Source organism: Mustela nivalis, assembly GCF_964662115.1.
Source record: "Mustela nivalis genome assembly, chromosome: 7".
Taxonomy (NCBI): domain Eukaryota; kingdom Metazoa; phylum Chordata; class Mammalia; order Carnivora; family Mustelidae; genus Mustela; species Mustela nivalis.
The window spans coordinates 69,315,373-69,428,912 of record NC_139026.1 but is presented as its reverse complement, the minus strand read 5'-3'; the positions used below and the strand labels follow the sequence as shown (position 1 = coordinate 69,428,912).

The following is a 113,540-nucleotide window of genomic DNA, read 5'->3' as shown; positions in this document are numbered from 1 at the left end:
ATTGGGACATTGGAGCAAACTTAGAGACTAAATGCATCTTCTTTCAAGAGCATCTTCTGATAAAAAAGAACTTCTATTTGTATACAAAATGCTTTAACTTACATTATTCATTTCGGATATTACTATTGCTCTGAAATAAACATAATTACCCTCATTTTACAGATGATGAACCTGAGGCTGAGCGTGACATACCCAGACACAGGTAATAAATTGCTCTTGAACCCAAGTCCAGTGCTGCTGTATCCCCCCACATCAGACAGCATGCTTCAGTGACATATTATTTCATGTGCTTCTAGACCTCAGAAAAATACGTGGGGAGCTAGTGTCAGATTTGTCACTTTGGGTACTTTAGACTGCAAGCGTCAGAAGACACCAAGTCAAGATGGCTTCGGCAATAAGGAAAATGATTATCTTATAGGACATGAAGACACGAGATAGTGAGCTTCCAGGGTGGTCAACTTCACTTCTCAAAAGCAACATCAAGAACACAGGTTCTTTCATTGTACTGCTTTTGACATCTTCCACGAGTTAGCTTTGTCCCTCCTCTTGTTTTTCAGAGGGGCTAAAGGGCTACAGAGACTCAAAGCATGAAGTCTTTCTACAACATGTAAGTCCCTAGAAACTATTACTTGTGCACCCTCTTTTTTAAGATCAAGGAAGATGTCTTCTAGAAGCATTCTAAGCAAAGTAACCTCCACATTTTAATGGCCATGATTATGTCATACATCCATTCTTACAATAGTACCTGGCCTGGGACAGACTTAAAAATCAGGATTTGGGACGCCTGGGTGGCTCAGTTGTTAAGCAGCTGCCTTCAGCTCAGGTCATGATCCCAGCGTCCTGGGATCGAGTCCCACATTGGGCTCCTTGCTTGGCGGGGAGTCTGCTTCTCCCTCTGCCTCTGCCTGCCATTCTGTCTGCCTGTGTTAGCTCTCTCTCCCCCTCTCTCTCTCTGACAAATAAATTAAAAAATCTTTAAAAAAAAAAATCAGGATTCACATCCCTGGTGCTAGGTGGAGGCTTATCTAAAGCACATGGCCACCTGATACCAGGACCAGTTGGCGTTCTTTTAAAAAGCTCCAAGGTAATCAAAAGGGTGCTACACATTTTTATAGCAATGGTTCTTACCTTAAGCCACTATACCTGGATTTTCTTGCTGGTTCTCCCATTGCTGTTTGAGCTGAAACCTGATCCATTAACATCTTTCCTGGCCTACTGAAAGCAGGAGTACTAAGTACCCCTTAGCCCAACCATGGCCCAGCCACTGTAATCCTACTTTTCTTGCCCTTTGGAGAACCAAAAGTAGGGTTGTATCTCTGGACCTCATACAAACAGAATCGATGTATGGCCCAATGACCAGGGTTTGGTCTGTTTAGTGCTTTTGCCATCCCTCCCAGCCCCTAATCATTGCCTCATTGGTCCATCTCCCCAACTGCTATCATGCCAGCAATAGAGATCCTCATCAATTTATTTCCCCAAGATCCAGGCAGGAGTGGGGTTGCCTAATTATTATTGGCTCAACTGTTTGTCTAACGAGCAGATGGGCTTTGACTAATAGAAATCCAAACATTTCTCAGGCAAGGTGCTCACTACCATGATTTTATCTTGGAATTACCCTACTGTTCATATTAAGACACTCCTGGGGCGCCTGGGTGGCTCAGTGGGTTAAGCCGCTGCCTTCGGCTCAGGTCATGATCTCAGGGTCCTGGGATCGAGTCCCACATCGGGCTCTCTGCTCGGCAGGGAGCCTGCTTCTCTCTCTCTCTCTCTCTCTCTCTCTCTCTGCCTACCTGTGATCTCTCTCTGTCAAATAAATAAATAAAATCTTTTAAAAAAATAAAAAAAAATAAGACACTCTTTATCAAACCCTTAAACAGAGGATGACTTTTTTTTTTTTTTTAAGATTATTTATTTTGAGACAGAAGATGCAGGGTAGGGGGCACAGGTAGGGCAGAGGGAGAGGGAGAATCTCGAGCGACTCCCCACTGAATGCAGAGCCCAATGTGGGGCTCGATCTCACAACCCTGAGATCATGACCTGAGCCGAAACCAAGAGTCGGACGCTTAACTGACTGAGCCACCCAGATACTCCAACACAGGATGACTTTTAAGGCTCTACCAAAGGGCAAAACCCATAACATGAAAGGGAGACTGTCCTTTGCCTTTCTTGACCTTTTGGGTGAGATAAACTTGAACAGAACTTGAAGATCACTCCTGTCCAATTCCATACATATGAGGAGGACTCAAGAGGACCTGGGATACATGCTTGTTTCAAGAGTGTCCCAAACCCACAAAAGTAAAAATCACTTCAGCTTTTGACACTTATAACACACACACAAACATCATCTCTAAGGGGAAAATAACATTAAACAGTAACTCCATATATAAAGAGATGTCTACACAGCCATTCGCTCAGGCTTGTCCTATGATCCTTTCTGTATTTTTCTCAGAATTTCAGTTTGTGGCTACTTCTGACCTCTAGCTAGCAGAAATACCCAGCCTACCCCCACAACAACCTAGGCTTAGGAAACTTGATTTTTGGCAAGTTGAAGCAGTATTTTCTAAAGTACTTAAAATGTCTCAAAATTAACTAGCTGGTTTGAAGTAGGGACTGAGAACTAACTCAGAAGCTCTAGGAGTGAGTCTGAAATTCTGTACATTATCATGAACATCCAACTTGGGGAACGGCAGAGTTGAGCAGAAAAAGACACTGGCTGGGGACGTCTGGGTGTCTCAGTTGGTTAAGCCACTGCCTTTGGCTCAGGTCATGATCCCGGGGTCCTGGGATCGAGTCCCGCATCGGGCTCCTTGCTCGGCAGGGAGCCTGCTTCTCTCCCTGCCTCTGCCTGCTCTGCCTGCCTCTGCCTGCTTGTGTGTTCTCTCTCTCTCTCTGGCAAATAAACAATAAACAAACTTAAAAAAAAAGACACTGGCTGGACTTTTCCCAAACGAAATAATACCCACCCCATTAACTGCTGTGAGAACATCTATATAAAGTGACGGGGGCACAGCAGGTGAAGTACAAGTCCATGCTTACAGCAACGCCTGGCACACGGTAGGCACTCTATAAATACGTGTGAACAAATGAATTAAATAACTGCATTTTTTTGGTGGGCAGCGCTACTTTCCATCTAAAGCTGATCTCAAAATGTTCTCATTTTTAATAAAAACACAATTCCAAAAGCATTGAAAAGGGACGTAGCTTTACTAAAGTTGTTATTTTCCAGGGAAATAATGTAAGAGGGTTTGCATTACCCAGTGAAGTTCCCTTAATACCCTTTTAAAAGATCTTTCTCAAATTTCCACTTCCTGTGGCAGCTGCCACCACCTCTTTCCTCTCTCTCATGAGTATACGCTCCTGCACTTACCTTCTCTGCATTCTCCACTCCTTCATAAGCCAAGCTCAAGCTGATCTTCCCCATACCAGACGCCTACGACAGGTCCGTCTACTCTAAACACATTTGGCCTTTCTGTTTCTCCCAGCTGTGCTCCCACTCATCAATCTGCTTAGCAAAAACAAGAATCAAGTCCCCAGTATGGACCCTCCATAGAATGCTGGCGGTGGAGGTAAAAGGAAAGTGGCAGGGAAGAAAAGGTAGTTTTAAATATAAATAATTTAGTTATTTTCTCCAGCCAGGAGCTCACTGAGGGGTGGTTTTGTTTGTTTGTTTTTTTTTTTTTTAAATGCATCATTGGAAACAGTATCTTCAAATCTTCTACTTTAACAGTATCATTCTGAAGTAGGTGGATTCCCCCTCCCCCACCAACTAAAATATCCAAGTGGTCTTAAGGAACCCTCAAACCAAATTACATTGTTACAATCTCAGCAGGAGGTTGACAAGTATAGGAATTTATAGTTTTGAGGCAGTGGATATTGATTCCAGTACTGTTCTTGCCTAAGTACTTGTCAGTAAAGCAAAAATTAGTAAACTAAGATCACCCTGGGATTAGCCATGATTCTTGAAGAGCAACACTGTCCCTAGGCCTTTGGTGAGAAAAGGGTATTGAGCAGAAGGAAATAGATTATGTGTTCTGCAAGTTATGTTTCAAATCACTTGTTACATTTTGCCCAAGGAGAAAATGTTAGAAAATCACTGCCTGTAAATGAGAGATTACCTTCCTATCCATCTCTCAGGATACTGGTTTATCCTACTAGGCATAATATAACTACTCTTAAAAAAAAAAAAAAAAAAAAAAGTCCTAGAGTGGAAAGCTCCAGAGCATAAAGAAAAAGTAGCAAGTAAGATTTAAACTTGAACATTAAGGGGGAGTGCATGTTAAGCTATGAAAGTGACTTGCCCCAAGAGAACCCTGTGGCCTCTTCTCCTTGAGCATTACTTCCTCCTATCATATTTAGGTACTGGATTCCTTTTCTTTGGCTTTTAGGCTTGAGTGGAAGTGAATCATCATTTCTAAGAAATGAGGACTGCAGTGATTCACCAGAAAGCTTATTGGATACCGTAGTATGAACGCCTAAGAAGATCTGGTTTTTACAGTCTGGCTTCTCCCACCCACTAAGTGATCCTGGCCCCAGTGCTCATCTCTGAGCCCCTATAGCGTCTTAAACTAGACACATAGTGTGTACTCTGCATTTTAACCATGGTACTGCTTCACCAGAAAGGTGACATTTAATACATGCCGAGGTCTTAGAATGCCTCCTCACTTGGTAAACCATCCCCAAACGGTGCACATTTACCTGGAAAGCCAGGTTTGGACATATTCAAGGAAACCTACCCCCGATTAAAGACTAGTTGCCAGGCTGTCTGTGGAATTTTTATTTTTGAGCTGCCGCTGGAGTTGGTGTTGGTGGATTTCAGGTAGAGCTCCAAGTCAAAGCTGGGATCGAGAGGTGTCAAGAATATTGTTGAAAAGGGAAGTGCCTTGATGTGCATTACTGAGGGCAGCCACAGTTCTCAGCACCTCCTTCCACCTCCAGCTGGTAAAATTGCCATCCCCACTTCAGAGGGCAGCAGTTTCCCCCTGGACATGCTTATCTCTGCCCAGGAACTCTGTTCCAATCCCCTTGCCCAGGTTTGGCCCGAAATAGCCCTCGGAACACATGGGTAGCTAGTTTAAGACGCTATAACGAAGAGTCACGGTAGGAAAATTAATAGATTTAGGCGAGCTGATGCAAAGATGTAGTGTTCTCTCTGCTGTTCCTTTCCTCCACTACCTTCGTCTACTGGCCAAACTGCAAGCAAGGAACGGGGCTAGGGACCAGTGGGCGGAAAGAGAAGCCGCTTATTCCGCAGGGGGTGGTGGTGGTGGTGGTGGTGGTGGTGGTGGTGGTGGTGGTGGTGGTGTGTGTGTGTGTGTGTGTGTGTGTGTGTGTGTAATGATCCCCAAAGGATGTTGCTTCTCGATTTACCCAACGGTTGCAGGAGCCAAAACAGCTTCCTCAGTGACCCCCTCTCTGTCACTTCGCACCCCTGACTCTGCAGCGAAGCCGTTCCCTCGCCCTTCCGTGGACCCGCGAAGTTTCTCTTCCAGCTCCTCCCTTGCAACATCTCCATTCATCCTTTACCTTTCCCCTCAAGGGAAACAACTCCAACCCACGGAACACCTACACAACGAATCCTTAAAGGGATGTGGAAACCTGTTTTAAAAGCCGCTTTCCGGAAAGCCTCAAGGTGCTGCCTTGCCCGCCGTTCCCCGCGGTGCCTCCAGCCGCAGGGGTCGGGGGCGGGGCCGCCGTGACTCCGCCCCGCGCCGGGTGCCTTTCTCCGGCTGGGAGCCCCGCGGCAGGCCAGTCCCAGGCCGCTGGCTCTGCGGTCCCGGGCGGCCGGGCTGCGAGTCGGCGCCGGCTGCGCGCCCAGGGGCCGCGGGGGTGACCGTCGAGACGCGCGGCCCAGCTCCCCCGGCGCCCGCGTTCCCGCTCCCGGGCCGGCGCAGGGCGGGCCCGGAGCTCTCGATGCCTCCAGCCCCGGGGCTGCAGAGCGGGCCGGGTGGCTCCTGCGATGGCGGCGGAACAGGAGGCTGCGGCTAGAGGTGAGGCTGCGGGCTGGAGGCTCCAGGTGGGGAGCGGGGCCGCGCGCGCGGGAGCACCCCGGGCCGGGCTTGGGGCGAGCGGCCCGCGAGGCGGGCACAGCGTGCGGAGGGCTCTCCTCCCCCCACCCCGCACAGCCTCCGATTGGCTCCCTGACCGAGGTCGTCGCCGGGGGGCACAGGTGCTGCGCGGCGCCACGCGGTCCTGCCGGGGAGAGGGAGGCGGGGAGTCCCCGGGCTCGCAGCCGGCTTTCCTGTGGCCCGCAGCCTCATTTCTTGGCCCCGGCTGGACCTTTTGGCGAAGGTGAGCTGGCGAGGGACCAGCCCCCTTGAAACGGCGAGCAGCCCCCTCGGCCGACCCCTGGGATCCCACTTCGTCGTCTGCGGGGTCTGTTTTGTGGACTTCTTAGATTTCCTCTTCTGTGTGAAGCAGTTGTCATCAGCCATGGAAGGAACCCGGGTTCTGCCAGCGGTAGCCTCCGTACTGGAAATACTCAAGTCTCCGTAACCCGTTTTCCAAACGGCCGGGTCGTGGGGCGGGCAGGCGGGCGCGGGAGCGCGTGGACGCAGGTCCGCCGCACCTCTCACTCGAAAACCCCAGATTGCACCGCAACAGCCTTCCGTGGGCGAGAGGAGGCTCTCGTCGTTTACCGTTACTGTTTTAGGAAAGCCATCAGGGGGATGTTTTATATTTTAGTGGACTTTTTGTGAATTGAGTCGGAAGCGTTGCTTGGTCTTGTTCCTCTCTCGAGCAAAAACACTGGCGACATTCTGTTGTCTATTCCAGGGGACTAGTCGCAATTATGGGGCGGTTATAAAATATCTGTTAAGTCAAAAGGGGGGCAGGAAAAAAAGAAATAATTGAAGGAAGACGACGAATTTCAGGAAAGCTATTGATTAAATCCGCGCTTGCCTTTTGGAATAGGATGAGGAGTTTTGATTCTCTGAAATACAGCAATGAGAAGAGGTGCTTTTGAAAATCTAATACAGTTATGGGAACTTGGATCGGGAGAGATTTCCATATTTCATCATTTGAATATACGCACGTTTCTGGATGATAGAAAGATGTGAATAGGCTCTGTTTTGCAAAGAGAGGGCAGTATGTATGGTGTTAAACTCGTAAGTGTTGCTGGGGTTATTTACCTTAGCCTTAGTTTCTTCATCTGTAAAGTGGGGATAATTATAGTATCTGTCTTATAGGATTGTTAGGATTAAACGAGATATAAATGCATTTAAGTACAAATAAAGTGCATAGTCCACTACTGGAGAAATCGCAAATGCTCTATAAACATTAGCTTAATACAGTTATTAACTTGCAGCTCCCACTTGCTTTGTGAATTTAACGAGGCTTGTCTGGTTCATTAAAATGTTATCCCACACAAGTCAAAAATTGGCCAAACTCAAAGAATGTTTGGACTCTACTGAAAAACGAGAAACATGAGGGACATTTGAGTGGCTCAGTCGGTTAAGCTGCTGCCTTCTGCTCAGGTCATGATTCCAGGGTCCTGGGATCCAGCCTTGCCTCCTGCTCCCTGCTCAGTGGGAGGTCTGCTTCTCCCTGTCCCTCTGCCTGCCACTCTGCCTGTCTGTGGTCTCTCTATGTCAAATAAGTAAAATCTTGATAAAAAGAGAAATATGGAAATGGACCGACTCATTCAGAGTGACTTTCACCATGTAAGCCTTATGGACTTTAAGGTTTTCAAACAAATCGTTTATTGCTATTTAGCTGACTACCACATGTGAAGTTGGGAATGATTAAAATGAATCCTTCTTAGATAAAAGTAGCAAAGTTTCAGTGGGGCCTGGGAGGGCCAGCATTTCTTGAGGTCCTATTACGTACCAAGCATTTCATAAGGGATATCATCCTTAGTGTCACAGAAGCCCTGTGATGTAGGTGGTGGTAGGCTGGCCAACAGTTACAAAGCAGGAGTGAAAAATTGCAGTGGAAAATCTGTGGCTACTGGCCTTGCTGATTTCCTTCCTTTCCTGTCTCACTAGGTGGCGCTAAGGAGCAACACGCACACCTTCAGACACCCCCTTTACCTAAAGGGTGAAAAAATATATATGGTTACAAGTTCCCCTATCCCCAGTGGGAAAAACACAACAAAACAGGTCTCTATATCAGAATCTATGGCCATGTTTTCCTTACACAAAATCCCTGAAGATTTCTTTTCCCTAGGCTGTTTGACATTAAGACCCTGGTAATAAAATACAAATCTAAAAGTGGTGGTGGGGAGAACCTACCCCCACCCACCTCATGGTGGTTACACAGCTGAAAATAACTTCAGGGCTGATTGTGAGAATAGCGATCGAAATCAGCTGGTGCCTCACGTAATTGCCCGCTCAATTTTTTGACAGGCTTATGGTAAACACTAAGATTGAGCAAGCTGCCAAGTGACTGGGTATCCTCCCGGCAAATGATTCCAGAATCCTTGGAATCAGGGAAAGGCTGTCTTGCAGGAGCAGTGCATTCTCGGGACTGACTGCCAGAGATGGTTTGGGTCTTGGCATTTGGGGGGCTGTTTTCTCCCCTTCCCTTTCCTTCCTGTAGCGTGTTTCCACCTGCGAGGTTCTCAGACCACTCTTTCTGAGGTGTAGCTCTGCAACTATAGTGGCTTAAATTCACTTTTGTGACTCAGAAGTAAAAAAATCATGTGCCAATCAACTTTACATAAGCTACTGCTCCTGGCCGGGATCCTTAGGCAAAGTCTCAGCCTGAGATGCATTACTCAACATAAACCAGGACGGACTGAAACTGCTGCTCACGGGTTTGGGAAGGCAGTGGGGGCTTGGGAAGGGGAGGGAGAGGGAAGAGGGAGACGAGGGGCGGAGTGAAGAACGAAGAGGGGAGAGAGAGTAAAAGAGCAAGATGGAAGGAAGGTGGAAAGTGAGGGAAAGAGATGGGGAGATGCGGAAGGGGTTAAAGGGAAGGGGAAGGAAAAAGAGAGAAGGGCAAGGCAAGGGGTTGGTGGGGGAAGAAGAGTGAGTGGGGGAAGGGGAAAGCAGCTGGATGGAGGTGGGAGAAGAGAGGGAGCGGAGGGACTGCCAGCCCATTAAAGTTTAAGTAATTTAATGTTTACAATATATAGGGAGTGGCACGTGGGTGGCACAGTTGGTCAAGTGTCTGACTCTTGATTCTGGCTCAGGTCCTGATCTCCGGGACCCAACACTGAGCTCCGTATAGGGCTCCATGCTCAGGGGCGAGTCCGTTTGAGATTCTCTCTCTTTCTCTCTCAAAATAAATTAAATTAAATATATAGGGGAAGCCAAAATATGAGTATAGTGAGTATAGTAAGCACCTTTCACTTGACCTTTTTCCTTGTGGTAAGACTCCCTAGTTCTAAAAAGCATGACTTCTTTCTGTGTTGTCAACATTGATTATCGCATCCTTTTGAAATTTTTCCCTTTACATAATGCTCAGGAAATCATCAATAAGGTAGTAACACTTCATCCTAGTAGCCCCGATTTCAGTTGTCCCGTTGAGTTGAAGACCTCCGGTTTCCCACCATGGCAGCTGAGTGATGCAGGTGCCTGGAATCTGGGTCATGAGTCAGCATCAGGACGGTCAGAATGCTGGGAAGAGGGAGAGGGAGAGAGAGAATCTTAAGCAGGCTCCATACCCCAGCATTCCTGGGGACTCAGTGACCAGGTGCCGTGTAGGAGATGAGACATCTGCCTGCTCTGTGAGACAGTGATTTCCTGTCCTGGTTTCCTTGGGTCTGCTCCCTGGAGTGGCTTCTCCCACCCCAAATCTCAGCCCTTCTGTACCCCACCTGCCTCACCCAGTGCCTCCCTCCTTCCCTGTGGCAGGAGGCTGTGAGAACTTAGAAGCTACAATTTAAACTCTCATTGGTGCTGGGACTACAGGTGGAAGATGTTCTCTGCAGTAGCTTGTAGTAGTTTGGGATATTTACCAACAATTTATGGAGCACTTAACTATGCCCCCCCACCCCCATTTTCTGCTCTTATGTGAAGTCTATTTACTTGTCCCTCACACATACTATCTAAATCATAACACTTAGGCTATAATATCTTCTCACCCCCATTTTTAAATTTAAAATATTTTAAGGGGCACCCGTGTGGCTCAGTCAGTTAAGCATCCTACTCTAGATTTCAGCTCAGGTCATCATCTCAGGGTTGTGAGGTCCAGCCCTGTTTGGGGTCCTGCCCTGGGTATGGAGCCTGCTTAAGATTCTCTCTCTCCCTCTCCCTCTTCCCATCTCCCAGCCCAGTTTTAAAAAAAATTTCTTAAAATATTTAAATCAGTCCAGTTTTATAATATTAAAACTCTTATTTGAAAATATCTACATGGGGGTGCCTGGGTGGCTCAGTGGGTTAAGCTTCTGCCTTCAGCTCAGATCATGATCCCAGGGTCCTGGGATCGAGTCCTTTGTCAGGCTCTCTGCTCAGCAGGGAGCCTGTTTCCCCCTCTCTCTTTCTGTTTCTCTGCCTACTTTTTATCTCTGCCTGTCTAATAAATAAATAAATAAATAATATCTTAAAAAATATTTAAATGTTGTTTAGCATGATAGGAAATTTGTCATTTATTCAAGTACGTTATTGGCATTTTGTTTCTCTAGTCTTTAATCTTGTGGTTTAAACTTCTAAATAATATCTTTACTGAGAGATAAAATCAAAAGCTGGAGGAGAAGGAAATGTGGAGAGAATTATTTTTCCAGTCAACATGATTTGCATTACAGGATATTTATTATTGAAGGTCAAGATTATTGCCATAAAATAGTAATTGCCAATGCATTCAAAATGTTTTACTTATAAAGAAAATTTTTTGCTTATAATATTTATTTTTTAAGTAGATAAGAAATTATACTTTACCGTATGTTCCAAATGTATCATAGGGAATATGGAAAATCATCCACTGGCTTTCTCTTCCCAAACATCTCCATTTTGTCTCCCTTGTATGTCCTATAGTCTGTTATGTGAGGGAATCTGCCTTTCCCCATATGTTTGAAACTTTGCTACCTTCAGGCGTTGCTCCGGCTTTTGGCTACTCCTGCAATCCTCCTGCCCTCCCTCCAGATAAGCTGTAGAAGTCTTCTGTAGTCTAGAAGGCTGAGCTCAGGTGTCACTGTATGTTTACTTGCCTGTGTAGGGAAATGATCATGAGCTTTAGAATCAGGCCACTGGGGATGTGATCGCCAGTTTCATTATTTATAGCTATGTGACCTTGGCCAAATTATTTAAACTGCTCTGAACCCCAATTTCCTTGTCCTTAAAATGGTAGTAAAAAATGGAGGCTTATATGGGAATTAGATGATTACAAACTGTTTAGTGAAATCTGATACACAGTAGGTGAATTTTCCCTTCTTTTCATGAAGCCTTCCCAGAACCTCTCCTTCCCCAACAGAAATGCTTCTTCCCTTCTATTTTCACTGTGTGTGTGTGTGTATGTGTGTGTGTGTGTGTGTGTGTGCACACTTGGCCCTCTTGTCACAAGTCATTTAGGTAGGTTTCTTAGCTCTATCCCCATCGTAGGAGAGCAGAGTTCTTACCCATCTTTACAATCTTCAAGTCCTTGTACCTATGAATGCCTAATGAAGATTTGTTGATTTTATTTTTTATATTTTTAAAGATTTTTATTTATTTATATGACACAGAAAGACACAGAGAGGGAACACAAGCAGGGGGAGTGGGAGATGGAGAAGCAGGCTTCCCACTGAGCAGGGGGCCCAATGCAGGGCTCCATGCCAGGACCCTGGGATCATGACCTGAGCCAAAGGCAGGGCCCCAGTTGATTTTAAATCAACAGTTGGTCTAAGGTATGAACAAGTCTGGTTCACTCATAAACTATCCATTAAATACATGCTACTCTACTAAGCAAGCAGAGATGGAGAAATGGAAAAAGCCAGAAAAAAGATGCAGGAGTTTATAAATAGGTCAAAAGTAGTCAAAATATGTGTAAGACAAGATAGAACCTAGTAAGATCTATAGTTTAACTGTTAGGAGTGAGCCTCCCCACCCAAAGCTGGGAGAAATTCTGTCTAGTTTGGGGAGCAGGGACTCACTTGCAGAGAAGGTGTCAACTTTAGTATCGATACATAGAGAGCTCTAGGGGAGGCAGTGAAGAAGAGGGTCTTTGAGGACGGAGCACAGACATGGGTATGGAAAATCATCAGTGACATGCTTGGAAGAACTGCTGGTAGTTTTGTTTGTTTGTTTTTTGGCTTGTTTGTTTGTTTGTTTTTTGCATTGGATAGGAAAAGTGGGAAAGGAATCGACCAGTGAAGTTGTGCTGTGAGTGTTGTGGGTTTCCCTGCCATGCCTGCGGTGCAGCACAGACTGTGGACCCAGAAAGCCCTATACAAGCAATGATTTGCCTCCCCTCCAGAAGGAAAGATCCATGCATCTTCTTTTTGGCCCCTGGTCAGCAACAGAGCTTCTGTGTCACCTCCAAAGAAGAACTGTGGCACATTTCTAATCAGATTTGAAAAAAAATAAAAATAAAAAAATAAAGTCAGGTCCCTGGGTGGCTCAGTGGGTTAAAGCCTCTGCCTTCGGCTCAGGTCATGATCCCAGCATCCTGGGGTCAAGCCCCGCATCAGGCTCTCTGCTCAGCACTCCCCGCACCCCGCCTGCCTCTCTGCCTACTTGTGATCTCTGTCTGTCCAATAAATAAATAAAATCTTAAAAAAAAAAAAAAAAACAAAACCAAACAAAACAAAAGACAGAGGTCTGGGTTCCTGCCAGGTTTGTGGCTCTTAGGTCTTAGCCTTTACTCCAAATCCTTCTGGACTACTTCTTTTTCTCTTTCATCTTTCCTTCCTTGAAAAAGGAGCTGCTTCTGTCTTTAGATCCATTTTTACATTCATCTGAAAAGCATCATAAGTTTGGTTTCATTTGTTCTCATTACAACCTGCTGGGAAGGAGGTCTCCGGGCTTCTGATACCCTTTCCTGCATTGTTCCACTGTCCCCATCGCTAATACACCCTCAGGATGGACGTGTGCTCCAGGCACGCTCTTAGACCCTTCCCGTGCCATTCCGTGGGACCACGCCGAAAGACACCCTCAGCCTGGACTTCCAATATAATCACTTAGTGAAGGTTTGTGAACCAAAAAAGAATACTCATGGAAACACCCATGTGTGATAACCTCAGAAGGTGTTCTTATTTTGATTCAGGTACAGTGCGGACGACCTCGGGTTTAGAAGATACTTAGAAGCAGAGCTCTAGGGGTGCCTGGGTGGCTCCATCGGTTTGGTGTCTGCCTTCTGCTCAGGTCATGATCCTGGGGTCCTGGGATCAAGACTCCCATTGGGCTTTCTGCTCTGCGGGGAGCCTGTTTCTCCCTCAAACTTTCTCTCTTTCTCTCTCTCTCCCTCTCTCTCATATGAATAAATAAATAAAATCTTTAAAAAATGTATTTAAAAAAAAGCATAAGTTCTAGATACATTAGAGTACCTCTTCACCATTTTTCCTAGGAGAGGAGAATATAGAAAGAATGGACTCGGATAGTTGAGCTAGGATAGTCCCAGAGCCATGTGTATTTTACAGAAATACAGATTTTAAAAGATCAATGTGCAGTAGATAGAATTGAAATTGAACCCTTTATAAAGTAGATCTTGATATTTAAATGAATACATAATTGTGAAGATTAATACTTGTTCTGACAAAGATGTAGAGAAAAGGGTGAAATGTGGAACACCGTTTCCAGCTCTGCATGTGTTTCTTCCCAGCTCCCTGGTTGGAGGATCAGATGTCCTGAGTTATGAGGTGGCCCAGATGGGCTGTGTTTGCACTGCCCGGGAGACCAACAATCTTGCTTTTAGTAGGCCATCTCTTCTGTAAGATTTATCCAGACAACCACACTGACCTAGAAAAAAAGAGACCAAACCCAATTTTCCATGCATCCTGCTGCTAGTGGCTTCTTAGGACAGTTCTCCTTTTCCTTAGTTTTCAGCCTGAGTTCAACTAGCCCTTTTGGCTCATCAGTTTCTTTCAGCAAGAATCATAACTACCTCTGGGACTTGTGTTTGGTTGTAGCAAAGCCGCCTGGACTTGGCCGGGGGTGGGGGTGCTGTTCAAGTTCATACTTCAAACTGTAGAAGGCACTGAGGACAAATCATGTATCAAGAGGTTTTAAAATAACTGTTTATTAGCAGACACTTAACTTTTAACACAGATTTTAAAAAAATAAATAAATATAGTACTTTTTTTTAAAATAAATGTACAGAATGTATTTTCTCATGATTTTCTTTTCTCCAGCTGACTTTAAGAATACAGTATATAACTATAACATACAGAATCTGTGTTAATCAGGTATGTAGATTATGGTTAAGCCTTCCCAGTCAACAGTAGGGTGTTAGTAGTTATATTGTGGAGTCACAAGTTGTACATGGATTTTTGACTGTGTAGGTGGCCAAGCCCCTAATCAGTGTGTTGTTCAAGGGTCAGCTGTAGTGTTTTCATTTTCTGGGCAAATACCCAGAAGTGGAATTAATAGATTTATGGTATTTTTCTTTTTCTTTTTTGAGAAACCTGCATACTGTTTTCCCTCATGGCTGAGCCAGATTTACATTCCCCCAAATACTGTACAAGGTTCCCTTTTCTCTGCATCTTCACCAGTGCCTCTCATTTCTTGTCTTTTTGATACTAGCCATTCCCACTGGTGTGAAGGTGATATTTCATTATGGTTTTAGTTGGCACTTCCCTAGTGATTAGTGAACACCTTTTCACGTGTGTTAGCCATCTGTATGTCTTCTCTGGAAAAATGTCCGTTTGGGTCCTCTACCCCATGTTAAAAATCCGATTATTTGTTTTGTTGGTGTTGAGTTGTAGAAGTTCTTTATAAATTTGGGTATTAACCTGTCCTTGGATATATCATTTGCAAATACCTTCTTTTGTTCAGGAGGCTGTCCTTCATTTTGTTGTTGTTATTTTCTGTGTTAAAGCTTTTTATTTTATTTTATTTTTTATTTTTAAAAAGATTTTATTTTTTATTTATTTGACAGACAGAGATCACAAGTAGGCAGAGAGGCAGGCAGAGAGAGGAGGAAGCAGGCTCCCTGCTGAGCAGAGAGCCCGATGTGGGGCTCGATCCCAGGACCCTGGGATCATGACCTGAGCCTAAGGCAGAGGCTTTAACCCCCTGAGCCACCCAGGTGCCCCAAAGCTTTTTATTTTTTTAAATGTTTTTAAAAGATTTTATTTATTTATTTGGCAGACAGAGATCACAAGTAGGCAGAGAGGTACATGGTGGGGGGTGGGGTAAGCAGGCTGCCCGCTGAGCAGAGAGCCCGATGCGGGGCTCGATTCCAGAACCCTGAGACCATGACCTGAGCTGAAGACAGAGGCTTAACCCACTGAGCCACCCAGGTGCCCCTAGTTTTGCTTTTCTTTCTAAAGATTCCTTTGGTTATTCAGGATCTTTTGTGGTTCTACCCAAATTTTAGCATTATTTGGTCTAGTTCTGTGAGAAATGCTGTTGGTATTTTGATAGGGATTGCATTGAATCTGTAGATTGCCTTGGGTAATATAGACATTTTAACAACATTAATTTTTCCAATCCAGGAGCATGGTGTATCTTTCTATTTATTTGTGCCCTCTTTAGTTTCTTTCATCAATGTTTTATAAGTTTTCAAAGTATAGGTCTTTCATACCCCTGGTTAAATTTATTCCTAGGTATTTTTAAAATTAATTAATTAATTTAGATGTAGTGATAAATGTGATTGTTCTCTTAATTTCTCTTTCAGCTAGTTTGTTGTTAGGGTATAAAAATGCACCAGATTTCTATGTATTAATTTTGTATCCTGCAACTTTACTAACTTTGTTAGTTCTAATAGTTTACTGGTAGTTTTTAGGGCTTCCTAAATGTAGAATCATGTCATCTGCAAACAATGACAGTTTATTTCTTTCTTACCTGTTTGGATGTTTTTTATTCCTTTTCTTTGACTGCTGTGGCTAAGACTTCCAGTACTGTGTGGAATAAAAAGTGGTGAGAGTGGACATCCTTGTGTTAGTCTCTTTCTTAGAGAATAAGCCATTAGCTTTTCACCATTAAGTATGATATTAACTGTGGGTTTGCCATATGAGGACTTTATTATATTGAGGTATGTTCCTCCCATAAGGAGGAACCCTTTTTTGAGGGTTTTTTTTTTTTGATGGTTTTTTTCCCTCATCAATTATGTTGGATTTTGTCAAATGTTTTTTCTACATCCATTGCAATGTTCATATAGTTTTTATTCTTAATTGTTAGTGTAGTATATCATATTGATTGATTTGTAGATATTGAACCATCCTTGCATCCCTGAAATAAATCCCACTTGATCATGATGAGTGATCCTTTTAATGTATTCTTAAATTTGGTTTGCTAATATTTTGTTGGGAATTTTTACATCTATGTTCATCAGAGATATCAGTCTGTAGTTTTCTTTTTTTATAGTGTCTTTTTCTAGTTTTGGTATCAAGGTATGGCTGGCCTTGTAGAATGAATTTAGAAGCATTCCTTCTTTAATTTTTTTTTTAAAGATTTATTTATTTATTTATTTCACAGACAGAGGTCACAAGTAGGCAGAGAGGCAGGCAGAGAGAGAGGAGGAAGCAGGCTCCCTGCTGAGCAGAGAACCTGATGCGGGGCTTGATCCCAGTACCCTGGGATCATGACCTGAGCCTAAGGCAGAGGCTTTAACCCACTGAGCCACCAGGGTGCCCTTCCTTCTTTAATTTTTTAGATCAGTTTGAGACAGGAATTTTTTGAAGATTTTATGTATTTATTTTATTTCATTAGAGAGAGAAGAGCATGAACAGGGGGAGGGGCAGGGGAAGAGAGAGAGGGAATCTCAAGAAGATGCTGTGCTGAGGGCTCGATCTAATGACACTGAGATCATGACCTGAGCCAAAACCAAGAGTCAGGCTTAACCACCAGCTGAGCCATCCAGATGCCCCTCTCTTTTTAAAATTTTGGTAGAATTCACCTATGAAGAATTTGGATCCTGGACTTTTGGGTCTTAGGTTTTGTTTTGTTTTGTTTTTGATTACTGATTCCTTTTCATTACTACTAATTGATCTGTTCAAATTTTCTCTTTCTTCCTGATTCAGTTTTGCATGATTTTATGTGTTAGGAATTTATTCATTTCTTTTAGTTGTCTGATTTGTTGGCATATCATTTTTCATGGTAGTCTCATAATTATGTTTCAGTGGGGTTAGTTGTTACCTCTCCTCTTTCTTTTCTAATTTTGAGTCCTCTCTTTTTTTCTTGATGAGTCTGGCTAATGGTTATCACTTTTCAAACAACAAACTCTTGGTTTCATTGATCTTTTCTATTGTTGTTGTTGGATTTTGTTTTTTTTCAGTCCCTATTTCATATTTTCTGCTCTGATCTTTATTGTTTTCTTCCTTCTACTATTTTGGGCTTTGTTTGTTCTTCTTTTTTCTAGTTCCTGTAGGAGTAAAGTTAGATTGTTTCTTTGAGTTTTTTCTTGTTTCTTGAAGTAGGCCTATATTGCTCCTTTTTCTCCACATCCTTGCCAACACTCATTATTTCTTGTATTTTTTATTTTTGCCATTCTGACAGGTGGGAGATGATAACCTCATGGTTTTTTTTTTTTTTCTAAAGATTTTGTTTATTTATTTGACAGAGAGAGATCACAAGTAGGCAGAGAGGCAGGCAGAGAGAGAAGAGGAAGCAGGCTCCCTGCTCAGCAGAGAGCCCAATGCAGGGCTTGATCCCAGGACACTGAGATCATGACCTGAGCTGAAGGCAGAGGCTCTAACTCACTGAGACACCCTAGTGCCCTGTCATTATGGTTTTGATTTTCATTTCTCTGTTTATTAGTGATGTCGAGTATCTTTTCATCTATCTTTTGATCATCTGTATGTCTTCTTTGGAAAAATACCTATCCAGGTCCTCTGCCCACTTTTAATCAGATTGTTTGCTTTTTGGTATTCAGTTTTATAAATTCTTTATAATTTTTGATATTAACCCCCATTGGATATATCATTTGCAAATATCTTTTCCCATTCAGCAAGCTGTCTTTTAGTTTTGTTGATTATTTTTGCTGTGAAGAAGCTTTTTATTTTCATGTAGTCCTGATAACTTGTTTTTGCCTTTGTTTCCTTTGCCTTAGGAGATGTGTAGAAAAATGTTGCTATAGCCAATTTCAAGAAATTACTGTCTGTGTTCTTTGTTAGGACTTTTATGGTTTCAGGTGTCATGTTCAGCTTTTTAATATATTTTGAGTTTATTCTTTTTTATGGGGGTAGTAAGTGGTCAAATCTTTTTCTTTTACATGTAGCTGTCCAGTTTTCCCAGTACCATTTATTGAAAAGACTTTCTTTTCCCCATCTGGTATTCTTGGCCCCTCTATTATAGATTAATTGGCCTTATAAGTGTCAGTTTATATCTGGGATCTCTGTTCTGATCTATTGATCTATGTGTTTGTTTTTGTGTCAGTACCATACTGTTTTGATTTCTACAGTATACCTTGAAATCTAGAATTGTGATATCTCCAGCTTCATTATTCTTTCTTAGGATTGCTTTGGCTATTTGGGTCTTCCATGTTTCCATATAAATTTTAGTACTATTTGTTCTAGTTTTGTGAAAGATGCTGTTGGTATTTTGATAGAGATTGAATTGAATCTAGATTTCTTTGAGTACTATGGATATTTTGACAATATTTTTCCAATCCATGAGCATGGAATATCTTTCCATTTATTCCCATTATCTTCACCTGTGTTTCTTTCCTCCGTGATTTATAGTTGAGTACAGGTCTTTCATCTCCTTGGTTAAGTTTATTCCTCAGTGTATTTTTCTTCCTTGGTGCAATTTTAAGTGGGTTTTTTTTTTTAAATTTCAATTCTGTAACTTTGTTTACTGTATAAAAATGTTACCAATTTTTGGGTATTAATTTTGTATCCTGCAACTTTACTGAATTTGTTTATTTCTTCCTGTAGTATTTTGGTGGAGTCCTTAGGATTTTCTTTGTATAGTATCATGTTGTCTGCAAATGGTTTACATTTGGTTGGTTTACCTTCTTCCTTACCAGTATAGGTGCTTTTTATTCCTTTTTCTTGTCCAATTGCTGTGGTTAGGACTTTCAGAACTATGATGAATAAAAGTGATGAGAATAGACATCCTTGGCTTGTTCCTGACCTTAGGGTGAAATCTCTCAGTTTTTTACCATTGAATATGATGTTACTTGTGGGTTTGTCATTTATGGCTTTTTTCATGTTGAAGTATGAAACCCCATTTAAAAAAAAAGAAGATTTTATTTATTTATTTGAAAGAGATCACAAGCAGGCAGAGAGGCAGGCAGAGAGAGGGGGGAAGCAGGCACCCTGCTGAGCAGAGAGCCTGATGTGGGGCTCAATCTCAGGACCCTGAGATTATGACCTGAGCCAAAGGCAGAGGCTTAACCCATTGAGCCACCCAGGTGCCCTATGAAACCCCATTTTGTTTGGAGTTTTTATCATGAATGGTGTTGAATCTTGTCAAATGCTTTTTCTGAATCTGTTGAGATAATGATATGGTTTTTATCCCTTGTTTTGTTGATGGGGTGTATTATGTTGATTGATTTCTGAATATTAAACCATCCTTGCATCCTAAGAATAAATCCTACCTGATTGTGGTGAATGATTTTTTAAATGTACTGTTGAATGTAGCTTGCTAATATTTTATAGAGAATTTTTGCAATGATGTTCATCAGAGATATTTGCCTGAGTTTTCTTTTCTCTGATGTGTTTGTCTGGTTTTGGTATTGGGGTAATGCTGACCTTGTATAGTATTTGGAAGCTTTCTTCCTCTTCTATTTCTTGGGATGGTTTGAAGAGAATAAGTCTTAACTCTTCTTTAAATGTCTGGTAGAATTCACCTGTCAAGCCGTCTGGTCCTGGACTTTTATTTTTTTGGTGGTTTTGGTTACCAATTCAATTTCATTACTTGTTTAGATTTTCAGTTTCTTTCTGGTTCAGTTTTGGAAGATTGTATGTTTCTAGGAAAATTCCTAGAAAAATTCCTAGAGTAGAAATTCTATTTCTTTTACATTGTTTAGTTTGTTGACGTGTAATTTTTCATATTCTCTTATAATCCTTTGCATTTCTATGGTGTTAATTATTACTTCTCCTTTCTTGTTTCTGATTTTATTTACTTAAGTCCTTTCCTTTTTTTTTTTTCTTGATGAGTCTCTTTTCAGAGAACCAGTTCTTGATTTCAGTGGCTTTTTTTCTTACTTCTCTTTTTTTAGCCTCTCCCTCATTTGTTTCTGCTCTGACCTTAATTTCTTCTACTCTGCTCTAATTTCTTTTATTCTGTTCTGACCTTCATTTCTTCTACTCACCTTGGGCTTTGTTTGTTCTCCCCCCGCCCCCAGCCCTTTAAGTATAAGGTTAGATTGTTTATTTGAGTTTTTTCTTGTTTGTTTCTTCTTTTGTATGTAACTGTCCAGCTTTCCCAACACTATTTGTTGAAGAGACTTTCTTTTTCCCATTGAATATTCTTTTCTCCTTTGTCAAAGATAAACTGACAATATAATCATGAGTTTATTTCTGGGGTCTCTGTTCTGTCCTGTTGATCTATTTTTGTGCCAATACCATACTGTTTTGATTACTACAGCTTTGTATAACCCTTTTTTTTTTTTAAGATTTTATTTATTTGACAGACAGAGATCACAACTAGGCAGAGAGGGAGAGAGGAGGAAGCAGGCTGGCCGCCGAGCAGAGAGCCCAATGCAGGGCTCAATCCCAGGACCCTGAGATCATAACCTGAGCTGAAAGCAGAAGTTTTAACCCACTGAGCCACCCAGGCGCCCCTGGAGCTACCCTTTTAAACCATTGCTTTTTACAGAAAGAATAAAGGAAAAATTATAATGAAAGAAAAATATAAAACAAGAGAAAGAGAAATAGAAAAGAGTGGAAAAAAAAAATGGCCACAAATAAAAGCAAGAAAAAATTTTTAAAAAGAAAAAAAATTAAAATTACAAAACAAAAGCAAACAAAAGAAACACAAACCCATGGCTCATTCTGTTCTCCAGCACCACAGGGCAGCTGGTGCAAGCTTATGGCTCGTGGGCTCCCTGACATTGCAAGCTCACCCTAAGCTGGACCGTGCTCAGTGTGGGTTTTTAAGGTGGAAGGGGAGAAAATGTTTCTATAGTTTCTTGGCACTTTTAAACTGGTTTTTTTCTCTTGTGCCTCAGCATAACTGGGGCTGCTGTGGGCTTGCAGATCCTGGGCTTCCTGAGGTCACAGGCTCCCTGTGATAACTGGAGCCTTGGTCTGCACTTGTAGGACGGAAGAGAAAGAATATTCCCACAGTTCTTCTGCTCTTTTAAACTGCTGCTTCCTTTTTTTTTTTTTTTTTTTTTTTTGCTGTGTTCCAGTACCAGTGGGCTGGTGTGGTCTTGCTGATCCTTGGTTTCCTGAGGTCACAAGCTCCCTGTGATGATCTGACCCACCGGTCATGGCGTTGTGACCCGCTAATTATGGCATCTGAACCTGCGCTTTATGATGTCTGGATCCTGCTCTTGTTTGAGCTTTTAAGGTCAAGGCGGACAGTGTTCGCCCAGCTCCCCAGCCCTTTTAAACCTGACTTCTCTTTCTGTGCCCCGGCATGACTCTGGTGTGGCCTTGTGGACTCCAGCTCATTCAACTCACAAGCTCAGTAAGATTACCAGACTCCCCCATTTTGGTATCCGGATCCTGCTCTGGTCTAGGTTTTTAAGGTGGGGTGGAAATAGAAAATCTGCCCTTCTGCGGCTCACTAATCTAGAGAAGGTTTCACAGCTCCTCTGTCTACGGGAGGAGGTAAGCTCGGGATCCTCATTCTACCATCTTCCTTAAACTGCAACATTGTGTCTTTTATAGGTTCTGTGTGGCATCATGCCTGATTAGTATTAAGCATGTTTTCTTAGCATGTTTTAGTATTAAGTCAATGTTTTCTGCTGACTCATAAACTGCAAGAATTGTGTTTTCCCATGTATAACAATGATGTGGGTGTAGACCATCCAAATCTAAGTACAATTTTGTGCTTTTTTGGAAAAACATGCTGATGTTCAAAATGCTAAACCCTGTGTTCTTTTTATGCACAAGGACCAATCTGGTCTGGAACAAGTTAGGGAACTTCCCTGTTTTGATGTGGAACTGAAATTCTGATGAACCTCTGTTTCTTGCTTTTGCTGATACCTGGATTAGGTTATAATGCCTATGATGCTGGCCTTGGTGCACCTGGGTGGCTCAGTCAGTTAAGCGACTACCTTCAGCTCAGGTCATGACCCTGTAGTCCCAGGATCGAGTCCTGCATCAGGCTCCTTGCTCAGCAGGGAGTCTTCTTCTCCCTCTGAGCCTATCCCCTCTTGTGCTCTCTCTCTCCCTCTCTCATTCTTTCTTTCAAATAAATATGTAAAATCTTAAAAAGAAACAAATGAAAGAAATACTGGCCTTTTCCGGAATGGTCATAGTCAGGGAAGCATTCTTCAGTGCTTAGACACCCTGATTCTATTCTGCATCAGAACTGAGTGGTTTTCCATGACTCCAATTTCCTCATAGTCATAATGGGTGTTTCTCCTACCCCTTGGCACCATTTCAAAAGCTTAGCATAGTCTGGTCTCCAGAGCTCTAAGCTTCTACCCTCTCCTTCAGTGCCTGCCAGACATTTGGATGTGTTGTCATTTCTGTGAAGTGCTGATGTCCAAATCGGAACTTCTTCTGTTGGGAGGGAATGTGAAATTGTGACCTACTTTTGGCTTTGCAAGGCTCTGAACTCTTTTACTTAATTACTGTGTGATCTTTGACATGTATATCAGTTTGGGTTCAACCGGAAGGACAGAACTAGTAGGAGATGTGTATATTAAGAGGTTTATTGCAAGGAATTGGCTTCTGTAACTGCGAGGGCAGGCTGGGCAAGACAGGACTCCACAAGCCAGGCTGTGAGGAAAGGCCGGCTTGAACTCTCAGAGTCTGAAGCAGCTGTCCTGCGGCGGAGTGTCTCTGTCTTCAGAGAAGCCTTAGCTCTGTTTTTAAGGCCTTTTAACTGATTAAATCCGGCCCACCCAGATTATCTAAAATAATCTCCCTTATTAAGGTCAACTGATTATGGCCTTTGGACTTGAATCACATCTACTAAACACCTTTCTGGCAGCACTTGGTGTGCTGTAACTGTAACTGAGGGCTGTAGCTCAGCCAAACAGACACAGCAAAAAGACCATCACAGCAAGTTACTTCACTTCTCTAAGCCTCTTTCCTCATGTGGTAAACCACCACCGTAGGGTTGCTGTGAGGATTGTATAAGATAAGGTAGGTAAAGGGTATAAGTGCCTTGCACATAAGGACTCAGGAGAAGATCATTCTAGTTCTTGTGCTAGGGGTGGTGTGTTTATGTGTGGGGGTAGGGGGTGACAGTGGTCGTGTCTGTGGTGTCACCTACAGAAGTGCCCCAGTCTCAGTTTCTGTCACTTCCCTGATCATTCTGCTTCATGGCAGTTGTTGGCTTCCCGACCAGTATTCTTCCCAAAATTTCTTCTCCTCCATCTTTATTTTTTTCCCTCAAGGCTGTAATGGAGGCTTAAAGTAGCTCACTGCTGTTCATCTCTGAAAAAAACTGTCTTCACTGAAATCCAGACACACTACATTCATAGCTTTCCTCAAGGTACCCATGAATACTACAGCTCCCTTCCCCAGAAAGTCCCCACCTCCTGCTAAAAGCTGGTGGAATAGAGGACTGCCTTCTCCAGTGGCACCAGTATTCATTCTAGTATATTTTATTATTTTTAAAAATGTCTGCAGTAATTGAGAGTGGACATGCATGAGAACTCTTTCTTTGTGAGAGGCTGTTGTATATAAGTTCTGCTTCTTTTTCTTTCATTTAAACTGCAGTATAACATGTGACTAATTCCACACTCTTGAGTCTCACTTTTCCTCTGCTGTCTGGTGAGTTACTTGGACAAGATGATTTGCTTTGTTCCTTTGGCATTAAGAAAACCAGTTATCTTTTTAAGATGTTCTCCAAAAATTTTATAGTGATTTTTATCACTAAAAGCAGTTTTTTTGTTTGTTTGTTTTTCCTGGATCAAAACAGATCTGTAACAGGCAATATTTCAATACAGTTGAGTCAAATAATCCATAAAAATTTACCTGGGAAAACCTTTCATTTCTCCACTCCGTCAAGAAGAAACAATGTGTAGGGGCACCTGGGTGGCTCAGCCAGTTAAACATCCAACTCTGGGTTCTGGCTAAGGTCATGATCTCAGGGTTGTGAGATGGAGGCCTCTCTCTCAAATAAATAAAAAATCTTAAAAAAAAAAAAAGTGTGAACAAATGAATGCAGTTAGGAACTATTATAATCTATAGGAATGACAGCTTTGGTGGTGAATGTCACACAGGCCAGTGAGCGGGCCATTACTCCTCATGGGTTAAAATGAGCCAGGGCGGAACTGGTTTCCTATGTGACACATCCCTTCAACTAGTAAGGAGGGACAAGAGATTTCCCAGCCTTGCTCGGTGCAAAGGCATATATCTTCCAGAGCATGTATGAGGTAGGGTATGGATTTGCTCGTATTGCTTCCATTGGTGTGTGTACTAAAAAGAGCCTTGTGCATGTCCTGGACCTCATGCACAGTGTATGTGAAGGCTCTCCAAGTCTGGTTATGAGGGCGCAGTGTTCAGAGTGGAACACAGACCAGTTGTATGGGTGTGAATGGGAGAGAGATAGGAAGACTATGGCTTCCAAACGCTACAATGAACTCAAAAGCCCATTCTCCAGTTTGTAGCATAACCAGGTAGAATGGACATGGTAGGAAAAGCACCAGTCTATTCCCCCCTGTAGGGACAGTCATCTCGTAAGCAGAACTTGTCAGCTGTGGTCCTATCATGTCCATATATCCCAACAGCACATAGTCATCAAGCCACTTCGAAGCAGACATTCTGCTTTGGGGCTGGGAATATGATGTTGACCCAAAAGACGGTTCCTTCATGGAGCCTAAAATCCAACCAGTCCTTCCATGTATCCTGGAGTTCTACCAGATATTAACCCAAGACTGGAGTGCTGTTGATGCTGTGGTAAAATGGAGGGGAAGGACAAAGTTGAGAAAGGGCATCTTTTAGGGTGTCAGTGAGTAAAAGGCATTGAGGCATTGAGGCACATGGCCCACTAACTTGCCTGTGTGATGTTCAGTGCCAACAATGTGATTCCTATAGACTTCAGACTATATTCTCATAGACTATAGCAGCTCCTGAGAGGGTTTTTTTGTTTGTTTTTTGTGGTTGTTTAGAGCGAGAGAGAGATGGAGGGGGGGCAGGGGGAGAGGGAAAGAATCTTAAGCAGGCTCCATGCCCAAGGTGGATCCTAATGTGGGGCTCGATCTTGTGATCCTGACATTATGACCTGAGCTGAAATCAAGAATTGGCCACTTAACTGACTGGGGCACCCAGGGACGCCCCAGCATTGTTCACAGCCTTATTGCCAGACCACTTTCCCCAATCCAACTAATTGTTTCCAAGTGATTCTCCCAGTCCATTCTAACCATTTGGAGCTTTCCTTGGTGTCAGCATTTTGCTTTCCGCTGTGACTCTTACTTGGGCTCTCACTCTGCCTACACTGTATTTGATCACAGCGAGTAAATTCCTGGCTGTTCTCTCTTTGGCTTTTTTGTTCCACATACCAGCCAGACATTTGCTTTGACGATGTAAATGTCATGCCGGTCACTTTTGCAGATGGCATATTTTGAGGAGGCTTTATTCAATTTCTTAGCTATAATCTACATCCAAAAAGATGCTGTTAGGGTGGTGCCAAAGAAGATTAAACCTAACCAAAAAAGTTGGGGGGGGGCAGTAACTCAGTATTTAAAAAAAAAAAAAACAAAAAACAGATGTATGAAAGGTAAAGAGGTGTCTTAATAACAACCCATAGAAAAGACAGATTTGGGTTTACTCAAAGAAAGCCCTGTTCTAGAGTCCAAAGACTCACAGAGCTATCCCTCCTCCATCAATGTCTGGTTGTATGAAAAAGGGCAAAGAACTTAATCTACTGTGGAGCTCTTTTTTCTTTCTTGGAAAAAGAGGGAGTTCTATTAGACCATCTGTAATACCAGTTACAATTCTGAAATTATACTGTTGACTCATTCATTTATTTAAAGGCCCAATATATTAAGTAAAAGCTAATGCAGTCTTATAAATAATGAAAATGTAGTCAAAACATAATCAGTAAGAGTTCTGCTCTCCTCTCTATGGGCTAGACAACTCCCGGGTGTTGTGTTCTGATCACACCACACATCAAAGGAAATATTTGGCTAAAGTCTGTCCAGTGAGAGTAACCACCCTAGCAACAAGGCATCCTATATGGGTGATGTTTGAGGGAGTTACACGGTTTGGGTGGGGGGAGAAGAATTTAGGGCCAAAGTGTGGGGTACTATGGTTGCCAACCAAAGTTGGAGGAGTTCTGTAGCATAAGGACACTGCCTTCATGAAGCCGTTGTAGAGCGTTGTGACCCTGACTTCGCCAAAGACACTTTCCATTCCAGCTTGCAGCTGGGTTATTTCTCTACTTACAAGACTGAGTTATTTGAGAGCAAACAGCATGTTGTGCTCGTCTTTGCATCCTCCCTGGCTTCTAACACAGTGCCTTGTACAATAGTAAGTACTCAGATACTTGCGAAGGAATTGAAAACTTACTAGACTTCTTAGGTACAGGATCGATGGTTAGAAATTAAAACGATATTTTGGTCTTCCAAGGAGCAAACTTTTCAAAGAATCAAAATGTTGTTAAAGTATATGACTTTTGGTGGGATAGCACAATGCATTCCCTAGAATGAATCAAATTAAGGAGGCTGGCAATGTTCATTGTTGCTGAGAGTGTGAAGCAACAGGAACTCTCCTACACCTGCTGGTGGAAATGAAATGGAAAAGCTCTTAGGGGACTCAGGCAGTTTTTCAAAAAGTTAAACATGCACCTGTCTTACAATAGAGTCATTCTATGTCCAAGTACTTACTCAAGACAAATGGGAACGTTTGTCTACAGAAAGACTCGTACATGAATATTTGTAGCAGCTTTGTTTATAATTGCCAAAAATTAGAATTAACAACAAGTGAATTAAATTGATAAACAAAGTATCGGGGTGCCTGGGTGGCTCAGTGGTTAAAGCCTCTGCCTTCGGCTCAGGTCATGATCTCAGGGTCCTGAAATCGAGCCCCGCTTCAGAGACTCTGCTCATCAGGGAGCCTGCTTCCTCCTCTCTCTCTGCCTGCCTCTCTGCCTACTTGTGATCTCCCTCTTTCTATCAAATAAATAAAATCTTTTTAAAAAATTGATAAGCAAAATATGATCTCCACCCAAAGGAGTAAGCAATAAAAAGGAGGAAGCCACCAATACATGCAACAACATGGGTAAATCTCAAAATCATGGGGAAAAGAAGCCCTCTCAAAAGGGCACATATCATATAGTTCTATTTATATAAAATCTAGAAAATGCCAAAAAAGTCACTCTGCCTGGGGTTGGGGATAGAGGGAAGGATGGGCTGCAAAGGGCACAGGGAAGCTTTTCTCCAGTTTAGTTTATATGTGTTAATTTTATGGTGGGTTTTGGTATACAGAAATTTTAACTTTTTAATGTCATTTCTTTCATGGCTTTTACCTTTGCTACTTCCTTCAGAAGTCTTTACGATTATGTAAATATTTACAGATATTTTTTCTTATACCTTTATGATTGTATTTCCATACAGTTAATTCATTTGTTCATTGCAAGTTTATTTTTGATAAATAGGGGGAAATACAGATCTAATATTTTCTGAATAGTTAGGAATTAACTTAATACGAATTACTGAACCATCCATCATTACATCAAACATTGAGTGTGGGTGAGGTGACAGGGACTGTGTCAACCTGGGAATAAAAACATGGTCCCTGCCGTCAAGGAGTTGTGTCTGGTGAGGCAGGCTGACTAGTAAAAAGATAATCACAGTGAAATAGAATAAGCTTAACAATGGTATCAATTACAAAGTGCCCCCATATTACACAGAAGGGGACCCAGTTGGATAGCAGGTGTTGGGGCAGTGGGCAGAGAAGTCTTCTTATAGGAGTTAAGATCTGACCTAAATGTCTTGACAGATAACATTTCTGTTACTCTGATTTGGGAACAGCATTCCAGACAAGAGACAAATAGGTCCAGGGAGGCAGAATCTTGAGGGACTGCAGTATGACTGGGGAGCATCGCTTCGGGTTCTGTGGCCTTCGCCTGGCTCATGAATGAGAGGGCACTAGAGGGTGAGGCCAGTAGAGAGACCGCGCTGTGCTCTGCATGACTCCCTGTTACATGGCATCTTCAATTCAGTGGGGAACCACTGCTAGAGTTTGAGCAATAGAGAGAAATACATCTGTTTTGTGCAATAATCACACCACTCATAGTTTGCATATCAAATAGTCTCTCAGAGCACACAGCTTTGAATTCCAGCAGTCATGACAGTTCTGAATTATGTGTATGATTTTTTATTAATGTCTCACATTACCTTCTTTGAAGGGGGTGGGAGAAATTTATTTTTTACTGATTAGGTAAGGATTTTCATGTGGAAATCTGAATTATCTGGCTCTGTATTTCTTTTTTCTTTTCTTTTCTTTCTTACTTTCTTCCTTCCTTTCTTTCTTTCTTTTTTTTTTAAGTAGGCTCCACACCCAGTGCAGAGCCCAACAAGGAGCTTGAACTACAACCCTGTGATCAAGACCTGGTCACTTAACTGAGAGAGCCGCCCAGGTTCCCCTCTGATACTGTTTATTTCTGATTTAACACAGCTCTGCAGTCAACCAGACCATGAATTTGACTTGGCTTTAATTATGTATCACATAATTCAATCCGACCATGCAGGAGGGTGGAGATGGGTGTACATATGTGTCCATTGGGTTCTCATACCTTGCCATGAGCCCATTATACGCACCTCACATAAGTAAGTAGTGCATGGCCTGACATCCATCCAACAAAGCTTCACAGATTCTAAAAGGCTTCAACATTTATCTCATTCTTTTTTTGTTGTTTTTGTTTTTTTTAAAGATTTATTTGTTTTAGAGGTGGGAGGGGCGGGGAGAGGGAAAGACTCTTAGGCAGACCTAGAGGGGAGGACGGAGGCTGATGTACCCTTGCTGGATATTTTATGAAGTCTATACAGTCCGGAAGTTCTTCCCTTAGCAGAGTCCTTAGAAAACAGTATAGATTGTCACTCCTGATGGACAAGTAGGTGCCTTTGGCAGAGCAGGGCTGTTCCCAGGCACAAACAAGGGCCCTTCATGGACTGTGTTGCCACAGTTCCTAGAAAGCATTAAACCTGGCATCTCACTAATGCTTTAAATCAGTTATCCAGTGTGGCTTGTAGCTGTGTTCAAAGCCAGGGGCTGCCGCTCTCTGAAATCTGTACACTTACCCCTCCCCCTCCTCCACAGAGGGGTCCACGCTAGGCAGGTGACTCCTGTGGAAACTCTCTTGAATTCCTTGCCAACAGATCTCTCTTTCACACACAGTTTAGGACTGGGGTCGGTCTGGAATCCTGTGCATTTGATTAGAAACTCCCTGTTCCTTCTCTTTAGGAAAACATTAAATGATCTGTGAAAGTGGCTGTGTGTTCTCCTATCTTTAGCAACGTAAAGTTCACAGTATCAGCAGGTCATGTTTGTTTTTGTTGTTGTTGTTGTTTTTTTTCTAGAGAGAGAATCTTAAGCAGGCTCCATACCCAGTGCAGAGCTCGACATAGAGCTCTATGTTATGACCCTGAGATCATGACATGAGCTGAAACCAAGAGTTGGATGCTTAACCAGCTGAGCCACCCAGGCACCCCTGTTCTTTGGATTAAAAAAAAACAATATATAAGGTGGCGCACCTGGGTGTCTCAGTCAGTTGGGCACGGGACTCTTGATTTCAGCTCAGGTTGTGATTTTAGGGTCCTGAGATGGAGCCCCCCGTCTGCTTCCTATCCCCCACACCCACTCACATGCTTTCTCACTCTCTCTCTCTCTCTCTCTAAAATAAATATATCATTTTTTTAAAGATTTTATTTATTTATTTGACAGACAGAGATCACAGTAGGCAGAGAGGCAGGTAGAGAGAGAGGAGGAAGCAGGCTCCCTGCTGAGCAGAGAGCCCGACATGGGGCTCGATCCCAGGACCCTGAGATCATGACCTGAGCCGAAGGCAGAGGCTTTAACCTCTGAGCGACCCAGGTGCCCCAATAAATATATCTTAAAAAAAATATGTATAAGGCAGTCTGTATCCATGACTCTTTAATATCAGTATAAATTTATCCTTTCAAAGATAGTCCAGGCTTGTGAATGACACAGTATTTTTGTGGTATATTTATTTTTTCTGAATTAAAAAAAATATGTGTTAATTGTAGAAAATTTGAAAATTTTTATTTTCAAATTTTAAATTAAAATATAAATCTTTTAACCATATTTTTAATTTTCTGTATTCTGATGCTTTGCGATATTAATCCTGCCTTTCCCAGGATTTAACCCAGTTCTAGAGATAATAAGCAACTTGCCTGTGAGTGTACTTTTCAAATTTAAGCCAACCAGTCCAGAGGCTGTTCCCCAAATACCTCTTTTTTTTTTTTTTGGCATCTCACACTCTAGGCTACTATCCAGCTATCCTCATTTTCCTGGGCCAGGTAAACAGACAACTAGACAGTCACTTTGTCCACAGCCTATTTTCTTTCACACACACACACACACACACACACACACACACACACACACACATTCTCTCTCTCACACACACAAAATAAAGGCTCTTGTCCACGGATACCCGCTCTCTCTCTTCTGCCTGACTGACCCTTGTGCTTCCCCCACATGCTCCCTACTTTCCCTATGGTATAACATGCCCCATGGGAACTTAATAGTCTACCATTTTGTTGGCATCATTTCCTGATCTGTTAGCTTTACCCCAGATTTTTCCTATTAATATACTGTATTTTAAAACAAGGACAAAAAACATCAAGTTTAATATTCTACATAGTGTTTACCATTTCATAAATAATTTGGAAATGTATCTAAAGGCTGCATAGCAGTTGCAGGGTTCCTTGGTGGCTCAGTTGGCTAAGTGTCTGACCCTTGGTTTTGGCTCAGGTCATGATCTCGGGGTCGTGAGAGGGAGCCCTGTGTTGGGCTCTATGTTCAGCAGGGAGCCTACTTGGGATTTTCTCCCTCTGCCTGTCCCTGTATTCACGCTCTTTCTCTCTCTCTACAATCTTTCTTTTAAAAAAACAAGAGCTCTATAATAGTCCATCCCATGATTACACTTAGTTTTTTAGTTCCCTTGTTTGTTGATACTTTTAGGTTGTTTTCAGGTTTATACAGTTGAAGTAGTTTAATAAATTCTATGTCAAAAGTCTTTATGTATATCTTTAATAATTTTATGTATATCTTTAATAATTTAAACATAAACTCAAAGAAACAGAATTGCTGGGGCAAAGGATAGAAGTATCTTCCTGTCCCTTGATAGAACTTTTCAAATTGCCTTTCAGAATGGTTCTACCAATTGTTATTCCCACAAAAAGTATATGAAACTGTGACAGTCTCCCTCTTCTCACCTCATCTTCTCCAAGGCTCCTTTGCCAGTATAACCACTTACCAGGATTGGTCAGTTTGATAGGGGGAAGAAGTATCCCTTTTTCCACTTCAGTAGTGCTCAGGTTATTTGTCATGTGGTCAGCCCGAATGTGAAGGAAATGATAATCAGGGAGTCAGTGGAAGCTAATCACTGGCTTGTTTATTTCAGAACTAGGAGAGGAAGTTGGCATTATTTGAGCCTCCTTGCCATTTTCTGAGATTATTCCCCATGGTCACTTACTTATTTTCATTTAGGTTTTGTGTTCCTTTCATCCTCTTCTGTCCTCACTTTAATCATCTATCTCTAGAATGTTACCTCTGTATATTCTTCGACCTCTTCCTCTCCTGACTCTTCCCTGCAGCACCCCCTTGGGCACACCTTCCGTAGACTCTTGAATCAGCTGGAAATTCTTTGCCTATGAATCCCCAAGTATGAACCTCTCCCTGCCGATTACACTGTCCTATTTTGATGACTCTCTCACTTATACAAACATTCCGAACACTGGTCTACTCTTTCAGCTCCTTCTAGGAGTCTCTTGCTTTCCTGCCCAGCCTGTACTCTGGGATGGACCATTTTACTACAATACGGACATCACTTCTTTGTCCTTTGATCTTCTGTATACTTCCCTCGAAAGTGACTGACTGTGGGCAAACGAAACTGGTTTTTTCTGCTTCAATTCTCCAGCTATTGTGTAATCATGGACAAAATCACATGCCAGCAAAGCTCCACGTCCATGGAATCTAGGAGAGTATGGTTTCCCCTTTACCATTTGGAACTCAAAGGAAGAGAGTCTTAAAATAAAAATTAACAGACAGAATAAGGCTAAATTGGCTTTCTGTTTATGAAGTCTGAGATAGTTCTACTTTGTCCCAGGGTCTTCTACCTGGGTTTCTTTCTCATCATATCGGAACCTCCTTCCCCTAAGAGGCATCCTGGGGACTTTTACCTTTTAGATATCCTTCCTACTTTTGACACCAAGGCCAAGAGAATAAAATTCCCTCCCTATATAGGAGAGATTGAGGGACACCTGGGTGGCTCAGGCCATTAAGTGTCTGCCTTCAGCTCAGGTCATGATCCCAGGCTCCTGGGATTGAGTCTCGCATCTGGTCCCCTGCTCAGTGGGGAGCCTGCGTCTCTCTCTGTCTCCCTCTGTGTTCTCTCTCTCAAATAAATAAAATCTAAAATCTTTCCAAAAAAAAGGATTGATCCTTCTGTGATGTTCTAACATTGTATCTGAAATGAGTGGTTGTGGATCCACATGTGAGATTCTAATCCCAAAGTAAAAGGGTTTTTTTTCAGCTTTTATTGGGAATACTAGCTTTTGGTAGGGAGGGCAGTGCAGACGTACCCCTCCCTTGTGAGGACTGCCCAGGAAACAAAGGGGACTGAGATGCAGTACTCCACAAATTCATCAGCTCCCTGCTACCTGGAAATAAAGCTGTGTCTCCTCAGTGGAACATGCAAGGGCCCTGCGTGAACTAGTGCGATGACTTTTCCAGTTTGATTTCCTAATGTTTCATACTGTGTCCAGCTGCATTGACATACTTGCTAGTTCCCAGCAGTCCATATATGCACTCCTTTTTCCTTCTCAGATGTATGCATGTCTTACAAATGTTAAGACCCCATACTTACAGTTTTGGAACAATACAGAAAAGTAGAAAGGAAGAAAGTCCTTTGATGGCCCATTCAGACAAAACACCTGAAAATAGTTCCCTGCATCTCCTTCCAGGTTTTTTCTCCCCTGCCTATAGATTGTCTTTGTTTCTTATTTTTGCGTAGTCTCTGTCTTTCATCCTGCTTTTCAAAATAAACATTGCGTAAGCGTTTTCCATGTTCATAAAACTCAGACATACCATTTTTATTTTATGTTATTCTTTATCAACAATAGCAGTTTATTCCTCACAGTTCTGACAACTAGAAGTCTGAGGGTTCCTGCAGAGTCTGGAACTAGCTTTCTGGCCTCTGGATAAGGGCTCTGATTCCATTCACAGGGGCTTCACCCTCAGACCCATAATACCTCCCAAAGGCCCAAGCTCCAGATACCATCACATTGGGGATTAGATTTGAACATATGAATGGGGGGAAACACACACACACACACACACACACACACACACACACATTCAATCCATATAGCAGCATCCATAGCCGCTAAGGAAAAAATTTTTGTCCTCTGGGGTGCCTGGGTGGCTCAGTCAGTTAAGTGTCTGCCTTCAGCTCAGGTCATGATCCCAGGGTCCTGGGATTGAACCCTGTATCAGGTTACTTGCTCCACAGGGAGTCTGCTTCTCCCTGTGCCTGCTCCTCCCCTTGCTTGTCTCACTCATGTGTGTTCTCTCTGACAAATAAACAGACAAAATTAAAAAAATAAACAGTCCATTGGAGTAAACTGAGACTGGCAGTGTAGGGGCTCCTCACTGGCTGGATTGTGACTGTCTCTTACTGGCTAGATTGCTGCAGGAGGATACTCAAGTAGCATCAAGGTGCAAGGGTGCAGGGTCCCTCTCTTCCCCTTGGGTCTGCAACTGAAGAGTGATAGGACATCAGAGCACCCCTGCTGAACTTCCCGCTCCACTTGTGTGCTGTTTCCCACTAATTTTCCCAGGGGCAAATACCAAGTAATGCTTTTGCTTCAAGAGCAGCAATGGAATGGAGCTACAAGAAAATAAACACTTCCCTAGAAGATAACATAGAATTGCTTCTTTGTCTTCCTTTATCCAAGCCACACCCATTCACCAAAGATGTTGTCCTTTCCAACAAACAGAAAGCCAGAGTTGAGAAGCCACCAATACAACCCCCTAAGCCACCAATACAACCCTCTTAGCATGGTAAAAGACTTTTTTTTTTTTTTTTTTTTTTTGACGTGCAAAAACCAGACGCCCGGTTATTAGTGGATACAAAATATCTCTATCAGAAGGCATTGTCTGGGTATCTATGTGTCCTTCATGTCTCTGTAGGTAGACCCACATAAAAATCCTTTTAAATCAAAGCTCGAAATCTCCTCTGCCAAGGTCACTGAGGCTGAGATCATGGGAAAACCAGGTTTTCATGGGAGAAATTTTTCTGTAATAGTAAGGTACGTGTTAGAGTCTGAGATTGAATACTTTGCAAAAATAGTAGCAGTGTGAAGGGTCTGTCGGCACATTCTGTCTGAGTACAGATGGGAATTTAGAAAATGATAGACTCAGGCTCCTGTATCTTCCTCTCCTCCTTTTACCCCTATTTTGCGTAAGATATTTTGCCGGCTTCAGAGATGAGTGTCACTACATAGGTGCTCTTCCTCTGGATTTAGTGGACTGTTTGCCTGGACAACTCAGGAAAGGTGGTCGGTCAGAGAGAGAGAGAGAGAGACTTTCCTGCCTTTTCTAAGCAGAGTAAAAATTGAGAGGTAAATAAGTCTTGAGGGACTTTCATGAAATTTCAATGAATCTAAGCCTCATCCTTATTTTGAATCTTCTAGGCAACCTGCATTTCTGCATGGTGAAAAATGATCTGGGGTCCGGTTTCTGGTCATATAGGTCAATTTAGTGTGTGTTTTGTTTCACAGGCAAGAAGGTAAAATTTACTTTGGAAAAGTCCAATCTTACCCATCAGACTTATATCAGGAGAGGCATTTTCTAGAACTTGACTCTGATACGTATTCATTGAGTCAACAACTGAACGTCATCATTGATGATGACATAGGATCTTACTCAATGTGTTTCTTCTGCCACCTGTTGATGATGTTCTCTTAGCCTGAAAAGATGCTGTTGTTCTCCCTTCCCCCAAACAGAATTTGGTGCTGTTCTGTCTGTGGTCTCGTAGCCTAAACTCATACCTGTCTCTGGATCTAATCTGGCCTACATGTGCACAAACATATTCAGGATTATAAGCTTCTTGACCGCAGTTTACGTTAGGCTCTTAAAAAATACTGTGAAATAGGGGCGCCTGGGGGGCTCAGTGGGCTAAAGCCTCTGTCTTCGGCTCAGGTCATGGTTTCAGGGTCCTGGGATTGAGCCCTGCGTCTGGCCCTCTGCTCAGCAGGGAGCCTGCTCTCTCCCAACCCCTGCCTGCCTCTCTGCCTACTTGTGATCTCTGTCAAATAAATAAATAAAAATCTTTAAAAAAAAAAAAACCACTGTGAAATAATGGAGTATTTTTAATCTCTCCTGAGCAAAAGCCTTTTCATGATTTGTGTATAGTACTATATGTAGATGGTCTTGTTCTTGTATAGTACCAATTAGTACTTTATCTATTATGTGACTAAGCATCTTATAGTAATATGTTAGTAATAAACAATTTTTGACTTTCTCTTGAAATGCGTTACCACAAACCAATACAATTACTGCTTGTTGTTCTAGAAAGCTACTTCAGACTGCCAAATCCTGTATCACACAGTACCTTTTTTCCAACACACAATCAAGTATATTTTTCCCTCTCTGGGGGAAAAAACGGTAAAAATGAAGTAATGGAAGGAAGCAGAAGTAATCCTATTTGTGAAATAGGTATAGTGGGGACTCACGTATTCCTTATCGTGGGAACATTATCATTCCAGCATTCCAGGAGAGTGAATATGTTAGTTTGGATTTCGCATCTCTTACAGTTTCTCATTTGAATGTCTGGGGTAATGAAATGAAATGCAGTTCATCCTTTCAACAAACCCTGTTATTATGTGTCAGGCACTGGGCTAGGATTTGGGCATAAGAGATGATAGTGTTCTCAAATCTTTCCATATTGCAGCTTATAGCGGATCTAATAAACCTTTCTCTGCCTCTTCTGTTGAGTCTAAAAGCTGAACACCTTTTGGAATCCTGAAGAGCAGATCTCAGTGTAGCAATAAAAAGTCCCAGAGGCGGCAAAAAAAAAAAAAAGAAAAGAAAAGAAAAAAAGAAAAGTTGTGGGCATTTAGCACTGAGTAGGACACAGCGTCCCTTTTGTGGCATTCTTGACAAGATTTCATGACTTGAATTTAGTTATGAAGAAATATTAGACAAGCTCAAACTGGGTGACATTCTCTACAGCTGGCCAATATCCTTCAAAAACCTCAAGGACAAAAGAAGACTGAGGAAATGTTACAATTTAAAGGACGCGATTTAAAGTCTGTTATGTGAAGACACATAACAGACCTTAAATATTTCATGTGATCCTGGATTGGATCCTGGACCAGCAGAAGGACACTAGGGGGACAATTAACAACATTTGAATATTCCTGACCTTGAGGTTAAGTAAGACATTATCATTTGGGTAATCTGATTTGGGGCGTGGATTCTCAGAAATTAAGAAGCAAATGTTCACATTGCACAAATTGTTTTTAACACAAAGTTATTCATAGGTTAATTTATGCTTTATATAAATTTTAACATAGAGCACACTACTGCAATGAGAGTTGGTAGTGGGACAAAGTTTATAAGTTGTATGAAAAGTATATTTTTTCCATCTTGCCAATGCCTGTCTGTGAATGTATGTGTGCTTATGTGTATGGGAATATGTATATTTTCTTTCAAGCACAATGTCAAATCCTAAATTTGAACCCTTTGTAACTATGAACCTAAATCAAATGGCTGCTTATTCTCCCCTGCTTACAATTCCCAAGCAGCTGCTCATTTCCCACAATTTATTTTCATCTTTGAGCTACTGATACTAAATGGCAGACCTTTAAAATATTGTTACATTGATGACCGTCACCAGGGAGATGTATGTAGAATGGAGTGAGATGTAATGCTAATGTCATTTTACTTCTTTTTTTTTTAAGTAACAAGCATCTCATTTTATTCATTTTTTAAAGATTTATTTATGTGACAGCAGGAGAGAGAGCAAGCATATGAGTAGGAAAGCAGGGGGAGCAGCAGAGGGGAGAGGCAGAAGCAGGCTCCTCGCTGAGCAGGGAGCCTGATGTGGGACTCAGTCCCAGGACCGTGGGATCATGACCTGAGCCGAAGGCAGGTGCTTGACCAACTGAGTCACCAAGGTGCCCCAACTAACGTCATTTTATTTATTTGTTTGTTTGTTTAATTTGATTTATTCATTTGAGACAGAGAGCAGGGACACATGAGCAGAGAGAGACAGAGGGAGAGGGAGAAACAGACTCCCCACTGGGTGGGGAGCCCAGTGTGGGTCTTGATCCCAGGACCTGGAGATCATGACCTGAGCTGATGCTTAACCATCTGAGCCACCCAGGTGCCCTGCCAATGTCATTTTAAATAAACCACAAAGCCTCCTTTTTAAAGACATGCATACTATCTTTGTTTAGTCTAAGTTCTGAATTATTTTACTGAGCTAAATAACGTATATTACCCAACTCTACATTAAAAAAATCTAACAATCCATTTAAAAAATGGGCACAGGGGGCGCCTGGGTGGCTCAGTGGGTTAAGCCGCTGCCTTCGGCTCAGGTCATGATCTCAGGGTCCTGGGATCGAGTCCCGCATCGGGCTCTCTGCTCAGCAGGGAGTCTGCCTCCCTCTCTCTCTCTCTCTGCCTGCCTCTCTGCCTCCTTGTGATCTCTGCCTGTCAAATAAATAAATAAAATCTTTAAAAAAAAAAAAATGGGCACAGAACCTTTTAGGAGGTGGAGAAGGGTCCATAAAATATCCCCCAAACTGAAAAGGTACTTTGAGACTGGAAAATGAAGCCAGCTACTCTGTAAAGTTTACACTGAGCTTTATTCAGCATAACTGACTGACTTGGGATATTGGGCAGAGGGTGATCCTTGGCAGCTGCATAGCTATTCTCACGAAGTCCAGCCCTTAGTCCACAGATTTTATAGAGTGAGGGGACATGCAGAAGGGCACTGTAGTAGGATCATAGGGTTCACGTGTACCTCAAAGGGCTTGCATGCACTTAATTGACAGCTACCCTTTAATTAGATCTGGTGGCACCACCTGTGCATCAAGAAAGAAGACTATGTTATTTCTGACAGATTCATGAGAGGCCAGAACAAGCCTTTCCACCATCCCAGTCTTGGCATCCCTCTCTAAGGTATGTATATAAATCTCCAAGGGGACCAGAACACACTGCCTTAAAAGAGGTCATTGTGCAAACATGATCAAGATGGAGGGCCAAAGATGGAGTCAGTCTTGTTGACGCTGCCACAGGACTTGAATAGACATTTTCCCAAAGACCTCCAGATGGCCAACAGACATGTGAAAAGATGTTCAATATCACTAATCATCAGGAAAAGAAATGCAAATCAAAACCAAATGAGATACCACCTCACACCTGTCAGGAATGGCTAAAATCAAAAGACAAGAAATAACAAGTGTTGGTGAGATTGTGGAGAAAAAGGAAGCCTCGTGCACCACTGTGGAAAAGAGTGTGGAGGTTCCTGAAAAAATTAAAGACAGAAATATCCCATGATACACTAATTCCTATACTGGGTACTTACCCAAAGAAAATGAAAACACTGGTTTGAAGAGATCTATGCACCCCTATGTTTATTGCAGCATTATTTACAATAGCTAAAATATAGAAACAACCTAAGGATCCATTGATAAATGAGTAGGTAAGGAAGACTTGGTGACTATATATATTTACCACACATACACAGCCATAAAAAAGGATGAGATCTTGCCATCTGCAACAATATGGACAGACCTAGAGTATTATGATAAGTGAAATAAGTCAAATTGAGGAATAGAAATATCATACAGTTTCACTCATATGGATCTAGAAAACAAAATAAGTGAATAAACAAAAAGCCAAACCAGATCTATAAATACAGAGAACAAACTGAAGGTTACAAGAGAGGAGGCAGGTCGATGAATGGGCAAAATAGGTAAAGAGGAGCGGGAGATACAGACTTCCAGTTATGGAACGAATAAGTTATAGGAATGAAAGGTGCAGCATAGGGAATCTAGTTTCAGGTGAACAACATAGTAATTCAGCATCACTATACATTACTCTATGCTCAATGTAAGTATAGCTACTGTCTGTCACCATGCAGTGCTGTTATAATACCATTGACTAATGTAACATTGCTTGTCAACTATACAAAGATAAACTTTTTAAAAAGTAGGATAATGGTATTATAGAAATGTATTAGTAGTTATTTTTCTGGAAACAAATAACATTATCTTCATCATTGAGAAGTGGCAACTTGATGAAGAAAGATAGTATCAAAATATTGAAGCATATACCTTCAAAATGACTTATATAAAAGCAGAATTAACTTTCAATTCCTAACACATGGTCTCATCTTCTAAATAAGTAATTGTGGAGGCTGAAAGTAAATTGGGAAGTTAAAAATGAAATCTTCACTCTTTATGAGTCACCTTCTAACATAAAAATCTATTACATGAAGGCTGAATTGTTTCCAAAGAACAGATCTTTTCATCTGGACCTAATTAGTCCCACTAACCCATATTTTCCTTTTGTTTACAGAAGGCCTTTCCTTTTGTTTACAGAAAGCCTTTGAATACCCTTCTACTGACATAGGAAACTTAAACTTGATGGAACATAGCTAATTTAAGGGCAGTACTCCCCCTCTCATTAGGGAACATACAAATAAAGGCCCTTAGAGCTTTAGGTTTTGATTTTGTGAAAAGAACATTATTTGCAGTCTTAAGATGGTCCATTTCTTATTTTAAAGGTTAGGAAGTAAGACTGAAATGTGGAGATTATGCTTCCTAGAATGAGAGGAAAAAAAAAACTTTATTTTTTTTGATCTTATGCAAGGGAAACCATGTGCTTGCCTGAGTATGTTGGAGGATTGGAGATGGGTGGGGGAGGTCTGGTATTATACATACCAGGTTGAAGTCTGGTTCAGTGTTGGTGAATTTTTTTCTATTGATTTGTCATTTATTGTAAGAAACTCCCCACTTTTTTCTGTATGTTCAAAAATTAAGATCTTCACAGATCTGTGAAGACAGATGGCATTCTGCCATTCAAAGTCCATTGGATTAAAGTCTGGAAGCTGAAATCACAGTTAATTTCATGTGGTTTCTGGTGATCCTGAATTGTTCCCATTAAGAGAGTCCAAGCCAAGAAGTATTCAAATACCAAAAATCAGAAACTTAATTCCCAAGTGGCCAAAAATCATGGATAAAATTATTCTCCTCACTTCTATATTGTGAAATGTACTGTAACTTACAGAAGGCTGTAGAAATTCTATGTGTAGTTTAAAGAATTTTAGAAATCTGTAAACTCACACCAGACTTAAGAAGTAGAACATGAATTCTTAGAAGCCCATGTGTGTCCTTCGCTGATCGCATCCAGATACTCCTTTTCTTTTCCCAAAGAGAATTCTGAATTTTGTGTTAACTGTTCCTTTACTTTTCTGTACAGTGTGGCAACCTCTATGGATATTATTAAAAAATATTGATCAGTTTTACTTATTTTTCAACTTTATATAAATCTTTTTTTAAGAAATATGCTTTGGGTGCCTGGGCAGCTTGGTTGGTTAAGCCCTTGTGGTGTTGATTTCTGCTCAAGTCATGGTCTCCGGGTCACGAGATGGAGCCCCATATTGGGCTGCGCTGGGTGTGGAGCCCGCTTGGGATTCTCTCCCTCCCCCTTCTTTCTCCCCCTTGCTCGTGTGCACATGTGGACTTTCCCTCTCAAAAAAACAATTTTTTTAAATTAAAAATGAAAACATGATGTATGTTTTTAGATGTGACATTTTTTGCCTAGAATTATTATTTTGAGATTCATCCATGTTGATATCAGTACTTAATTCATTGTAACTGCCATTAGTATTTCATTTAATAAACAATCCATCTATTGAAGGAAATTTAGCTTCCAGTTTTCTCAGGTTTTTATTTTTGTTTTTCAGTTACAAGCAGTGTTACCAATGCATTTTTTTGTACATGTCTCTTAATATGCATGGAGGTTTTCTATGTACCTAGGACTGGAATGCTGAATTAAATGTTATATGAATATCCCACTTTTTAGGTAATACAAAAGTGGCTTCGGTTGTAGCAATTTATGTTCCCACCAGCAAAACAGAAAACTTCCCATTCTTTCACATCTTTGCTTACACTTGGAGTCCTGCAACTTTTCCATTGTAGCCGTGGGATCTGGATTCCACTGTAGATTACTTGGATCTTCCGGATTGCCAATGAATTCTGCTTTGAACAAGTTATTTGTGTATTTCTTAATTTTTGAAGATACAGAGATTTTCTATTATCTTTTTGTTACTGGTGTCAAGCACAATTACACTGAATCAGTAAATGTTTGATGTAGAATATCATTCTTTTGAAACTGTTAAGATGTGCTTTTTGTCCAGTATATTGTCAGTTTTTATAAATGCTCCATGGGTGCTGCAAAACAGACACTGGCTAAGAGTAGAGGTCTGTAGATGTCTATTTCACCAAGCTTGTCCATTGTGTGGATCAAATTTTCTACATCAGTGTTTCTGAATGCTTGATCTGTTAGGTACTGCTAGAGAGCTGTTAAAAATCTCCCACTCTTATAGATTCATTGCATTCTCTTTATTAATACTTCTTATATGTTTTCAATCTATGTTGTAAGTTACAGATGATCTTTAACCTGTTATATCCATTTTAATATGAGAAATACAGTTACTCAGGGAGGCCTACTTTTGGAACATCTGTTATTTTTAGTTCAATGATTCTTATTTTTATATTTTATAAAGCATTTAATAAACCACACTTTATACAAGAAGGATTTTATCATATTTTGCAATTTAGGGTTAAAAATATTCACATCCCTTGATGTTATTCTGGGATGCCATCTAAATGAAATAACCAGTAAATGAAAAGCTTTATGTACCACAACACATATTTGTGATGGTTGAAAGAAACATAGATTGTCACAATAGAAGAATGTTTAAGTAGCAGGGCACCCAGGTGGCTCAGTCAGTTAAGCAACTGACTCTTGGTTTTGGCTCAGGTCATTATCTCAGAGTCATATGTGTTCAAGCCCGTCATCACACTCCATACCAAGTGGGGAGTCTGCTTGGGATTCTCTCTCCCTCTCCCTCTGCTCCTCCTACTGCTTTTGCACATCAGTCTCTTGCTATGAATAAATACATACATAAATAAATAAAATTTTTTAAAAAAATGTTTACATAGCTACAACACAAAGAATTTGTAATAGTACTATAAAATTTTCACAGTGATTTATAAATAAAGTAGAATATACCATATGCTATGATTTCAATTACTTTAATGACAACTATGGAAAAAATTCTAAAGGGAAACATCTCTAAATAGTAACATCAGTTGGTGATATATAATTTCCCCCTTCCTTTCTATTCTTTGCATTTTCCCTATTTTCTACAATCTTTTTACAATAAACAGTGGAAATAAGCTTAAAAATATGGATTAACAAATATATTTCTAACTAGTATTTGAGTGTTCATAGTTTGTCTTTCATTCTATGTTATGTTGTAATTGATATTTTTAAAATATAAAGATAAAAACCACTTAAAGTATGTGATAGGGATATGTATAAAGTCAAAGTTGATGTTAAAAATAGATGTGTTATTGTGCTTTATCTCTCGTAGACAGAATACTCCTTGAAGAGAACCAGTGCATTTCTCCTGTGGTTTCCAGTCATATGAGCCCATGGACAAAACCAACAGCTGTTGGATCCCTCAGCCCACATGTGATAGAGTTTCCAAGAAAACGAAAAGGAAGTGACTCAGGCCCATCCCAGTAAGTGAATTTATTCCTTTAAGCCCATGAAATTTTTCATTCTAAGGGGAAGAAAAAAGATTACTTTTTAAATCATCGATTTGAAAATGTTACATGGTAACATTTGGATAGGGACAATTACTTATCCACCCAACCATCACCCATCATTGACTGATCTGTAACTTTCCCATCCAACTTTGAAGCTTATTAGGTATCTAGGGAGGGTCAGTTGGGGTCTGAAAGACATAGGAACATAGGGTTAGTTTGCTTAACATTTATGGTTACAGCACGATACTAACCATCCTAACTGAATTGCTTAACCATGAGGAGAACATCTATCTGTGTGTTTCACTTAACAAATACCACATTGCTTCTTACCTTATCCATCACTTATATAATCACCAACCCTTGGTCATCTGTGGCCAGTTGAATCCTATAAAACTCTTGTTTTTCATGTTTATTAAGCCAAGTAGATAACAAAGTCAATGTGGAAGATACTTGTTTTCTTCTTGTTTACTTTCGTTGCTTAATGCAGCTTGCAGCCCCAAATATTCTTTAATAAACTCCCCAAAGCTAGGGTTTGTATGGTGAAAATGATAAGGCAAAGTAAATATTATGATCTAGAGTACTCCATTTTAGGCTGGTACTTTACATAAATGAGGAAGTTGATAGGTCTCTATGAAGGAAGGGAAAATTTTTGAAAAGGGGTCAGGATGACATACTGGAAGAAACCACCTCTTTTTAAGACTGTTCTTTCCAATGTACTTTCTGATTTAGTTAAAACTCCCAAGACAGCAGAATCAGTGTTTATTCAAATGTAAGAACCAGTGTACTTCCCAAGCTACGTACAAATGACCTGAAGGTTATCTACTGTTCTGGGTTGTCTGTATTCTCTCCGACTGTTCTACTAATGTGAATGCTCATAAATAACTTCAGTTGACCAAGTGACTGGTCTAGAACTGTTTACCATCTTACATTCCTGAATCAGCAGTTTGTAGTCCCCACTCAGCTCAAGCTCTAAGTGATTGTCAGTCCTTTTTATTTTCCTTTTCTTCGGAATCATAAGCACTGTTGTGCTTTTTTAGTATCCAGATAAGACTGTGAGCTGCTGAAGTGGAGGTGTGATCCTAGAGGCCACAGTTTTATGCTGCAGAGCCGGGATGGCTGCGACCTTCAGTGGTTTGGGGAGTGAATGGGAAGTGGAGTCCATGGTAGGGGAAGTAATGGAAACATGCCAAGGACTGGCAGATAATGATTTTTTGGCAGAAGACAACACTGAAGATTAGCCAGTTGCCCATAGTTTAGAAAATGAAGCCCAGATGCAGAAATATCAAGTGGCTTGCCTAACATTACACAAGTAGTTAGAACGCCCGACTGTTAGTGTGGTACTTCTTTACACGCTACTTCCTGTCTCTCTGCAACTGGACAGGGTCGGGGACTTGTGGCACATGAGGATAATCATGCTGTCCATTTTCCAACATGTATGGGTAGAGGTGACCCAAGACCTCCTTCTTTCCAGGTCAGGAATCATGACAGAAAAAGTGGTGGAAAAGCTCTCTCAGAATCCTTTTACCTATCTTCTTTCAACAAGGATAGAAATATCAGCATCCCGTAGCAGCAGGTAAGTCCTGGACTTCCATTTGACATAATGCCTACTTAAAGAACACATGTAATGGCAGTAGACAGAAGAGTATATACATCCCATTGATTTGCTCATTGTCTGCCTTAGAGCTTCTCCATTCTGCCCCAATCCTTCTCTCATTCCACCGTTTTCCATTCCTCTAGTGAAATGATGGAAGTCAAAGTACTTTATGTGTTTTACAAAGTGCTGATTGTATAGCATCCTTTCCAGAGACTCAGGGCATGAAAGCTAGTCAGTAGACATGAAGTTGATTTCATTGGTGGAGCCCCAGAATATTGGGCATTTTTAAACAAAGAAGAATGTATGAGAATGTTTGCCATTTCTGCAGCACTCTTGGTTTGAAGGGAGAGCTGATTCTTTTAAAGGGTCGTGGATGAAGATTTCCTGGAATATAGTCATTAAATATTTCTTGAGTACCTACTATGTGACACCCAGTGGACTAGGAGGGAGAAATACAAAGACAAAAGAAACACGTACAAGTTAGAAAGAAACAGGTAAGTATTACACATTATGATAACTGCTGTAATACATACCCCAGGTACCCTGACAACAAGAACAGTTGGGCATTTAAATAAGACTGGGATTAGGAGGGAAGGACAACTTCCTGCAGAGGTTGATTTAAGTTAAGTTTTTTTTAAGATTTTATTTATTTATTTGACAGAGAGAGATCACAAGTAGGCAGAGAGAGAGGAGGAAGCAGGCTCCCTGCTGAGCAGAGAGCCCGATGTGGGGCTCGATCCCAGGACCCTGAGATCATGACCTGAGCCAAAGGCAGAAGCTTTAACCCTTTAATCCACTGAGCCACCCAGGCACCCCGATTTAAGCTAAGTATTTTTTTTTTTAAAGACTTTATTTATTTGACAGGCAGAGATTACAAGTAGGCAGAGAGGCAGGCAGAGAGAGAGAGAGGAGGAAGCAGGCTCCCTGCCGAGCAGAGAGCCCAATGTGGGGCTCGATCCAAGGACCCTGGGATCATGACCTGAGCTGAAGGCAGAGGTTTTAACCCACTGAGCCACCCAGGCGCCCCTAAGCTAAGTTTTAAATGAAGAAGGGAAGTGAGCCATTCTGAGCAGGAGTAGAGGAGGTACTTTAGGTGGAAGGAAGAACTGTGCATAGGCATAGGACATGGAATATGAAACAGCACCTGCTCATCAGGAAACAAGTGGCTGGCACAAAGAGCAGAGGCTGTACACAGAGGTGGGTGAGCTGTGAGACTTGGGAAATGAACATGGACTGGGTCAAAGAGATCTGTTGAATTAAAGAATATAGAAATCATTTTGCATGCAGTCAGAAAACACAGGATTTTAAGCATGTCAAATTACATTTAAACAAAAATTGTGGGCCTTTGGACTTTTTTTATTTGGTAACATATATATAACATAAAAATTGCTATTTCAACCATTTCTAACGTACAATTCAGTGGCATTAGTTAGAGTCACAATGTTGTACAACCATTACTATTGCCTATTTCCAAAACATTTTTTTTATTATCCCGACTAGAAACTCTGCATGCATTAAATAATAATATTCCATTCCTTGTTTCCTTGGGGCCCTGGTAACCTCTAGTCTACTTTCTAGCTCTATGATTTTGCCTATTCTAGATATTTTACATAAGTAGGGTCATACATTGTTTATCCTTTTTTGTCTGGCTTATTTCACTTAACATATTTTCAAGTTTTCTGTACATTATAGCATGTATCAGAAATTCATTTTTAAAAATTTATTTATTTATTATTATTTTTTATAAACATATATTTCTATCCACAGGGGTACAGGTCTGTCAATCGCCAGGTTTACACACTTCACAGCACTCACCATAGCACATACCCTCCCCAGTGTCCATAACCCCACTCCCCTCTCCCTTCCCCCCTCCCCCCAGCAACCCTCAGTTGTTTTGTGAGATTAAGAGTCACTTATGGTTTGTCTCCCTCCCAATCCCATCTTGTTTCATTTATTCTTCTCCTACCCCCCAAACCCCCCCTGTTGCATCTCCACTTCCTCATATCAGGGAGATCATATGATCGTTGTCTTTCTCCTATTGACTTATTTCACTAAGCATGATACCCTCTAGTTCCATCCACGTCGTCGCAAATGGCAAGATTTCTTTTCTTTTGATGGCTGCATAGTATTCCATTGTGTATATACACCACATCTTCTTTATCCATTCATCTGTTGATGGACATCTAGGTTCTTTTTAGATCTTTAGGGTAAATACCCTAGTGCGATTGCTGGGTCATAGGGTAGTTCTATTTTCAACTTTTTGAGGAACCTCCATGCTGTTTTCCAGAGTGGCTGCACCAGCTTGCATTCCCAACAGTGTAGGAGGGTTCCCCTTTCTCCGCATCCTCGCCAGCATCTGTCATTTCCTGACTTGTTAATTTTAGCCATTCTGACTGGTGTGAGGTGGTATCTCCTTGTGGTTTTGAATTTTTTTTTTTTAAGATTTTATTTATTTATTTGAAAGACAGAGATCGCAAGTAGGCAGAGAGACAGGCAGAGGGAGAGAGAGGGAAGCAGGCTCCCTGCTGAGCAGAGAGCCCGATGCGGGACTCGATCCTAGGACCCTGTGATCATGACCTGAGCCGAAGGCAGAGGCTTTAACCCACTGAGCCACCCAGGCGCCCCTCCTTGTGGTTTTGATTTATACTTCCCTGATGTCAAGTGATGTGGAGCACTTTTTCATGTGTCTATTGGCCATCTGGATGTCTTCTTTGCAGAAATGTCTGTTCATGTCTTCTGCCCATTTCTTGATTAAATTATTTGTTCTTTGGGTGTTGAGTTTGCTAAGTTCTTTATAGATTTTGGACACTAGCCCTTTATCTGATAGGTCATTTGCAAATATCTTCTCCCATTCTGTCAGTTGTCTTTTGGTTTTGTTAACTGTTTCCTTTGCTGTGCAAAAGCTTTTGATCTTGATGAAATCCCAATAGTTCATTTTTGCCCTTGCTTCCCTTGCCTTTGGCGATGTTCCTAGGAAGATGTTGCTGCAGCTGAGGTCGAAGAGGTTGCTGCCTGTGTTCTCCTCAAAGATTTTGATGGATTCCTTTCTCACATTGAGGTCCTTCATCCATTTTGAGTCTATTTTCATGTGTGGTGTAAGGAAATGGCCCAATTTCATCTTTCTGCATGTGGCCGTCCAATTTTCCCAACACCATTTATTGAAGAGACTGTCTTTTTTCCATTGGACATTCTTTCCTGCTTTGTCGAAGATTAGTTGACCATAGAGTTGAGGGTCTATTTCTGGGCGCTCTGTTCTGTTCCATTGATCTATGTATCTGTTTTTGTGCCAGTACCATGCTGTCTTGGTGATGACAGCTTTGTAATAGAGTTTGAAGTCCGGAATTGTGATGCCACCAACTTTGGCTTTCTTTTTCAATACTCTTTGGCTATTCGAGCTCTTTTCTGGTTCCATATAAATTTTAGGATTATTTGTTCCATTTCTTAAAAAAAAATGGGTGGGATTTTGATAGGGATTGCATTAAATGTGTAGATTGCTTTAGGTAGCATAGACATTTTCACAATATTTATTCTTCCAATCCAGGAGCATGGAACATTTTTTCATTTCTTTGTGTCTTCCTCAATTTCTTTCATGAGTACTTTATAGTTTTCTGAGTATAGATTCTTCGCCTTTTTGGTTAGGTTTATACTGAGTTATCTTATAGTTTTGGGTGCAATTGTAAATGGGATTGACTCCTTAATTTCTCTTCTGTCTTGCTGTTGGTGTAGAGAAATGCAGCTGATTTCTGTGCATTGATATTACATCCTGACACTTTACTAAATTCCTGTACAAGTCCTAGCATTTTTGGAGTGGAGTCTTTTGGGTTTTCCACATATAGTATCATATCAAATGTGAAGAGTGATAGTTTGACTTCTTTGCCGATTCGGATGCCTTTAATTTCTTTTTGTTGTCTGATTGCTGAGGCGAGGACTTCTAGTACTACGTTGAATAGCAGTGGTGATAATGGACATCCCTGCTGTGTTCCTGACCTTAGCGGAAAAGCTTTCAGTTTTTCTTCATTGAGAATGATATTTGCGGTGGGTTTTTCATAGATGGCTTTGATTCTATCCCTACACTTTGAAGAGTTTTGATCAGGAAGGGATGCTGTACTTTGACAAATGCTTTTTCAGCATCTATTGAGAGTATCATATGGTTCTTGTTCTTTCTTTTATTAATGTGTTGTATCACATTGATTGATTTGCAGATGTTGAACCAACCTTGTAGCCCTGGAATAAATCCCACTTGGTCATGGTGAATAATCCTTTTAATGTACTGTTGAATCCTATTAGCTAGTATTTTGGTGAGAATTTTCGCATCTGTGTTCATCAAGGATATTGGTCTGTAGTTCTCTTTTTTGATGGGATCCTTGTCTGGTTTTGGGATCAAGGTGATGCTGGCCTCATAAAATGAGTTTGGAAGTTTTCCTTCCATTTCTATTTTTTGGAGCAGTTTCAGGAGAATAGGAATTAGTTCTTCTTTAAATGTTTGGTAGAATTCCCCTGGGAAGCCGTCTGGCCCTGGGCTTTTGTTTGTTTGGAGATTTTTGATGACTGTTTTAATCTCTTTACTGGTTATGGGTCTGTTCAGGTTTTCTTTTTTTTTTTTTTTAAAGATTTTATTTATTTATTTGTCAGAGAGAGAGCGAGCGAGAGCGAGCACAGGCAGACAGAGTGGAAGGCAGAGTCAGAGGGAGAAGCAGGCTCCCTGCGGAGCAAGGAGCCCGATGTGGGACTTGATCCCAGGACGCTGGGATCATGACCTGAGCCGAAGGCAGCTGCTTAACCAACTGAGCCACCCAGGCGTCCCTTTTTTTTTTTTTTTTTTTTTTTTTTTAAAGATTTATTTATTTATTTATTTGTCAGAGAGAGAGAGAGAGAGAGAGCGAGCGAGAGCGAGCACAGGCAGAGTAGAAGGCAGAGGCAGAAGCAGGCTCCCCACGGAGCAAGGAGCCCGATGTGGGACTCGATCCCAGGACGCTGGGATCATGACCTGAGCCGAAGGCAGCCGCTTAACCAACTGAGCCACCCAGGCATCCCACCTGTTCAGGTTTTCTATTTCTTCCTGGTTCAATTGTGGTAGTTTATATGTTTCTAGGAATGCATCCATTTCTTCCAGATTGTCAAATTTGTTGACGTAGAATTGCTCATAGTATGTTCTTATAATTGTTTGTATTTCTTTGGTGTTGTGATGTCTCCTCTTTCATTCATGATTTTATTTATTTGGGTCCTTTCTCTTTTCTTTTTGATAAGTTTGACCAGGGGTTTATCAATCTAATTAATTCTTTAAAAGAACCATCTCCTGGTTTCCTTGATTTGTTCTATTGTTTTCTTAGTTTCTATTTCATTGATTTCTGCTCTGATCTTTACTATTTCTCTTCTCCTGCTGGGCTTAGTGTTTCTTTCTTGTTCTTTCTCTAGCTCCTTTAGGTGTAGGTTTAGGTTGTGTATTTGAGACCTTTCTTCTTTCTTTTTTTTTTTTTTTTTTAAGATTTTATTTATTTCTTTGACAGAGAGAAATCACAAGTAGATGGAGAGGCAGGCAGAGAGAGAGAGAGGGAAGCAGGCTCCCTACTGAGCAGAGAGCCCGACGTGGGACTCGATCCCAGGACACTGAGATCATGACCTGAGCCGAAGGCAGCGGCTTAACCCACTGAGCCACCCAGGCGCCCCCCTTTCTTCTTTCTTGAGAAAGGCTTATACCACTATATATTTTCCTCTCAGGACTGCCTTTGTTCTGTCCCACAGATTTTGAACCGTTGTGTTTTCATTATCATTTGTTTCCGTGAAAGAAATTCATTCTTTTTATGGCTAACTTTCCATTGTATGTATATACCACATTTCTGTAACAATGTCACATTAATATCAGGTGTACAGCCTAGTCAACTTCTCTATACATTATGCTATGCTTACCACATAGCTGCAGTCTGTCACATATACCGTAATTTCAGTATCATTGACAATATTTCCAGTGCTGTGCCTTTTATTCCCATGACTTATTCATTGTATAAGTGGAAACCCATATCTCCCACACCCCTTACTATTTTGCCCATTCCTCACCCTCCTTCCCTCTGGCAGCCACTAACTCTCTGTATTTATAGGTCCAATTCCGCTTTTAGTTTATTCATTTGTTTTTTAGATGCCACATGAATGAAATCATATGGCTTTTATCTTTCTCAGTCTGACCATTTCATTTAGCTTAATACACTGTAGGACCATCCATGTTGCAAATGGTAGGATCTCATCTTTTATATGGCTGTGGAATATTCGTGTGTGTGCGTGTGTGCGTGCATGTGCGCACGTGTGCGTGTAGGTGCACTACTTCTTCTGTCTATTGATGGACCCTTAGGATGTTTCCATATCTTGGCTACTATAAATAATGTTGCAATAAACATAGGGGTGCATGTATCTTTTATAATTAGTGGTTTGGTTTTCTTGGGTAAATACCCAGTAGTAGGATTCTTGGATCATATGGTATTCTTGTTTTTAATTTTTCTGATAATTTTTCCATAAAATTATCCATATCCATAGTGCTTTCCACAGTGGCTGTACTAATTTACAGCCTTACCACGAGGGTTTCATTTTCGGTATATCCTCTCCAACACTTGTTATTTCTCATCTCTGTGTTTTCAGCTATTCTGATAGGTGGAAAGTGTTATCTTGTGGTTTTGATTTGCCTTTTCCTGATGATTAGTGATTAGCATCTTCTCTTGTGTCTGTTGGCCATCTGTATGTCTTTGGGGAAATGTCTATTCAGGACCTCTGCCCATTTTTAAATCAGATTGTTTGCTTTTCGGGTGTTGAGTTGTATAAGTTCTTTTTTATTTTGGATATTAGTGCCTTATTGGATATGGAATTTGAAAATATCTTCTCCTTAGTAGGTTGCCTTATTATATGAAAGCCGCACAAAAGCTTTTAATTTTGATATAGGTCCAATAGCTTATTTTTGCTTTTGTTTCACTTGTGTTAGGAGGAATATCTAGAAAAATATTGTTACAGCCAACATCAGAGAAATTACTGCCTGTGTTCTCTTCTAGAATTTTTATGGTTTCAGTTCTCACATATAGGTCTTTCATCCATTTTGAGTTTATTTTTGTGAAATAGTGTTAGAAAGTGTTCCAGTTTTCCCAGCACCATTTGTTGAAGAGACTTTCTTTTACCCATGGCATAGTCTTGACTCCTTTGCTATACATTAATTGGCCATGTAGTGGTGGGTTTATTTCTGGCCCTTTAATCTTTCCCTTTGATCTGTGTGTCTGTTTTTGTGCCGGTACCAGAGGGTTTTGATTACTATAGCTTTGTAGTACATCTTGAAATCTGGAACTGTGATACTTTCAGTTCTGCTCTTTTTCAAGATAGCTTTGGCTATTCAGGGTCTTTTGTGGTTCCAGACCCATTGCAGGATTGTTTGTTATAGTTCTGAAAAATGCTCTTGGTATTTTGATAGGGATTGCATTGAATCTTTACATTGTCTCGGATAGAAGGAACATTTTTTTAATTTAGATTCAATTGACCAACATATAATCCATCGTTAGTTTTTGATGTAATGTTCAATGATTCATTCGTTGCATATAACAATGTTAATTCCATGAACACAGAGTATCTTTCCATTTATTTGTGTCTCCTTTAGTTTCTTTCATCAAAGTCTTACAGTTTCCAGAGCACCCATCTCTCACCACCTGGTTAAGTTTATTCCTAGGTATTTTAGTCTTTCTGGTGAAAATGTAAATGGGAGTATTCACTTAAAATCTCTTTCTGCTAGTTTGTTATTAGTGTATAAAAATGCAAAAAAAAGCAGTGAATTTCAGTATATTAATTTTGCATCCTGCAACTTTACTGAATTTACTAGTTTTAATAGTTTTTTGATGCAGTCTTTGGGGTTTCCTATATGTAGAATCATGTCTGCAAATAGTGACAGTTTCACTTCTTCCTTACTGATATGATTGCCTCTTATTTCTTTTTCTAGTCTGATTGCTCTGACTAGGACTTCCAACACCATCTTGAATAAAAGTGGTGAGTGGACATCCTTGTGTTGTCCCTGATCTTAGTGGAAAATCTCTTAGTCCTTCATCACTGAGTATGATGTTGACTGTAGTTTTTTCACTTATAGCCTATATTATGTTGAGATATGTTCCCTCTAAACCCACTTTGTTGAGAATTTTTATCATGAGTCAGTGTTCAATTTTGTCAAATACTTTTTTTTTAAATCTATTGAGAAACTCATGATTTTTTTAAAAAGATTTATTTATTTTAGAGAAATTGAGAGTATTAGCAGGGAGAGGCAAAGTGAGAGGGAGACAAGCAGAGTCCCCGCCAAGCAGGGAACCTTACATGGAACTTGATCCCAGGACCCTGAGATCATGATCTGAGCCAAAACCAAGAGTCGGATGTTTAACTGACTTAGCCACCCAGTTGCCTTGAGAAGATTATGATTTTTATTCTTCATTTTGTTGATATGGTGTATCATGTTGGTCGATTTGCAAATATTGACCCATCCTTGCATCCTCAGAATAAATCTGTTTGAATATATCATGCCACTTTCTTTCGACCTACAAAGTTTCTGCTGAAAACTTGGCTGATAGCCTCATGGTTTTTCTTGTAGGTAAATTTTTGCTTCTCTTTTGCTACCTTTAAAAGTCTCTTTATATATTTATTTTTTAAGTAGGCTCTATGTCTAATGTGGGGTTTGAACTTACGACCCTAAGATCAAGAGTAGTATGCTGTACTGACCGAGCCAGCCAGGTGCATGCAAGGTCTTGCTTTATCTTTAACCTTTGGCATTTTAATTATTATGTGTCTTGGTTTGGACCTTCTTGGGTTCATCTTGCTTAGAACTCTGTGCTTCTTGAAACTAGATATCTATTTCCTTCCCTATGTTAGGGAAATTTTCACCTATTACTTCTTCAAATACATATTTTCCTTTCTCTCTTGCTGTTGCTTCTAGGTTCCCTGTAATGGGAATGTTTTTTCACTTACTGCTGTCTAAGAGTTCTCTTAATCAACCTTCATTTATTATTTTCTCCTTCTGTCATTCAGCTTGTGTGCTTTTCATTAACCTGCTTTTCCTTATCGCTGATATATTCTGCATCCTCTAATCTACTATTGATTCTCTCTAAGGCATTTTTTATTTCAGTTACTGTATTATTCAGCTCTGATTGGTTCTTTTTTACATTTTTTAATTATTGAAGGTCTCGCTGTGAAGTTCACTCACTCTTTTCTCCAGCCTAGTGAGCAGCTTTATGATCATTACTTTAAATTCTTTATCAGGCATATTGTTTATCTCCATTTCATTTAGCTCCTTTCTCTGAGGTTTTGTCTTGTTCTTTCTTTTGGAGCATATTTCTGTCTCCCCATTTTGCCTTCCTTACTCCCCATGTTTGTTTCTATGAATTAAGCAGAATAACAACTTCTGAATTTGAAGGAAGGCTTGGTGCACTTAGCGACTTTCACTGGCTGGAGATGAGTTTGGCATGGGTTGGGTGTCTCAGGACTCTCCACATAGTAGGCACTGTGGCAGGATAGCTGAAGTGGGTACAGGTCAGTGTGGCCCTTGGGCCTCCCTGCAGCAGGTGCCCTGACAGGTTAGTTAAAGCTAGAGTGGGTGCATGCCGGGGTGTTCTGAAGCTCTACACCCAGAGGCAACCTTGGCAGTGTAGCTGATGCTGATGTGAGTATTATTCAGGGTATCCTGGAGCTCTCCACACAGAGGGCACCCTGGCAAGACAGGTGGAGCTGAAGTGGGTATATGCTAAGGGATTCCAGGGCTCTCTGTGGAGTGGGCGCCCTGTCCCAACTGTGTGTTGCAAAGTTCCAGGTTTTATACACTGAGTTTTATACTCTGGAAGGATGGCTGAGGTGAAGGGAAGCTGGGATTTCTGGGGTACTATTTGCAGGGGGTGCCCCAGTGGAGTGGCTGGAGCTGAAGCAGTGTGTAGAAGCAGGAGACCCTTGAGTTCTTTGTACAGAAGGTGTCCGGGTAGGATATCTGAAGTGGGTGCAAACAGGTATGTTCTAGGACTGTCTGTAGAGATAGTGCCTTGGAGGGGTGTTGGCTGGAGCTGAGGCAGGGTACATGCCTGCCAGGGAGGGGTTCTGGGGTACTCTGCACAGGGGTTGCCATATATCCCATTTTGTTTATCCATTCATCTGCTGGTGGACATTTAGGTTGTTCCTATCTTTTGGCTACTGTGAATAATGCTGTTATGAATGCTGATGTACCAGTATGTGTTTGGGTCCTTGCTTTAAGTTCTTTTTGGTATATACTCAGGAGACTTTCTGGGTCATATGGTAATCCTATGTTTAGTTTTTGAGGAATCACAAAAATTGTTTTTGACAGTGGCTGTACCCACCAGCATTACATTTACATTACAGCAGCATATACGTTCCCACCAGCAATGTGTGAAGGATGCAGTTTCTCCATATTGCTGATATTTGTTATTGTCCATTTTTAAAAAGAATATAGCCATCCTACCAGGTGGGAAGTGGTACAGACTTCTATGTTCAAAGAATCACTTGGGAAACAACATGGAGGATGGGCTGAAGGGGAGGGGGGGAACCCAGGAAGCAGAGAAAATAGCTGAGAAGTTTTGCCAGGGATGTTTTCTGAGCATTGGTCTAAGAGAGTAAGGTCCTGGACAGCAGGGCATGGAAAGGGAAGGGCATGTTATGAGAAGTTTAAAAGAGAATTCATGATTGTTGGTTAAGGAGAGCAGGAATACAGGAAGCGTCCAAATGTTCTCATTTGGTTACCTATTTGGAGGATGTTATATGCTGAGATCAAGGGATAGGTGGTGAATTCAGTTTTGGATACAGTGAGAGCATGGTCAGTCTCAGTTCTTCAACCAGGCAGTTGGATAGGAGGACCTGGTGCTTAGGGGTGACACCTGGTCTAGAGATAGAGATTCACACATTTCTAATGTTCAGGAAGCCATTGCAGTGATTGACATGGATGCACGGTCACTGGGGGAAGTGTAGAGTGTGGGAAGATTTGGGGACTGAGGATATACTCTGGGGGGACTCAGGCCTAAACACTGTAAAAGGAGGAAGGAAATCCTAGCCCAAATGTGAGAAGACATGGCTCTGAAGTAGGGTAGTATCTCAGAAACCAAAGGAAGAAGGTTTTAAAAAGAGGAAGGCATGAAAAGGAGCAAATCTGGAGAATATTTTGATTGCATTTGCACTTACCTAGTTTATGCTGCAAACAAGAAATGAATTGTTTGGCTAATATAGGATCATGCCTTTTCTCTATTCTACCAGGGACCATTAAATAATAGTATGTTTGGATTTCATACGTACAGTAGGTTTGGATTTCACCATTTCTTTAGAGTTTTTTTTTCCCCTTTGTAATTCAGTTGACACTGTTAGATTTGTGTGTGCAACACACAAATTCCAGAAAGGACTCAGTGCTCACTATGATCTATGTACTTACCATCTATCAGGATATAATGTTATTACAATATTCTTTTTTTTTTTTTTAAGATTTTATTTATTTATTTGACAGAGAGAGAGATCACAAGCACTCAGGGAGGAAGGCAGAGAGAGGAGAAAGCAGGCTCTCCACAGAGCAGAGAGCCCGATGCGGGGCTTGATCCCAGGACACTGGGACCATGACCTGAGCTGAAGGCAGAGGCTTTAACCCACTGAGCCACCCAGGTGCCCCAACAATATATATATATTTTTAAGATTGTATTTATTTATTTGACAGACAGAGATCACAAGTAGGCAGAGAGGCAGGCAGAGAGAGAGAGAGAGAGGAGCAAGCAGGCTCCCCGCTAAGCAGAGAGCACGACTCGGGGCTTGATCCCAAGACCCTGGGATCATGACCTGAGCTGAAGGCAGAGGCTTTAACCCACTGAGCCACCCAGGCGCCCCACCCCAACAATATTCTTGACTATACTTCCTATGCTATACTTTTCATTCCTGCGATTTATTTATTTTTTATTTTTTTAAGATTCTATTTATTTATTTGACAGAGATCACAAGTAGGCAGAGAGGCAGGCAGAGAGAGAGGAGGAAGCAGTCTCTCCGCCAAGCAGGGACCCCTATGTGGGGCTCGATCCCAGGACACTGGGATTATGACCTGAGCCGAAGACAGAGGCTTTAACCCACCGAGCCACCCAGGTGCCCCTCCTGTGACTTATTTATAACTGGAATTTTGCACCTCTTAATTCCCTTCACCTATTTTGCCCATCGCCTCATCTACCTCCCCTCTAGAAATCACCAGTTTGGTCTCTGTATTTAAGAGTCTATTTTTGTTTGTTCTGATACATTTGGAAATAATATTTTTTAAAATATGCATTTTTAAACACTACTCAGCCTGCATCATTTTTTAACGTGGAATGTATTCTGTCACCATCAGTATATTCTGCTATAGTAGTGGTCTGGTGGTAACTACCCGTCTTACATAATACATACACACACATGTGTATATATACATATATAGCCCCACACGCATATATACATTTGGCATATTCTGCTAGGGAATATACTACTGTGACTATTAATATTATTGCCAAGTGACCGGAGTTTCCAATTTTCAATGATAGTTTTAATTAAAAAGTAAATTTTAACAGAGTAAATTCCTTTTCATTTACTTTTAGGCTATTTTAATATCATCACTACAAAATTTTTGGTGGAGCCAATTGTCTAAAAATTATTCTATTTAATATTATTCATATGAAAATTATATTTCTCAGGACTCACACAAAATAATTTTTGTTCATTGTCACAAGTTAGCAGTTTTCGTTGCCCTGATGGGGAGGAGGGGCCTGTGAGCCTCAGGAGGAGAACCACCACCACCACTTGTGTCCACAGTAATAATCATTTCCAGTCATTAGGAGCTCAGGGTAGCATTTAACTAAGACTTAATAGGATTTAGGATGTAGGATGATAGTACTTAATCTCACATTCATTTTCTTTCAAGAATGACATAAAAGCTGTTTCATGTAGTTTGACACTTTATCCTGCTTTTTTGTAGAATGGAAGATGGTGAACAACAAGTTAAAATGAAATCCTTCGGGTACACTGAACCGTTGAGATTGGTAGATGGTGGGTGGAAAATGTTGCAGATACAAACCTTGAGCCAAAGTAAAAGGTGACGCCAAGATAGAATTAATTCACGAATATTAGGTTTTTCTCATCCCATATGCTCTGAGAAGTGCTGAATGTCAAGTACCTGTTACCTTTTCTATCTACTGGAATAACATTTGTCTTAATGTGCCTTTAAATTTTTCTTAGAGGGACTGTTTATTCTTGAAGCACTAGAGCAAAGCTGATTTATGCTGTAAAGAAATCCCAGTTACTTCTGAGGAGCATCTGATTGTTAGTCTTTGTCAATTGTTTCAACATATTCTCAGCATCAACAAAAATTTTTCTATATCTGGCAACATGGCCAGATCTCAGTTTTGCTTATTCTTCATTTATTCTGGTTTTGTATCTAATTTGCAAAACACTGACAGGGATCAAAGTGGCAGTAAGAGTATGCAGAATTAAGAGCCAGACCCCTGCCACTAAATTATCAGACAACCAGCCTCTGGTAAATCGGTCTTTCCCTAATACAGTCTTCCAGAAATCTTTTAGGTGCATCTCCTTCAAAAACTAGCTATTTTGCCTTCTTCTGGGTTTCCTAGCTCCTGCCATCATCATTCATTGTTCTCCACAGGGCCTTGCTCCCACATGTTCTCACCTTTCTCTAACCCCTACCTCAGAGACAGAAGACCGCATCTGCTGTACATTCCTGGAAAGAGGCATCTCTGCCCATTGTTGGTGTCTGTGCTGATGGGGAATCCTGGTAGAAATGATAGGTGATAATTCTAGCAGGAGGATAACTCTAACATTCTTCTAAACATAAAATTTTAATCTAAAAATTGTTCCTGAATGGACCAAAGCATGAGTATATAACTAAATCTTATGTGAACATACATATAATTTGAATTCTATCCAGTTCACTCAAAAGTACTTATTTTGTTCCAGGAGTAGTGTGACCCAAGTGTAAGGTAAGTAGTGTGACCCAAGGGTGAATCGTTGGGTGGGAAGGGGAATATTATCTCCATCGGTTTTCATTAGTGTTCTCCCGTCCCCCAATCTCTTATGTGGAAAAATTAAATTTTCTTTTGTCTAATTTAAACTTCCCATAAAGACAGGTCAGAGCAAGTCTCCTCCTTCTTTCCCATCAGATTGTCCTTTTTAAACTCTTCTTACGTGGAAATTCTCGAAGCGCCACAATCTGACTATTGTAGGAGAAACAGACAGATGTTTACAGTCAAGTGTGAAGAGTAAAAGAGCCTAACTCAAATGTAAAATGTAAATGTAAGATCTACAATTCCCCCCTACATTTTACCATCCACGAAAAAGGTCTTTCTCAATGGCACCTTCCTGTTAATGGGCAACGTTTTTCTTTCCTGGTGACGTATTAAATAATACTGAATTTCCAGCAGACAGTGACTTAGGTCTGGTGACATGGTAGAAGGATCGAAGACATAGAGGCAGCTGAGAGAGGAAAGCGATTCATCATGTAGTCGCCACAGACAGTTTCCCGGAAGAATAGCTGAGGTGGGTTTCGAAGAACGAAGAGGATTTTTCCAAGAACATAGAAGGGAAGGACTTTATAAGCTTAGCAAAGAGCGAGTCAGAGGAGATGTGAGGTGACTCGGCATGTGTGAGGACCAGCATGTTCTTTGGCATTGCTGTGGAGTTGAACGCGTGGAGGTGTAGGGAATGCACGGAGACATGGACCTGGAAATGAGGGCGCAAACCAGATCATGGAGAACCTTGGGATGTCCTGAGGGAGTTTGGCTCTTCCTCGTAGGCAGTGGAAATCTATTTTAGCAGTTTGATGCAATGGAATTAGATGACTTCATTTGTTTTAGAGTGATAATTCTGGAAGTTGGGGTTTGCGTAGACTGAAAGGGGAAGACACTGGAAGTATAGCAGGTTAAAAGGCTTTTGGGGGTAGTACAGTGAGCTGTCACGTCATGAATCAAGGTGGTGACACAGTGGATGGGGAGGAAGAGAAGACCTATATAAGAACCATTTTAAGAACTAGAACCTATAGGAGTTTGTGATTATTCGGTTCTTCCGAGTGAAGAAGGAAGAAGGGTCTAGAATGAGCCTAGTGATATCAGCAACCAAGATAAATTCTACAAGAGTAAGTCAAGGGTAATGGAGGAAGGAGATATAAAATGGGGGTAGATTGTAAAGAACATATTCAGTATGGGCTTACCTGAGGTTTAAGGCACTTGTGAATCAGTTAAGTGTGTAGTTCAAGTTCTGAAGGTCAGGAAGGGGGTGAAGTATGAACGAGTTAGAGATTTAATAGTAGCTTAGGAACTGCTGTAAAGCCTCTGAGAGAAGGAGCTATCTCAGGGTGAAGTTGTAAGGTGAGGAAAGAGTAGAGCCAACTGGGGGATCTTGGGGCACTGCTTTTAAGGAAAGAGGAAGAGCTGGTAAAAAGACAAGGGGACTGAGTGGAGCAGGGAGGGCAGCGGAGCAGGGGAGGGTCACAGGAACCAGCGGAGGAATAAGGAATGTCAGGACCGTCAAATTCAAGGCAGAGATCAGCAAGGCCTTGCATAATATAAGGATGACCTCTGCTAGAAATAGTGTTTGGGGCAGGGTTTGCTGAAGGTTGATTTTAATAGATGGGTGGAAAGGTGCCTGCTTGAGAAGAGAAAAGAGCGGAGATGGTGGGGCGCCGGGGTGGCTCAGTGGGTTAAAGCCTCTGCCTTCGGCTTGGGTCATGATCCCAGGGTTCTGGGACCGAGCCCCACATTGGGCTCTCTCTGCTCAGCAGGGAGCCTGCTTCCTCCTCTCTCACTACTTGTAGATCTCTGCCTGTCAAAAAAAAAAGTGGAGATGATGTTCATCCAGGAAGCTGGCTGAGAAGGGAAGATAGTAGCAAGGTAAAAACCCCTCAGAGGGGGATAAGGTGGGAGGTTTTTTTTCCCCAAAGAGAGAGACTTGCACACATTTGCAACCCCATGGGAAGCTGCTGAAGCGAATACCAGAGAGCAGTGATCTGTAGTGAAAGGAAGAGCTGGGTAGCCTTCTAAGACTGAGGGAATTTCTAAAACTACTCATGTGGCCCTCAGACACCTCTTAGTTCTTAAAGGTTTCTGGAAATAAGATAGGAAGGAAGGAGCGAGCAGGGTTAGTTGGTCGGCTGAGGGATGAGCGCCGTTTTGGTGCTCAGCAGCTCCTCTTCTTCCCTGAACCGGGAGTGCAGGGCCGGAGTTGGGAGCAAGGAGGGTGTGCTCGCTGGCCTCCTCAGGCTCCAGTCTGCGCCTCCGTGGTTAACTGTGGGTCTGCTCGTTGTTAAAAATAAAGGAGGTTCTTTTCCTTCTTAGAGAAGCTCATAGCCAAACCGAAAAGCGGAGGAGAGATAAAATGAATAACCTGATCGAAGAACTGTCAGCAATGATCCCTCAGTGCAATCCCATGGCACGGAAACTGGACAAGCTCACAGTGTTAAGAATGGCTGTCCAACACTTGAAATCTTTAAAAGGTGAGTTTGGAAATGGCTTCTGCACTTGGATTTGTTGTTGCTGTTGTTTTTAAAGAGTTTTTTTACGATTTTATGAAATTATAAAATGTTAAAGATTTTATAAAAATGTATTTATTTGAGAGATGTTGACATAGTGATAGTGAGGAGGGAGGGAGGAGAGGGAGAAGCAGGCTCCCCGCGGAGCAGGGAGCCTAATCCCAGGACCTTGGGATCATGATCTGAGCCAAAGGCAGACACTGAACTGACTGAGCCACACAGGCTCCCCCGCACTTGGATTTGTGAAGTCCACCCTGTAATTGAGATCCCGGATTCATTTTTGTGGTCATTGGCTCCTGAAATTCTATACAGGTGTGTCTTCAGCTTTATAGGCATCAGTTTGTTTACAGGCATCAATTTTGATGCTCCTATTCTATATGTGGAGAGGAATACCTAATCTGGGTATTGAAAATCTTGGTTTCACTAAAAGCTTTATTTTAAATGCACACGGTGTGTCTTTCCATTTGTGTCATATTCAATGTCCTTCATTGTCTAAGACATCTTCAACATCTTAAGAGTTTTCAGAGTATAATTCTTCCACTGCCTTGGTAAAATTTATTCCTAGGTGCTTTATTCTTTTGGATGCAATGGTAAATATAATTGTTTCTTAATTTCTCTTCCTGCTAGTTTGTTAATAATGTGTAGACATGCGATGGATTTCTGTATGTTGATTTTTGTATTCTGTAGCTTTACTGGATTCATTTATTGTAGGTTTTTGGTGGAGTCTTTAGGATTTTCTGTATGTAGTATCTTCTCATCTGCATATAGTGAGAGTTCTACTCCTTCCTTACCAATCTGGATGTCTCTTATTTTTCTTATCGGATTCCTATGGCTAGGACTTCGAGTACTATGTTGAATAAAAGTAGTGAGAGTGGACACCCTTGTCTTGTTCCTGATCTCAGAGGAAAACCTTTCAGTTTTTTACCACTAAGGATGAAGTTAGCTCTGGGTTTGTCACTTAGAGCATTTATACTATTTTGTTCCCCCTGTACCCACTTTGTTGAGTTTTTCTGAATGTCGACTTTGTCAAGTGCTTTTCCCGCACCTGTTGAGGTGATCATATAATTTTTATCTTTCATTTTGTAATGTGTGTTGTGTTGATTGATTTGTAAGTACTGAACCATTCTTGCATCTCCGGAACAAATCCCACTTGATCATGGAAAATGATCCTTTTAATGTATTGTTAAATTTGGTATGGAAATATTTTGTTGAGGATTTTTGTGTTCATCAGGGATATTGGTCTGTAATTTTATTTTGTAGTGTCTGTTTTTGGTATCAGAGTAATGTTGGCATCGTAGAAAGAATTTGGCTGTTTTCCTTTCTCTTCTATATTTTGGAATGATTTGAGAAGGGGAGGTATTAACTCTTCTTTAAATGTTTGGTAAATTTCACCTGTGAAGCCTTCTGGCCCTAAACTTTTGGTTATTGAGAGTTCTTTGATTACTGGTGCAACTTCCTTGCTGGTAACCAGTTTGTTCAGATTCTTTCTTCCTGATTTAGTTTTGGGAGATTGTAGATTTTTAGAAATTTACCCATTTCTTCTAGTTTGTCTAATTTTTTTGCATAATTTTTGTAGTAGTCTTTTTTTTAATTCTCTGCATTTTCATAGTGTCAGTTTTAACTCCTCTGGCATTTCTGATTTTGATGAATCTGGCTAAAGTTTTAACAGTTTTATGTCTCAGTTTCATTTATTTCCACTCTGATCTTTGTTGTTTTCTTCCTTTTACTGACTGGATTTTGTTTGTTCTTTTTCTAGCTCCTTTTAGGTATAAAGTTAGGTTGTTTGAGATTTTTCTTCTTTCTTGAGGTGAGTCTTTATCACTATAAATTTCCCTCTCAGAATTGCTTTTGCTGCATCCAAGAGATTTTGAACCATTGTCTCTAATTTCATTTGTCTTCATGTATTTTTTCCTTTCTTCTACGACTTCTTTGCTGATGCATTGGTTGTTTAGTAGCATGGTTTTTTGTTTTTGGGGGGTTTTTTTGGCCTTGACACATTTGGGGGTTGGGGTTTTTTTGGGGGGGGGATTGATTTCATTTCACTGTTGTAGTCAGAAAAGATGTTTGATTTCAGTTGTCTTTCTTTTAAATTTCTATCTTCTTGTGATCTGTTCTGGGTAATGTTTCATGTGCATTTGAATGTATATTCTCTTGTTTTTGGATGGGATGTTTTGTGTATGTAGATCTGTTAAGCCCATCTTTTGTAATTGGTCATTTGAAGCCACTGTTTCCTTCTTTTCTATCCATTGACCTAATAGGGTGTTAATGTCCCCTACTATTATTGTATCACTGTTAACTTCTCCCTTGATGTCTGTTAATGCTTGCCTTATATATTTAGGTGCACCTGTGTATGATGCATATTTACAATTGTGATCGCCTCTTTTGAATAAATCCCTTTACTATTATTATGTAATGGTCTTCTTTGTCTCTTGTTACAGTGTTTTGGAGTCTATTTTGTTGATATAATTGTCACTACCCCATCTTTTTTTTTTTTTTTAAGATTTTATTTATTTATTTGACAGAGAGATCACAAGCAGGCAGCGAGGCAGGCAGAGAGAGGAGGAAGCAGGCTCTCCACAGAGCAGAGAGCCCGATGCGGGCCTCGATCCCAGGATGCTGGGGTCATGACCTGAGCCGAAGGCAGAGGCTTTAACCCACTGAGCCACCCAGGGACCCCACTACCCCATTTTGGTTTTGCTTTTATTTGCATGGAATATTTTTTTCCAGTCCTTCCATTTCCAGCCTGTGTCTTTAGTGCTGAAGCGAGTCTCTTGGGGGCAGCATGTGGTTGGGTCTTGTTTTGTTATCCATTGTTATCCAAAAATTACCCTGTGATTTTTGATTAAATGTGATGCTCCAAAATAATTATTGATAGGTGCATATGGTCATTTTTAAAATCGTTTCCTGGTTATTTTTGTAGTTCTTCTCCATTCCCTCCTTTTGATCCCTTCCTTGTGATTTGAGGACTTTCTTTAGTGTTATGCATGGATTTCTTTCTCTTTGTTTATTTTTCTGTATGTATTATAGGCTTTTGGTTGTACTAACCATGAATTTCATATATAACATCCTAAATATGTAGTAACGTATACCAAGTTGATGGTCTCTTAACTTCGACCACATTCTAAAAGCACTACATTTGTATTCCCCCTTTCCACATTTTATACACATGTGGTCACATTTTATACCTTCTTTACTTTGTGTATTCCTTGACAAAGTTTTTGCAGATACCATTTTACTACTTTTGTCTTTTAACGGTCATACTAGCTTTATAAGTGGTTCGTCTACCACCTTTACTCAGTTTTTACCACGGAAATATTTTTCTTGCATAATTTTCTTGTCTTGGCCTTTTCTTCTCTGCTTAAGAAGTCCCTTTCACAAAAAATAGATACTTTAAATCACCTTCCTTAGATTTCCACATGCAGAATGGTGGCTGCCATACTCTCGCTGACTATCTGCAAATCTGGAGGGCAGGCAGTGAGGAAAAGCAAGCACAGCCTCGATCCCTCTGATGCCAAGCAGAACAGTGCAAGTGTGAGGATACTGCTTGGCAGGATCCTTGCAGGAGTGTGACAGGAGGTCTCATTTTCATAACCATCCATTGTGAAACAGGATTCCCTTTTACCCCACAACTGGATCTTGCATAAGTTGTATGCAATATTAACCTTAAATCTTTTAGCAGTGAACATTTGCAGGCCCCACTGAGGTCATTTGATTGCAACTCTAAAATTACCCAACCATTTTCACATGCGCAATGCCTGGAGGGAGGAGAACCTAAGGGGAAAAGTCATGAATCCATCAACTAATCCAACAAACAGGCACTGAGCATCATGCAGGTTCCCGTCTGTGCTAGGGACTTGAAAAGGAAGGACCAAGATCTCTGATTTCTTGGGGTTCATGGCAGGCAAAGGAGACAGACCCAGGCAGAGATCATTAAAACCCAGGGTGACAAATGCTACAGCGGAAGTAGGAGTGGGAGGAGGAGCAAGAGAAGCTCAGTAGGGAGAACGGACTGTCCTTCCTTTCACCAGAGCACAGGTTTTTGCCAGTGGCCTTTCTGAGGTGCTCAAGGGCTCATCACACACCCTGAGCAGACCCTTTAGTCGGTGCTGCCCACGAGTAAGAGGACTTCAGGCAACTGGGTCTGCCTGCCTTCCAGTACCCTTACTGGAGTAGATCACAGAAACCTGGACCCCACATCATCAGAGGGCTGCCTGCGGAGCATGTTGTTTTGGTCCCTGCATAATTACTTTAAAGACAAATGGATTGTGAAGTGAATTTTTGCACTACATGCTTTAAATATTGCTTCTCAAATTATCTGGGTGAAGGACAAGTGTTACCCACCCCCACCCATTACAAATTACAGCTAAATCCTGGAAAAATGCTCATGGGCTGGGGTGCCCCAACAATGTCACATTTCCATAAAAGTCTCTAAAATTGCTTTCTTTAAAAAGGATTTATTTATTTGACACACAGAGTGAGAGCAGGCATGTGCACAAGCAGGGGGAGCAGGAGAAGAAGCAGGCTCCCCGCTGAGCAGGGAGCCTGATGTGGGGCTCGATCCCAGGACCTTAGGATCATGACCTGAGGCAAAGGCAGATGCTTCTAACTGACTGAGCCAAACAGGTGCCCCTAAAAATGCTGGTTTTTCATTTCCATACTCACCTGCCATAGTTTGCTGATGACACCAGTCAGCAGACCACACTTGGAGTAGCCCTTCTTCTCAGCAGGTGCCTTCAGAGAAACTCTGGGCATTCTGTGTGTGCAGTCATAGTACTGGTACTGGGTGGGGTGGGGGTGAAGTGGTCCATGCATGGAGGTCCCAGAGGCAAACCTCCTAGGTTCAAAGCCTGGCTCCTTTACTTAATGGCTGTGTGACTTACCCAAGTCACTTCACATTCGAATCCTCCACCTCTGTAGCTGTAAAATAGGGGAAAAGCATTTACTGAATAGGGTCATTGTTAATAGTAAAGACTAACACCTATCAAGGGCAAGCACAGTGTTTACTCTGGGTTGGAGGTAGGAGGGGGGAGGAGGAATAGGTACTGTGATTTTGATTAGTAACCCAATGAACACTGTGATAAAGGTAAGTGATCTTGTTTCCTTGTGTGTTATCTTTCGGTGTGCCCTAGTGGCATCTGCCTTCAGCTCAGGTCATGATCCCAGAGTCCTGGGATCAAGTCCCACATTGGGCTCGCTGCTCGACAAGGATCCCTGCTTTTCCCTCTCCCTCTGCCCCTCCCCTCTCTCTCAAATAAAAAAAGGTTAAAAAGTTGTTATCCCTCACTGCACAGGTCCAGAATATCACAGCATGTGTTTTAGTAGTACCTCAGTCCTTACCCCCATCATTTCTCCTTAGCCTGTCCTCCGCTCATTGTCCCACCTCCCAGTTCTGGCTGGCTGACACCGACAGGGTTTCCCTAACATACTTCTTCTGACCTTCAGGCCAGACCAGAAGATAACACTGCTTTGCTCAGACTGATTTATAGCCTATGCTGGCCTGGAACTCAGTCTGTATCTTTCTGCTCTTTCTCAACTCCCTCCTGTCAGGTTGCTGTGTATTCATTTATAATCATAAGAAATCATTTGAGGGAATTCTTGGAGCCTTACCTAGAAGGTAGATTCTGGAAGAGATTTTCATTTACTTACTTATGCCAGGCTCATATGGGTGCTGCTATATCAAGTAAGACCATGAGGTGTTTTTGATTTTCTGGGTACTGCCTCACCACCATCCCACCCCCCACAACCGCCCGCCAGCTCTTACGTATTTTGTGAGTTTGAGCTGCAAGTCTTTCCAAGGGTCCCAGGGTGGGAAAACAACAACAAAACAACAAACAAACCTCTCAGGGTATTAACCCATCTTTCTTTTGCAAAAGCAACTTTTCTTGCGGTCCTCAGGAAGAGGGGCTTGGGGTTAGGAAAGTTGAGTATATCAGAGGGAAAATTGATTTACCTATGAATTACGCTTGCCTGGATGTTATCTGGGGACAGGGCACCTTGGCTTGGTGGGCTGTCCCCCTGCGCCCCCTTGTGGCCACGCATGCACAATTGATTTTGGTGCTCCCCTTGTTTCTCTCATTGAAACCTTTAAGTAGGTCCTGCTTTTCCTCCTTTTGTCAGCTGTTCATTTAGAGACTTTTATTTTGATACAATAAACTCTGTGCTAAGGGCTTAAAATGAATTATTTCATTTATATTTTATACATTTTTATATATTATCAGAAGTCTCCATATGATTTTTAAAGCGCCATTTGAAAAATCTTATGAATCCAGAGCAGTGATTTAAAGTTCCACAATCTTCCTATTTAGGGTAATTCACATAATCCATTTGTTTTGTTTTGTTTTGTTTTGTTTTTGTTTTTGTTTTCAAGTAGTTTCCATGCCCAGCATGGAGCCCAACACAGGGCTTGAACTCACGACCCTGAGATCAAAGAATTGGATGCTTAGCCAATTGAGCCACCCCAGTGCCCCTGAACAGTTTGAAGAAGCTAAGGAACTATAGTGTATTAGAAAATATGGTTCTCTTTTGAAATCAGCTCCTGGTGTCCACACATTCAAGTGTAAGGGAATAAGTAGTTCCAAGAACTTACAGTATAAAATCAGGACATCCTAATCTAATACTATTGAAAGAATGAGGACAATAAAGTCATAGAATGTGCTAGTAATAGTACCATTCACAATGCAGCGGCAACGGTACTTATTTCCCTTGAGTAATTACTACATTTCCAACTCTATTCTATTTTCCATAACTTTTGGACTTATTTTTAGGTATGACAAATTCTTATGCAGGAGGTAATTATAGACCTTCATTTATTCAGGATAATGAGCTCAGACACTTAATCCTTAAGGTAAGCCCAGAGTTCTGTTTGTTTAAGCTGTGTTTGTCCTTTCAGTTTTACTTGGATGGGATGCAGATTTTTTTGGGTTCGCTTCCGGCTGCCACAGCCAGGGCTCCCAAATACACCATAGCTCTCTTCCTATAAAAATAAGTTGCATAAGTAACCATGTCTTAATTTGGGCTGATGAAAGTAGAGACAGAGGATATGCAATTTCCATAATATGGAGCCAAGCTTGTCTTTGATCCTAAACTTACACTGTACTCGCTTCCTGTGCCATGGGGTCTCTTGCCCTCCATCACCACCTCCTTAAAAGCCAGCTACCTTGTATCCTTTTCTCTTCTGGATTCTGTTTTCAGCACATTAGCCCTTACTGCTTAATGAGCTATTAGTCGATGCTTTGACATTTCTGTTCTCACCATTCATATGCATGGGTTTTCAGATTCTCTCCTCTAGAGGTTATTTGACTTGGAAAATATGACCATCTCATAGGCTTCTCCTGCCCCCAGGAGGAGATAAATGACTCCTGGGCTTTAAACCTTAGCATGATGAAACAGAAAGAATCATCATATATATACTTGTCTATTTTTTCTCAATTTTTGAAAAGCTCTTTTATCTGAAGAGCTGAATTTAAATACAAGATTCCTGATAGGAATGTAAGGGATTTTTTTTTTTTTTTTGGAAGATTAAGATATCTAAAGTTAGCAACATGTACAGTATGCTTTGGAAGCTTTCTCACAATCTTTAAGTGTTTTTTTTTTCTTTCAGTCCTAATATAACACTTGTTCTGCCCTTCTAGAGTATGTCTGCCAAACTCACCTCATATTTGTTTCCAGTTAGTAGAAATGATTCAAGGCAACGTCTGATGGGAGTGCTAGACTCATCCTGTGTCCATACAGGTCCATTTCCATATAGGTTGCTTCACAAAGGATGTACTGGGCAGACTTCATCTAACCGAGGTGAGGTTAGAGTTTTTTAAGTTTAGTTTCCAGTGAGCGGTTAGTAATTCCTCACAAGGTGTATTGTAGGACATCTGCTCTTTTTCTTGTCCCCACTCTACACATTCCCTGCATCTCAGCATATCCTCGGGCAGTTGTTACTGCAGTGTTTTGATATTTTTATAGTTTCATATGCAGTATAGAATTTGGGGTAGGTCATTTCTATATTAGAAAATATCACAACCCAATATTCCATGGCCAAATTTTCCATGTCAAAAACTAGTTTAGACTGGGGTTCATTTTGATGTTCTTCATCAGTCTTTTTATAGTTTAAGAAAATGTCCTAATTTTACTAGCTCTATGACCACTCTTTGTTTTATCGCTACAGGAATTTTCAGAGTACTTGAATGTGTGTAAGACAGACTTTTTTTTTTTAATATTCACGTTTATATTTTTAAATTCTAGACTGCCGAAGGCTTCCTATTTGTGGTTGGATGTGAAAGAGGAAAAATTCTCTTCGTTTCTAAATCAGTCTCCAAAATACTTAATTATGATCAGGTATCCAAAACTGAGGATATTTTCCACATGATGCTTAACTTCTTTGAACACACACATATTTCTGAGTTCTCTTCTTGAACCCTGGGCTGTGGGCTTAGGTTCCACTAGGTTAGAACTCCTAGAGAGATGGAAATGTATGCAAAGATTATGGGTTCTTGTTTCTGATAAGAGTGTTCACTTCCTTACCTCTGGCAAGTTATTTAATTTTCCTGAGCTGTAGCCTTCTCTTACGTGACAAGGGGAAATGATGATTAAACCTGTCTCTAGGTTGTAAAGACAAAATAGGTGTCACATTTGAGACTGTCTGAACAATGTTTGGTGTCCTTCTGTTTCCTCTAAAAGACAGCATTATTATTTATTATTAGGTTACATGCATAACAGTTTTTGATCTAAGCTCTGGCAACAAACTCTAAAAGTCATCTTTCATTTAACCACCTTTCTCTTCTCTTTACCTCTTCATTCCCAAGTACCATTTAATTTGAGCTAGTTACTCAAAAGCTCTAGCACTAACACTAATCCAACGGAGTAAATAAACTAGCTCCTGTGGTCACTTTTAAAATAGGAATCAGACCACAGCTTTACTCTTCAATAATCCCAATGACTTCACCTATATTCTCCCCAAACATGAAAATTTAGAGAGATAGATTCATAGATAATGAGTTAAGTAACAGAAGAGGTATTATGAGCCTACAAACAGAGAGAGTAAGAACCAAATGAATCATTGCAGCTGGTTTTATCGGCATTGGGGACACAAGGGGAGGTCAAGACTTGATTATTCTATTTCCTAACATGAGATAGAGAACATCTCTCTCTCTCTCACACACATACACACACAACTTACAATTTAGGATAGGCATGTAAGTTACAAATTAGTGACATGAATCTCATCCCACTGGGCACTGACCTAGTATTTCAGACCATTCAAGAGACATACTGACTTCTCTTCTTCTTAGGACTCTGAAATCCCCACGATGTAGGCAGGATCTGGTCCTTAGCTTTTCAAATTCAGGAACCTGATTTGCTTTGAAGCATAGAGTAGAAACTTCTATTAACCAATCATATAGCAGATTGATTAATAAAATGCTATTTTTTAAAAATATGAGATATCGTGCTCGCTTCGGCAGCACATATACTAAAATTGGAACGATACAGAGAAGATTAGCATGGCCCCTGCGCAAGGATGACACGCAAATTCGTGAAGTGTTCCATATTTTTTCGTGTGAGAAACTGATTAAACCTTCCTGCCTGTGCCTCGTTTAAAAAAAAAAAAAATATGAGATATCTAACTCAGTCTAGGCTACTTGTCCATTTGTCCAGCTAGCTGGTCCATGTGTTCTGTCTTCTATATAAGAATGTCTACTTTAGGTAATAAAGGATTTCATAAGGCAAGGGTGATATACAAAGCTGAATGTCTGCTTAGGTATTAAGATGAGCAGAGAAGGGGAGGAAGACATTTCAGTTGAGGAGGAAGTCAGGGACCAAAAGTCAGTTGGCTGGAGTGGTGAGGGAACTCTGAGTTTGTAGAGAGGGGGGATGAATTCTAGGTGATGAGACCATGCAAGCAAAACCATAGACATGGGAATGCTGTACATATTGGGGGAAGTGAAATGGGAAATGGGAGGTATTCTAGGTTAGATTTTGGGTTTTTTTAATAGTGCAGTGATTTTTTAAAAATCTGAATCACACCGTAAAATCACAGATACATTGTGACTTCCATATTATAATATAATCTTTTTACTTTTACCAAGGATTAAAAAAAATTTAAATAATCATATAATTTAGAAGTAACAAGAGAACTGGGTGGGGGATGTTAACAAGAGTTCACCGAATATCAGTGATTAGGTATTTGTGATTTGTGTCTTTCTAGATACAGTTTTATATATTTCTATCTACAAGTATTACCCTGCTTTTAACACTAAGTTAATGTCACAGTGTAGGAGATGGATCTTTGAGCTTGAGGAAAAGCAGTTTTAACAGTATTTACCATAAGTTCACGTGAAGAAATGTAGAAAAGTTATGGTACTGATTTTAAATGAACATCTACCTTATAAATAGGCTAGCTTGACTGGACAAAGCTTATTTGACTTCTTACATCCAAAAGATGTTGCCAAAGTAAAGGAGCAACTTTCTTCTTCTGACCTTTCACCGAGAGAGAAGCTGATCGATGCCAAAAGTAAGTGCTTATGTCAGCATGTCTGTAATTTTATGTAAATAAATTATTACTTCAAAGCACGGCTGTGCAATAATTTGAAAAATGAGCTAATTATGGCTTTATGAGGAGGACATTTAGTAAACCTTACAGTCATTAATCTAGAGTTCAAAAAACAATAGGGAATTCCCATATTCATCTACACATACAAAAACAAATATGTTCATATGAAGATGCTTTGTTTGGGGGATATGTGATTGTGTTATAATCACTATGTTCCATATGCTAATAAAATCTTTATAAGAAAGTATCATTTGGGATTTAAAAAATTGCTGGGGTTTCTGTTATTCAGCCATATGCTAGACAGTTCTCTCTTATAGGAGTTAGATCTACTCCATATGAAATACCTTGTATAATTGTGCTTTGGAAGTGTAAATATTCTTTATCTTCTCTGAAAATACCACTTTGGAAATGCTCAGTGCCAAACATTTATTTATAATATAAAGTAGTGATGCTTAAAGCCATTGATTACTACTGTAAGTTGAGGGGTTTTTTCACTTAAAAAAATTTTTCATTTCATTTTGATTACCTTTGTTCCCCCCCCAGGGAAAAAATGAAGATGAACTGCAAGTGTTTATAAGTTATAAAAATATAATTCCTTGGCATATGCTCTTTTTGGTATATTTCACTTTGTGGTTTACCTTATAATGATGTCATTGCTTTAAATAACCATTTTTCAATGTATAAAAAAAAAGGTAATTGTTTTGAAATGTGTCTCCTAACATTTCTTATCTATATGAAAATATTCTTTTCCACCTGTTCTCTTGCCTCCTGCTACGAAAGCTGGCTTGCAGGTTCACAGTAATTTCCACAGTGGAAGGATGCATGTGTACTCTGGCTCGAGGCGATCCTTTTTTTGTCGGATAAAGAGCTGTAAAATCTCTGTCAAAGAAGAGCATGAATGCTTATCCACCTCAAAGAAGAAAGGTATCATCATTTTAAAATATCAAGTGATTTAAGGCAGGGGTATAAAATTAATGTCCTAAAAGCTTTCTATACAGAAATAGTAAAGTGTGTGGTCAAGACAAATACTTGAGGCCAAAAACACCCAAGGAGATAAGATTGTTTTTTAACCAGAATTATTTGGATGGACTCATCACATCTTTCACATTTATCAGGTAACTGCAGGCCCTTCATTGTCCATGATTTTAATGGTGCTATTGAAACTGCAGCTTCGGAGCTTTCCAATGGGGAGGGAAATGAAATCCCATTGTTTTAAAATATGAAAGTTAGGGCTTTTTTAAAAACTGCAATAGTACAAGAGCCTGATTTGATTAATTTTGGTAAAAGTTTCTTAAGACAGTCAGTGCTTTTAGTTCTTTGGTAAATAGTTCTAGTTCTGTTTTCCTATGAATCTTTTATAGGTTTGTCTCATTTACGTTTTTAATTGATTTAACACTCATCTATTTTATTTGACTGGGAAATTCTGGGGACTGAAAAATGCCTCCCACTTTTTTTTTGCCTAAGAATATACTAACCTATTAGAGATAGGATTTCCTATGCAAATTTTATTGTGGGATTTTCTTTCCCATCCTTTAAGAGTCTATTTATGTCTTCTCTCTCTCTTCAACAAAGAGATGGAAAATATAAAAGACAACTAAACAGAGTTGAGGAATACAATAATTGAGCAGCAATATTCAGTTTATTTACAAGTTTCGAACAATTCTTTTTTTGGCAGCCACCTAAGACAATAATCACCCAATACTCACTTACCAAGCATATACTTGTGCTGGATCAGAGACTGTACTGTTTTAATCCCCATGAAAACACTATGCTTTCCACTGATTAAGAATCAGGGAACAGAGACTTGGAGAGTTTCAGTAACTTGCAGAAAGGAGATTGGCAAAACTCCCACTCAAATCTAACGCCCCTACTCTCATGTTACACCATAAAGAAACATAGCAGAATGACTCAGCAGTGGTAAGAGAGGATCTGTTTGTAAACCAGCCATTGCCGCCCTCATGCCCTTGATTCTGAGTGGGCAAGGGTTGTCTAAAGTCACCTTTAAGGCCTCCTGAGGTTGAAGTCACAGTTGACTCGGTGTTGAAGAGGCTGTGAATCCAGCTGCCTGGGATCAGATTTTGGTTCTATCACTTGCTAGCTCTGTGGCTGTGAATAAATTTCTTAATCCCACTGAATCTGTGAAATAAGATTATCCACAGCCTGGTATGACTTTGTGGACTTTGTGGACTTGCCAAGGTAACACAAGTGCAAAGCAGCGGGGAATACTCCAGGCCCACATCACTTCAGCTCCAGATGGCTTGCTAGAGCATCCCCAGTGTAGACTGCTCCCCCCCCCCCACCTGCCCAGCCAGCTTATGCTGTTTCACCCACCAGAGTGCCCCTTGTCCAGGGCTCCTTGTCCCTCTCAGCTCCATTTGCCCTGCCAGAGCAACCTCTAGGCTGAATACCCCCACACCCTGGCTTGCATCCACTTTAGCTAACCTGCCAAAGCACCATCAGTGCAGAGCACCCAAAGACCACCACAGCCCATGCCAACACTTCAGTCTCAGTGATTTCACCAGGATGCCTTCTGTGCAGAGAGCCTCAGGACCCACCAGCTTGTACCCACTTCTATTTCAGCTGAATTGCTAAGGTACTTTCTTTGTGGAGAACTCCGGGACCTCCCTAGCCTGTGTCCACTTCACCTGTCCTGCCAGGGTGTTCTCTGTGTAGATAGTCCTAAGACCTCCTCAGTTTGTGCCCACTTCATCTCCAGCCATCCTTCCAGTGCATTCCCAGCATGGAGTGCCCTAGGACTCTCACTGACACCAGCTACAGTTTCAACCAGCCAGCCAAAATCACCAGATACAGTGTCTACACAGGAAAAGACCACACACAAGATAATTCTTTCAAGTTTGAAAGGACTAGCTCTTCAGCCTAATTCATAGACAAGCAAAATGGGGAGATATAGGAGTATGCTCCAAATGAAAGAGAAAAAGAACTAAATGAAACAGAAATAAGCAGTTTAGAGTAATGATCATAAAGATGTTCACCAGACTGGAGAGAAGGGTGGAAGAACTCAGAACTTCAACAAAGTGATAGAAAATATAAAAGACCACTAAACAGAATTGAGGAATACAATAATTGAAATGAAAAATATACCAGGGGGAATCAACAGATTAATGGATATAGAAGAATCAATCAGCAATCTAGATAGGGTAATGGAAAGCACCCAAGCTGAAGAGCAAAAAGAAAAAGGAATTTTAAAAAGTGAGGGTAGGTAAAAATATTTCTTCAACATCAGGCAAACAAGCATTCACATTATAGGAGTCCCAGAAGGGGAGAGAGAGGAAGGAGCAGCACACTTATTTGAAGAAATAAGAGCTAAACAATTCTCTACCCCAGGGAAGGAAACACATCTTTGACTCAGGAGGCTCAGAGAGCCCCAAAGAAGGTGAACCCAAGAAGTTCTTCATCAAGACACATCACAATTAAGATGTCAAAGATTAACGAAAGATAAAGAGAGGATTTTAAAAGCAGCAAGAGAGAAGCAATAAGTACCATACAAGGGAAATCTCATAACACTATCAGCTGATTTTTTAGCAGGAACTTTGCAGACTGGAAAGGGGTTCCATGATCAATTCAAAGTGCTGAAAGAAAAAAACCTACAACCAAGAATACTCTACCTAGCAAGATGATCATTAAGAATTAAAAGACAGATAAAGAGTTCCCAGACAAACCAAACTTAGAGGAGCTCATCACCACTAAGTTGGCACTACAAGAAAAGTTAAAGGGACTTCCTGAAGTGGAAATGAAAAGGTCATACTCAGAAGTAAGAAAATCATGAATAACAGGATGTAAAATATGACAATATATAAATTAGGGGAGGGGAGCAAAAAAAAATCTTTCAGAATATGTTCAACCTTAAGTGACCATCAAATTAATATAGACTGCTATATACTTAGGATGTTATATATGAACCTCACAGTGACCACAAACCAAACACGTATAATAGGTACACAAAAAATAAACAGAAAGCCAAGCATAACACTAAAGAAAGTCCACAGTCATAAGAGAGCAAGAAGACAGGAACAGAGAAAATCTACAACGACAACCAGAAAACAAACAAAATGGCAATTACTTTAAAAGCAAGTGGTCTAAATGTTCCAACTGAGGACACAGGGTGATTCAGTGGATTAAAAAAAACCAACACCCTTCTTGCATGCTGTCTACAGAAGGCTCACTTCAGAATCAAAGACACATACAGATTGAAAGTGAAAGGATGAAAAAAGATATTCTATGCAAATAGAAGCAGGAAAAAAGCTGGGATAACAATACTTAGATCAAACAAAGTAGACTTTAACATAGAGACCTTAACAAGTGACAAAGGGGCAATGAATAATGATAAAAGGATTAATCCAACAAGAGGATAGAACAATTGTACATATTCATGCATCCAACATAGGAATACCTGCTAAATACATAAAGCAAATATAAGATATAAAGGGAGAAGTGGATAGTAATACTAATAGTAGGGACTGTAACACTCACTTATATCAATGGATAGATCATCCATGCAGAAAATCAATAAGGAAGCCGTACCTTTGAATGACACATTGGACTCAATACACTTAACAGACACATACAGAATATTTCATCCTAAAACAGTACACATTCTTTTCAAATGCACATAGAACATTCTCCAGGTTAGATCACAAGTCTCAGTAATTGAAGAGGATAGAAATTATACACACATCTTTTCCAACCACAACAGTATGAAACTAGAAATCAACCAGAAGAAAAAACTCTTAAAAACAAACGCATGGAGACTAAACAACATGCTACCAAACAATCAGTGGTCAATAAATAAATCAGGGGGAAATAAAAAAAATACATGGAGATGGGGGTACCTGGGTGGCTCAGTCAGGTAAGCATCCAACTGTTGGTTTTGGCCTCAGGTTTTGATCTCAGGGTGGTGAGATCAAGCCCTACGTCGGGCTCTGGGCTCATTGGGAGTCCCTCTGCTCCTCCCTGCCACTCATTCTCTTGCTCTCTCTCTCAAAAATAAATAAATCTTTTTAAAAATAAATACACGGAGACAAGTGAAAATGGAAACACAATGGTCCAGAATTTGGGGGACGCAGTGAAAGCAGCTGAGGGAAGTTAATAGCAATCCAAGCCTACCTCAAAAACCTAAAATCTCAAACAGTCTAACCTTACACCTAAAAGAATGAGAAGAACAAAGCCCAAGGTGAGTAGAGAAAGGAAATGATGAAAAGCAGAGCAGAAATAAATGAAATAAAGACTAAACAACAATTAAAATTCATAAACCTTTAGCCAAACACATCAAAAAGGGGACCCAAATAAAATCAGAAATGAAAGAGAAGTAATTGACAACACCATAGAAATACAAAGGATTATAAGAGAGTACTATGAAAAGTTATATGCCAACAAATTGGATAACTTAGAAGAAATGGATAAATTCCTAGAAACATACAGTCTTCTAAAAGTGAATCAGGAAGAAATAGAAAACCTTAACAGAATAGTTACTGGTAATAAGATAGAATTGGTAATTTAAAAATTCCCAACAAATAAAGTCCAGGATGATTCCTAAGTAAATTCTACCAAACAATTAAAGAGTTAATACCTATTCCCCACTAACTGTTCCAAAAAATAGAAAAGAACACCTCCCAGTTTGTTTGATAAGGCTAGCATTACTCCCATACCAAAACAATGCAAAGACAGTATTAAAAAAGAAAACTTAAGGCCATATCCCTGATGAACATAGATGCAAAGTCCTCAGTAAAAATCAGCAAACCATATTCAACAATAGATTAAAAGGATCATTCTGCATGATCAAATGGGGTTTGCTCTGGGGATGCAGGGATGACAATAATATTTGCAAATCAATGAAACTGATACATCACATTAATGAAAAAGCCATGATCATCTCAATAGATACAGAAAAAGCATTTGACAAAATTCAACATCCATTCATGGGCAAAAACTCAATGAAGTGGGTTTAAAGGGTACATGCTTCAACATAATAAAGGCCATATGTGACAAACCCAGAGATGACATCATACTCACTGCTGAAAACCTGAGAGCTTTTCCTCCAATATAAAGAACAAGGATATTCCACTCCTGTCACTTTTATTCAGCACCATACTGGGAGTTTTAACCACAGCTGTCAGATAAGAGAGGAGGCATTTGAATGGGTCAGGAGGAAATAAAATGGTCAGTTTGCAGATGACCTGATACTAGACATAGAAAACTCTCCCAAAAGACTACTGGAACTGAGAAATGAATTTAGTAAAGTTGCAGGATACAAAATTTATATACAGAAATTTGTCACTTTTCTATACACTAATAACAAAAAAGAGAAGAATTAAACAATTCCATTTTTAATTGCACACAAAAGATTAGACTACCTAGGAATAAATGTAACCAAGGAGATGAAAGACCTATACCTTGAAAACCATTGATAAAACCTTGAAAACATTGATTAAAGACATTGAAAGTGACACAAATGAATGGACAGACATACCATGCTCACAGATTAGAAGAATGGATATTATTAAAATGCCCATACTACCCAAAGCATTGTATAGATTCAGTGCAATCCCTATTGAAAACAGCCCGGAACTAAAACTAACAATCCTAAAATTTCTATAGAATCATAAAACACCTGAATACCCAAAGTAATTTTGAGAAAGAACAAAGCTGGAGGTATCACAATATCAAATTTCATGATAGACTACAAGGCTATAGTAATCAAAACAGTATGATACTGGCACGAAAATAGGCAGAGAGAGGCCAGAAGTAAACCCACCACTCATACAGTCAATCTACAACAAAGGAAACAAAAATATACAAGGGGGAAAAGACAGTATATTGAATAGATGATGCTGAGGAAACTATGTGCAGAAGAGTGAGCCTGGACCACTTTCTCAGACCACACATAAAAATAAACTGAAAATGGATTAAAGACCAAAATGTGAGACCTGAAGTCACAAAAATCCTAGAAGTAAATTAGCAGTAATCCTTGGTGCACTGGCCTTAGCAGCTCTTTGGTCTAGATGGGTCTCCTCAGGTAAGGGAAACAAAAGCAAACAATTTTTGTTTTGACTACATCAAAATGAAAAGTTTTTGCACGGTGAAGGAAACCAACAAAATGAAAAGACATTTTGTACTGAATGAGAGAAGATACTTGCACATGATAGATCCACTAAGGGGTAATATCAAAATACATAAATAACTTACATCATGAAACATCAAAGAAATAATCCAATTTAAAAGTGGGCAAAGGACCTGAATAGACCTTGTTTCCAAAGACCTACACATGACCTAAGTATATTAAAAGGTGCTCAACATCACTACTCACCAGGGAAATGCAAGTCAAAGGCACAATGAAGTATCACCTTACACCTGTTAGAATGGCTAGAGTCAAAAAGACAACTGTTGGTGAGGATTTAGAGAAAAAAGAGTGTGCACTTTTGGTGGGAATGTAAATTGCTGCAGCTGTTTGAAAGATAGTATGGAGTTTCCTTGAAAAATTAAAAATAGAAATACCGTATCATCCAATAATTCCACTTCTGCATATTTAACCCCCCCACACACAAAATGATTAACACTAATTTGAAAAAATTTATTACTCCTATGTTCATTGAAGCGTTATTTACAATAGCCAAGATAAAGCAGCAACCCAAGTGTCCAACAGTAGATGAACAGATAAAGAAGTGGTACACACACACTGGAATATTTTTAATTCTATTTACATGCAATTAATATTTAGTGTATTATTGGTTTCAGAGATAGAGTTCAGTGATTCATCAGTTGCATGTAACACCCAGTACTCATTACATCACATGCCCTCCTTAATGCCCATCACCCAATTACTCTAACCCCCCAACACACACACTGGTGTATTCCTCAGCCATAAAAAGGATGAGATCTTGACATCGCAACAATACTGCAAGAATATGGGTGGGCCTAGAGGGTATCATGCTAAGTGAAATAAGTCAGACAGAAAAAGGCAAATACCATGGGATTTCACTTCTGCATAGAATCTAAAAACCAGAACAAATGAGTAAACAAAGAGCAGAAACAGACCCATCAATACAGAGGACAAACAAATAGTTGCCAGAGGGAAGGCGGGGAGGAAGAAATGGACAAAATGGGGGAAGTTATGGAATGAGTAAATCCTCGGGATAAAAGGTACAGCATAGGGAATACAGTCAATGATATTGTTATAGTGTTGGATGGCAGCTGCACTTGTGGTAAGCATTACGTATAGACCAGTCAGATCCCTATGTTATATTCCTAAAACTAACATAACATTATATATCAACTACAATTAAAAAGATTTTCAGATTAATTTGTCTTTCCTTCTGGGAAGAGAAACATTTCCCATATGGTCTTATGTAGTACTGGTATTTTAATCATGTCTCTGTCTTGGTGCATCGTTAGTGCCCAGTGTCCCCTTGCTCTGCTTCTCTAAAACTTGACTTCACCCTCCACCGCCTGCCCTACCATCTTCCTCTTTGCTTCTAAACTTTGCAGCCCCACAGGTTTCTCAGTCTCTCTGTTCTTTTTTGAGAACTACTGCTTTAGACACTACTCTCAAGTATGAGATTATCTGGGAGCATAAGAGGACGAAAGAGCAAAGAGAATGGAGGAGAACAGATGCCCTGGGCAGCAGTGCCCAAGACTGGTGCTGAAATTCTCTTAGTGGAGATTCTCCCTCTCTTGAATGTTCTCATAGCTCCTATCATAATCTTGGTTTTAGAAAACCCTGCATAGTTGCTATGCTTAAGTAACACTGGTAGAGACCAGCATGGTATCATTGTCAGACAGAGTAGTTTCTAATTAAATAGATTTGGGTCACTCAATAATTACTTCCTGAGTTCCTACTATGTGCCAGGCGCCATACCAAATGCAAAGGATACACTGGAGACAGGTAGTCAAGTCATTGCTCCAATGAACATTATATCATAGTGACAGGAGGCAGTCGGTCAACATGTACATCAATAAATATTTTCGGCAGTAGAAAGTACAATGAAGTCAATAAAATGCAATAATGAGGACAGGAACTAGGAAGGGGTAGTTACTTTAGAATACTCAGAAAGTGTCTCTCTAAGGGGACATTTGATCTGAGACCCGAATGGTAAGGAGCCAGCTATGTACAAATCTCTGGGAAGAAATTACTGACAGACAAGTGTGAAGACCTTGAAGTAGGAAAAAGTGGCATTTGGGGGTGCTTAGCAAAGAACAGTGTGACCAGATCTTAGATACAGGAGATAGTGATAGGAAGGGGGCAGCTGAGGCCACATTTGTAGGTCCACATTGGCGAGGGACAGTGGTGTGCTGGTTAGTATTTAACAACCAGCTCTGAGTGTAGTTTTGTATGAATGTTGGTTGACGTTTTTCCTTTACATTAACAAGATGCAAGTGACATCATGAAGACTCCTTGTCAGAACTTGACTCATTTTTTAAATATTAGGGACTTTGCTGAAATGATTATTTTTTTCATATTAGATAACTATTTGCTCAATTTTGGTGCTATTTACCATATAACAACTATAGGTACAACATGCTTTTAAATTTAATCTTCATTATTAATATTTTGGCCATCATTTTCATAGATGTAGACTACCAGGAAAGAAAATAAAAAGTAACTCAAGTCCGCTTTGTAGCTGTTCTGATTTCTGTGGCAAAAGTAGTCACACGTTTCCCAACAGGAAGCCACTGAATGTGAATAGGGAAGGGATACACAAAAACACACCATTATATGGTAATGTGTCCAAAAAGAATTTTTTTCAATAAATACTTATTAACTATACACTATGGGCCAAACACTGTTCCATATACTGGGACCAAAACAATGAATAGAACAAAATTTTGCGATGGTAATAAGTGCTATGAAGAAAAAATAGAACAAGTTAGATTTAGAACCAGACCTTCCAATCACGGTTTCACAATGTGTTAAAACATGGTGTTTAAAAATAATAAAGCATATTTAATAGCTCTTTTAAACAAGATGTATAATTTTTAAACAAGTTTTACGATTAATAAAATTTATTTTTAAAATATTTTCAACTTTTTTCTCTTTTTAATTTTAGTTTTGTGTTTTGTAATACACATATTTGTATAAGAATTGATAGAGAAAATATAGGCCCATGAAGGGTGATTACATTTTTTTATAGCATGCAAAATAAAAAATGTTTGAAGAGCATTGCTCTAGAGATTAGAAAAATAACAAATGAACCTCAGAGATGCCCCTAGGAACATTTCTGGATTTTTAGTAGAATGTCTCCCACCCCCGCCAAGATAGTAAGGAAGAATGTTCTGTGTTGTATTAGGTCCACTGGGAGCTAACGTGACCATTTCCATCACTACAGTAGATTATGAAATACCAAATTAGACACCCTGAGTATGTTCCCCCCACTTAAGACCTCACATTAACACCACAGGAGAGCCAAAACATGTAGACTAGCTGGGAGAACCTTAAGAAATATTTCAAATGATCTGTTTCCCAACAAGGCAGACTCTACAGCACAATCAATGGTAACATGAAAGATTTAAGAGGGCAGCCTGAAGACTTGTTTCACCATAGGAAACATTTAATCCTGAATTGAGAGAGCCATTATGGAAGGGAAGATGGAGTCTGTGAGGCCCCAGGCACGGACTGAGACGGCCCCGGGGGGTTGCCAGGCTTAGATCTCCAAAACAGGATACCAGCAGCAGCAGGAGGCCATTCTGTTGGAAGGAATGGAGAATGAAAGCCTACTGGCAGATCCAGAACCATTAGAACACAGGCAACACTTCCTTCCAGGATATCTTCCCTAACATCCTTCTCTCTCTGCTGGGTTAAGTCCCAGCTACCCATTTTTGGTAGGTAACCTATTAATAATCCTGAGGTCTTTGCTGCACTGTATCAGAATTTTTTTTTTTTTTTTTTTTGTATTTGCATCCCACATTAGAATAAGAGTTTCATTTGTTTCTGTGATGTCTGACACATTCTAGACATTTTATAGAAGGCCTAAGTGACCATCCTCTTGTCTTTTTTCTAGATTGATCACATAATTGCTCTCAGATCCATAAGAACAATTAATCCAGTGAATTAATCTACATCATGATGTTTTTGTTTCACCCAAAAAGCAATTTAAGCATTTTAAAATATCTGATCCCAAAAAGTTTTGGTTGTCAGAGCAGGGTCCTCATGAGGTCATTAGTGCCCTTATAAGAAGAGATAGGAGAGAGTTTATTATCTCACATAGTGAGGTGGTCACGGTCTACTAGCCAGGATGAGAGCTCTCACCAGAACTCAACTATGCAGTCATCCTGATCTCAGAATTCTAGGCTCCAGGACTGTGAGGAAATAATCTGTAGTTCAAACCACCCAGCTGGGATACGGTGTTATGGGAGCCCTTGTTAGTTAAGACAGCCATCAACTGGATCATTTTCTCTGACATGATTCTCATGAGAAGTAAATCTGGAAGGGCTCTGTCTGCAGTGGGGACTAAGGGAATCTGGGTCTTGTTGAGTACATCTACATTTATTAAATAGGCATGTTATAATTTGGCTTGAAATAAGGAACTACAAGTCACAGATCGGTGGGGGGCATTATCTCGTCTAGGTTCTTCTGTCACCTTAGATTTATTTTATTTCAGCTTTTGTGGAATTCTAGGACAGTGCTTGACTGAATACATACATTCTTGGAGGATTTCTCTTAAATAACGGAGCTCAAGTATGTCACTAATAATAATCTAAGAAGAATGATACTTTGTGTCCAATCTTTTAACCCTTTTGCAAAGATACAAAAGGGAAAGTAAGATGTCCTCCATGAACTGCATTGTACCGTTACAGTATTTTGTAAATACTGAATCATAAGCAAAAACACATGTGTCTAGTCATAGGTTAAAAAAAACCAAGCAAGATTTTTGAAGGATGTAGTAATCACACTTTAGTCTTCCTGCATGGTTTCTAAATGGAATTTTTATATTTTAAGTTAGAAATCTACAGAAGAGGCAAAGATTTTTTTTCCTTTTTAAATATTGGTAACCTTACTGGAAAAATATATTTCAAGTGGTAAATTAAAGCTAATTCATAGATGGATTTCATGATGAGCTAAAGGAACTGTCACATTTTTAAGTCTCTCCAGTGTTTTAAGTTCTCATATTAGGCTTTGCCTCACAATAAGCCATGCTGCTGGTCAGACTTCAGGACAGAGTAGAAGGGATCTGGACTCTGAATTTGATAGGATGTTTTTTGTTTTGTTTTGTTTTAAGATGTTATTTGAGAGAGAGTGAACATGAATGGGGGGGGGGGGTGCAGAGGAAGAAGCCAGGGTGGAGAGGAGTGGCAGGGAAGGATCAAGACCTGATGACCTGAGCCAAAGGGAGATGCTTAACCAACTAAGCCACCCAGGCTCCCCTCAATAGGGTTTTAACATCATGTCTGCTGCTTAACAATTGTGCAACGGGAAGCAAATTCCTCTCAATATATGGAAAATGGATGTTATGGACTGAATCATGTTTCCCCAAAATTCACATGTTGAAACCCTAACTCCCAGTGTGATGCCCTTTAGAGACGGGGCCTTTAAAGAGATAATTAAGGTCAAATGAGGTCATAGAATGGAGCCCTAATCCAGTGTGACTGGTTTTCTCATAAGGAGGGAAAGAGGGGGGCATGGGGGCTCAGTCGCTTAAGCCTTTGACTCTTGGTTTCAGCTCAGGTCATCATCTTGGGGTCCTAGGACTGAGCCTGGTGTTGGGCTCTGCACTCATGGGGAGTTTGCTTGGGGTCCTCCCTCTCCCCTGCCTCTTCCCCTTGCTTGTTCTTGTTCTCGCTCACTCTCTCTCTCTCTCAAATAAATACATCTTAAAGGAAGAAGAAGACAATGAGACACTAGGGATGCACACACACAAAGAAGAGGTCATATGGGGACAGTGAGAAGTCAGCCATCTACAAGCCAAAGAGGGAGGCCTCAGAGACACCAAAACTGCCAACACTTTTGCCTCCAGAAATAAGTAAAAAATAAATTTCTCTTGTTTAAGCCCAGTCTGTGTATTTTGTTATCACAACCCTAGCAGACTGATACAATGGGTATAATAATACCCCCTTGTGGGAGTTAGGATTACATGTGGCTGATGCAGTGCTTGGCTCCCAGTAGGCACTCAATAAATGGAAGCCATTTTTTTTTTTTTTTGTGGCTCAGAAAGAAAAGAAGGAAAACAAAATAAAATTTGCTTTCTGGGTAAGAAAATCAGTGATTATTTAAAACCCATATGCCGGGGCGCCTGGGTGGCTCAGTGGTTTGGGCTGCTGCCTTTGGCTCGGGTCATGATCTCAGGGTCCTGGGATCGAGCCCCGCATCGGGCTCCCTGCTCCGCAGGAAGCCTGCTTCCCTCTCTCTCTCTCTCTGCCTGACTCTCTGCCTACTTGTGACCTCCGTCTTTCAAATAAATAAATAAAATCTTTAAAAAAAAAAATAAAAAAAAATAATAAATAAAACCCATATGCCAAGCACTTTGAGTAAATACCTAATTTAATCTGAATAACAATCCTGAGTAAACTGTCCTTATTTTGTACCTGAAGAAACAGAAGCCCCCCCCCAAAAAAAAGAAAGAAAGAAGCTTATGTAATTTGTCTAAAGTTGCATAGAAAGTGGCAGAATCAGGAACATGGCTTTAAAATCTGTATTCTTTCCACTATGCTATACCACCTACTAACAGCTTCCTAGGAGCCAAAAGGTTACTAATGAAAGACCCATTCTGGATGATTTCTGCAGCAGACACCCAGCAAGGGGGCTGGCTTCTGTGGAAGGAACGTATTCTGCCCACACACGGATGTTCACTCCCACATCAAGCTGGGCCACACAGATGCCTGCAGTCAGTCAAATATCTTTCCAAAAAAGAATTTTTAATCTTCCCAGGCACTTGCACCAAATATTCCCTTTATACCCCAGAGCTCTGTGCCAAAGGCATGTGGCTAGTGTTTCTGAAGGAATGGAAAGGGCATGTGTTGACCATCAGGGTGGCCTTTCCTTGCAGTGCTGGGTTAGAAGACAACAGCCTGTAGACCTACAGGTAGACAGACAGCTGGGGCAGGATGAGGTAACTGCAAAATTGAACCCTGATTGGCCACATGGATGGGTTCCCACACTTGAGATCACCTGTGTTCTACTTTAGCCAAGGAGAGTATCGAATGAAACAATTGTATTTTACATAGAGTTGCTCCTACATGGTCTTTCCAGTAATAATTAGCTAATAGGATTATGTTTTAAGACGACTCCCTTTTAATGAGGAAAGCTCATAGTTAGTAAAGGCGTTTTCTTGTTTACTATGTCATGGCAGTTACATTTAAAATTTTCAGTTATTTTTAAGACTTTTTTTTTTTTTTTAAGAGTAGTTTAAGGTCTACAATGAAATTGAGAGGGAGGGACAGAGATTTCCCATTTACCTCTGCCCTACGAATGCAGAGCCTCCCCCATTACCAACATCTCCCACCAAAATAGTACATTTGTTACCAAGGATGAACCCACATTGACACATCATCATCATCACCCAAAGCCCAAAATTTGTCTTAAGGTTCATTCTTGGTGTTGTACATTCTGTGGGTTTAGACAAATGTATAATACACGTATCTACCTTATAACATACAAAGTATCCCTGCACTAAAATCCACTGTGCTCTGCCTACTCCTTTCCCCACTGCCACCACCCCTGGCAACCACTCATCTCTTATCTCCATAGGTTTGTTTTACTTACACTTAATTTTAAAAGAAACTAGAAAGCAGCTCTTTTTTAGGCAAATCAAAACCGAACTTACAAAGTATGGAAAAGCCATTTCTCAAGATCGGCCACGTATCACTCAAGTGGGGTTTCATCATACTGTTCTGATTGTGTATGTTTGAAATTTCCCACAATAAAAAGTTTTGTTTTGTTTTGTTTTTTTAAAAAGCAGGATTGACATTAAAAGCATTATTTCTCTCCTAATTCTAATATGAATGTTAGAGATTCAAATTTTGAAAAAGTTTCTAAGATAGGGATAAAATTAGTCATGTGTATCTACTTGTGAAATCAAGGGCTGATGAAAGATGGAGGACTACTGCCAAATATCTTGGGTGTCTCCCAGACATCTTAATAAGATTATCAGTAATAGAGCAGTACACCCAGAATCTCTTTGGCTCCCTGTGCAAGTGTGGAAGATGCTGTCAGTGCACTATGACCTATTCTCTTAGCACCTACCCCTTGAAGGTTATATAACCTTGTTTCCAATGTCCAACCTCCATGCTGCTGCTAGAACTTCTCTCTTCTTCAGAGACTGCCTACATTAGCTAGGGGCAGACCTCAAGTCCTTGAGAATCAATGCTCCCTGTGAGCACCCCTCAACCACTGCCTGAAGGGGGCTGGTAGATGAGTATCCTAATTCCCTTTTTCTTCAGATTACTTAGTTCTGAAGCTCTTGGTCTACAATTTTCCCCAGAATGCACCCTACCCAGATAGAACCCTGATTTTCCAAAGGGGCAACTTCCTGGACAACATATCCTTTATCAGCTTCCTTCCCTTGCCTGTCTCACCCCACTTCCCTCCTAGTATTGCTGGGATGCTCTCTCAAGTGTGTTTGTGGATCTGAATCTCTGTCTCAGTTCTGCTTCTGTGAGAATTCAAGCAAGATACCAAATTGAGAGACCTAGCCCTCCACCTGAAGAAATATTTCGTGCGGGATTTTGAGAAGATAACCTATAAACGAAGGCTGTGTTTGGGTTAACATAAATTTTTCCCTCTTTCCAAAAATCACAGAGTAAGTTATACATGAATCTACCCTGCGGAGCTGATGTAAACAGTTTGGTAAGGATTGGGGCCATGACCCCAATATTTAGGTAAAAATCTAAAGAATTCTTTTTTTAACGATGATTTATTTATTTCAAGGAGAGAGCATGTGAGCAGAGGGAGGGACCTAGGGAGAGAATTTTTAAGCAGACTCCTGGTGGAGTGTGGTGCTTGAAACAGGGCTTGATCTCACTACCCTGAGATCTTGACTGGAGCTGAAATCAAGAGTTGAATGCTTAACGTAAGATTGAGCCACCCACGTGCCCCTAGGAATTCTTGAGATAAGCGGTATTTTATGGGATTTTAAAAAAGCCTAAAATGATTATCAAATCGATCGCAATGGGTGGAATTACATAATCCCAACTAAAAATCTGCCAATTGAATAAATGTTCACAGGAAGAACTGTGGGACAGACTAATTTGGAAATTTGGTCAGCAACCCTGTTATTAGAGAAGAATCAAAGTAAAATGCTAGGTTCTGTATGATGAGATTCCATATGAATGTGAAAATTTTTTAATCTACATTTTTAGTTGAAAAGAATATTTTTAGTCAGTATCATTTGTAAGTTTGCAAGCAAGTGCCATCAGAAATGCCAAACTCAGTGTATAAGCTTTTTGACTTATGACTATCTAGTTTTAATAGGAATGAAAACCTTGTATTTACCATTTATCCCACTTTTAATTCCCTTAAGGTATCTTGGATGTTGTAAAGAAAGGAACCTGGTAGGACTCCCGGTTTTCTCATTTAACTACCTGGGTTGATTATGGTGCCAATAAACATATACATATGGCTTGGGATTGGAAGAGATAATGACATAATTTAAGGCATCTGTGGACCATGGAGCGGGAGATGTCTGTTAAGTGATGAGTGCAATGTCCTATGCATGGTTAGAAGAAGAGATAACCTATCTGTTCTCTGCTTTATTCTCAAGCCACTTCCCCATCACAGACTATGGCTTCAGCCACATGTGACCCTCTCTTGGCTCTGGGTTTACACTGGCTGTCCCCTCTGACTCAAATATTTTTTGTAACCCCCCCCCCCATCACCCAGACAACTCCTGTTTGAACACCTTCCAAGACAAAGCACTCACAGCTCCACCCTTGCAGCTATGACTTTGGCATTAACCCTCGGTTTCCTGAGACAGTGGTGCTGATAATAAGAACACTTCACAGGACTATTAAGATCAATTAATTATACATTTAAAGCCCTTAAAACAACATAGCACACAAAGTGTTCTCCAAGTCTTTGCTATAACTACTACCAGTTTCTGTCTTGTAATATAGCCCATACCACCTTCTGTTCCATTTTTTTTTTTAAAGATTTGTTGTAATAACAGTCATAACATAATGAATGTTCTGATCTTTTCTAAATCTTATCATAAACCACTGTTTTCCATAATTTTTACCAAGCTTTTCCCCCCTTCTCTTTGACCCTATTAAACCCTTAACGTCAGCTTTTGTGTGTGTGTGGATTGCCGTAATCTGTATACTTCCAACGTTTTATGCCTGTGTTGTATCTCACTGTTTTAAGAATTTCCTGACATTTGAGCATATGGATTATTTCCAGTCTTTCATTATTTTGATTGGGCCTGTGTGACAAGCTTTTCCTATGAGTTAATTGCTTGGAGTTTTCTGAAAAGTAAAGTTTATATCAATTTTTATTTTTATACCAATTTTTATTTTTATACCTATAAATTTCTCCAAATGTTCTCTAAATACTCTTATAAATCGCTTATAACCATAGATATCTATTGCCCATTATAAGTGCTAACATGAGAAATTCAAGAATCTTTATGAATTTTAGATTTGCATTATACCAAAAAGTTACAAAGCTAAAAATAGTATCTTTGTGGCTTAAAGCAAGGATACTTAAATTTTAAATTTTTCTAACAAATATAAATTACTGTAATTAAAAAAAACTGGCTTGGAAATGTATTAAGCCCTAGGCCTATTGAAACCTAAATTAATCTTTTAACTTTTTATTGTAGCATGTATAATTTAGTTTATGAGGAAAAATAATCCATTAAGAATAAGGTTGTTAAATAAAATTGATGACTTCTTTTCAATGCAATACCTTCCCCCTTTCATATTTTAGCATGCTTAAAGAATGCTTTATAGCACAATTATAACTATTATAAATGTCAAAGAAATTTAAGAGTTGATTCACAATTACTCAAATTTTCTTTTTTCAAACTCTTGAATTAGATCATAGAAAATTCTGTACTATCCATTGCACTGGTTACTTGAGAAGCTGGCCTCCAAATATTGTTGGAGTGGAAGAAGAAAGGGACAAGAAGAAAGACGGTAGTAATTTTACCTGCCTTGTTGCCATTGGGAGATTACATCCATATATTGTCCCACAGAACAGTGGAGAGATTAAAGTGAAACCAACTGAATTTATAACCCGGTTTGCAATGAATGGAAAATTTGTCTATGTGGACCAAAGGTGAACATTTATATACCATAATGATTAGAGTTCAATGAGATACTTAAGGCTATTAAAGATGTGCCTAGTAGCACTGCTGGATAAAACTTGGAATAATTTTTGGCCTGGGGTGCAGAAACAGAGCATGGTCTGTTTTATTGAATAGGAGAAGAGCATACTCTGGACTGGGTGGGTGTCCATTCTGTGTTGTACCTCTAGTCTGGGTCGAGGGCAGCCAAAGGGATCCCAGTGATGCTTATCAGTTACTCATCCCCCTGTCCACATTCCTACTATGCCAACCATATATGGACCTACAGTATTCTGGAAGGGATTGCATTCACTGATCTGAAGTTTATTTTCAATTTTAAAACCAGGGCGACAGCAATTTTAGGATATCTGCCTCAGGAGCTTTTGGGAACTTCTTGCTATGAATATTTTCATCAAGATGACCATAGTAATTTGACTGACAAGCACAAGGCAGGTATGCATCTAATGGGCTAATTTGGGGGGTACTTTTTAATTATAGCTTCAACTCATTTCTCATTTCTGTGATATCTGAAACTTGAATTAATCCTCAGGGGATTGATTTATATCATGGTAACCCATTATGCTGATTATTATCTTTTCTTGTTAAGTTCTACAGAGTAAAGAGAAAATATTTACAGATTTATACAAGTTCAGAAAGAAAGATGGCTCTTTTGTAACTTTAAAAAGCCAGTGGTTTAGTTTCACAAATCCTTGGACCAAAGAACTGGAATACATTGTGTCTGTCAACACTTTAGTTTTGTAAGTAATTTTTTTTATGTTGTTAAGACCTTTGTGTTAACTTCAAATGAGTGTCTTTTCTCATCTTGCTAAACCATTAAAGTTGTATGATCATCTGGCTTTATAACGAGTATATATTTTTTTGTAATTCATTCACTGTTCACTGGTGTTACTTAGAATTAAGCTGAAAGTTTTCCCTTTTGTAATAACTGTCTTTTTGCTTGGTATAAAAGGTGACAGTAAATGCATTCACTCAAGCTCTTTCTTCTTGTCCTTCATGCCCTTGTCTTGTCCTGTCACAAAATGATGTAGCTGTAACTTAAAACTGTCAATCATTGTAAGAAACCATTGTTAGAAATTTTGTCCCACATGTTATTTTTGCATGCACATCTTCTAAGCCTGAGGTACCACATGTGATGGATTGTGTGGGAGTATTTGGCTGGGGCGAAGCAGAAATCCAGCCTAAGTATTACTTGCCAAGCCCGGCTATGGCTGTGTCAGCCAGCCTGGAAGAACAGCCAACTTTTCCTGATTTGCTTAATAAACTAACAGAGCCCATTCTAAGTATTATCTTTCTGTAAGGTTTTTCTTTGTAATTGTTGTAAGGTTGTAGCAAACCAATCCTATATCTTGATCTACTATAGTTTTTTAAAAAGGTCCCCAAAGCTTGGTATCTCTAGCAGTATCCCCTGTTATTCATTCGGATAATCCTTGCCTGTTATCATTAATATACAAACTGAGAGTTTGTAACCGTGAGAAAGCGTAATTCACAGGGTAATGGGGCATTGGGTAAATGCCCTGGTACTTAGCACAGCAGTGCCTTGATCCCTGGTTGTGACATTAACAATGTGTATATATAAAACAAAAGGCCAAGAATTGATAAGTACACAGAGTTATAATGTAGTGGCTTTAAATTTTTCCTGCACTTAAAAAAAAATTACCTACAATGTCTCTTAATTCTAGGGGACATAATGAGATGAAAGAAGTGTCATTACTTCCTTGTAGCTCTCAATCATCAGAAGGTAAGCTTAGTTTTAAATGATGGAGATTTATTACTAGGACTGTTATTGTTACCATTTTTTTCTATCTTCTATTTGTTTCTATCTTCTATTTTTTCTATCTTCTATTATGTTCTATCTAACATTTCAAGATAAAATTGCAAAGACTTCTAGGGCTTAAGTTACCCTCTTCAGAATTTCTAGAATACTTTGACCACACTTCCATTATAATCTTACATCTTTTTGCAATTAGTTGTTTATTCAACTGGCCTGCCACTAGACTGAGTTCAAGAGTAGGAATGGTATTTTATCCATTATCTATCCCTAGAAGTTCCCTGCAGTTTGTGTTACTCAATATATATCTGTTGGGTAAATCAATGGAAAGCAATAAGGGGGAGTTTTGTTTATCTTGCTTATCCACCAAGAGAATATTTTAACAAATTACTTGTATAGATAAAGTAGAAATATTAAGGAATATTAAAAAATGAAGCAGTATTGCTCTGACTTTAGTGTGGAGATTAAAATGGGAAGGAAATATCCATACCCAAGGGTTATGGATTATGATTGTACCCTCAGTGATGTTCTACATCGTTGATTCCTATCATTCTTCATATGCATCTTAAACCATCAGGAGTTATGATTATAATACAAGCATGACTATTTATTTCAAAGAAAGAAATAGGAAGTATATTGAAGTTGAAATAAAAAATATTTTTTTAAAAGTTATATTTACATTTTTAAAGTCTTCATTTGAATTTTTCCTTTTGTTATTTTTTAGAATCCTCTAAACAGTCTTGTATTAGTGTGCCTGGAATGTCTACTGGAATAGTACTTGGTGCTGGGAGTATTGGGACAGATATTGTAAACGAAGTCCTGGATTTCCAGAGGTGATGTTTTCAAATATTTTCACAAGTGAATTATTGTATTTATAAAACCAATATTCAAAAATCAGTAAGTTTCCCATATACAAACAGTAACTAATTCAATAAGATAATGAAAGAGATCATTTTTACAGTAGCAACAAAAAAGGTATTTAGATATGAACTTCAGAAGCATCCAGAACTCTATGAAAACAAATTGTTAATGCTCCAAAGGTTCATAAAAGATGACTTGAATAGCTTTCTGGATTATTGTTTTTCAATGGGAAGACTCAGTACTGTAAGGATGTCAATATTTGTTAAGCTCATCTATGAATTCAGTGTGAATCCTGTCAGAAAGGCATCTTGCATTTGTTTTTTAGAATCCAACAAATGATACTAATCATATTGAGGAAAATTCTAAAAACTAAAAGTAATAGAATGAGTTAATCCTAACAAATATTAAAATATATTATAAAGTGACAATCACTAAAACATTTCAGCACAACCGACAGATTAAATGGGAAAGAATAGATTTCAGAAATAGTCTCAAACACATACAGGAATTTAAGATTTCCCTATTGTAATGACTAAAATAAATGTAATGACTAAAAAACCAACCAGCCAACCAACCAACAAAAAACAAAATCCCACATATAAGAATTTATTATATGGTAAAAGTGGCATTTCAAATCAATGAGGGGAAATGGATTAAACAATTACAAGCATTATAATAACTTTAACTGTTTGGGGGAAAAAGCTGAACACCAATTTTATTCTGTACATTAAAATAAATTTCAGATAAACCAGAGAGTTCAAAGTAAAATTTAAAAACTATAGAACTATTTCAAGGACAGAAATACGAGTTTTTTATAATCTTAGTTTAGAAAGTCCTTTATAAACATCACACAAAATCTGGAATTCATAAAGAAAAAAGTAGATAAGTTATATTAAAAACTCAAAACTTAAGCCAATAACCATCATGACAAAGGTAAAAGAATAATAAAATGTAAAAAATGTGTGTTTCATGTGATAAAATGGACTTAATATATCTTACTATATGAAGTTTTATAGTATAAAAAATAGTTATTAAGCTATTTAAGCTTTATTTATTTATTTATTTATTTATTTATTTAAAAGATTTATTTATTTATTTGACAGACAGAGATCACAAGTAGGCAGAGAGGCAGGCAGAGAGAGAGAGAGAGAGAGGGAAGCAGGCTTCCTGCGGAGCAGGGAGCCCGATGCGGGGCTCGATCCCAGGACCCTGAGATCATGACCCGAGCCGAAGGCAGCAGCCCAAACCACTGAGCCACCCAGGCGCCCCAAGCTATTTAAGCTTTATAAATAAACTTTAATTTTATTAATGTATTTAAACTTTATATAGAGCATAAAATTATTAAGTAATTTTTAAAAACAGCTCAATAAAAAAGTTGGAGAATAGAATAGAAAAAAAATCATCAATGGTCAAGAATCTTCAACAATTGCTCAACCCTCCCTGGGTGTTGTGTGTAAATAATGAATCCCTGAATTCTACCCCAGAAGCTGATATTGCAGTGTATGTTAACCCACTAAATTTAAAAAGAAAACAAACAACAACAAAAAAAATACCAGAAAATGATTGCTCAACCCCATTCACAGTTACAAATATATAGAGCTGACCCTTTTTTTTTTTTTTAAGAATTTATTTATTTGAGAGAGAGAGAGAAGATGGGAGAAAGAGAGCATGAGAAGAGGGAGGGTCAGAGGGAGAAACAGACTCCCTGTTAAACAGGGAGCACAATGTGGGACTCGATCCCAGGACTCTGGGATCAAAACCTGAGCCTAAGGCAGTCGCTTAACCAACTGAGCCACCAAGGTGCCCCCTATACAGCTGACCCTTACCCTTAAACAACATTGGGATTGTGGATATCAACTACCTCCCCAGTCAAAAGTCTGCATATAACTTTCAACTTCCCCCAAATTAACTACTAATAGGCTACCGTTGACTAGAAGTCTTACCAAGAACATAAGCAGTAAGTAAACACATATTTTGCGTGTTTTATATATATATATATATATATATATATATATATATATATATATATACTATATATATAAATAACATATATATATATAGTATACTGTATTCTTACAATAAAGTAAGCTAGACAAAGAAAATATTGAGAAAAATCTTAAGGGAGAGATTCCCTTCCAAGATGGTGACATAAGAAGACCCTGAATTCATCTCTGCCACAGACACCCCAAATCTACATCTATTTATAGAGCAGTTTCTCCTGAAGAACTAAAAGCTGACTGAAGAGCTTCTGTACAAGTGAAGGAATAGAGTCTACATAAAGAATAGTAAGAGAAATACAGACACTGTAACAAACGGAAAAAGGGAATCCCCACCCTTGACACTGTAAGTAGTAGTGGGAAAAAATAGTACTGAGGGATTATGAGTGGATAAGTCTACCATGGGGCACATACAAAAAAGCGTGGTTTAGAAGATCAAACAGAATATACAGAAACCAGCTTGGAACTCTGTCAAAATATCTCAAGGGAGCTGCTAGATCACTGTCCAGGTCAGAGGGGCTGGCTGCCACAGTTTATATCCCACTTCTACCCTGAGAGTGTGGATGAGAGCAGGGTCCTATATGCACATTCTAGCTTGCCTATTCCTTCACTGAGCCCCACACCCCAGCCTACATGAACCCTGCTATCCAACCAAGGTGGTCCCAGTATAACATATAGTAGGACACTAGGACACATCTGGTCAGAGCTCAGTACAGCTGCAGCTGTCTTCCAAAGGTGACACAGGTGCAGAGTACCAGAACACTCCAGGCCTGAACCACTTCAGTTCCACATGACTTGCTAGGGCACTCCTGGTGCAGAGCATTCTGGGACCACGTGGTTCATGCTGCATTAGCTCCATACACTTTATCAGGTGTCCTGTTTCCAGTGTGTCCCAAAACCCTCAGGCCCAACCCTGCCTTGTTTCCAGCCACTATGCCAGGCTACCCTTTGACAGGAGCCCCCAGCATGTACTGCCTCATCTATGCTATTCTGTCAGGGCACCTAAGTGCAAAGAGCCCCGGGGCTATGCTGGCCCATGACCTCTTCAGCTCCAGCTCTCCCACCACCACAGCCCTAGCACAAAGTGCCCTGGGATCCCCAACCAGACTAACCCTACCTCTATCCATCCAGTCAACAAAATTACCAGGCTCTTCGTCTACACAAGGAAGAACCATACACAAGCCCCTTCCTTTAGGTTTAGAAGTAGCTATTCCACCTAATTCATGTAAACAAAAACAATAAGTTGGTCAAAATGAGAAGACAGAAATATGCACCAAACCAAACAACAAGGCAAAACCGTAGAGAGAAAAGTAAATGGAGATACCTAATCTATCTGATAAAGAGTTCAAAGTAATGGTCAAAAAGATGCTCACTGGACTAGAAAGAAGAGTGGATAAACTTCTTAGTGAGAAGTTTAATAAATTAATAGAAAATATCAAAATAATCAGAATTAAAGAATATAATGACAGAAATGAAAAATAAAATACAGGGAATCAAAAATTAGCATATGCAGAGGAACATCTCCCTAATTTTGAAGACAAGGTAATGGAAAGCACCCAAGCTAAATAGGAGAAAGAAAAAAATTTTAAATGAGAACAGGTTAAGGGATCTCTTGGACAACATCAAGTGAATAAACATTTGCATCATAAGGATCTCTGAAGGAGAAGAGGGAGAAGAGGGCAGAAAACTTATTTGAGGAATACTGCTAAAATCTTCCCTAACCTGGGGAAGGAAACAGATAACAAGATAAACCCAAGAAGTCCACACCATGACAGTTTTTGATATTTAAATTATTATTAAGAGAAGATTTTAAAAGCAGGAAGAGAGAAGCAACTAGAAATGTATAAAGTAAACTCCATAAGGCTAACAGCTGATTTTTTAGCAGAAAATTTGCAGGCCAAATGACATGTTCAAGTGTTGGCCAAATGATCTGTTCAAATGCTGCAAGGAAAAAAACCATACAACGAAGAATATTTCACCCACCAAGATTATCATTAAGAATTAAGGAGAGGTAGAGGCACCTGGGTGGCTCAGTTGGTAAGCATCTGCCTTCAGCTCAGGTTGTGATCTTGGGGTCCTAGGATTTGAGCCGTGCATCGGGCTCCCTGCTTGGCCAGGAGCCTGCTTCTCCCTTTCCCCCTGCCACTCCCCCTGCTTGTGATCACTCTCTTTCTCTGTGTGTGTCAAATAAATAATAAAATCCTTTAAAAAAAAATAATAAGAATTAAGGAGAGGTAAAGAGTTTCCCAAACACAAGTTAAAACATTTCACCACCACTAAACTGACCTTAGATGAAATCTTAAAGAGAATTCTTTAATCAGAAAAGGCTATAAGAAAAGTACAAAAGGAAAAAATTCCACTGATTACAAAATATACACAGTAAAGGTAGTAGGTCAACCTTATACTTACAAAGCTAGTATGATGGTTAAAAAATGAAAGTAGTAAAATCAATTATATCAACAAAAATTAGTCAAGGGATACACAGAATTAAAAGATGTAAAATGTGCTGTCCTATAATAACGTGAAGGGGGAGTAACAATGTAGTGCCTTTAGACTGTTGAACTTAGGAGACCATCAATTGAATACAGACTGCTATATACTTTGGATGTTATATATGAAACACATGGTAACCACAAGCCAAAAATGCATAAAAGATATGGAAAAAACTAAGAGGAAGGAATCCAAGCATAACACTAAAGAAAGTCATCAAATTACAGGGAAAGGGAGCAAGAGAAAAAGAACAAAGAACTACAACAACCAGAAATAAGTGAACAAAATGGCAGTAAATACATAGATATCCACAATTCCTTTAAATGTAAATGAGCTACATGTTCCAATCAAAAGACAAAGGGTGACTCAATAGATTAAAAAAATTTAGACCCATCTATATACTGCCTGCAGGAAACTCCCTTCAGAGCTAAAGACACATACAAACTGAAAGCGAAGGGTGGAGAAAGATACATCATGCAACTGGAGGCCGAGAATAAAAGCTGGGGTAGCAATACTTGTGTTAGACAAAACAGACTTTAAAACAAGGACTACAGCAACAGACAAAGAAAGGTATTATTTATGTATTAATAAAGGGATCTACCCAAGAAGAGGACATAATAATTGTAAATATCTATGCATTCAACATAGGAGTACCTGAATATATAAAGAAAATATTAACAGACATAAGGGGGACATGGATAGTAATAAAATAGTAGGGAACATGAACACTCCACTTACATCAATGAATAGACCATCAAGACAAAATCAATGAGGAAACAGTCACTCTGAATGACACATTAGGCCAGATGGACATAAAAAAATACATACAGATCATTTCATCACCAAATAGCAGAATACGCTTTCCTTTTAGAGGCACGGGGAAACGCCTCAAGGATAGATCACATGCTTATCCCAACAAGAAGTCTCAATAAATGTAAAGAAACTAAAATTATATCAAGCATCTTTTCTGACTACAACAATATGAAACTAGATATCAATTACAAAAACAAAATAAAACAAAACCCTGGAAAAAACACAAACTCTGGAGGCTACACTACGTGCTAAACCACAAGAAAAAGAATAAAACTAATCCAAACTGCTAAGGAAGAAGTGAAAGAGTTACTTTTTGCAGATGACATGGTACAATACATAGAAAACACTAAAAACTATTAGAATAAATGGTTTCAGTAAGTTGCAGGATACAAAAATCAATATACAGGAATCAATGAAGAAATCAAAGAAGAAATTTTTTCTTAAACCCTGGAAACAATGGAAAATAGAAAAACTATAGTTCAAAATCTTTGGGACACAGCAAAAACACTTTTTTTTTTTTTTTTTTTTTTTAGCAAAAGCACTTCTAAGAAGGAAATGATATAGGCCTTTTTCAAGAAACATGAAAAGTCTCAAACAATGTAACCTTTCAAGTAAAGGAACTTAAAAAAGGACAAAATACAAAGTTAGTAGAAGGAATGAAATAATAAAGACCAGTGTGGAAATAAATGAAAGAGAGACTAAAGAAATCAGTTAAAAGATCAATGAAACTAAGAGTTGATTCTTTAGAAAGATAAACAAAATTGATAAACCTTTAGCCAGACTCATCAGGAAAAAAGAGGAGACTCAAAATCAGAAATTAAAGAGAAGTTGCAGTCTGCACTACAAAGGATTATAAGAAACAATTGTGAAAAATTATATGCAAAAATATTGAATAACCTAGAAGAAACAGGTAAATGCCTAGAAACATACAATCTTACAAAATGAATCAGGAAGAAATAGAAAATCCATTACTAGTAATGAAATGGAATCAGTGATCAACAAAATCCCAATAAACAAAAGTTCAGGAGATGGATTCACAGGTGAATTCTACCAAATGTTTAAAGAAGTGTTAATACCTATTTCCCTCAATCTATTCCAAAAAACAGAAAAGAATGTTTCCAAGTTTAGTCTATGAAGCCGGCATTACTCTCATACCAAAATAAGACAAAGATGCCACTACCACCACCACAAAAAAAAAAAAAAACCCTATATGCCAATATCTCTGATGAACATAGATGTAAAATCTTCAGAAAAGAATTAGCAAACCATATTCAACAACACATTAAAAGGACCATTGAACCTGATCAAGTGGGATTTATTCCAGGGATGCAGGGACGATTCAATATTTGCAAATTGATGAACTTGATACATCACAATAAAAAAATATAGAAATCATATGATCATCTTAATAGACAGAAAAAGCACTTGATAAAATTCAATACCTATTTATGCATAAAACTCAGCAACATGGGCATAGAGGGTACATATCTCAACATAAATAAAAGCCATATACAAAAAACCCAGAGCTGACATAATACTCAATGGTGAAAAATCAAGAGCTTTTCTCTAAGACTCAGAACAAGCACATACCCCTCACCACTTTTATTCACTGTAGTACTGGGAGTCCTAAGCACAGCTATCAGACAAGAAAAAGAATAAAACTAATCCAAACTGCTAAGGAAGAAGTGAAAGAGTTACTTTTTGCAGATGACATGGTACAATACATAGAAAACACTAAAAACTATTAGAATAAATGGTTTCAGTAAGTTGCAGGATACAAAAATCAATATACAGAAATCTGTTTTTTCTATACCCTAGTAACAAAGTAGCAGAAAGAGAAATTAAACACACAATTCCATTTCAAATTACACTAAAAAGAATGAAATACCTAGGAATAAGCTTAAGGAGATGAAAGTTCTGTACCTCGAAAAGTACAAAAAATTGATGGAAGAAATCAAATGACACAAACAAATAGAAAAACATACCATGCTCATGGATTGGTAGAATATTAAAATGTCCATACTATGCAAAGCCATCTATACATTAATACAATCCCTATTAAAATACCAATAACATTTTTCACAGAGCAAAAATCCTAAAAATTTGTATGAAACCACAAAAGATCCCAAATAGCCACAGCAATCTTAAGAAGAACAAAGATGGAAGTATCATAATATCAAATTTCAAGATATAGTATAAATCTATAATCAAAACAGTGTGGTGCTGGCATAAATATAGACATATAGATCAACAGAATAGAGCACCCAGAAATAAACCCATGATTATATGGTCAATTAATCTATGACAAAGGAGGGAAGAACATACAATGGGAAAAGACAGTCTCTTTAATCAACAGTGCTGGGAAAATTGGATGGGTACATGGAAAAGAATAAGATTGGACCACTTCCAGGATGCCTGGGTGGCTCAGTCAGTCAAGCATCTGCCTTTGGCTCAAGTCATGATCCTGGGACTGAGCCCTGCATCAGACTCCCTGCTCAGCGGGGAGCTCCCTCTGCCCTTCACCCTACTTGTGTTCTTTCTCTCTCTCTCTCAAATAAAGAAAACCTTAAAAAAAAAAAAAAAGATTGGCCCACTTTCTTACACCATACACAAAAATAAACCATAAAATTTCTAAAAAACAAAACAAACAAAAAAACATAGGCAAGAATCTCTTAGACATTGACCTTAGCAACATTTTTCAAGCTATGTTTTCTAAGGTAAGGGAAACAAAACCAAAAATAAGCTACTGGGGGTGGGGAGGGGTGCCTGGGTGGCTCAGTCCATTAAACATCTGCCTTCAGCTCAGTTCATGATTCCAGGGTCCTGGGAGTGAGCCCTGCATCAGGCTCCCTGCTGAGCAGGGAGACTGCATCTCTCTCTTCCTGTGCCTGCTGCTCTGCCTACTTGTGCTCCTTCTGTCAAGTAAATAAATAGAATCTTAAAAAATAAACTACTGAGACTACATTAAAATAAAAGGTTTTACATGGCAAAGAAAAGCATCAATGAAACTAAAAGGCAATCTACTGAATAGGAAAAGATATTTGCAAGTGGTATATCTCATAAGGGGTTAATATTCAAGATAAAGAATGTATACAACTCAACACTACAAAGACCCTAAACAACTCAATTTAAAAATGGACAAGATCTGAATACACATTCTCAAAAGAACACATACCACTGGCCAATAGAACATGTAAAGATGCTCAACATCACTAATCATCAAGAAAATGCAAATCAAAACCACAGTGAGAGACCACTTCACACCTGTCAGAATGGCTAAAATCAAAAGACAAGAACGAGCAAATGTTGGGGAGAATGTGGAGAAAAGGGAAGCCACGTGCACAGTTGGTAGGCATGTAAATTTGTGCAGCCATTGTGGAAAACAGTATAGAGGTTCTTCAAAAAATTAAAAATAAAAATACTGGGACACCTGAATGGCTCAGTCAGTTAAGTGTCTGACTCTTGGTCTCAGCAAAGGGCCATGATCTCAGGAGTTGCAAGATTAAGCCTCCATTGGACTCCATGCTCAGTGCAGAGTCTGCTTGAGATTCTCTCTCCATCTCTCCCCCAACTTGCACCCGCACACTCTCTCAAAAAAAAATTTAAAAATAGATATACCGGGATTGAGCCCCACTTTGGGCTCTCTGCTCAGCAGGGAGCCTGCTTCCTCCTCTCTCTCTGCCTGCCTCTCTGCCTACTTGTGATTTCTGCCTGTCAAATAAATAAATAAAATCTTTTTAAAAATTAGATATACCTATATATCTGTTAATTCCATTGCTGGGTAATTACCCAAAGAAAATGTAAACTAATTTGAAAGGATATGTGCACCCCTATGTTTATTGCAGCATTAATAATAATAGCCAGGATATGGAAGCAATCTAAGTGTCCACTGATAGATGAATGGATAAAGAAATGTTATAATAGTGTTTACATAGTAGAGTATCCTGATCAATGAGATTTGTCAGAGGTGCAATTATTAGTAAGAAGTGGTGTGTACGTACACACACACACACACACACACACAGGAATATTAGCCATAAAAAATGAATGTGATTGCCATTTACAACATCAGAGACCTAGAGGGTATTACACTAAAAGAAGTAAGTCTGACAGAAAAAAACAAACACTGTAGGATTTCACTTACATGTAGAGTCTAAAAAAACAAACAAACAAACAAACAAACAAAAAGCAGAAACAGACCCATAAATACAGAGAACTGATGGTCACCAGAGGAGAGGAATGTGGTGAGATGGGCAAAATGGGTGAAGGGGAGTTGGGGTGCAAGCTTCCAGTTTTAGAATGAATAAGGATAAAAGGTAGAGCATAGGGAATATAGACAATTCTATTACAACAACATTATACGGTGACAGATGGTAGTTACAGTTGTGGTGAGCACAGCATAGAGTTGTTGAATCACTATGTTGTATGCGTGAGACTACATAACATTGTGTGACTACTAAACTTTGATGAAAAAAAAAGATAAAATCATAAGCAAAAATATTTTTACAGTACTGTATTTATCAAAGACAATTCATGTATAAGCAGACTCACGCAGTTCAAACCCTGTTGGCTAGGGGTCAACTGTATATACAAAATCAAACCATATGGTGTTACTTTTTCCATTTATAAGATTGTCAAAAATTTGAAAGTTTGATAACACTCAATATTGGTGAGTGACAGTGTGAGTGAACAGTAACCCATAAACTGTAGGAAATAAACTAATGTAACAACTCTGGAGGGCAATTTGACGATACTCATAAAAATGTAAATGAATATCGTCTTAGACTCAGAAATTCTACTCCAGGAGCAAATATTCTTACACAACTGTGCAAAAGTCTATGAATAAGACCATTCATTGTATGCTTGTTTAGTGATTTAAGTATTTACAACTACAACTTGTTATGGCATACCCATACGATGGAGTACTGTGCAACTATTAAGAGTTAGGTCTATTTATACTAATATGGAATGGTCTTTAAAATATATGGTTAATAGAATGCACAGGAAAAGAGCAAAAAATATATACAATAACTCACTTGTATAAGAAAAAAATTTTTAAAGATTTTGTTTATTCATCTGAGAGAGAGAGAGAGAGTACAAGCAGGGGGAGAGGCAGAGGGAGAGGAATAAGCAGACTCCTTGCCAAGCTGGGAGCCTGATTTGGGGCTTGATCCCAGTGTCTGGAGATCATGACCTGAGCCAAAGGCAGAAGCTTAACCATCTGAGCCACCAAGGTGCCCCAAGATACGTTTATATATATGAATATGTGTATATACAAGCTCATAATTGCTCATCTAAAACCCTTGAGACCAGATAGTACTGAACCTAGAATATCTTTGGATTTTAAAAGAAAGATATGTTTGTTCTGGAATTTAAGTTTTTTAAAAGAGAGCAATTAGTTACATTATGGGCAGCACCCATCATCAATTAAATTGTTATTTATGCTTTGAGAAGTATTTACAGATTAAATGATAAAACATGGGAGGAGAGGGGAAGACGTGGGGTAAATGCATTAAATAAGATTTAGAAAAGAATTAAAGTTTTCCATAATAAAAGTTCTAAGATCTATTTCTGGAGTGAATTGTAAATATTAGCAGGGCAAAGTAGGATAAAACGTTAGCCTCATCATTTCAAATTTTGCTAAGTTCAGATTAATTCTGATTTTGCTGCCACATGAATTATGGAAAATCCAAGGCATTTTGGATTTTGGAATTGTAAAGAAAGGACCTTAAACTCCACAACATATGACAATACAGAAAGTTGTTCAGATTAGTTTCTTCTCGTAGATAAAACTAGGTGTTGGAGGGTGGGAGATGTAGAAGAGGGAAGAGACTTTTTACTTTCTACCTCTTTGTAAGTCCACAAATTTTTTAAGTTTTCACTTTAAAAACTTTACATTGAAGAAAATCCCTGAGACATTTGTGACTGCTGTCTGCTCAATTTTATTCAATACTGAATACTTGCAACATGCTATATACTTTAAGTATTGAAAGTACGATAAATATGTACAAGGATATGCGTTTAACCCCTTATCCACTTTGACCATAAATTTCTTGACAACACTCAATATATAAAACTAACAGTAGCATATAGTGAATTTTTAAATGCTCGAGTGTGTGGTTTATACATTCTTAGTCTTAATCCTATACTAATTTTCACTATAGGATTCGGTTTCCTTCCAGATTTAAGGTTTTACAACTAAGTGACTTAAGTAATGAAAAACATTGTATCAGTGAAGGACATTTTATTTGTTTAACTGTGGTAAATATATATAATCAAGGTTGAGTATTTTCCCCATTTTTTTTAAAGATTTATTTATTTATTTGACAGAGAGATCACAAGTAGACAGAGAGGCAGGCAGAGAGAGAGAGAGAAGCAGGCTCCCTGCTGAGCAGAGAGCCCGACAAGGGACTCGATTCCAGGACCCCGAGATCATGACCTGAGCTGAAGGCAGCGGCTTCACCCACTGAGCCACCCAGGCGCCCTCCCCATTTTTAATACACAGTTCAGTAGCATTAAATACACCTGGGCAACCACCACCACTATCCATCTCTACAACTTCCTTCACCTTGCAAAACCGAAACTCCCATTAGACAATGATTCCCATTTCCCTCTCCCCTTAACCCCTGACATTCACCATTTTACTTTGTCTCTATGAATTGGACTACTCTAAGTACCTCATGAGTGAACCCTATGGTATTTGTCTTTATAGGCTACTGTTAATGTCCTGAAGACACTAATACTGTCATATTAAGTCTTGAAGAGATTTAGGATTAAAGCATAGGATTTTGTTTATATTGTTTTGGGTTTCACTGATTTTGTACCTGGGCACGACTTATAATAAAAACATAACATTTTTCACTTAAATAGGTTACAGGATGTTAGGAAAGCTTTCTTTATTCTCAGTTCTGTTGTTATTAAGGAACCGAGAAGGAGTGGATTCTTAATGTGAATGCCTATTTTGAATGATTATTTATTATTCCATCACTTTACCACATGCTGTATTAAGACAGGCAACATGATTTACCTAAGTGCTCTTACCTCAGAGTTTTATGTTTCAATTTACCACATGGTGTTCTTCAGCAGTCCATAGTAAAAATTAAGTATGGCACTGAAAAAGTTAGTCTACTTGAGAAAACTTGTCATGACATTCAATCTCCTGTTTTTCACTGTACTTTATCAGATTATGTGTTTAAAGACAAAAGTACCATATATATAAAGAAAATGTTTATGTGTCACTTTTTGAAGGTTACAGTCTTCTTCCTCCCTTGATGACTCAAGTCCAACAAATTTAATGAAAGATTCTCATGCTATCACCTGCAGGAAAGTAAGTAGAATAAGTAATATTCATGAAATAATTGGGTGAAATTTTTTTCTTCTTAATTATTTAAGATGCCATCATAAAAAAATGAACTCTTTTCATGTTTTTAAGAGGCAATATAGACTAGTGGTTGACCGCAAAGTTGCTGGACACATGCTATGTGGGTCCATGTTGTGACTCCGACACCTACTGCTGGGTAACCTCATGCTTGTTATTTAAACTTTGCGCCTCTCTTTCCTCTTCTGTGAAACAGGGACAGTAATAGCACCAAACTCTTAGAGTGATGTGTGAATTAAGTGATTTGATGCAAAAACTTAACAGTGCCTGGTACATAATATGAGCTCAATAAATGGTAGCTAGGATATTATTGTAATGGGTTCCAATTCAGTGGATTAAATGTACTCCTTATGGTCTGGAAAAAAATTTTAATACTATACACTATGAGTATTACATACTGTTTAATTCAATTAAACAAATACTATTCAAAAAACATTGTTGCATATATAAAATTGACTAAACATATTGGTAAATATCTGGAAGAGTGACATACAATTTAATTCTAATGGATCCCAGAAAACGAAAAGATCTAAAGTAGGTCTATAAACAAAGTAGTATTTAAAAATAAAGTAGGAGAAAAGAGAAATTAAATCTGATCAGGCCAAAAAGGAAATTTAAAAAATGTTTTTATACAGGGGGCCTGGGTGGGTCAGTTGGTTGAGCAACTGCCTTCTGCTCAGGTCATGATCCTGGACCCCAGGATTGAGTCCCGTATTGGGCTCCCTGCTCCGCAAGGAGCCTTCTTCTCCCTCTGCTTCTCCCCCTTCTCATGCTGTCTCTATCTCAACTAAGTAAAAACATCTTTTAAAAAAGATGTTTTTAGGGCGCCTGGGTGGCTCAGTGGGTTAAGCCGCTGCCTTCGGCTCAGGTCATGATCTCAGGGTCCTGGGATCGAGCCCCGCATCGGGCTCTCTGCTCAGCAGGGAGCCTGCTTCCCTCTCTCTCTGCCTGCCTCTCCGACTACTTGTGATTTCTCTCTGTCGAATAAATAAATAAAAATCTTTAAAAAAAAAAAAAAGATGTTTTTATACAAATGTCATGGGTCTTTTAGTCTAGTATTTACCATTTGCTCAAACATTTAGCCAATGTTTATTAGGTAGCTATTTTGTGCCAGACAATAGGGTAGAAGAAGGGGGTTAAGACATTCCAAAATAATCTCCAAGTAGTGTACATTATGTAGACATTTTATAGATCAAGTTCATCAACTTAATAAGACAACATAGGTAAATGATGTATCTTTTTTCCATCAAGCATTATTGCATTTATTTAGTGTTCAACATAATGTTTAAGACACCATACATTGCTTACAGGAATTTATATAGATGCTAAAATTATAAAAGCAAAAAGAAAATTATTTACCTAAAACTCGAGATTGTGGTTACTTTAGCAGAAGAGAAAAGGGGATGTGATCAGTGGGCAATTGCCAGGCTAGTAAGCTATCAGTAATTTATATTGGTAAATGATGTATGTTGATGAGCTATATTAACTACTGAATTGTTGGACCTGTAACTGTGTAATAGTATGATAACTTTTTGGTAGAAGCCTTTAGTTTAATCCACTTCCCACTCCAAACCACTATTTTCCATTGTAGTTTCATGTGAGATAGTTTTACCATCATTTTTCTTAAAAACAAATAGCTCTTCCTCCTCAGTCCAAAATCCTCAATCTGTATAATATGTACATTCAGTTACTGTTACAAACAATGTGGACTTTGCCATTAGAAGTCCCGTATTGGTTAGAATAATGGTCTCAACACTTGGGCAAGCTATTAACCTCTTTAGCCCTCAGATCCCTGACCTCATGACCTTTGAAACACGAAATGCCTGGGGGTGCCTGGCACACAGTCCTCAGTGAATGCAAGTGGCCTATGGATGAGGCAGGCCTATGTCTGATCATTGCTAAGAAAGTTTCATTTCACTCAAGTAGGAACCTTACTATTTATTATTCTTTCTTTTCAGATTTCAAAAAAGGAGTTGATTCCAGTAAATCCTTCTGAAATGGGGAAGTCAGAGGCTACAAGGCAAAACCAGAGTGCTGATCCTCCCCACAATCACGGGCCACTCTTTGGTAAGATTTCTTTGGCAACTGCCTGCCATTTTAGTTTTCTAAACACTTTCTTCATTGTGATATTTTCAGCTGTAGGAGAGCTCTAAAGGAGCAAAGACTTTGAAAACTAAGATTTTTTCATTCAAAACCCTAAATACAATGATCATACTCAACTTCAAGATGGTTGTTACTGAATGTACCTGTCATTAAAAATCCCCTTATCAATGGAATTAGTTATGGATATTGTTAATACATACTATCTAAATAAAACTAAGGTACTACTATTTAGGAGAAAGATGCCCATTTCCAAGAATAAGCACTTTTAAATGTACCAATCATAAAGTGTTTAAGATGTAATTATTCATTTTAACTATGTTTATGTAAATTCAAACCAACTAAATTGAAGTGACACAGGTTTATACTATCCATAACTAACATTGATCTACTGGAAATATATGTCAAAAAGAATCAAAGAACTTGAAAGAAAGAAACTGGATTTCAACTTCACAGAGAACCACACATTAATCATCTCAAATTCTATTGTACTTCGAAAGATTTCTAGAGAACATTGGCTAATTGAAGCTGTTTGTTAACCCATAATTTCTAGATCCTCTTTCTTATCTCTAACTTGAATCTTGTTTCTATGGTTTCTTCTTATTTCCTTCTTCAATAAAAAAACTGGTTATTTTCCTTTTTATGAGATTTTTCAGATTTTTGGAAGAGGATGCTTTTGTGTCAGCCTTCTCTTTCAGATTAAAGATGTACAGTATTTTCACAAGGCAGGTTAAAGTTAAGTTTATCCTTCCAGGCTCTCTGTGGACACATGCATAAACACTTGTCTAGCATCAGTACCTTTTAGTGCTATTATTTTCTATTTGAAAACTCATAGATCACCTCATTTATGTGCATCAAATGAGTTCTCTGCAATTTCTCTGATAGCACATGGTTATATAATAGGTGACCCATTTAAAAAATATATCAGCCTTCTGCAATATAAGGCCTATGCTTTGTCTTCAAAATTTCACTGTATATTATTCTAGCCTCGCTTTGCAATTTTTAGTTTAAGTTTTTTATTTTAATTCCAGTTAGCTAACATACAGTGTAGTATTAGTTTCAGGTGAACAGTAGTGACTCATCAGCCATGTACAATCCTGGGCATTCGTCACAGCTGCCCTCCTTCATCCCCATCACCTATCTCTCCCATCCGCCTGCCCCCATCCCCTCTGATTACCATCAGTTTGTTCTCTGTAATTAGGACTCTGTTTCTTGCTTTCTCTCTTTATTTTTTGCTCGCTTTGCCATTCTTAATGATATCCATCTTTTAACCTTCAAATGTACTTAGACAGGTCTGTATTTTAATTTGACAGGTGACAGTGCCCAGCTGGATTTTGATGCCCTGTGTGACAATGATGACACAGCCATGGCTGCCTTCATGAATTACTTTGAAGCAGAGGGGGGCCTGGGAGACCCCGGGGACCTCAGTGACATCCACTGGACACTCTAGCATTTGATTTTTAATTCTTACAAATTAGGAATGTGTTAAAGCATTTCATTGACAAAAAACAAAACAAAACAAAAAAAAACAACTGTATAATCTTCTGTACTGTCTTGATACTGTTTTTGTTTTTATCTTTAATTCCTATTAGTAGTCTACCAATTGTTATAGATGTGCACCTTACTTCCACAGCAGTATGGGGAAATGTGATGTTTCCCTTCACAAAGAATGGCTCAGAGTTTCCTACAGACAGTTCCTTTTCTCAGTGACATGGCTTAAAACCCACTAGTTGCTAACTTTTTGTTAAAATATTTCTCATCAAGAATATCACATACATCTTGTTTTGGTTTTGTTTTTATTTTCTGATGCAGTTTTTGAGTGTGGGGAATTTAATATATTGACATTTTCCTGTGTCTAAGATTAATTTATAATGGACTTATACTAGTAGATTTATAGAAGTTGGAACATCTCCGTTTCTTGTATATTTCCTTAATTGAGGATAAGGCTTATACACTTTAAGAAAACTCTGAGCCCTTGAACACCTAAAGAGAGGGTACAATTGGTAATCATAATTGCAGTGAATACTATGTTCAGTCATTGTAAACTTGGGCAAACGTAACCAGGATAGTTATGCTTGGTCAAGCAATTAAGATGGGCTTTAAGTGAGAGACTTTATTTAAAACTCAGGAAAAAAAAAAAAAAAGTTAAGGGATTTTCACTTGGCTTACAGAAAAGGAAGGATCTTGGGGACTAGATCTTGATAATTATCCTTTGCATGTTAGAATTGTTGTTAATGTAACCATTCAAGATTTTCATTACATATAAAACCAGTTTTTGATGCAGAAAATGAGCTTAGTGAAAGATTAGCCCTGGACAAAAATACAAGCCCAAGCAGGTTTAATATCTTGTGTGAAGTCACAGTTAAATTCATATTTTTTTTAAATGTTTAATGTGTATATATCAGCTTCTTGATACACATTTGGGAAAGCAATGGTCTCACTGGTTAAATTATTAGTTAACTGACCCAGGAACTAGCTGTGGCCTTCTAGAATAGGCAATTACAATTACTGTTGCCTGAAACCAAAGGTAATTATACAAATGCTAAGTGTAGTTTTGAAACTGAGGCAATGAGAAAGAATTTAAAAACTAATTTTCTAGCTATCATTACAAATTTGGGCATCATTTTTTAACTGGTAATTGAGGAGTGGCTTATACTGATTATAAGAAGAATATTTAAAATCATATATGTATGTCTCCCTTTCTGAAGGTCATACTTTCATAATACTCTATGTTTTCATAGTTCTTTATAGTTTACCAAATATGTTTTCATATACTTTCTTTTGTGCCCCACAAATGAAAGTACGATAGTCTGGGAAGCTAATGGGGAAGCCGGAAGCTCAGATGTGGGGGAGCCAATTCTCTTCCTCTATGTGGTGCTACAGCAGATAGCTCTCCGAGTCTCACACCAAAACAAAGCATTATTTTGGCCTTGCATATTTCTTTTGGCTGTACATAATAGATTAGAACTTTTGTCAAACTGGTTAATGGCAAACAACCCACCAGGTAACAGGCCAAAAGCACACATTCCCTTCAGCTGGGACCCCTGCAGTAGCTACATGAGGAAGGAAGTATTGGCACATTGTCCTCCAGGCAATACAATATTGGAGAGTCAGCACCACTCCCGGTTCTGGGACTTGAGGGACTTGGCAAGTTTATAATAAGCCAGAGAAATCCTACAGGACGAGGGAGACTGGTTTGCAGCAGGCTAAGCATGATTGTTCTTGTTTCTTCAGACTTAAAACAATCACATCTCCTCTGTAAGTGTGAGGCCATACCAACGTTAACAGTTTAGGGTCTAAACCATTGCAGGTTGGACTTGGCCTCCAGAGCTGACATAAGCTAGGGGTAGCAAGGTGGGTCACTGTGATTGGATGACCTTGAAAGGAGAGGGGCTAACCCTCTTGATGCAAGGCTCAGGGATGCAGTTTCTAGAGGCCATCACTGCTACATATAGAAGCACTTTTTTCTCTTTGTAAGAAGCGTTAGTTCATAGACTGGTGGGCAGATAGCCAATTTAAGGTTTTGATCCTTTAATAACCCACTCGAGGATTTTTCTGTAGATCTTGTCCTGGACCTAGAATCCAATCCATGCAATGCAGGATAATTCTAACTCTCCCATGTTTGGTGTTTTCTCTGACATGTGTTGCATTTACATTGAATTGCTCTTAGGAGAGACAGATATTTTTATGGCTTATGCTATATTACTTTTTCTCCTAACCATTAATTTCTTGCCTTTTGATGAAAAGCATCTACACATTGAATGAGATAATAAAAAGGATATTCTAGTTCCTTTCCCCCACCCCCATAAATCTAAGAATTACTTACAATAACACAGTGGAGTGGGGAAGAGCCTGGAATCAGAAAGAGCCTGCTCACCCTAAGTTTACCTGTGTGACCTCAAGTAAGCCATTTAAACACTCTGTATGTGCCTCAGTTTCCTCCTCTGTAACAAGAGGTTTGATCTCTCTGTTTACTTCCAGTTCTGATTCTATGATTCTAAGCCATGGGACTTGAGCATTAGGGTCAGACTCTAGAACTGTGTTGTCTGGTACGGAGCCACAGGCCATGTGGCTGCTGAGCACTTGAAATGTAGCTAATACAAATTGAGATAGACTGTAAATGTAAAATGCATACCAGATTTCGTACATTTAGTATAAAAAGGGAACATAAGATATCACATTAACAGTTTTATAATGGGACACCTGGCTGGTTCAGTCAGAGGAACACACAACTCTTGATGTCAGGGTCGTGAATTTAAGCCCCATGTTGGGCATGGAACTTACTTAAAAATAAATAAAAATTTAAAAATAAATATAAAAAACTATCTTTTAAAAAAGCAGTTTGATACTGATCACATACTCAAGTATTTTGGATATACTGAATTATATAAAACATTAACATTTTAGTTTTTACTTTTTTAATGTGGCTACAAGAAAATTTTAAATTACCCATGTGGCATATATTATATTTCTATTGGACAGTGCTGCTCTGAAACATTTTATTAAGTGGATATTAGTAGACCACTTTGAAGTAGACCAAAGGTATACCGTAACTATGATATTTACCTCTAAATGCTATGGTTTAAGGAACAATTGTTTATTTATCCTTGATTTAGTATAATCCAATAACTGTGAACCTCTATCCATGTATCCAAATTTAAAACTTTTTTGAAACTAGTAAATCTGAAAATGTTCTCAGTTATTTCATTTACATGATAATAACCTGAAATCAAATAAAACTTGAGGTGTATGTGTTGGCACCCTATTGCAATCACTAAATCTGGAAATCCACCAAAAAATAGGAAAGTAGAGGATAGAGGCTTTTGGTAGTTAAATGAGATTAAAGTATTTCATTACAGTGTCATAGTGGGGAAAGGCTCTATTTATTAGTACTATGTGAGGAATTTCTGTATCATCAGGGCACAGGAAATGAAATAACCACCTAGTTATCGGACCAGGTTTGGTAGTGTCATTTCAGATCCTGCTCTGAAGAATCATCTACCACTTAGGTAGGTCATTGTTTGGCTCTGGATTTGGAAATTCAGATTTGCCAAGTACAGTTATGAGAAGAACAGGGAAAAGATCTAAAATGATCAGAAGCCACCAAGGAAAACTGCCAAACGGCCACTAGGTGTCACTTTTCCATTTCTAGAGTGCTTTGTTTTCATTAATTTTTTCCAAGTTCATAGGGCCAAGGGGAGGCATTTATGACTTGTATTTAGATTAGGTCTGCCTCTCTGGTGTGGGTTATTTTATGAGAAATGCTTTTAAAGAGAAGTCTGGGAGGATGTTTCCCATATAAGAGCCTTGGTTTAAGATCCTTTCCAGATGTGGCTCCAATAAAAGTTGACCATAGAAAGAAAACTTGTCTAACCTGGAACTCACTTGAGACTATATGGTATGTGTGTGTCACTGCTCCTACATTCCTGTGCTTAGTTTTGTTTTTTATACAATTTTTAGCTTTTTTCCAGTTTACTTGCTCTTGTCTGTATACTGGTATTTTTTAAATTTTGTGGTAAGTAATGAAAAGTGAAATTAAACTATATTTTATAATAATTACTAGTTTGAAGTTTTTTTTAACCTAATATATTAAACTTCTTCCCCCCCACCCAAAAAATCTCCTTAACTACTTTCTAAAGTGGAAACAGACTAGAAGATCCAATCTTCCCAAACCACAGGGCAGAGGAGTATACTGAACTACATTCCTCTTTATATATTTGTGTGGGTTCATGAGGGTTCACTAATGGCTATAACCATCTTCTTGTCCATAATGGCACTTAGAAATTCCCAGAACATGTTGTTCTTGCAAGTGGCAACCTCAGTGGAAAGAGAGATTCTCTATTTCCTAGTAATTCACACAAAAATGTCCATCGTTTGGGCCTTTGCATCAACTTGGTTCACATAGAGTTTCCTGAGGTCACCAGGCTGGAATATACAGATTGGCTGGGTTTTGGTTACATGCCCAAACCTGTATTTTAAAAGGTATCCTTGAAAAGCAAAGGATGTCAACAACAGCCAGCTGCCTGACATTCTAGGGCCAGTGGAAAGAATGGGGACATGTGCAGAAAGGACTATGGAAAACTTGTCATTTA

General features: G+C 39.5%; 1 protein-coding gene across 3 annotated transcripts; it reads left to right on the top strand.

Moving 5' to 3' along the window:
* Positions 1-5,727: 5,727 nt before the first annotated feature.
* On the top strand, positions 5,728-113,004 carry BMAL2 (basic helix-loop-helix ARNT like 2). 3 transcript variants are annotated; one of them, XM_082738514.1, is made up of 17 exons: positions 5,728-5,987; positions 42,951-43,101; positions 44,600-44,701; positions 57,693-57,734; positions 61,060-61,217; positions 68,018-68,097; positions 69,489-69,581; positions 71,637-71,754; positions 72,574-72,717; positions 89,773-90,013; positions 90,367-90,473; positions 90,628-90,778; positions 91,721-91,779; positions 92,534-92,642; positions 105,219-105,297; positions 107,307-107,415; positions 108,762-113,004. In XM_082738514.1, exons 1-17 carry the CDS (start codon positions 5,957-5,959, stop codon positions 108,896-108,898), a joined length of 1,911 nt encoding a protein of 636 aa, XP_082594640.1. In that variant the 5' UTR covers positions 5,728-5,956; the 3' UTR covers positions 108,899-113,004. The 3 variants fall into 3 exon arrangements, with proteins under 3 accessions (XP_082594640.1, XP_082594641.1, XP_082594642.1); XM_082738515.1 differs by lacking the exon at positions 57,693-57,734 and having other exon boundaries at positions 5,729-5,987; XM_082738516.1 differs by lacking the exons at positions 5,728-5,987; positions 42,951-43,101; positions 44,600-44,701 and adding an exon at positions 45,192-45,216.
* Positions 113,005-113,540: the final 536 nt, after the last annotated feature.

Excerpts from the sequence above, each read along its gene's own strand:
- BMAL2 (XM_082738514.1), top strand. The coding sequence starts at position 5,957 with ATGGCGGCGGAACAGGAGGCTGCGGCTAGAG. Across the intron at positions 57,735-61,059 it reads GTTAAAATGAAATCCTTCGG|AGAAGCTCATAGCCAAACCG; the intron begins GTACACTGAACC and ends TTTCCTTCTTAG. Across the intron at positions 92,643-105,218 it reads GAAGTCCTGGATTTCCAGAG|GTTACAGTCTTCTTCCTCCC; the intron begins GTGATGTTTTCA and ends CACTTTTTGAAG.